The sequence below is a fragment of the Oncorhynchus tshawytscha genome, linkage group LG07 (genome assembly GCF_018296145.1).
Source record: "Oncorhynchus tshawytscha isolate Ot180627B linkage group LG07, Otsh_v2.0, whole genome shotgun sequence".
In the NCBI taxonomy this organism is placed as follows: Eukaryota; Metazoa; Chordata; class Actinopteri; order Salmoniformes; family Salmonidae; genus Oncorhynchus; species Oncorhynchus tshawytscha.
Window position 1 is genome coordinate 50,242,505 of NC_056435.1, and position 114,674 is coordinate 50,357,178.

General features: G+C 43.2%; 5 protein-coding genes, 1 long non-coding RNA gene and 1 pseudogene across 15 annotated transcripts; 5 read left to right on the forward strand and 2 right to left on the reverse strand.

Moving 5' to 3' along the window:
* The first annotated feature begins 27,983 nt into the window (after positions 1-27,983).
* LOC112254750 (LETM1 domain-containing protein 1) lies at positions 27,984-38,777 on the forward strand. Of its 3 annotated transcripts, XM_024427557.2 has the most exons (11): positions 28,046-28,176; positions 29,111-29,203; positions 29,460-29,593; positions 29,931-30,046; positions 30,330-30,412; positions 30,624-30,810; positions 31,271-31,372; positions 31,736-31,888; positions 32,319-32,415; positions 35,336-35,479; positions 38,013-38,777. In XM_024427557.2, the coding sequence occupies exons 2-11, from the start codon at positions 29,184-29,186 to the stop codon at positions 38,075-38,077; spliced, it is 1,101 nt and encodes a 366-aa protein (XP_024283325.1). In that variant the 5' UTR covers positions 28,046-28,176; positions 29,111-29,183; the 3' UTR covers positions 38,078-38,777. The 3 variants fall into 3 exon arrangements, with proteins under 3 accessions (XP_024283324.1, XP_024283326.1, XP_024283325.1); XM_024427556.2 differs by lacking the exon at positions 29,111-29,203 and having other exon boundaries at positions 27,984-28,176; XM_024427558.2 differs by lacking the exons at positions 29,111-29,203; positions 35,336-35,479 and having other exon boundaries at positions 27,987-28,176.
* An 11,441-nt stretch (positions 38,778-50,218) lies between these two features.
* On the forward strand, positions 50,219-58,374 carry zgc:113184 (uncharacterized protein LOC553745 homolog). 2 transcript variants are annotated; one of them, XM_024427562.2, is made up of 4 exons: positions 50,219-50,279; positions 56,393-56,521; positions 56,719-57,101; positions 57,181-58,374. In XM_024427562.2, exons 2-4 carry the CDS (start codon positions 56,410-56,412, stop codon positions 57,358-57,360), a joined length of 675 nt encoding a protein of 224 aa, XP_024283330.1. In that variant the 5' UTR covers positions 50,219-50,279; positions 56,393-56,409; the 3' UTR covers positions 57,361-58,374. The 2 variants fall into 2 exon arrangements, with proteins under 2 accessions (XP_024283330.1, XP_024283329.1); XM_024427561.2 differs by lacking the exon at positions 50,219-50,279 and adding an exon at positions 54,295-55,532.
* LOC112254751 (NGFI-A-binding protein 2) lies at positions 57,938-66,144 on the reverse strand. Of its 2 annotated transcripts, XM_024427559.2 has the most exons (8): positions 65,868-66,135; positions 65,567-65,700; positions 63,895-64,812; positions 63,613-63,746; positions 62,851-62,902; positions 62,082-62,196; positions 61,076-61,261; positions 57,938-59,479 (listed from the first exon to the last, which is right to left on the reverse strand). In XM_024427559.2, the coding sequence occupies exons 1-8, from the start codon at positions 65,935-65,937 to the stop codon at positions 59,382-59,384; spliced, it is 1,707 nt and encodes a 568-aa protein (XP_024283327.1). In that variant the 5' UTR covers positions 65,938-66,135; the 3' UTR covers positions 57,938-59,381. The 2 variants fall into 2 exon arrangements, with proteins under 2 accessions (XP_024283327.1, XP_024283328.1); XM_024427560.2 differs by lacking the exon at positions 61,076-61,261 and having other exon boundaries at positions 65,868-66,144.
* Positions 66,145-70,569: 4,425 nt separating this feature from the next.
* LOC112254753 (dnaJ homolog subfamily C member 14) lies at positions 70,570-83,497 on the forward strand. The gene is made up of 7 exons (XM_024427563.2): positions 70,570-70,860; positions 71,471-73,020; positions 75,075-75,181; positions 75,562-75,681; positions 75,920-76,080; positions 76,529-76,634; positions 79,881-83,497. Exons 2-7 carry the CDS (start codon positions 71,731-71,733, stop codon positions 80,200-80,202), a joined length of 2,106 nt encoding a protein of 701 aa, XP_024283331.1. The 5' UTR covers positions 70,570-70,860; positions 71,471-71,730; the 3' UTR covers positions 80,203-83,497.
* Positions 82,774-85,968, reverse strand: LOC112254754 (annotated as a pseudogene).
* A 311-nt stretch (positions 85,969-86,279) lies between these two features.
* On the forward strand, positions 86,280-92,457 carry LOC112254755. Its single transcript, XR_002954195.2, has 2 exons — positions 86,280-86,391; positions 91,780-92,457. It is a non-coding gene; the product is annotated as an uncharacterized LOC112254755 (long non-coding RNA).
* Positions 92,458-101,774: 9,317 nt separating this feature from the next.
* On the forward strand, positions 101,775-112,393 carry LOC112254756 (protein SYS1 homolog). 6 transcript variants are annotated; one of them, XM_024427568.1, is made up of 4 exons: positions 101,775-101,792; positions 111,023-111,223; positions 111,314-111,381; positions 111,658-112,393. In XM_024427568.1, exons 2-4 carry the CDS (start codon positions 111,062-111,064, stop codon positions 111,896-111,898), a joined length of 471 nt encoding a protein of 156 aa, XP_024283336.1. In that variant the 5' UTR covers positions 101,775-101,792; positions 111,023-111,061; the 3' UTR covers positions 111,899-112,393. The 6 variants fall into 6 exon arrangements, with proteins under 6 accessions (XP_024283336.1, XP_042180513.1, XP_024283335.1 ...); XM_042324579.1 differs by lacking the exon at positions 101,775-101,792 and adding an exon at positions 108,915-110,003 and having other exon boundaries at positions 110,991-111,223; XM_024427567.2 differs by lacking the exon at positions 101,775-101,792 and adding an exon at positions 108,915-110,003.
* The last annotated feature ends 2,281 nt before the right edge of the window (positions 112,394-114,674 follow it).

Consider the following 114,674-nt stretch of genomic DNA (forward strand, 5'->3'; position numbering starts at 1 on the left):
ATATAGACTGACATTCAATATTTTTCAACAGATTATATTAAGTACTAAATAAAAGACCAAGACAGCTACCAACTGTTAATATACACAAAAAGGTGCTATCTAGAACCTAAAAGTGTTCATTGCCTGTCCCATAGGAGAACCCTTTGAAGAACACTTTTTGGTTCCATGTAGAGCCCTTTTTGGTTCTAGGTAGAAATATTTTGGGTTCAATGTAGCACCCTTTCTACAGAGGGTTCTACATGGAACAATTATTTTTTATACCTGGACCCAAAAAGGTTTCTACATGTTCGACGAGCAGGTATTCACATACTTTTGGTCATGTGGAGTATATTTATATTCCGGACTCCGACATTGCTTGTTCTAATATTTCTACATTTCTTAATTCCATTATTTTTCTTTTTTGGATTTGTGTGTATTGCTTTCTATTGTTAGGTATTACTGCACTGTTGAAGCTAGGAACAGAAGTGTTTCGCTACACCCACTATAACATCTGCAAAATATGTGTACGCGTCATGGGACCACTAAAATGTTATTTGATGATGTGACATACATGTGACATACTGTACATGTGAGTGGGTGGCCTACAGTAGGTGCATGTGCAGTGTGTGTGTGTGTGGGGGGGGGGTGTGTCTGTGTCTATGTGTCTGTGTCTATGTGTCTGTGAGAGTTACGGAGGCCATAGAGCACTAGCTGGAGAGGAAAACCAATAGGCCTGTTTGTGAGGATGCTGCACCTGTCATTTGTTGATGGACTGAGCTGTAAATAACTTTGTGAAGTTGTTTAGTGCTCAGTGGGGGGCTCCTGTACCTCCCACTTCTCTCTCTCTCTCTCTCTCTCTCTCTCTCTCTCTCTCTCTCCCATACACACATACTGAAACACCACTATTATTTCTACACATTTACTATAAACAGCCAAAATGAGCTCTTACAAGAGGATGAGTGTGTGTGGGTTTTCCTCTCATTCCCAGTGCCTTCATTCACTGTCGTTCTGCCCCTGAACAAGGCAGTTAACCCACTGTTCCCCGGTAGGCTGTCATTGTAAATAAGAATTTGTTCTTAACTGACTTGCCTAGTTAAATAAAGGTTAAATCTCTCCACCCAGTCCCCAGGGCCAGGTGTGGACATCTGATGCACTTCCCCTGGCTTATCTGACAACATTTCTCATCTTTGGTTGCCGAAGAGTCCTGAGTCTGTCCTGTGATTGTCCTATGACCACATTCAATCCCTAATATGTGCGTCTCTGCCTGTATCTCTGTTCTGGGCGTGTGTGTGTGTGTGTGTGTGTGTGTGTGTGTGTGTGTGTGTGTGTGTGTGTGTGTGTGTGTGTGTGTGTGTGTGTGTGTGTGTGTGTGTGGGTGTGTGTGTGGGTGTCTGGGTGGGTGGAAAACCCTTTGGTGAGTGTATTTTTAGCCGGCCATTGTTGAGCCCATGGAAACCTCTGTAATCCGATCTCACCTCTCTGACTGAGGGAGTCTAGTGATAAATTAGTTGGCAGACACCATCGCTCATGCCATCCCTATGCATACCGTACGGCCCCTATCACTTTCTTAAGCTCCTAGTGCCCAGGGGATTAAATCCATAACTGAATGGTAAGCCTCTAGTATCATCGCTCTATCAAACACAGTACAACATGGTAGGAGGAGAAGGATAGTCCAGTGTGTTCAGCAAAATCCCCTATATTATTCTCTTATTAAGCTGTATTGATTTGTGAACCATGGGATCCTGATTCCCGATATTCATTGTTTCTGGAAAACAACATATTGATGCATCTCTCTCTCTAGATAACATTCGGACAAAATTAATCATGTTGGTGTGAATAGGGTGGCTGATACATTACAATCTATAATGTGTGTGTGTGTGTGTGTGTGTGTGTGTGTGTGTGTGTGTGTGTGTGTGTCAAACTCCAGAGGTCTAACTGAATCTGCCTAATTTCCTCCATTCTATCCCTGTAATACAGTGGTTTTCAGACCCTATTTACTTATTTCTCCAGAAATTCTGTCAACAGACCCCACCCAAAATGTAATGACAAAACCTTAAAATCTGTACATTTTGATAACCTACAGCTCCATTACTTGTTCTTGTCTCTAAGAGTACCAATACATACATTCACTCAATACAATTACATCAAGTGTAGAAGACATTACAGAAGACATTACTGAATCACCTCCCTTCCTAAAACTGACTAGCACCAGTTTCTGCGGGGGGTGCAGAGCTGTTGGCCGGGGTTGGGGTAGCCAGGTGGAAAGCATGGCCAGCCGTAGAGAAATGCTTATTGAAGTTCTTGATTATTGTGGATTTATTGGTGGTAACAGTGTTTTCTAGCCTCAGGGCAATTGGCAGCAGGGAGGAGGTGCTCTTATTCTCCATGGACTTTACAGTGTCTCAAAACTCTCTCGGATTAGTGCTGCAGGATGCAAATTTCTGTTTGAAAAAGCTAGCCTTATCTTTCCTAACTGACTGTGTATATCGGTTCCTGACTTCCCTGAAAAGTTGCATATCATGGGGGCTATTCGATGCTCATGCAGTACGCCATAGGATGTTTTTGTGCTGGTCAAGGGCAGTCAAGTCTGGGGTGAACCAAGGGCTATGTCTGTTCTTAGTTCACATTTTTTTGAAAGGGGCATGTTTATTTAAGATGGGAGGAAAGCACTTTTAAAGAACAACCAGGCATCCACTACTGACAGGATGAGATCAATATCCTTCCAGGATACCCGGGCCAGGTCGATTAGAAAGGCCTGCTTGCTGAAGTGTTTTAGGGAGCGTTTGACAGTGATGAGGGGTGGTCGTTTGACCGCAGACCCATAACGGACGTAGGCAATGAGGCAGTGATCACTGAGATCCTGATTGAAGACAGCAGAGGTGTATTTAGAGGGAAAGTTGGTCAGGATGATTGGGGTGGCAAGATCAAATCCCCAAGCTAACAAGGTATCCCCAAGCTGACAAGGTATCTAAATACAAGGTGTATTTAGAGGGAAGTTGGTCAGGATGATATATATGAGGGTGCCCATGTTTACGGATTTGGTTTTGTTCCTGTTAGGTTCCCTAATAATTTGTGTGAAATTGAGGGCATTAGGCTTAGATTGAAAGATGGCCGGGGTGTTAAGCATATCCCAGTTTAGGTCACCTAACAGTACGTACTCTGACGATAGATGGGGGGCAATCAATTCACATATGGTGTCCAGGGCACAGCTGGTAGCTGAGGGGGGTCTATAACAAGCGACGACAAGCGGCGACTTGTTTCTGGAGAGATGGATTTTTAAAAGTAGAAGTTTGATCTGTTTTGGCATAGACCTGGATAGTATGACAGAAGGAGGAGTAAGATGAGGGTACGGCTAAAGGCTATAAGAACTGGTCATCTAGTGCGTTAGGAACAGGGAATAAAAGGAGCAGATTTTTGGGTGTGGTAGGATAGATTCAGGGCATAATGTACAGACAAGGATATGGTAGGGTGCGGGTACATTGGAGGTAAACCTAGGCATTGAGTGACTATGAGAGACGTTGCATCTCTGGAGGCGCCAGTTAAGCTAGGTGCGGTCTCCGCATGTGTGGAGGTGGGACAGAGGAGCTATCTGAAGCATGTTGAGCGGTACTAGGGGCTCCGCAGTAAAAAACAACAATGAGAGCTACCCTAAACAACAGTATACAAGTCATATTAACATTACAGAGATGCATAAAGCAATCACAGGTGTTGATTGGGAGAGCTAAGACAACAACGGGTAAAGACAACAACGGGTAAACAGCTAAGACAACAACAACGGGAAAATGGCGATGAATGGGCAGAGAGAGTCAGTTAGCTACACACAGGACTTGAGTTTGGGCTGGGGCCGACAGATAAACAAAATGAAGTACCATGTTAATGAACAGTCCAGCAGGCATCAGCTGTGAAGCCAAGTGATCATAGGGTCCAATGAGCATCAATAGATGAAACAGGAAGCCGTTCGGTAGTCGTTACTGCGCTAGACGAGCGGGAGACACGGCATTCAGGAAGCTAGTGGGCCGGGGCTAGCAGAAGGGTCTTCACCGACATCCACGACGCAGAGGCCAGTTGAGAGCACATCGGCCGAATTACGTCAGCAGACCAGCAGACCAGTCGTGATGGATCGGCGGGGCTCCGTGTCGACAAAGAGCCCAGGCCAATTGGCAACAGAGGTATTGTAGTTGGTGTACTTCGTTTGCTAGCTGATGGGCCTAGCTCGAGGCTAGCTCGAGGCTAGCTGGTGCTTGCTTCTGGACAAGGGCGTTAGCCACAATAGCCACTTGGTAGCAGCTACTTAGCTGCGATGATTTGATGTAATGGTCCAGAGCTTGCGGCAGGAATCAGGTGATGTAGTGGGAAAAAAAACAGTCCGATATGCTCAGGGCTGATATCGCGCTGTGCAGACTGGCAGGCATTATGCAGGCTATCCGGGCTAATGTGGCTGGTGTCTGAGCTAAAGGTAGAGACTGCTAGCAGTGGCTAACAATGACTAAAAAGCTAGTAGCTAATTAGCTGGCTAGCTTCTGATGGCTAGCTTTTAATGGAGGTTCCAGTTATAAGGTCTAAAAAATAGCAGATCCGTCCCACATTGGGTGAGGCGGGTTGCAGGAAGGTATATTTAATTCGTAAATGGAAAAAAGAGATTGAAATATATTGAAATGTATACCAAAAAAATAAAAAACAAGAATATTTACACGGGACAAAGACAAACACGTCTTACTGTTATACCATCTTGGATAAGAATGAACAGGTGCATAATGAGTGTGTGAGAGAGACAGTATGGTTAGTAGCAAGGAATAGACCAGGTAGAGTTTTACTCCTGGTTTTAATATTTTAATTATGGTTTGACCATGTCTCTTTCCTTACAAGAGACAAATGCATTCGTTCATGGGTTTATGTATCTTAGATGGCTGTCTTACACCTTGGAAGAAGAACTCTTGCAGCTGAGAAAACGTAGTGTACTGACAGTTCCCAGTCTGACAGTAAGACACTGCAGATTTATAATCTTCAAAGAGATTAAATTACACCCCACCACTCTCATCCCTCAACCACAGAGAGCCTGCACACACACACATACACACACACACACACACACACACACACACACACACACACACACACACACACACACACACACACACACACACACACACACACACACACACACACACACACACACAACGGCTTGGGTTTCACCGGCAGATGACAGTCTGGCATTCGGCCTGAAAGTTGTTCACAGCAATACCACCCCACCACATGCCACCCCCCCTCCCCCACAACACACACACACAAACACATACACACGCTTCAGAAAGGCCCAATATAAAAGGTGGGGGGACAAGGTCAGAAGGAACACATGCTGTCAGACACACTAGTCCAGGTGAGAAACAATCAGGCAATGCTTTGATTCCCCTCCAACCTCTAACACAGAACCGCAAACCATTTAGGCATTATGCCTGAACCTGACTGGTAGATTACATATATAGGCTAGTATTGATTGGAGTTATAATTGGGACAGGAAAATCCAAGCCCTAGCTATAGTCTATAACGATGACCCTTTATTCCGATAATTCAAGTTGGTATTTTAACTTGCTAAGCATTCAACACTGTTTTAAATATTTAGCACACTACCATAAAAATTGAATTCACAATTTAGTTTCAGGGGTTGTTTTAGATTCCTTGTCTACATAAATCCACAATTGGCCCTTCCCTAAGCCACGCCCCCCACCCCCACCCCCTTCACAATGATCCCAAACTGTGTTTCTAAAACACAAAGAAATTAAACCCCTTGCTAATCAGGAAACTCTTGGGTATGTTGTGGTAGACTGTCATTACAATTGCTTTACAGGAACCTGGTAAAATTATGTTTGTAGTGTAGCTAACCACTGAATGGCTCTGTATTCACTGTCAGCATGCAGTCAAAGCTATGACCACTTTTGGTGCAAACTAGTTCTCTCAAATTGAATCCTGATGTCGACAGCAGATGGGAGTTGTATTCATAACATTGCTAACTTAGTTAGCTAACAGACATTTTAAGAAAACAAGTTGTATTAAGTGGCCAGCTACAGTAACTAAATCAAAATCAAATCAAATGTATTTATATAGCCCTTCGTACATCAGCTGATATCTCAAAGTGCTGTACAGTAACCCAGCCTAAAACCCCAAACAGCAAGCAATGCAGGTGTAGAAGCATGGTGGCTAGGAAAAACTCCCTAGAAAGGCCAAAACCTAGGAAGAAACCTAGAGAGGAAACAGGCTATGTGGGGTGGCCAGTCCTCTTCTGGCTGTGCCGGGTGGAGATTATAACAGAACATGGCCAAGATGTTCAAATGTTCATAAATGACCAGCATGGTCCAATAATAATAAGGCAGAACAGTTGAAACTGGAGCAGCAGCACGGTCAGGTGGACTGGGGACAGCAAGGAGTCATCATGTCAGGTAGTCCTGAGGCATGGTCCTAGGGCTCAGGTCCTCCAAGAGAGGGAAAGAAAGAAGGAAAGAGAGAATTAGAGAGAGCACACTTAAATTCACACAGGACACGGAATAGGACAGGAGAAGTACTCCAGATATAACAAACTGACCCTAGCCCCCCCGACACATAAACTACTGCAGCATAAATACTGGAGGCTGAGACAGGAGGGCTCAGGAGACACTGTGGCCCCATCCGAGGACACCCCCGGACAGGGCCAAACAGGAAGGATATAACCCCACCCACTTTTACAAAGCACAGCCCCCACAACACTAGAGGGATATCTTCAACCACCAACTTACCATCCTGAGACAAGGCCGAGTATAGCCCACAGAGATCTCCGCCACGGCACAACCCAAGGGGGGGCGCCAACCCAGACAGGATGACCACATCAGTGAATCAATCCACTCAGGTGACGCACCCCTTCCAGGGACGGCATGAGAGAGCCCCAGTAAGCCAGTGACTCAGCCCCTGTAATAGGGTTAGAGGCAGAGAATCCCAGTGGAAAGAGGGGAACCGGCCAGGCAGAGACAGCAAGGGCGGTTCGTTGCTCCAGAGCCTTTCCGTTCACCTTCCCACTCCTGGGCCAGACTACACTCAATCATATGACCCACTGAAGAGATGAGTCTTCAGTAAAGACTTAAAGGTTGAGACCGAGTTTGAGTCTCTGACATGGGTAGGCAGACCGTTCCATAAAAATGGAGCTCTATAGGAGAAAGCCCTGCCTCCAGCTGTTTGCTTAGAAATTCTAGGGACAATTAGGAGTCCTGCGTCTTGTGACCGTAGCGTACGTGTAGGTATGTACGGCAGGACCAAATCAGAGAGATGGGTAGGAGCAAGCCCATGTAATGCTTTGTATGTGAGCAGTAAAACCTTGAAATCAGCCCTTGCTTTGACAGGAAGCCAGTGTAGAGAGGCTAGCACTGGAGTAATATGATCAAATTTTTTGGTTCTAGTCAGGATTTTAGCAGCCATATTTAGCACCAACTGAAGTTTATTTAGTGATTTATCCGGGTAGCCGGAAAGTAGAGCATTGCAGTAGTCTAACCTAGAAGTGACAAAAGCATGGATTAATTTTTCTGCATCATTTTTGGACAGAAAGTTTCTGATTTTTGCAATGTTACGTAGATGGAAAAAAGCTGTCCTTGAAATGGTCTTGATATGTTCTTCAAAAGAGAGATCAGGGTCCAGAGTAACGCCGAGGTCCTTCACAGTTTTATTTGAAACGACTGTACAAGCATTAAGATTAATTGTCAGATTCAACAGAATATCTCTTTGTTTCTTGGGACCCAGAACAAGCATCTCTGTTTTGTCCGAGTTTAAAAGTAGAAAGTTTGCAGCCATCCACTTCCTTATGTCTGAAACACATGCTTCTAGCGAGGGCAATTTTGGGGCTTCACCATGTTTCATTGCTAGCTAGCGTTAGCAATGTTTGGTTGTTAAAGAGAGTGAGAGCTAGCTAGCTAACCAGCTGAGCTAGCAAACAATGTAACAAAAGTATAATTTTGTATAATTTCTTCAATAGGCTCTGCACTTCAGGAATCACAGTAGCAAGCATTCTTGGTGCACTGTACAATTATTAAGCTATTTAAACATACCGTTTCTAAAGAAAACTATCAGTTTTTGCCATAGACCTCACTGGCTTTCATGCGATTTAAACATGAGTTTGTCTGACAGTTGCTATCCAGCGATGGAGTGCTGCGATTAGTTGGCCAACATTTGGGGCGGGGCTTATCAAAGGGTCAATTGTTCCCAGACTTATGCCAAGGCATTAGGGTGAAAAAGCTCTCATTCATGTGTGGACACTTACATTACATGTACTAGAACAATAACTAAGCAAGCAAGTACCACACATCTTCCATATGAGCTTCTTGCAACCTGAGAACACTTGCATGGGCCCCAGGTCTTAAACAGGCATTAACATGTTAGCTCTAGCACAATGTGAAGAAAGGGGAGTAGCATAACAAAAACATAGGCCTCTCACCACTGTGAAGTGTCAGGGGGATGAAGGCTGTCCTTCACTGAGTCTGATACATTTCAAACAATGTGTTTAAAATTGCACTCTATTCTCAATGTAGTTCACTACTACCCATAGGGCTCTGGTCAAAAGTAGTGCACTACATAGAATAAAGTCCTTTTGGAACGCAGTGTTACGTAATACTGTTGGAGGACAAGGAGAGGGAGTCTGCTATGCGCCCTTTTAGATATGGTTGCTGCTCGCCGTAGAGGACAAAATCTATCGCACTCCATTGGGGGGATGCCACCTCCAATGTACCGTTCGCTGTCTTGGGACAGGAAGTACAGAGCTATTTCTGAACCAATGTCAGCCACAGCCCCATGACTCGTCTTCCCACATCCCAACTCGTCCCCTCCCCACCCACCCCACCGTCACCCCCCCTCCGACCCAGCCCCCACTACAAAACCCTAGCCTGGGTTCTGATTGGAGAGCACTGCTTTGTCTGCAAAATATAGCCTGGCAGACTGCAGACAATGGCTCCAGCTCAACGCTGCAGTCAACGGTCATGTTTGGGGAATAAAGCATTAGCAAGGGTCTCATAGCATCCTGTCACAGAAGATCCCTGTCAATCAAATCAAATCAAATCAAATCAAATCAAATCAAATTTTATTTGTCACATACACATGGTTAGCAGATGTTAATGCGAGTGTAGCGAAATGCTTGTGCTTCTAGTTCCGACAATGCAGTAATAAAAAGCAAGTAATCTAACTAACAATTCCAAAAAAAACTACTGTCTTATACACAGTGTAAGGGGATAAAGAATATGTACATAAGGATATATGAATGAGTGATGGTACAGAGCAGCATAGGCAAGATACAGTAGATGATATCGAGTACAGTATATACATATGAGATAAGTATGTAAACCAAGTGGCATAGTTAAAGTGGCTAGTGATACATGTATTACATAAGGATGCAGTCGATGATATAGAGTACAGTATCAACGTATGCATATGAGATGAACAATGTAGGGTAAGTAACATTATATAAGGTAGCATTGTTTAAAGTGGCTAGTGATATATTTACATCATTTCCCATCGATTCCCATGATTAAAGTGGCTGGAGTAGAGTCAGTGTCATTGACAGTGTGTTGGCAGTAGCCACTCAATGTTAGTGGTGGCTGTTTAACAGTCTGATGGCCTTGAGATAGAAGCTGTTTTTCAGTCTCTCGGTCCCAGCTTTGATGCACCTGTACTAACCTCGCCTTCTGGATGGCAGCGGGGTGAACAGGCAGTGGCTCGAGTGGTTGATGTCCTTGATGATCTTTATGGCCTTCCTGTAGCATCGGGTGGTGTAGGTGTCCTGGAGGGCAGGTAGTTTGCCCCCGGTGATGCGTTGTGCAGACCTCACTACCCTCTGGAGAGCCTTACGGTTGAGGGCGGTGCAGTTGCCATACCAGGCGGTGATACAGCCCGCCAGGATGCTCTCGATTGTGCATCTGTAGAAGTTTGTGAGTGCTTTTGGTGACAAGCCGAATTTCTTCAGCCTCCTGAGGTTGAAGAGGCGCTGCTGCGCCTTCCTCACGATGCTGTCTGTGTGAGTGGACCAATTCAGTTTGTCTGTGATGTGTATGCCGAGGAACTTAAAACTTGCTACCCTCTCCACTACTGTTCCATCGATGTGGATGGGGGTGTTCCCTCTGCTGTTTCCTGAAGTCCACAATCATCTCCTTAGTTTTGTTGACGTTGAGTGTGAGGTTATTTTCCTGACACCACACTCCGAGGGCCCTCACCTCCTCCCTGTAGGCCGTCTCGTCGTTGTTGGTAATCAAGCCTACCACTGTTGTGTCGTCCGCAAACTTGATGATTGAGTTGGAGGCGTGCATGGCCACGCAGTCGTGGGTGAACAGGGAGTACAGGAGAGGGCTCAGAACGCACCCTTGTGGGGCCCCAGTGTTGAGGATCAGCGGGGAGGAGATGTTGTTGCCTACCCTCACCACCTGGGGCGGCCCGTCAGGAAGTCCAGTACCCAGTTGCACAGGGCGGGGTCGAGACCCAGGGTCTCGAGCTTGATGACGAGCTTGGAGGGTACTATGGTGTTGAATGCCGAGCTGTAGTCGATGAACAGCATTCTCACATAGGTATTCCTCTTGTCCAGATGGGTTAGGGCAGTGTGCAGTGTGGTTGAGATTGCATCGTCTGTGGACCTATTTGGGCGGTAAGCAAATTGGAGTGGGTCAAGGGTGTCAGGTAGGGTGGAGGTGATATGGTCCTTGACTAGTCTCTCAAAGCACTTCATGATGACGGATGTGAGTGCTACGGGGCGGTAGTCGTTTAGCTCAGTTACCTTAGCTTTCTTGGGAACAGGAACAATGGTGGCCCTCTTGAAGCATGTGGGAACAGCAGACTGGTATAGGGATTGATTGAATATGTCCGTAAACACACCGGCCAGCTGGTCTGCGCATGCTCTGAGGGCGCGGCTGGGGATGCCGTCTGGGCCTGCAGCCTTGCGAGGGTTAACACGTTTAAATGTCTTACTCACTTCGGCTGCAGTGAAGGAGAGACCGCATGTTTCCGTTGCAGGCCGTGTCAGTGGCACTGTATTGTCCTCAAAGCGGGCAAAAAGTTATTTAGTCTGCCTGGGAGCAAGACATCCTGGTCCGTGACTGGGCTGGGTTTCTTCCTGTAGTCCGTGATTGACTGTAGACCCTGCCACATGCCTCTTGTGTCTGAGCCGTTGAATTGAGATTCTACTTTGTCTCTGTACTGGCGCTTAGCTTGTTTGATAGCCTTGCGGAGGGAATAGCTGCACTGTTTGTATTCAGTCATGTTACCAGACACCTTGCCCTGATTAAAAGCAGTGGTTCGTGCCTTCAGTTTCACACGAATGCTGCCATCAATCCACGGTTTCTGGTTAGGGAATGTTTTAATCGTTGCTATGGGAACGACATCTTCAACGCACGTTCTAATGAACTCGCACACCGTATCAGCGTATTCGTCAATGTTGTTGTCTGACGCAATACGAAACATCTCCCAGTCCACGTGATGGAAGCAGTCTTGGAGTGTGGAGTCAGCTTGGTCGGACCAGCGTTGGACAGACCTCAGCGTGGGAGCTTCTTGTTTTAGTTTCTGTCTGTAGGCAGGGATCAACAAAATGGAGTCGTGGTCAGCTTTTCCGAAAGGGGGCGGGGCAGGGCCTTATATGCGTCGCGGAAGTTAGAGTAACAATGATCCAGGGTCTTTCCACCCCTGGTTGCCAATCGATATGCTGATAAAATTTAGGGAGTCTTGTTTTCAGATTAGCCTTGTTAAAATCCCCAGCTACAATGAATGCAGCCTCCGGATAAATCGTTTCCAGTTTGCAGAGAGTTAGATAAAGTTCGTTCAGAGCCATCGATGTGTCTGCTTGGGGGGGATATATACGGCTGTGATTATAATCGAAGAGAATTCTCTTGGTAGATAATGCGGTCTACATTTGATTGTGAGGAATTCTAAATCAGGTGAACAGAAGGATTTGAGTTCCTGTATGTTTCTTTCATCACACCATGTCACGTTGGCCATAAGGCATACGCCCCCGCCCGTCTTCTTACCAGAAAGATGTTTGTTTCTGTCGGCGCGATGCGTGGAGAAACCCGCTGGCTGCACCGCTTCGGATTGCGTCTCTCCAGTTAGCCATGTTTCCGTGAAGCAGAGAACGTTACAGTCTCTGATGTCCCTCTGGAATGCTACCCTTGCTCGGATTTCATCAACCTTGTTGTCAAGAGACTGGACATTGGCAAGAAGAATGCTAGGGAGTGGTGCACGGTGTGCCCGTCTCCGGAGTCTGACCAGAAGACCGCTTCGTTTCCCTCTTTTTCTGAGTCGTTTTTTTTTTTTTGGTCGCTGCATGTGATCCACTCGGTTACACTGGTTGTAAGGCAGAACACAGGATCCGCATCGCGAAAAACATATTCTTGGTCGTACTGATGGTGAGTTGACGCTGATCTTATATTCAGTAGTTCTTCTCGGCTGTATGTAAAGAAACCTAAGATGACCTGGGGTACTAGTGTAAGAAATAACACGTAAAAAAACAAAAAACTGCATAGTTTCCTAGGAACGCGAAGCGAGGCGGCCATCTCTGTCGGCGCCGGAAGTTATGTTATGACGCGGTGGACAGCGGTGCCAATATATCAATATAGCGCCATGTCAAGTGTTTAGTGCCCAAGTACCTATTGACTGTTTTCTTCTCTGTGTTAGACTTATTAGCATGTCTATATTCAGCACCATCAGTGCGGTCTGATTTATTCATATTATATGACAGGTCTTTGTACTTCCCATCTACCAGGGCTGGTGTGGAGCTATTGGGAGAACAGGCCCCGAGTAATATATTTTTGTGTCATAAAGAGTAGTATATAGCTGCAGTATGTGGAGAGTAGTACAGTGGTAAATAGCATTAGAATAGTATAGTATAGTATGTACAAGCCCCTAACGATGTGACTATCTCCTTCTAGCTGTGCTTGATAAAGTGGAGGGTAACTACAGTGTAGCAGGATAACAAACAGTCTTATTGAGGGATTCAATAATGTACACTATACAGAGGAGCCAATAGTGTGAATCACCAAGCCAGCATGTTCATAACAACGCCAACCCCTGTACACAATCCTACCCTTGACAAAACCTGACGAAAACCCCCAACAAAAGAATTTTCCTTCTTTTCTTTTTTTTTTTGTCACTTTTTTGTTCACACCCCCCCTCCCCTGCAATGGAGACATATTTGAATGTGTGGGCATTGGAAATCCTGCATCACACATTACCAGAGATTTCATCTCCACTGAATGGATGTGTTTGACAATTTTTTTGTGGGAACTGTTTCCCACTGAACGAGTAGAGAACAAGGCCCGTTGTTCGACAGAGGAACCATTGCAGCAGATGACGATTGTGGAGGGAAGACATGAACAAAATGATTTAAAGAGGTCCCTCCCATTCACTTTGTCTTTGACTCTCACTCCCACTCATGTTTTTATGACGTGTTTCAATAATTACCTCAGGCTGAGTTCATCTGGAGGACTGGCTTTGTGAAAGAGAGAAATGGAAAAGACCCACACACATGAAGAAAAGAGATAAGACCTACTTTGTGATGGGAAGAGGACAGAAATTAGTTTGTTGACAACACATAAACATATTTTCCACCCTTTTCATTTGTAGTGGTGGCTCCTGGCTTCCTAAAATGTTTGGTCCATTTATGTTTTTTGTCACACTCTTAGTTTTAATCTCACATCTTTAAAATGACAGTCATTCAGGCTTGTCCACACTCAGTAACTGTAACAACTCATAAGCTGACCCACTGTCTCATAAATGTGCAGAGCATGTGGGTTTTCAATTATAACTTCAAGGCAGTAACCTGTATTGACACTTAAAACTGTGAAAGGGGAAACTTCTTACTGTCTAGTAGTAGAGAATGCCCAGTCAGCGGTTACAGTCTGAATAAGACAGGCACACTTGTACTGTATGATGTATCTACATAGATTTATTGAGTCACACATGCACAGACAGAACATGAAAGCCCAGCAGAATGTATACCGTACACATAGCACATATGACAATAAATCATATAGATAATGCCTTTTTACCCCTTAAAAAGGCTGAAAAGATGTTGTCATGGGCCTTCAGATCCTCAAAAAGTTATACAGCTGCACCATTGAGAGCGTCTTGACTGGCTGCATCACCGCTTGGTATGGCAACTGCTTAGCATCCGGCTGCAAGGCGCTACAGAAGGTTAGTACATACGGCCTAGTACATCATTGGGGCCGAGCTCCCTGCAATCCATGACCTCTATATCAGGCAGTGTCAGAGGAAGGCCCTAAAAAAAACAGCCACCAAGATCATCGACTTTCTCTCTGCTACCACACAGCAAGCGGTACTGATGCACCAAGACTGGATCCAACAGGACCCTGAACTGCTTCTACCCCAAGCCATAAGACTGCTAAATAGTTAGTAACTTAGCTACCCAAATAACTACCCGGACTATCTGCATTGACCTTTTTTGCACACATTTTTCTGACTCATCACACACAGTACGCTGCTGCTACTGTTTATTATCTGTCTTTATTCTTAGTTATACTGTACATATCTACCTCAATTACCTCATACCCTTGCACATCGACTTGGTACTGGTGCCCCGTGTATATAGCCATGTTATTGTTACTCATTGTGCATTATTATAACTATTTTTATTACCAGTTGTTTCTATTATTTCTCTATTTTCTTTCTCTCTGCATTGTTGGGAAGGACCCGTGAGTAAGCATTTCACTGTTAGTCTACACCTGTTGTTTAAGAAGCACGTGACAAATAAAATGTGATTTTATTTGGTTACTGAATATGCAGGTCAGTGAGGAAGGAGACAGCTTCAGAATGCGCCCCAAATGGCACCCTATTCGCCATGGTCAAAAGTAGTACACTAAAAAGGGAATAGGGTGCTATTTAGAATGCATCTCAGTTAAAGGAGAAAAATCATAAGACATTAAACTGTGATGAATCGGTCTGAACCGTCACCGAAGCACCCAGCTGCTGTGGACAATATGCTTAGTCACTGTCATCAAATATAAGTATGAAGTGAGACAGCATAAGTCTTTTTAAAATACATATTTTTTTACTAGGCAAATCAGTTAAGAACAAATTCTTATTTTCAATGATGGCCTAGGAACAGTGGGTTAACTGCCTCTTCAGGGGCAGAACGACAGATTTGTACCTTGTCAGCTCGGGGATTCAAACTTGCAACCTTTCGGTTACTAGTCCAACGCTCTAACCACTAGGCTACCCTGCCGCCCCAGTCTAACATGGGTTCTCTCACTTTTCCTCCAAAGCCAGGCGCAAACCCTTCAATAAGGAACTGAAGTTCCTTTTCTAACTGATTCACATTTTAGCTGAGGGACCACACATTTTTTTTTTTTTACCAGGTAGGCCAGTTGAGAACAAGTTCTCATTTACAACTGCGATCTGGCCAGGATAAAGCAAAGCAGTGCGCCAAGAACAACAACACAGAGGTACACATAAACAAACATACAGTCAACAACACAATAGAAATATCTATGTACAGTGTGTGCAAATGTAGAAGAGTTGGGAGGTAAGATAATAAATAGGCCATAGAGGCGAAATAATTACAATTTAGCATTTACACTGGAGTGATATATGTGCAGATGATGATGTGCAAGTAGAGATACTGGGATGCAAAAGAGCAAGAAGATAAATAACAATATGGGGATGAGGTAGTGTGCTATTTACAGATTGGCTGTGTACAGGTACAGTGATCGGTAAGCTGCTCTGACTGCTGATGCTTATAGTTAGAGAGGGAGATATAGGACTCCAGCTTCAGTGATTTTTGCAATTAGTTCCAGTCATTGGCAGCAGAGAACTGGAAGAAAAGGATGCCAAAGGAAGTGTTGGCTTTGGGGATGACTAGTGAAATATACCTGCAGGAGCATGTGCTACGGGTGGGTGTTGCTATGGTGACCAGTGAGCTGAGATAACGCGGGGCTTTACCTTGCATAGATTTATAGATGACCTGGAGCCAGTGGGTTTGGCGACGAATATGTAGCGAGGGACAGCCAACGAGAGCATACAGGTCGCGGTGGTGTGTAGTATATGGGGCTTTGGTGATAAAATGGATGGCACTGTTAAAGACTACATCCAGTGCTGAGTTGAGTGTTGGATGGTATTTTGTAGATGACATCGCTGAAGTCAAGGATCGGTAGGATAGTCAGTTTTCTAGATTTAATTTTGGATTGGAGATGCTTAATGTGAGTCTGAAAGGAGAGTTTACAATCTAAGTCAGAACAATCCAGACTAGTGATGCTAGTCGGACGGGTGAGTGCGGGCAGCAATCGGTTGAAGAGCATGCATTTAGTTTTACTAGCATTTAAAAGCAGTTGGAGGCCACGGAAGGAGTGCTGTATGATTTGTCGGGATCCAGATTTTGCAGAACATCAGCATCAGGGGGCTTGTGCAAGTTGATGCAGGGGGTGCAAAGCTGTTGGCCAGGGTAGGGGTATCCAGGTGGAAAGCATGGTTAGAGTGTTGGACTAGTAATTGAAAGGTTGCAAGATCAAATCCCCAAGCTGACAAGGTAAAAATCTGTTGTTCTGCTCCTGAACAAGGCAGTTAACCCACTGTTTGTAGGCTGTCATTGAAAAGAAGAATTTGTTCTTAACTGACTTGTCTAGTTAAATAAAGGTAAAAATACATGTTTTTTTAAATATCTAAGGGGGTGCCGATGGTTACGGATTTAGGCTTGTACCTGGTAGGTTCCTTGATCATTTGTGTGAGATTGAGGACATCTAGCTTAGATTGTAGGACTGCCGGGGTGTTAAGCATATCCCAGTTTAGGTCACCTAACAGTACGAACTCTGAAGATAGATGGGGGGCAATCAATTCACATATGGTGTCCAAGCGGCAACGGTGAGAGACTTGTTTCTGGAAAGGTGGATTTTTAAAAGTAGAAGCTTGAATGGTTTGGGTACAGACCTGGATAGTATGACAGAACTCTGCAGGCTATCTCTGCAGTAGATTGCAACTCCAGCCCCCTTTGGCAGTTCTATCTTGTCGAAAAATGTTATAGTTGGGGATGGAAATTTCTGGATTTTTGGTGGCCTTCCTAAGCCAGGATTCAGACACGGCTAGGACATCAGGGTTGGCGGAGTGTGCTAAAGCAGTGAATAAAACAAACTTAGGGAGGAGGCTTCTAATGTTAACATGCATGAAACCAAGGCTTTTACGGTTACAGAAGTCAACAAATGAGAGCGCCTGGGGAATTGGAGTGGTGCTGGGGGTTGCAGGGCCTGGGTTAACCTCTACATCACCAGAGGAACAGAGGAGGAGTAGGATAAGGGTACGGCTAAAGGCTATAAGAACTGGTCATCTAGTGCATTCGGGAACACATAAGGGAACACCAATGTTAACTTTTATTTATGTTACAGCGGACTTAACATTCCTATGCAAACTAGGACTAGGCAGCATATCCTTGTGTAACGTTGCCCCAGGAACTTGACCTTGACCATAAAATTAGGTCAAAATTAAGCAATCAATACAAAGTGGACCAAACTGATGATGTGAAGATTGCTTGAAAAATCTATATTTGGTGAATTTATTCATTCATGACAATGGAATATTCCTTTCAAAAAAATCCTACCTTGGCCTACCAACAGTTGCTGAATATTTTCTCAACTAACTTTGACAGTTCAGCTTGAAAATAACAATCAGCAGGTGGCACATGTACCTTGGATACAAACTAGAGCTCAGCTGCATTTCCTTGTGTCCAAAATTGTAGTCAGTAATGTAACGGTAATGTAACTCACATTTTATCTTCGCAGACGATGGGGAGGAAGGAGGAGTGGCAAAGGGGTAAAAGGATTGGGGATGGGTGGGTATCATAAGAATGTTTCCAATATTAGCCTTGTCCTGACTTTAAAAATAGAGCTTCATCACATGGAATCAATAATGCCACTTAGAAGTGACAGAGTGTGTGTTGGCGGCAAGGACCCTCCGTGGATTAGCGCTCTCTGTGCTTGGTAATCACTACCACATTTGGATGGCAACACCACTAGTGGTCAGTCATCAAACAGGCCTGTGGGGAACTCCAGTGCACAAAGCCTATACAAATCATGTTGTTGGGCCTTTGCAGATGTAAGATCTTAATTTTATCACCCTGTTGCAGGAGAAATTAAGATCTGTATCTTCATTCAATGATCATCTTCTATTTGACTGGCATAATTGATGCTTGATGCTAGAACTTTCAAGGTTAGGTCATTTTCAATTTTATTCATTTGCAAATATCTTTGCAAACATACATCCATTTCCAAAAATCACTTGATACTTTATTCATAGCATTTGCATTTACCATTTACACATCAATGACAGTCAAAAAACATAGACTGAAGAAAAAAACATCATGGTGATAGATGATGATCACAAACCAGGTAATATCCTCAAAATACACACTGCCTTGTTTTCTCTACAATATTAAAATATAGCAGATGTTGCCTGGGAGAGCTTAGTGTGTACATATTGTAACTTTTCCAACCACATCATGAGATACCCACTAGGTCCTAGGACTTTCTCGGAACTAGCCACTACAAATCTTCCCCTGCGATGCTCAGTCAGACCAATATAGATCCAAGATAGAGATATCGCATGGCCGATAAACTCGAGGGACAGGCTGTCCCCTGGACGCACTGCGGCTCATTCAAGTGACACAGTCTCTGAACCAGGTCCTCCACCAGTGTCTAGTTTAGATCAATTGCATGCTAAAGCCAGCATTGTACTGTTGCATCAGCTATAGGCAAGTATCTCACTTATAGCTAGTGTCTCACCTCACCCTCATCTTATGGTTTAAATTCTCCTGTATATAATTTTATTAAAGCAGTGTCAGGTACCAACTGAATATCCTACATTATAAGTTACATTAATACTTCACTCTGAACTTGTATTTACAATTACTTATTCTGACCCTAAGGTCTTCACCTATAGTAACTTGTCTAGCGCGTATCAGTGGGCAACATCTAGGTCAACTCATTTGACAGACTGCCCTACTCAGTGGTTGTCACTAGTTACCAAAGCCACAAAGTCAAATTGGCTGTGTCGTAAAGATGTACGACAACAAAAATGTAATTTAAGTTAGGCATAAGGTTAGCAGTGTGTTTACGGTTATGGATAAGGTTATTGTTCAAATCAGCTTTTAAAAAGATAAATTGTGGAAATGGTCGGGGTTTAGCCATAATTATTTGTGGCTGTGGTATCTAGTGGCAGCAACTCAGCCTGATGTGATGTACAAGATTGCCATCTGCTGGCTATATAGTGTCCCTACAATTCCATTCAGTTGAATATTTAGACAAATGTGGCCTACATGCTGAGATAACTTGATCAAATCAAATCAAATTTATTTATATAGCCCTTCGTACATCAGCTGATATCTCAAAGTGCTGTACAGAAACCCAGCCTAAAACCCCAAACAGCAAGCAAATCAAATCAAATCAAATCAAATGTTATTTGTCACATACACATGGTTAGCAGATGTTAATGCGAGTGTAGCGAAATGCTTGTGCTTCTAGTTCCGACAATGCAGTAATAACCAACGAGTAATCTAACTAACAATTTCAAAACTACTGTCTTATACACAGTGTAAGGGGATAAAGAATATGTACATAAAGATATATGAATGAGTGATGGTACAGAGCAGCATAGGCAAGATACAGTAGATGGTATCGAGTACAGTGTATACATATGAGATGAGTATGTAAACAAAGTGGCATAGTTAAAGTGGCTAGTGATACATGTATTACATAAGGATGCAGTAGATGATATAGAGTACAGTATATACGTATGCATATGAGATTAATAATGTAGGGTATGTAACATTATATTAGGTAGCATTGTTTAAAGTGGCTAGTGATATATTTTACATCATTTCCCATCAATTCCCATTATTAAAGTGGCTGGAGTTGAGTCAGTGTCAGTGTCAGTGTGTTGGCAGTGAACGGTGTAGAAGCACGGTGGCTAGCAAAAACTCCCTAGAAAGGCCAAAACCTAGGAAGAAACCTAGAGAGGAACCAGGCTATGTGGGGTGGCCAGTCCTCTTCTGGCTGTGCCGGGTGGAGATTATAACAGAACATGGCCAAGATGTTCAAATGTTCATATATGACCAGCATGGTCAAATAATAATAAGGCAGAACAGTTGAAACTGGAGCAGCAGCACGGCCAGGTGGACTGGGGACAGCAAGGAGTCATCATGTCAGGTAGTCCTGGGGCATGGTCCTAGGGCTCAGGTCCTCCGAGAGAGAAAAAGAAAGAGAGAAGGAGAGAATTAGAGAACGCACACTTAGATTCACACAGGACACGGAATAGGACAGGAGAAGTACTCCAGATATAACAAACTGACCCTAGCCCCCCGACACAAACTACTGCAGCATAAATACTGGAGGCTGAGACAGGAGGGGTCAGGAGACACTGTGGCCCCATCCGAGGACACCCCCGGACAGGGCCAAACAGGAAGGACATAACCCCACCCACTTTGCCAAAGCACAGCCCCCACACCACTAGAGGGATATCTTCAACCACCAACTTACCATCCTGAGACAAGGCTGAGTATAGCCCACAAAGATCTCCGCCACGGCACAACCCAAGGGGGGGCGCCAACCCAGACAGGATGACCACATCAGTGAATCAATCCACTCAGGTGACGCACCCCTTCCAGGGACGGCATGAGAGAGCCCCAGTAAGCCAGTGACTCAGCCCCTGTAATAGGGTTAGAGGCAGAGAATCCCAGTGGAAAGAGGGGAACCGGCCAGGCAGAGACAGCAAGGGCGGTTCGTTGCTCCAGAGCCTTTCCGTTCACCTTCCCACTCCTGGGCCAGACTACACTCAATCATATGACCCACTGAAGAGATGAGTCTTCAGTAAAGACTTAAAGGTTGAGACCGAGTTTGAGTCTCTGACATGGGTAGGCAGACCGTTCCATAAAAATGGAGCTCTATAGGAGAAAGCCCTGCCTCCAGCTGTTTGCTTAGAAATTCTAGGGACAATTAGGAGGCCTGCGTCTTGTGACCGTAGCGTACGTGTAGGTATGTACGGCAGGACCAAATCAGAGAGATAGGTAGGAGCAAGCCCATGTAATGCTTTGTAGGTGAGCAGTAAAACCTTGAAATCAGCCCTTGCTTTGACAGGAAGCCAGTGTAGAGAGGCTAGCACTGGAGTAATATGATCAAATTTTTTGGTTCTAGTCAGGATTTTAGCAGCCATATTTAGCACCAACTGAAGTTTATTTAGTGATTTATCCGGGTAGCCGGAAAGTAGAGCATTGCAGTAGTCTAACCTAGAAGTGACAAAAGCATGGATTAATTTTTCTGCATCATTTTTGGACAGAAAGTTTCTGATTTTTGCAATGTTACGTAGATGGAAAAAAGCTGTCCTTGAAATGGTCTTGATATGTTCTTCAAAAGAGAGATCAGGGTCCAGAGTAACGCCGAGATCCTTCACAGTTTTATTTGAGACGACTGTACATCCAGTAAGATTAATATTACATCATAATAGTAGTAGTAGGAGAAAATGGACTACTTAAAAATGTATATGGCCTCAATGGCGCTGCCCTTCCGGTCACAGAAGCCATTATGGGACAGATCACCGTTGCCATACATCTCTATGGGTCGCTTGTACTTTCACGCACGGTGACGGGCGAGTGGCGACGCGGTTTCAATGTGCTGATTCGATTATGCTGAGCCGCTGGGCACCGGGCATATGTCCATCTCGTCATCGGGCGAAAGCGGGTAACAGTAGTCGGTCATTTAGTCAACAAGGCTGCATGACGCATCATCCAGAAACAAACAACATAGTTTTCCATTCAATATATTTTAGAATTGTCTAACCTGTTTTTATTGGGAAGGCAGATAAAGCTTCCCTATCAAATCGAAAAATCGAAAAATGTCAAACAGAAAACCGGAGAAAATGAACAACAATGACAAATGGTTTGATGAAGAATGCAAAAACCTAAGAAAGAATTTGAGAAACCTGTCCAACCAAAAACATAGAGACCCAGTCTATGCCTTCACTATGGTGAATCACTAAAACGATACAGAAATACACTACGGAAAAAGAAGGAACAGCATGTCAGAAATCAGCTCAATGTAATTGACAAATCCATAGCTAACCACTTCTGGGAAAATTGGAATACACTAAACAAACAACACAAATAATTATCTATCCAAAACGGAGATGTATGGGTTAACCACATCTTTTTGGCTCTATAACAAATAACAAACAGCAAAAACATATACATGATCAAATACAAATCTTAGAATCAACTATTAAAGACTACCAAAACCCACTGGATTATCCAATTACCTTGAATGAACTACAGGACAAAATAAAAACCCTCCAACCCAAAAAGGCCTGTGGTGTTGATGGTATCCTCAATGAAATGATAAAATATGCAGACAACAAATTCCAATAGGCTATACTTAAACTTATTAACATCATCATTAGCTCAAATCAAATCAAATGTATCAAATCAAATCAAATTTTATTTGTCACATACACATGGTTAGCAGATGTTAATGCGAGTGTGGCGAAATGCTTGTGCTTCTAGTTCCGACAATGCAGTAATAACCAACAAGTAATCTAACTAACAATTCCAAAACTACTGTCTTATACACAGTGTAAGGGGATAAAGAATATGTACATAAGGATATATGAATGAGTGATGGTACAGAGCAGCATAGGCAAGATACAGTAGATGGTATCGAGTACAGTATATACATATGAGATGAGTATGTAAACAAAGTGGCATAGTTAAAGTGGCTAGTGATACATGTATTACATAAGGATGCAGTCGATGATATAGAGTACAGTATATACGTATGCATATGAGATGAATAATGTAGGGTAAGTAACATTATATAAGGTAGCATTGTTTAAAGTGGCTAGTGATATATTTACATCATTTCCCATCAATTCCCATTATTAAAGTGGCTGGAGTTGAGTCAGTGTCAGTGTCAGTGTGTTGGCAGCAGCCACTCAATGTTAGTGGTGGCTGTTTAACAGTCTGATGGCCTTGAGATAGAAGCTGTTTTTCAGTCTCTCGGTCCCAGCTTTGATGCACCTGTACTGACCTCGCCTTCTGGATGATAGCGGGGTGAACAGGCAGTGGCTCGGGTGGTTGATGTCCTTGATGATCTTTATGACCTTCCTGTAACATCGGGTGGTGTAGGTGTCCTGGAGGGCAGGTAGTTTGCCCCCGGTGATGCGTTGTGCAGACCTCACTACCCTCTGGAGAGCCTTATGGTTGTGGGCGGAGCAGTTGCCGTACCAGGCGGTGATACAGCCCGCCAGGATGCTCTCGATTGTGCATCTGTAGAAGTTTGTGAGTGCTTTTGGTGACAAGCCGAATTTCTTCAGCCTCCTGAGGTTGAAGAGGCGCTGCTGCGCCTTCTTCACGATGCTGTCTGTGTGAGTGGACCAATTCAGTTTGTCTGTGATGTGTATGCCGAGGAACTTAAAACTTGCTACCCTCTCCACTACTGTTCCATCAATGTGGATAGGGGGGTGTTCCCTCTGCTGTTTCCTGAAGTCCACAATCATCTTCTTAGTTTTGTTGACGTTGAGTGTGAGGTTATTTTCCTGACACCACACTCCGAGGGCCCTCACCTCCTCCCTGTAGGCCGTCTCGTCGTTGTTGGTAATCAAGCCTACCACTGTTGTGTCGTCCGCAAACTTGTATTTATATAGCCCTTCGTACATCAGCTGATATCTCAAAGTACTGTACAGAAACCCAGCCTAAAACCCCAAATAGCAAGCAATGCAGGTGTAGAAGCACCGGCATCTTCCCCAATATTTGGCATCTTCCCCAATATTTGGAACCAAGGACTGATCACCCCAATCCACAAAAGTAGAGCCAAATTTGACACCAATAACTACCGTGGGATATGCGTCAACAGCAACTTTGGGAAAATCCTCTGCATTATCATTATCAGCAGACTCGTACATTTCCTCAGTGAAAACAATGTACTGAGCAAATGTCAAATTGGCTTTTTACCATATTATCACCATACAAAAAGGCAATGTCTTCTCATGCTTTGTTGATTTAAAAAAAATCTTTGACTCAATTTGGCATGAGTGTCTGCTATACAAATTGATGGAAAGTGGTGTTGGGGGAAAAACATACGACATTATAAAATCCATGTACTGTACACAAACAACAAGTGTGCGGTTAAAATGGGGGAAAAAACACACTTCTTCCCACAGGGCGAGACAGGGATGCAGCTTCAGTCCCGCCCTCTTCAAAATATATATCAACAAATTGGAGAGGGCACTAGAACAGTCTGCAGCACCCAGCCTCACCCTACTAAAATCTGAAGTCAAATGTCTACTGTTTGGCTGATGATCTGGTGCTTCTGTCACCAACCAAGGAGGCCCTACAGCAGCACCTAGATTTTCTGCACAGATTCTGCCAGACCTGGGCCCTGACAGTAAATCTTAGTAAGACCAAGATAACGGTGTTCCAAAAAAAGGTCCAGTCGCCAGGACCACAAATACAAAATCCATCTAGACACCGTTGCCCTAGAGCACACAAAAACTATACATACCTTGGCCTAAATATCAGCGCCACAGGTAACTTCCACAAAGCTGTGAACGATCTGAGAGACAAGGCAAGAAGGGCCTTCTATGCCATCAAAAGGAACATAAAATTTTACATACCAATTAGGATCTGACTAAAAATACATGAATCAGTTACAGAAACCCATTGTCCTTTATGGTTGTGGTCTGGGGTCCGCTCACCAACCAAGAATTTACAAAATGGTACAAACACCAAATTGAGACTCTGCATGCAGAATTCAGCAAAAATATAATTCGTGTACAACCTAAAACATCAAATAATGCATGCAGAGCAGAATTAGGCCGATACCCGCTAATGATCAAAATCCAGAAAAGAGATGCTAAATTCTACAACCACCTAAAAGAAAGCGATTCCCAAACTTTCCATAACAAAGTCATCACCTACAGAGAGATGAATCTGGAGAAGAGCCCTAGTTGGTCCTGGAGCTCTGTTCACAAACACAAACAGACCCCGCAGAGCCCCAGAACAGCAACACAATTAAACCCCAAAAATTATGAGAAAACAAAAAGATAATTACTTGACACATTGGAAAGAATTAACAAAAAAGTGAGCAAACTAGAATGCTATTTGGCCCTAAACAGAGAGTACACAGTGGCAGAATACCTGACCACTGTGACTGAACCAAACATAAGGAAATGTAACAGGGTTATATTGGTGATTCCCCTTGCCACTTTATTGTTAAGCCAATGGGTTTTTGGTTTTAGTTTTGTCTTGCCTTCACCTACTCAACATGACATCTTATTGGCTGGTTTGCGTAGCTTGCTTACGAGGGAGGATGTTTCATTAGAATCGTCCCAGTGAACAAGCACCAAACCAGCGGTCAGTTGTTGGTTGCAAAGCACTGCATGTCAAAAGTGATTTTTATACTCCCAAGTGATGATTTAAATGTACAATTTATATAAATTTGTTTGTAAGTGTTATTCAAACATCACCCATAAGATGCAGCGTTTTTTGGTGCATATTTGTTCTGCATTTTGTTGTAGAGAATTCCAGCTAATACTAGCTAGCAACTTACTGTGTCTGGTGGGGGGGTTCATATATTTTGTACAGTGTGTCACGTGCAGAGTTGGATGGTGAGCTGTGCATTGCATGACGTGCAATTTTGTGCTGTTGCTATCATAATAAAGCTCCATGACTGGTGCTACAAGTTGGAGCTCCTGTCGATGATTGATTGTACACAACGCAAGAAGAGTACTGTTACAGAAAGCTTTGACTATGTACAGACTCAATGAGCATAGCCTTGCTATTGAGAAAGGCCGCCGTAGGCAGACCAGGCTCTCATTAGAAGACAGGCTATGTGCACACTGCCCACAACATGAGGTGGAAACTGAGCTGCATTTCCTAAACTCCTGCCAAATGTATGGCCATATTAGAGAAGCATACAGTGGGGCAAAAAAGTATTTAGTCAGCCACCAATTGTGCAAGTTCTCCCACTTAAAAAGATGAGAGAGGCCTGTAATTTTCATCATAGGTACAAAATGAGGAAAATCCAGAAAATCACATTGTAGGATTTTTTATGAATTTATTTGCAAATTATGGTGGAAAATAAGTATTTGGTCACCTACAAACAAGCAAGATTTCTGGCTCTCACAGACCTGTAACTTCTTTAAGAGGCTCCTCTGTCCTCCACTCGTTACCTGTATTAATGGCACCTGTTTGAACTTATCAGTATAAAAGACACCTGTCCACAACCTCAAACAGTCACACTCCAAACTCCACTATGGCCAAGACCAAAGAGCTGTCAAAGGACACCAGAAACAAAATTGTAGACCTGCACCAGGCTGGGAAGACTGAATCTGCAATAGGTAAGCAGCTTGGTTTGAAGAAATCAACTGTGGGAGCAATTATTAGGAAATGGAAGACAGACAAGACCACTGATAATCTCCCTCGATCTGGGGCTCCACGCAAGATCTCACCCTGTGGGGTCAAAATGATCACAAGAACGGTGAGCAAATATCCCAGAACCACACGGTGGGACCTAGTGTAACCAAAGTAACAAAGCCTACCATCAGTAACACACTACGCCGCCAGGGACTCAAATCCTGCAGTGCCAGACGTGTCCCCCTGCTTAAGCCAGTACATGTCCAGGCCCGTCTGAAGTTTGCTAGAGAGCATTTGGATGATCCAGAAGAAGATTGGGAGAATGTCATATGGTCAGGTGAAACCAAAATATAACTTTTTGGTAAAAACTCAATTTGTCGTGTTTGGAGGACAAAGAATGCTGAGTTGCATCCAAAGAACACCATACCTACGGTGAAGCATGGGGGTGGAAACATCATGCTTTGGGGCTGTTTTTCTGCAAAGGGACCAGGACGAATGATCCGTGTAAAGGAAAGAATGAATGGGGCCATGTATCGTGAGATTTTGAGTGAAAACCTCCTTCCATCAGCAAGGGCATTGAAGATGAAACGTGGCTGGGTCTTTCAGCATGACAATGATCCCAAACACACCGCCCGGGCAACGAAGGAGTCGCTTCGTAAGAAGCATTTCAAGGTCCTGGAGTGGCCTAGCCAGTCTCCAGATCTCAACCCCATAGAAAATCTTTGGAGGGAGTTGAAAGTCCGTGTTGCCCAGCAACAGCCCCAAAACATCACTGCTCTAGAGGAGATCTGCATGGAGGAATGGGCCAAAATACCAGCAACAGTGTGTGAAAACCTTGTGAAGACTTACAGAAACAGTTTGACCTCTGTCATTGCCAACAAAGGTTATATAAAAAAGTATTGAGATAAACTTTTGTTATTGACCAAATACCTATTTTCCACCATATTTTGCAAATAAATTCATTAAAAGTCCTACAATGTGATTTTCTGGATTTTTTTTCTCATTTTGTCGGTCATAGTTGAAGTGTACCTATGATGAAAATTACAGGCCTCTCTCATCTTTTTAAGTGGGAGAACTTGCACAATTGGTGGCTGACTAAATACTTTTTTGCCCCACTGTATTTCCCTCAGATTACACAGATCCACAAAGAGTTGGAAAACAAAAATGATTTTGGTAAACTCCCATATCTACTGGGTGAAATACCAGTGTGCCATCACAGCAGCAGGATGTGTGACCTGTTGCTACAAGAAAAGGGCAACCAGTGAAGAACAAACACCGTTGTAAATACAACCCATATTTATGTTTATTTATTTTCCCTTTTGTACTTTAACCATTTGCACATCATTACAACACTGTATTTAAACATAATATGACATTTGAAATGTCTTTATTCGTTTGGAACTTCTGAGTGTGTAATGTTTACTGTTCATTTTTATTGGTTGTTTCACTTTTGTATATTATCTACTTCACTTGCTTTGGCAATGTTAACATGTTTCCCATGCCAATAAAGCGCCTTGAAATGAATTAAAGCCTTCCCAATGAAGACAATCACTTTTGAATGGCGAAACACTGAATCCTACTAATTACAACACGCGCGTAAATACTGTACTTTTGAGTCGACCGGGAGGCCGATGCAAAACACGCCTATTGACGCACTCACGCCTTATTGACGCACTCTGCAGTGTAAAAACCACCATGGCGCTGTGCAAGAGAGGGGTCCAATGCTGTGTTACAACGATAATACGATGCAGTTATCCATTTCAAGGGATCTCAACCGTGTCGACATACACTCCAATATTAGCCTACTCAAGATTAAGGTACTGAATAACGCGAATGTCACTGGAAGATGGAGAGTAGCTAGCCTACTCGAAATGCTTTGTCGGTAATCGTCGTTGGTTATTCTCTCTGGTCCTTCCAGCTAGAGCTAATGGTGATCAATTCTAATGTTGTAAGCACGCGAAATAAATAATGTCGCTAACAGCGTTTGCATGCAGCCTTCTCGTCAGTTTCTGGTGGTCGGTACTAACGTTAGCTTCTATAGCCACAAAGGCATAAACTCTGGTATTTTATATCTAATTAAATGAATGTTAAACCTAACCTTAACCACACTAACTTTATGTCTAAGCCTAACCGTATTGAGACAAAAAAATACATGATTTTTGATGTGCTCATTTAGTTTTTGTGTATGAAAACTGTCTGCCTATAGGAGCTAACGTTAGTGGAAACCATTTTGGTAAGCGGGGGGCGCGGCGCCTCGCCATGGAGGTAGAGAGAACATTTTCTGCAATTCTATTCATTTTTCCATGGGGCAGAGTGAACATTTTGCGGTTTTAAAGTAAATTTCCTGTAATTTGACACATTTTGCCATGGGATGATGAGAAAAAATGTAAAGCTAATTTCCTGCTTTCTACACGGTTTTCCATGACTTATGCCATGTTATTATGATATGTGATTTTAAAGTGACTAACAAAATCGATTGCTAGGTAAGTTAGTCTAGCCAGCTATCTATAAAATGTCAGCTGACATGGGCTAATTGAGTGACTAACAAGCAGAACGGACAGTTGTGCCACTTATGCCTGAGAACAGCACTGTTTAAACGGTGACAATGTAACCACATTTGGATTTTTTAATGATTTTTTTTCCTGCGGCAGGTGCACGTGAAAGAGCAAAGAACACTGTCAGTCAGCAAAGTCATCATATTTCACAACATATAACCACACCCAAAGTGTTAATCCTTTCCCTGATTTTTAGGTGACATTTGTGGGTTAAATCAGTGTCCAGGGATTGAAAGTAAGCCTGCAATCCTCCTGCAGGCTAGCACATTATGCTGCATCCAGAGGTTAAGTAGGCTATTGTCAACAGAAATCTATTACATTCCCACTGAAACCTTTTATAGGCCTAGGTGTCCCAAACTAAACTCTTCCCTGTCCTCATACAAAACATCACATGGGATATATGCAAAAACATAATCTTGAAACACCGAACCAAATGATTTTATGAACACTGGGATGATGGGGGGAGAGACTAACAAAAACACAATGTCACAAGGTATTTTTAATGTAATTTGTCTCTAAATCTGATATCCCTCTCTCTTGTACAGTGTATTATCCTGCAGGTACTACTCGTTATCTCAGGGCAGACTAGGCATATTTCAGAGAGCCAGTGAGAGGTATGAGAAATTCCTTGAACATCGATTCCCCCGCCTCTACATCCTTTATACCACCTTTGTGAAAGGTAAGTACCCCCTAACCAAAATGACACCCTCTAATGCCTAACTGACAACTTCTCATGGGTAGCTCCAGGGAGGGGTTTGATGGTGCTGAAGCCCCTTCAAAAACAGGCTTAGCACCCCCAAGAAATAATGTATTATTACTTGCATGCATAGGTTGCAAGCAACCCTACGCAACAACCAAGCTACCTCAGTGCAACTTCTCCATAGACGGTCTACAGCTGTAACATTTTCCATTTGGAATTGGATAGCCCCTTTCCCGCTAGATTGTGCTGCCCAAAGTGTGTGTTTTTCTTTGAGGCAATACCATGAAGCATTTTTGCAATGTGTTTATGTGTTCAGGATTTCGGCTCATGGTACACGATGTGAGGGAAACGAAGAGGATAAGGATGAAAATGCTCACTCAAGATGTTTCACTCAAAGAGCTGCCCTACCGTGAGATGGAGACCATCATTCTGGTCAGTGAGTCACACTTTGCAGTTCCACCCTGGCAGCCATGCATTTTGTGCAGTAGACACATTGACTGTGTCCCAAATGGCACTGTATCCCCTTCATAGTGCACTACTTTTGACTAGGGCCTCCAGTCAAAAGTAGTTCACTATAGGAAATACAGTGCCATTTGGGATGCACATATCATAGAGGCAGTTTATGATTGTCATAAACTCTATAGCAGAGAACTTGATGAAATATTCAAATGTAATGCTCTCTTTCTGTCTGTACCTCTCTCTCTTTTTCTTGCAGTTTCGCAAAGACATGATAAAAGCCATTCCCCTGGTGATAATATCTATCCCGCCTTTTGCCATCATTTTGGTTTTCACTCTTATGTGAGTTGTTGTGAATCAACCAACCTGATATTGACTATCATTTGCTTACAGTTTTAAGAGTGATTGAAAAGAGTGCAAATTAAGTCCATTTTAGGGAGTCGTGCATGCTTCCAAAATGCCTTTTTTGGGGGGGGGGGTGGGGGTATTAAATGAATGGTGAATGATGGGTTACCTCCAACCTCTAATCTGATATGTGTCCCCTCCTTGGTAGGTGCCTGTTCCCTAGGCAGCTCCTGATTCGTCACCTGTGGACTCCGCAGCAGCAGCAGGACTTCCAGAGGTTGTACCACGAGCAGAGATGCCGACACCGTGAGAACATCCTGAAGGGTGTGGCCTGGTCAATACCTCACATCAAAGAGTGGACCCTCCGCAGCCATCTGCTTACTCTTATCAGCAAGGTTAATCATTTAGCTCTTTAAACTCTGATCATGTTTGTTAATTGAACACAGACATTTCAAACAGTTGCCATGCATTTATTTTATTCTAGGCCTATACTGTAGGTAATGATTCATCACAATTTTGAAATGCATAACCAGACTGTCAGTGTATGTAAATATTACAGATCTTCTAAGGGTTATCCCAGCTATACAATTCTGTGTTTACTAATTATCATTACATAGATGATAAGTGAGAAATTGTGTTAATGGCTAAAGGGAAAGGTCCACACCCATATCATGCTAATAATACAGTGTGATAACTTCCCACACCGGCAATTGGTTGAGGCCTTTTGTTTTATGAGAGTACAAGACTGTAAGTGGGTGTTTTTTGTGTGGAGAGTGCAGTTGAACCTGTCCTGCCTGGTCCAGTTGGTGTGTATCTGCAGAATGGGAGGGGTGATTTGAAATGTTTGTTATGCAGGTGCAGAGTGGGGCTCACCCCAGTGTGAAAGACATCAGTGCAGTGAGAGGCGTGTTTTCCGGACAACCACTGGGATTAACAGGCATGGACTCTGGTCACATGGTAAGGATTTTTGTGTTTATTTCAGAGTGGGCCTCTGCTTGTAAAGAGCATCGCGTTTCATATTGTTATGCAATTGTGTTTTATAAGAAACTTGGAGAGAGCAGATTAGGAGGGTGAGGGTCATCCCTGTATAAAATTAGTTTAGTTTCATCTGTGTTTGGTCTTAGGTTTCACAATATGCTTCAGGTTATTTTAACTCTTTGATTAGTTTGGGGATTCAATTCACATGGATGATTCATCTGACAGGTGTCTTTCTCACTCTCTTCCCATTTATTCCTCTACACTTCCCTTTCTTTCCTGGTCTTTATTTTTCCCCCTTCCTATATTCTTATCCTCTTCTAATTCCATTGTTCACTCTCTCAGAGGCTGCTGTGCTCCCACCTCTTGCTGAACCCCTGGCTCCCTGGGTTCCTGCTCCGGCCACGGCTGAGGGCCAAAGCCCTGGACCTGCTTTACTTGGATCAGGCTCTAGACACACTGGGACAGGGCCAACTCACTGACGCAGAGATTAGAGAGGTCAGGTTCCCCACAACCCCTCCATATAATCCCATCTCAAGACTGCCATTTATAGATCTAAATAAAGTCAATACGGTACTCCCTCTATACAAATGGGTTGAAATGGAATAGCAAGTGATAATCGTAGAAGTCAGGGGTGTCAACACTGTCATTTTTAGATAGAAATCAATTAGCAAATGCCTTTACACAAAGCAGAATTTGTATTCAGTAGATGTGTCCGATGCAGTAAGCAAACCTACAACTCGGGTGTTGCACTTTATTCTAAAAAAGAGAGCAGTTGGAACTGCTAGCTGATGCTCCAGTGTATGGTTTATGGCATAAAAATAAACATACATTATAATCTTTGGTAAGTCAGAATTACAAATTTACAAGGGAAATGTTTTATCTTAAGCGTGATGCAGTACTTCTCTTCCTCACTCCACTTCCCCAGGCCTGCTATCTGCGGGGTCTCAATCCCAGTAGCCTCACCACTAGCCAGTGTCGAGAGTGGCTCCTCCAGTGGCTTCAGCTGTCTACCCAGCTCACAGGTCTGACACATTTTACTTACAGGCAGACTTGGGTTCAAATACTATTTTAAATAATTTCATATATTTTGGGTTTTCAATTGAGCTTGCCTGCCGCGGTGGAACCAATAGAATTGTCGCTAAAGTGCAAACCCCTCCCGTGGCACTCAAGGCGGGCTAAAGCAATCACTCAAATATATTTGAAAGACTTCAAAAAGTATTTGAACCCAGATCTGTTTTACACACCGGGGATTGCTTGCTGTCATATTTATGACAGCTTGGTTCACAATGCCAGTTTGCTCTATACACTCTATTTTTATCATGGCACATCCTGGCTTTCACAGTGCATCTGCTATACAGCATTATGCTATTGACCTGGGCCCGGTTTCCCGATAGCGATGGAACCTAGGCCTACGAGGGTTTTAACGAAGCATCGTTCCTACAACAGCTGAAGACGTAACATGCGTTTCCCAAAACACTGTGCAGAAAGAACGTTGGTTGGAGCATGTGTCGATACTGATAGGATCGAAAGACAGTGCTTCTCTCAGACCAGCTTTCTCCATTAAACTCTAACCTTAACATGGCAATTATTCCACAATAAAGATGGGGGATCAGCTCCTAAAGAGAGACCACTTATATGGTTGCAAACATTGAGGCAGCTTATTTTTATGCTTGCCCTATAATAATGTACTATATCACAGATTTGGCACATCATTGCGCACATTTTGTTACACACTTTAAAAAAAAATGGTGTAGCCTACAATTTGCGTAATAGAACTCAAGTGATTGAACATTATATTGATTTCAATATGACTGAAATATATTGGCCTATGTAGCCTATACTGTATCTTTTAATGCAGTCGTTTTGATTTGAAGCATCTTTTTAATCAAGAATATATAAATATTTGGATGAGCAATGTCGGAGCAGCATAGACTAAGATACAGTATATACATATGAGATGATTAATGCAAAATATGTAAACATTATTAAAGTGGCCAGTGAATTCAAATCTGAATATAGGGCAGCAGCCTCTAAGGTGCTACTGATGACTGTTTAACAGTCTGATGGCCTTGAGATAGAAGCTGTTTTTCAGTCGCTCTGTCCCAGCTTTGATAACCTCACCTTCTTGATGATAGCAGGGTGAACAGGCAGTGGCTTGGGTGGTTGTTGTCCTTGATTTTTTTGGCCTTCCTGTGACATCGGGTGCTGTAGGTGTCCTGGAGGGCAGGTAGTTTGCCCCCCGGTGATGTGTTGGGCAGACCGCACCACCCTCTGGAGAGCCCTACGGTTGCAGGCGGTGCAGTACCAGGCGGCGATACAGCTCGACAGGATGCTCTCAATTGTGCATCTGTAAAAGTTTAAGGGTTTTAACCTCTCTAGGGTATGTGAGACGGTAGCGTCCCACCTGGCCAACATCCAGTGAAATTGCAGAGCGCAAAATTCATAAATACTAAATTCAAATATTTAACATTCTTAAATGTGTTATACATCAAAATAAAGCTTAACTTATTGTTAATCCAGCCGCTGTGTCAGATTTCAAAAGGGCTTTACGGTGAAAGCAAACCATGCGATTATCTGAGGACAGCACCCCGCATACAAACACATGAAAATCATATTTCAACTAGGCAGGTGCGACACACATGTCAAATGGCGATATAAAAAAAATGCCTTACCTTTGATATTCTTCTGTTGGCACTCAAAGGTCCCAGTTACATCACAAATGGTCCTTTTGTTTGATAATGTCCTTTATATCCATAAACTCAGTTTAGCTGGTGCACTTCAGTCAATAATCCACTGTTTCCCTCCATCAAAATGCATACAAAATGAATCCCAAACATTATTAAAACTTTTCCAAACAAGTCAAACAATGTTTATAATCAAATCTTAGGGATCCTAATATGCAAATAAACGATAAAATTTAAGACAGAGAATAGTATGTTCATTACCAGAGACTCACTTGGAAATACTACAGCCAAAATGGGAGCCACCTAGAAAAACTACAATTTCTGGGTCACTTTTCCAAAAACCAGCCTGAAACTCTTTCTAAAGACTGACATCTCGTGGAAGCCCTAGCAACTACAATTTCGGAGGACTTGGGCTTATAATTATAGTACTAACCATTGAAAATAGTGGTAAGCTGAATTTGTTCTTGTTTTTTGGGGGGATGGTTTGTCCTCAGGGTTTCACGTGCCATATCAGTTCTGTTATACTCACAGACATAATTTTAAGTTTTAGAAACTTTAGAAAACACTATCTAAATCTACCAATTATATGCACATCCTAGCTTCTGGGCCTGAGTAACAGGCAGTTTACTTTGGGCACGCTTTTCATCTGGATGTCAAAATACTGCCCCCTACCCCAGAGAGGTTAACTTCTTTGGGAACGGGGGGCAGTATTGAGTAGCTTGGATGAATAAGGTGCCCAGAGTAAACTACCTGTTACTCAGGCCCAGAAGCTAGAATATGCATATAATTAGTAGATTTGGATAGAAAACACTCAAGTTTCCAACTGTTAAAATGTCTGAGTATAACAGAACTCATATGGCAGGCAAAAACCTGAGAAAAATCCAACTAGGAAGTGGGAAATCTGAGGTTTGTAGTTTTTCAAGTGGTTGCCTATCCAGTGTAAATGGGGTCAGATTGCACTTCCTAAGGCTTCCAGTAGATGTCAACAGTCTTTAGAACATTGTTTCAGGCTTCTATTGTGAAAGGGGAGCGAATAAGAGCTGTTTCAACAAGTGGTCAGGCTGAAAGCCTTTAGTTTAGTCTCGCGCGTGGCCGTGAGCACGACGGTCGTTCCTTTTCCTTTCTAATGACGACTGAATTGTCCGGTTGGAATATTATGGAAGATTTATGATAACATCCTAAAGCTTGATTATATACATTGTTTGACATGTTTCTACGAACTTTAATGGAACTTTTTTCACTTTTCTTCTGGACTTAGTGCCCGTGCTTTGCATTTGGATTAGTGAACTAAATGCGCAAAGAAAAAGGAGGTATTTGGACATAAAGATGGACTTTATCGAACAAAACAAGCATTTATTGTGGAACTGGGATTCTAGGGAGTGCATTCCGATGATCATCAAAGGTAAGTGAATATTTATAACGCTATTTCTGACTTTTGACTCCACAACTTGGTCGGGTATCTGTATGTCTTGTTTAGGTGGCTGAGTGCTGTACTCAGATTATCGCATGGTAAAGCTTTTTTGAAATCTGACACAGCGGTTGTATTAAGGAGAGGTTTATCTTTAAGTGCCAGGCCAAATTTCTTCAGCCTCCTGAGGTTGAAGAGACGCTGTTGTGCCTTCACCACACTGTCTGTGTGGGTGGATCATTTCAGTTTGTCAGTGATGTATACGCCGAGGAACCTGAAGTTTCCACCTTCTCCACTGTGGTCCCGTCGATGTGGATGGGGGGTGCTCCCTTTGCTGTTTCCTGAAAACCAATGAGCCGATCATGGACTTGTTGACATTGAGTGAGAGGTTATTTTCCTGGCACTACACTCCCAGGGCCGTCACCACCTCCCCGTAGGCTGTGTCGTCATTGTTGGTAATCAGACCTACTGTTGTCATCTGCGAACTTGATGATTGTTGGAGGCGTGCGTGGCCACGCAGTCATGGGTGAACACTGAGTACAAGAGGGGGCTGAGCACACACCCTTGTGGAGCACCTGTGTTGAGGATCAGTGAAGTGGAAGTGTTGTTTCCTACCTTGACCACCTGGGGATGGCCTGTCAGGAAGTCCAGGACCCAGTTGCACAGGGCAGGGTTTGACCCAGGGCCCCAAGCTTAATGATGAGCTTGGAGGGTACAATAGTGTTGATTTATAGCTCAGCATTCTTACATGGGTATACCACATGTCCAGATGGGTTGGGCAGGGTACAGTGTGATGGCGATTGCATCGTCTGTGGCTCTATTGGGGCGGTAAGCAAATTGAAGTGGGTCTGGGGTGTCAGAGGTGATCCTTGACAGAGGTGATCCTAGTCTCAAAGCACTTCATGATGACAGAAGTGAGTGCTACGGGGTGATTTAGTTCAATTAGCTTTGTTCCTGTACCCAAGAAATCAATGTTGGACATCTTGAAGCATGTGGGGACAGCAGACTGGGATAGGATAGATTGAATAGGTCCATAAACACAATGGCCAGCAGCCTTGCGAGGGTTAACATGCTTAAATGTCTTACTCACGTCGGCCACGGAGGAGAGCCCACAGTCCTTGATAGAGGGCCGTGTCGGTGGCACTGTGTTATCCTCAAAGCGGGCAAAGAAGGTATTTAGCTTGTCCGGAAGCAAGACGTCGGTGTCGGCGACATGGTAATACCTTTTGGCATTTGAGGTGTTCTAGGTCGGGTGAACAAAAGGACTTGAGTTCCTGTATGTTATCACAATCTCACCATGAGTGGTTAATCATGAAACATACACCCCTGCCCTTCTTCCTGGAGAGATACATGATGAACTGAGAACCCAACTGATTGTACAGGCTCAGACAGTATATCCTGAGAGAGCCATGTTTCTGTGAAACAGTGTTACAATCTGTCTCTCTGGAAGGAAATGCTCACAACTTTATTATCCAGAGACTGAACATTAGCGAGTAATGTACTCGGGAAGCGGTGGGTTGTCTGCGCACCTCCTAGAAGTCCACTCCAAATACCTCTTCTCTGCCGGTGGTGTTTTTGATCAGCCTCTGGAATCAGTTCAATTGCCCTGGGGGGTCGAACAAAGTATCAGATTCGGGAAAGTCGTATACCTGGTTGTAATGCTGGTGAGTTATCACCTCTCTGATATCCAAAAGTTATTCCCGGCTGTATGTAATAACACACAAATTGGGGATAATAATGTAAGCAATAACACAGAAAAACAGTACTGCAAAGTTGCCTAGGAACTGGAAGCACGGCTGCACGATCTGTCGGCGCCATTTTCACAATTGTTACTTGTTTGTAATAATTTCAAAGACATTGCAACTATGTATTTGTAGGCGACTTTGCTCCAAAGTTATCGGCAGTCACAGAGAGACAAACAGCTTTATTCTATGTTTAGTGGAATCCTTCAGTTTATGAAGTGGTGGGGAATGGCATAAAAAGCATTTAACATCGCACTTAGCTGTTCTACAAGTGGTATAAGGCAGTCCTGTAAATAACAAGGGTTTAAGTGTAACTTGAGCAACGATGGTTTTGGGGAAACAGTCGGGATTTAACGATGCTCCTTCAAATTCTAATGATGAACTTAAGTCTAAGATACTTTTGGGAAACTGGGCCCTGGTATTTACAAAAGAAATGACATGGTAAATATGGTTATTATATAGTTATTACAGTCCACAGTTCTTGGGGATTCATGAAAAGACCGTCATTATACCTTTTTATATAATTCCATAGCTACAATGGTGTTGAATGCTTTGAAGTAGCCTATACCAGAAAGTAGCCATTTAATTTCTTTATCACACAAACACCTGAAAGTAATTTTTAAAATCAATGTTTTAATGTAGTAATAACTTCAGCTTCATTAATATTTAGAAGTGTATACTTCCACAGATGGGGCATGAATGTTAATTCTTTATTTTCCAATTGTCACTCATTAGTCTCAGTATTCACTATCCTTGTCTTATGGTTCTCCTTCTGTGCTTTCTAGAATCAGAGGCATCTCTTCTGCTGCACAACATGGTCCTGCTCTCAGTAAACTATCCCAGCTCGTGACCAGAGGAACAAAAGCATGCAGCGGCAACCAGACTTCATTATATTTATTAATTTGCTCTCAGGCGAGAAAGTCTAATGGAACAGCGACAATTGTTATCTTGTTTTCTTGGGATAGAAAGTGAAAGAATGATCCAAACTGGTCAATTGTTACCATGTGGAGAATCAATGATTCAGTGCATGGATGACATTGACTTTTACTGTGTTGTATGTCTTAATTCATTCCAGTCAATTGATGTCACACATTTGGTTGCAGTCACACGTGTACGTACACACACACACACAACAATAGACGTCACGCATATGTCTTGTGGAATGAATTGGAAAGAGATGCACTGGATAATGTGACTCAAAAGAAGGAGCTCGCACACACTCAAACTTTTATTTGGCATGCAAACATTTCAGTCTACCAACTGGTGTTCAGCATAGACGTGGGTTCCCAAATATGCCAATGCAGCCCAGCTGTACCTTGCGCTTCCAAAATGTATAAATGTCCTGTTGTGGGGCTGTATATTGATACTTTCAAGGAGATAGTATGGGACATCTTTATGTGTGGTGTTAATGTAAGTGTTCCTTTTAGGTAACTTCTTGACTTGGTAAGTATGGTGCATTGTAAAATGATAGTCTGTCATGTCAGAACACCAGTCTGTAAGGCGCATACTTATATAGGCCTACCGTAATAAATTTGAGACATTTGTTAAAATTTTTATCTGAATTTATTTATAACAAGCATACCACTGGAAACCATATTGCAACCAAAATATGCGGGTGCATATTTAGTTTCACCTAATATAAGGTACATCTAATTAAAAAATAAGCACAATGTTCATGTGTATGACACTGCAAGATCTATAAACCTTTTGTCTGTATCTATGCTCGTCAATCTGTCTACTGCAAAACCCTTGATTCAAGAACCAGAGAACAACAATGTATCAAGTTCTGCTCCAAAGCTCAGCAGTGTTTCTTGGGAAAAGGATGCTATAGAGTGCAACAGTAATGGGGGGACAGGTTTGAATATCTTCGACTACCCAAAAGATTGGCATGACTGACAAAATATGGGGGGGGACAGGTTTGAATATCTTCGAGTACCCAAAAGAAGGCATGACTGACAAAATATTTTTATAAATTGTATTTCTTAAGAACAGTTGGAGATTGCAGTGGGCCTCAAAAGAATCCAGACAATTGAAGTTTTGTGTTTTGAACTTTAGAGTAGGAGTCATCTCAGGGGTGACGACGGATGTTCAAGTTGAATACCTGAAGAGAATTCACGGTGTGGTTGGTTCCCAGCGTCTGACCCGCTCGGTGAATGGAGAAAAAGAAAAGTCAGTCCTGTTGTTTTTTGATAAAGAGCAAATACCTATGCATGTGAAGCTTGGTTATGTAAGAGCTTTCGTCCCCAAACCACTGCAGTGTAAGAATTGTAAAGGATTTGACCATGTTTCAAGTATGTGCATAGGTACAGAGTATACTGAAGAAAGGTGTGTAGAAAGATGACAGTGTTGCAATTGTGGTGGGTTTCATGATCCTGAGTTTCTGGAGTGCCCTGTAAGGGTGAAGGAAATTGAGGTGGCAAAAGTTAGAGCGGTCAATCAAATCTATTAGAGGGGTTTTAAAATAATTGCAAAAACAAGTGATGCAGCCGGTAGTAAATGTTTGCTGCCAGACAAAAGATACCATGTGTGTTTAAAAAGGTGGATTTTGTTGCGTTCATTGCCACAGTTATAAACTACAGTGCAAGTCTCAAAGAAGTTGAAGAAACTAGACATTATTGTGGCTGCAGCAGAAAGGTTTTTGGACTCTAGGAAGACTTGCAAGTGGTACTGGTACAGGAAGACTTGCCCTCCCAGGTTCTCATTGAGCCTGTGTAGGGATCAGATCTGTGTTTATTTATTTAGTAAATGCACATTAAATTGTGTGATCGCCAATATACCATAGAAAAATAAGTGCATATCATTGCAAAAACCAAGCCGTGAGGTCGAAGGAATGGTCCGTAGAGCTCCTAGACAGGATTGTGTCGAGGCACAGATCTAGGGAAGGGTACCAAAAAAGAATTCTGCAGCATTGAAGGTCCAAGAGCACAGTGGCCGCCTGGCCAAACTGAGCAATCGGGGGAGAAGGGCCTTGGTCAGGGAGGTAACCAAGAACCTTCCAGAAGGACAACCATCTCTGCAGCACCCCACCAATCAGACCTTTATGGAAGAGTGGCCAGACGGAAGCCACACCTCAGTAAAAGGCACATGACAGCCCACTTGGAGTTTGCCAATAGGCACCTAAAGGACTCTGACCATAAGAAACAAGATTCTCTGGTCTGATGAAACCAAGATTGAACTCTTTGGTCTGAATGCCAAGCGTCACGTCTGGAGGAAACCTGGCACCATCCCTACGGTGAAGCATGGTGGTAGCAGCATCATGCTGTGTTTTTTTTTTCAGTGGCAGGGACTGCTCCAGAGCGCTCAGGACCTCAGACTGGGGCAAAAGTTCACCTTCCAACAGGACAACGACCCAAAGCACATAGCCAAGACAACGCAGGAGTGGCTTCGAGACAAGTCTCTGAATGTTCTTGAGTGGTCCAGCCAGAGCCTGAACATCTCTGGATAGATCTGAAAATAGCTGTGCAGCGAAGCTCCCCATCCAACCTGAAAGAGATTGAGAGGATCTGCAGAGAAGAATGGGAGAAACCCCAAATACAGTTGTACCAAGCTTGTAGAGTACCCAAGAAGACTCCAGGCTGTAATCACTGCCAAAGGTGCTTAGACAAAGTACTGAGTAAAGGGTATGAATACTTACAGTATTTTTAATACATTTGCAAAAAATCCCAAAACTGTTTTTGCATTGTCATTATGGGGTATTGTGTGTAGATTGATTGAGGGGAAAAAATATTTGATCAATTTTAGAATAAGGCTGTAATATAACAATGTGGAAAAGGTCAAGGGGTCTGATTTTACTCTCGGAATGCACTGTAAATACAAAACATTTACATAGACAAAAATATTCTCAACCTCCAGAGGAGTATGAGGGGGGATTTTAATTATAATTCTTACAAGCTTGTTTTGCTGGTAGCTTATTCTTTAGATGTTTGGGGCTGCTGGTAAATCCTGATGTGCAGGCATAAAGAAGTGACATTGGACTAGTCTTTAGGGTGTCTATAGCTAGGTTTCCATCCAATTGGCGACAGATTTTCATACCAATATTCTAAAACCTTCATAAAAACAATATACCATTTGAGTTTCCTTTAGAAAAAATTGGCATCGAACAACATGACAGGGAAGATTTTAATTTACCAAACATACATATGCATTCAGATCTGACCTGGCGCAACCAGCGCCATCAATAACAGAGGGATGTTGGTCAAATAAGCCACATTAACGTGTCCTTAACAGCTATAACAAATTACAAAAACACTTGTGTTTCGATGTGTAGTGAGTGTATGCTAAACTTCATAGCCTATTTTTTAAATTTGTTTTTCGGCAACGTACCTAAAACAACAATTGTCCACCTCACGGGTCAGCTTTCAGAGATTTGAATATTCAATTGCATCAGAGCATTGCATGCATAGGCCTTTAGGCTTAGGTGTCCACTGTATAATATTAATATTTTAATTATATACATACCCCAAACTTTTGAACGGTAGTAACTTAGAAATGTCCTTGTTTTTGAAAGAAAAGCTTTTTTTTTTGTCCATTAAAATAACATCGAATTGATCAGAAATACAGTGTAGACATTGTTAATGTTGTAAATTACTATTGTAGCTGGAAACAGCAGATTTATTAATAGAATATCTATATAGGCGTACAGAGGCACATTATCAGCAACCATCACTCCTGTGTTCCAGTGGCACGTTGTGTTAGCTAATCCAAATGTATAATTTTAAAAGGCTAATTGAGCATTAGAAAACCATTTTGCAATTATGTTAGCACAGTTGACAACTGTTCTGATTAAAGAAGCAATAAAACTGTCCGCCTTTAGACTGGAGCATCAGTATTTGTGGGTTCGATTACAGGCTCAAAATGGCCAGAAACAAAGAACTTTCTTCTGAAACTCATGTCTATTATTGTTCTGAGAAATGAAGGCTATAAAATGAGAGAAATTGACAAGAAACTGAAGATCTCGTACAACGTTGTGTATTACTCGCTTCAAAGAACAGCGCAAACTGGCTCTAAACAGAATAGAAAAGAGTGGGAGGCTCCGGTGCACAAGTGAGCAAGAGGACAAGTACATTCGAGATCTAGTTTGAGAAACAGACGCCTCACAAGCCCTCAGCTGGCAGCTTCATTAAATAGTACCCGCAAAACACCAGTCTCAACGTGAACAGTGAAGAGGTGACTCCGGAATGCTGGCCTTAGTTACTGTTGGAGGAAATTATGGTTGAAATGACTAATTATGTATACATTCCAATTAGAACTGACTAGTATGATGTACTGTACATATATGAATTTTCTCTCTTGCTCCCATTCCCAATTGTATATAATATAGTCAGGAGTTTAGTAACAATGACGGTCTGTTCCTTGTATAAATAAATGAATGAACTGTCTCCAGACTGTCTAGAATGTTGATTTACAGTGACTGACCTTGGCTTTAGGAGAGGAGGCTCGAGAACTATAGGGCCTCTCTACCGGTGTTATGAAGAGAGAGAACATTTAGGAAACGCTGATGTCATTTTCAGTTTATAACCTGTGGTAAAATGTGTATGTACCCAGTACTCTCTTGAATTAAACGCTATTACCTGACTTAAGACTGGTCTCGATCTATTTCATGCATAATTAATGAATTTACAACTCATTAATGAAATAGAGAGAGTGCGAATTTGGTTTTGGCTACAAAACATATAGGAATTTAGAATTCCTCTAACAATTGGTCCTTCGATCCTGGATCTAAATACCCCTCCCTGTTATCTGGAGGTAGTACGCTGAAAATCGTGCACGGACGAGTTTTTGACTCGTTTTACTAAAAAGACCTGACCTCTGAATTGAGGTTAAAATTCAGGCCTGCGTACTACCACAGAAAATCAGGGAAGGTGACTAGATACAACGAACAGTGCTTTTCCAGCCGGCAGCAGGTATAGTAGCCTTTATTCTCAAATTTGGGAGGGATTATTTTGTATATTTATTGATTAAAATGTTATAAAGGAGTTGAATTTGATCAATAATAGGTGCTTGAATATTCTGAACAAATAAAATGGGTTTCTACCGGGGGTTTTAACCAAAATCGATAGAAAGGAAGCAGGTCTGAAATTGACCTGTGGTAAGGTGCGCTACCATTAAATAAACTAGAGCTTAATAAATCCTGGTCTTGCAAGCCAGAAGGTTATTAAGGAGAGATATAGTACGCATTGGAGAATTAGGACGCTTGTTCCGTACAAATAGGATAGCCATTAATTCAAAAGACATACCTAAATAAAGATAAATTAGGCTTGGTGAGAAGGCAGGGTAATTCTAGGTGAACAGAATAATTGAACCTGTACAATGCTGAAAGAAATTAATATATAAAGATAAGTGATTAGTCTAGAGAAGTGAGATATGAGACATTAACGTTGAAAGTCCCAGAAATAATATCCCATGGGTGAGATGTGATGTCCGATCAAAAGTCTTCTATAGACGTGGTTCACAGGAGAGGTTAACTTAGTCTAGAGTAGTGAGATATGAGACATTAACGTTGAAAGTCCCCAAAATAATATCCTATGGGTGAAATATGATGTCCGATCAAAAATCTATGGACGCGGTTCATAGGAAGGAAAATACATACTGATTATTTTTAAAGGAACACACACATGGTCAGACAAAAAATGACTAAAAGTAACTAAGTAACGGTAAATTACAAATTTATAGAACTGCACGCACATAGAATTTAAAATTATATATAGAAAGGCATAGATACAGTGCCTTGCGAAAGTATTCGGCCCCCTTGAACTTTGCGACCTTTTGCCACATTTCAGGCTTCAAACATAAAGATATAAAACTGTATTTTTTTGTGAAGAATCAACAACAAGTGGGACACAATCATGAAGTGGAACGACATTTATTGGATATTTCAAACTTTTTTAACAAATCAAAAACTGAAATTGGGCGTGCAAAATTATTCAGCCCCCTTATTAATACTTTGTAGCGCCACCTTTTGCTGCGATTACAGCTGTAAGTCGCTTGGGGTATGTCTCTATCAGTTTTGCACATCGAGAGACTGACATTTTTTCCCATTCCTCCTTGCAAAACAGCTCGAGCTCAGTGAGGTTGGATGGAGAGCATTTGTGAACAGCAGTTTTCAGTTCTTTCCACAGATTCTCGATTGGATTCAGGTCTGGACTTTGACTTGGCCATTCTAACACCTGGATGTGTTTATTTTTGAACCATTCCATTGTAGATTTTGCTTTATGTTTTGGATCATTGTCTTGTTGGGAGACAAATCTCCGTCCCAGTCTCAGGTCTTTTGCAGACTCCATCAGGTTTTCTTCCAGAATGGTCCTGTATTTGGCTCCATCCATCTTCCCATCAATTTTAACCATCTTCCCTGTCCCTGCTGAAGAAAAGCAGGCCCAAACCATGATGCTGCCACCACCATGTTTGACAGTGGGGAGGGTGTGTTCAGGGTGATGAGCTGTGTTGCTTTTACGCCAAACATAATGTTTTGCATTGTTGCCAAAAAGTTCAGTTTTGGTTTCATCTGACCAGAGCACCTTCTTCCACATGTTTGGTGTGTCTCCCAGGTGGCTTGTGGCAAACTTTAAACGACACTTTTTATGGATATCTTTAAGAAATGGCTTTCTTCTTGCCACTCTTCCATAAAGGCCAGATTTGTGCAATATACGACTGATTGTTGTCCTATGGACAGAGTCTCCCACCTCAGCTGTAGATCTCTGCAGTTCATCCAGAGTGATCATGGGCCTCTTGGCTGCATCTCTGATCAGTCTTCTCCTTGTATGAGCTGAAAGTTTAGAGGGACGGCCAGGTCTTGGAAGATTTGCAGTGGTCTGATACTCCTTCCATTTCAATATTATCGCTTGCACAGTGCTCCTTGAGATGTTTAAAGCTTGGGAAATCTTTTTGTATCCAAATCCGGCTTTAAACTTCTTCACAACAGTATCTCGGACCTGCCTGGTGTGTTCCTTGTTCTTCATGATGCTCTCTGCGCTTTTAACGGACCTCTGAGACTATCACAGTGCAGGTGCATTTATACAGAGACTTGATTACACACAGGTGGATTGTATACACAGGTGGATTGTATTTATCATCATTAGTCATTTAGGTCAACATTGGATCATTCAGAGATCCTCACTGAACTTCTGGAGAGAGTTTGCTGCACTGAAAGTAAAGGGGCTGAATAATTTTGCATGCCCAATTTTTCAGTTTTTGATTTGTTAAAAAAGTTTGAAATATCCAATAAATGTCGTTCCACTTCATGATTGTGTCCCACTTGTTGTTGACTCTTCACAAAAAAATACAGTTTTATATCTTTATGTTTGAAGCCTGAAATATGGCAAAAGGTCGCAAAGTTCAAGGGGGCCGAATACTTTCGCAAGGCACTGTAAGTGATTAGATACCATAGCTACTAGTAACCGTAAGGATTTAGAATGGGTGGAAATGTCTCTAAAGAAGCCCCGGAACTAACGGGAGACGAGCGTTATATGGAACAGAAAGACAAGAGAAACATTGATTTCGATCTAAGATGGAGAAAGAAATACGATTTTGATGGCCGTCTAAATGTAGAAAAGCTGGAATCCCTTATAAAACAGATACATAAGGAATGTGGAAATAATGTGAAAAAGCAGAATAAACAGGGGTTATACACCGCCGGAGTTTGGTTTTCGGAAGCAAAAAAGAGAATTTGACGCGCAGAGAGAAAGGTTAAATCTGACAAGACTCGAGAGGCGATGCCCTCCGCTCCCGCAGATGAAAAAGTAAACCAATTGGGTGGAGGTGAGGGTAACAAACTATATATTCCTCGATTATACCAACAATACAGAGATAATCCAGTCGACGAAATAGTAGTTATAAGAATACGGCTGCAGGAGCTACCTATGAAATTACCACCCAAGTATGTGGATCCCGCTGAAGCCGAGGGAGGTATAATGAAGTTAGAGAAGGGAATAAAGTCGAGAAAAATGGATAAGGTGAGACAAAAGAAAAATACAAGATGTTTTAATTGTAACAAAATTGGACATTTCGCCCGGGAATGTAACACTCCCTGCAAAAGTCGTCAACAAGGTTGTAATTTAACTGTGGGGAAAGTCAGAGGCGACAATCGGGTAAAGAAAGAGAAGGTTCAGATACAAAGGGAGCGAGATTAATGAGAATTCTAACTGAGGGAAAACTTTGGGCGTCTAAATTGGGGCTATTTTCTGTTGTCTAAATGTCGGAGTAACAAATACAGATAACTGTAAAAATGGGTATATTTGCGGAGAGTCTCAGTCATTTCCATAGCGCTGGTGGTATAGTGGTGAGCGCAGCAGTTTTACCAACGGCAGTCCACGGTTCGGTTCCCAGCCGAGGCGGTTAACCAAAACTGATATTAGAGTGAAATTCACGTAATTGCATGTTTTGCCGGAAAAATACGGTCGCCAGTGGTTGTCTAAATATAACTGAACGTTTATTATGTGTTTTAGATTGAATACATTTTGTTAAAAAAGAAGGCATTAAAAATAATGGCGAGACAATTGAAGTAATACGCTATTTTGCCCAAAATGATCTGGGGGAATAATGTATTGAGATGGGAGTCGTATGTAAATAAATGTATCATAGAAGACAAAGTCACCTAAAGTTAAATGTAGGGAATAACGGAGAGATACGATACAATTTCATGCTATCCGGACGTTATAGCTATTTATGAATCGACTGACATATGATAAATTTAGCACAAAACATGGTACGTTTAAATGTTAGGGTATGGTAAGTTGAGAAGTTGGGTTGGTTTTACTTTGATGATTAGAATTTAAAACTGAACGCAATCTGAATAGGGAAAATATATTTTACAGAGGCAGGCAGATGTGTGATGACGTTTCACGTTGAACAACATCGTTCCTCAAATTTAAACAGAGAAAAGGGGTTGTGGCATTTAGAGGGAAAATGCGTGCATAATAGCTTGGAGTTACTTTTCAAAAGCGGCCAAAAGTTCCAAATACATTTATTTTAAAAAGGAGAAGTATCGTAAAGATAGTCTGAAAAGATGCTACAGCTTGCAACGGAAGTGCTAGGCACTCAATGGGCTATATAGTGCAACGCTTTGGACTATAAAATAGGTAAGAATAGTTTCATCGTGAAAAGTTGTGATTGCTTTCCTAGGTATTGATTTTTGGTTAGGTAACGCCAGGGAATTCGAACAAAAAGTAACGTATTCTAAACATGATCTGTTTTCCGTTTTTTCGTTGCGGGAAAAAAATAAAATGTCTTGTCTTAAAGGGACAGAGCACGTCAATCACAGTGGTTTGAGTGTATGGCAGTGTATAAAATATTTTGGGACGACAATTTGAAGATCGACTGAATGAGTTACATGAAACATCAAGAGATTTAAAACAAACGATGTGAAGGGATTATCAGAATTATTGGGTGTCGTTGTAGTAATAAAAGTTTGGGTTAAGGGGATTTCCCTGTTCCCAGTCTCAAGGTATTTTAAAGGTGTACACTCACATATGCTAGTAGGAGTTTTAATTAGACAAGTGAATAACGTATTGGGAATAGAGTCGTAATTAAAATACTAAGTCAAAGACGAGACAGTTACTTAGAGCAAAATAAATTCTAAATAATAACAAAGAGACAATTACGATTTATGCCCATCGAAATGTTTTTATAAAATTAGCGAATTTAGAGATATTGGTTGAGATGGTAAATTATAATTCAGGATTTGAACAGATGTGATGAATTAGGTTTGGTTAATCGAACAACAATTATTTACAATTCATTGAAAGTCGTTACGGATTGGGCCATGGTTGAGCGCTTGATGATGACGTCACTAGCGAAGCACTATTGGTCGCCACGGAAATTACGTGGTGAATGGGGGTAACGGAGAAAATTCTTTGTCTGTTAAATGTGTGTATTAATGTTTCGAGTAACTTTTCAGAAGTTGATATAAATTACAAAATACATTTTTAACAGTAATTTGAGAGTTGCCAGGATAGTCAGGAAAGATGCTAAAAACTATCAGCTGGTACCTAGGTAGGCATCATAAGGTTTGTGGCGTTTGTTTGGATTGAACTAGGCTATGGGAGAGAGAGAGACTGGATGTATGAATCGTAAAACATCGTGGTAATGGAGTCCATGGTTGTGATTCCAGGTTTGATTGTTTATGTAATACCAGTGAATTTGAGCACTTTCAATTGTGTGGAACCATGTTAGGGTATTTAAAGTTTGAAAAGCAACCTCTATAGAAAAACATAACTGCATATGTTTCGGGAAGTAAGCTAGGTTGAATTTGGTTATTCGAGTTTTTTCCCTGATACGTAGACATGCGTGCTTAAGTAGGATTCTTCATTCCGGGACGGATGGAAGTTATCTAAAATAAGTCAATTAAAGGAGCCATGGGAGAATGCGAATGCATATTTATTAAATATCGGGGATTAAATTACGGATTTCTTACACTGAGAAATGTACGAGTAAACACATACATTGACGTTGTTTAAAACTTATGATTAATGATTTGAGGTAAAGGGAATCAGCATTAGGTTTAGTTTATAGTTCACTTTTGAGTTTCTGAATGGGAATTAGCATAGTGAATGCTAGTTAGGAGTGTTGTGTTCTTCTGGGAATATTGATGTTTAGGTGTCTCAGTTTTAGATGTTTCCTGGGATTATAATCTTGGGGAGAATGAGGCCATAAACGACCAAATTAAAACAGGTCTGCAAGTATATACAAATAAAACCATTGTTAGGACTATTTGTTTTAGTGCAAAGGTATTTTAAAGAGGCACGCTCACATATGGAACTTTATGAGTTTTTAGTTCATGAGTTTTAATTATACAAGTGAATTTTTTTAATTTTATGACCTATTGATCATATCGTGACTGTCTTCTGAGGTCTGATCAGCCTCAGGGGAGAGTCATTTTTATAATGAATGTGGTCATATTGAGTTACTAGTTTAAGGTAAATTCATTATAATGGAGTTTTGGTTGGGGGGGTTAGAATTATTGTTTGAACCGCAAATGAGAAAGTGGTTCAGGATTCTGTTTTACAACATTAGCTGTGAAGTTTTTGAATGGGCTATTAATGATTTGGTATTGTAACAGAGAAAAAGTCATATTTATCATTGAGAATAAATAGGGGAAGATAAGATACATTGAGGTTTGGATAGGAGATAGATTAAGCCAATAGGGCAGGGAATTACATAGAAAAATAAGTTACAGTTTTTAGGGGTGATAAATTACTGTAGATAAGGTATTCCACACTTTGCAACACATTAAATTCATGTTATTGTCAGATAGAATACTGAGGGTCCCTGAAGGAAAGGGCTTGTTAGTGTAGGAAGGATTTTGATATGGTTAGCATTTATTAGACTTTGTTTGATTTAGAAGTTTTGAAATATTACATTTAACAGGAATATAGGACATCTGTGATGATTTAGGATTATTGTTAGGATTAAGATAGATTGATTAAGGAAATGTAAAGACTTTAGAGAAAAGCCACTCATAGACATGTTTCTTCTAAAATCAATGATTTTAGATAAAGTCAAACAGTTAGAAGCTTAGTGGTATTTGAGAGAAATGGGTTACGTTTTTAAATTGGTAAATATATATTTAAGGAAAGATATAAGTAGCACAGATACTTCTTTAAAGTAGATAAGAAACTTGACAGAGTATTGTTACAGGATTGACATGAATGGACGCCCAAGGGAGAAGTGGACATGTGGAAAATTAAAAGGGGCTCCTACATGATGATGATAGACATTAGGATAATTTACTAATCTTACCTAAGTCATTGTTTAAGAGTAGGCAAGGTTGTTACCTAGGCAGAGCCAGGTAAAAGGGGGGATGGGTAAATTGTGTTCTAGGATAGGATGTGACCTACAGGATAATTAACTAATAAAAACATTTTTTTAGCTAATAAACAGAACAAATGAGAAACTGTTTGTTAACCAAACCTGTATGTCCAAGATTTTATGCACTACAGGTGAACTACAGGTGAAGTCACTCAATCCAGTCCCAGAGGCTTGTTGGGGGGACCATACCAAGGACTCCTGGTGACAGCTAGCTGAAAGAGCTACCCGGATTCATATCGCACTGCGGGAGGGTAAGACACACTGACACTGTCGAACAATAACAGAGTTCGAGAGGAGAACTGGAATTAACAGAATTCTGGGGGCCATCTCTCGAATGAAAAATACCTTACCTGTCCTTTCCTCACTGTTGTTGTTCATAGAAGTGAAGATGTGTCTGGCTCTTGCTAAGTGATGTGTTCTAGGGGAGAGGGTGGCGCTTCACATGGAAGCTGTTCGTCTGAGCTGTCTTATCGTGGGTGACATATTCCTGATACAGCACGTCCTACTCGAGTATGCGGAGAGTGGTAATTTGACCCATGGTTTAGACGATGAGGATTTTGTTCCAAAATAAGCATAAGAGATCCCTAGATCTGGGTAGACAGGAAGTTAGAGTAGAGGTTGGGAAGGATCTCTCAATGGAGTTTTATGTAGACCAAAATGGAGTCTCTAACTACATGACAGTCTAGGACTCTGAGCCATTATGGCATATATCGGTGCAGGTTCCCATATTGATCGTGGACACAGGTCATAGCTCATTTGGAGAGAGGGCTATATGAATCCACTCGCCCAGTATGGAAGAAGGTAGAGTAGAGTGAAGATGAGAGTTTTTGATGGTAATCAGGAGAGAGGGATGTATTGCATAAGATACGCTTAACCCTTTAAATAGAAATGAAGGAGGATCTAGGGTTGTGGTATGAATATGACCAGGTCTTGGTCGACACCCTAGTACGGTTCTGGGTAGAGGAGTTTAGGCCGGTATGGTAAAGCTGTTCACGAAAGCAGGAATGCCAGATAATGACAGTTGTATTGATTTGCACTATTTAAATCCCCAGGTTCCTCCCTTTACAGTATCCAGAGGAGATTATTACTGTTTGGCCCGGTACAGTACTCATGGAAAATATGTGGGAGAAGTTAGTACTTGTAATAGAACAGAGAATGTTACCACTAATAAGACCATGTCGGATTTGAGAGGTTGGTTAAACTCTGAAGATTTCAGTAAAGTAAGGTGGGCCAGGGCTGACATCTGGTGGTTGTGTGGGGGAACAATTCTATGGCCAGTATTACCCACAGATTGGGTGGGGTCATGTGCGTTAGTTCATTTTGGGATGCCTTTTACACTCATTCGACACCAGGACATGAAGTTATCTAAAAGGGAAAAGAGAAGCACTCCATCTGGGTCATTTGATGACAAGGTATACATTGATAACATTGGGGTTCCAAGGGAGGAGCCAGATGAGTCAAAGCAAGAAATCAGATCCTAGCAGGATTAGAGTTAATTTAGAATTCCTCTAACAGTTACCAGCCTCAGAAATTGCAGACCAAATAAATGCTTTACAGAGTTCAAGTAACAGACACATCTCAACTGGAGGTCGACCGATTAATTGGAGTGGCCGACAATTGGAAATCGGTATTTTTGGACACCGATTTGGCCAATTTAAAAAATATATATATATTTTTACACCTTTTATTTCATCTTTATTTAAATAAGTCAGTTATGAACACATTCTTATTTTCAATGACGGCCTAGGAACGGGGTGTTAACTGTCGTTCAGGCGCAGAACGACAGATTTTCACCTTGTAGGCTCGGGGGATTAAATCTTGCAACCTTACAGTTAACTAGTCCAACGCTCTAACCACCTGCCTCTCATTGCACTCCACGAGGAGACCGCGTCAATGCAGTAAGCCAAGGTAAGTTGCTAGCTAGCTAGTTAACTAGTGATTATGATTGATTGTTTTTTATAAGATAAGTTTTATGCTAGCTAGCAACTTACCTTGGCTTACTGCATTTTACTGCATTGACGAGGTTGATGATACTACTAGTTTATCTAGCGTGTCCTGCGTTGCATATAATCGATGCGTATTGTTGCTCCAATAAACATCAATGCGTTTCTTAAAATCAATACACAGAAGTATATATTTTTAAACCTGCATATTTAGCTAAAAGACATCCAGGTTTTTAAAATTTTTACCCCCTTTTTCGTGGTGTCCAATTGTTGTAGTAGCTACTATCTTGTCTCATCGCTACAACTCTCCCGTACGGGCTCGGGAGAGATGAAGGTTTAAAGTCATGCGTCCTCCGATACACAACCCAACCATACTGCTTCTTAACACAGCGAGCATCCATCCCGGAAACCAGCCGCACCAATGTGTCGGAGGGTACACCGTGCACCTGGCAACCTTGGTTAGCGCGCACTGCGCCCGGCCCGCCACAGGAGTCGCTGGTGCGCGATGAGACAAGGACATCCCAACCGACCAAGCCCTCCCTAACCCGGACGACGCTACCAGAGAGCCTGGGCGCGAACCCAGGGACTCTGATGGCACAGCTGGCACTGCAGTACAGCACCCTTTAACCACTGCGCCACCCGGGAGGCCAAGAAATCCAGGTTAGCAGGGAATATTAACCAGGTGAAATTGTGTCACTTTTGCATTCATTGCACACAGAGTCAGTGTATATGCAACAGTTTGGGCTGCCTAATTTGCCAGAATTTTACGTAATTATGACATAACATTGAAGGTTGTGCAATGTAACAGTTATATTTAGACTAATGGATGCCACCCCTTAGATAAAATACGGAACGGTTCCATATTTCACTGAAAGAATAAACGTTTTGTTTTCAAGATGATAGTTTCCGGATTCGACCATAGGTCATTAATGAGGCTTGTATTTCTGTGTGTTATTATGTTATAATTAAGTCTATGATTTGATAGAGCAGTCTGACTGAGCGGTGGTCGTAAGCATTCATTCAAACAGCACTTTCGTGAGTTTTGCCAGCAGCTCTTTGTTGTGCGTCAAGCATTGCACTGTTTATGACTTCAAGCCTATCAACTCCCGAGATAAGGCTCGTGTAACCGATGTGAAATGGCTAGGTAGTTAGCGGGGTGCGCGCTAATAGCGTTTGAAATGTCACTCGCTCTGAGACTTGGAGTGGTTGTTCCCCTTGCTCTGCATGGGTAACACTGCTTCGAGGGTGGCTGTTGTCATTGTGTTCCTTGTTCGAGCCCAGGTAGGAGCGAGGACAGGGACGGAAGCTATACTGTTACACTGGCAATACTAAAGTGCCTATAAAGACATCCAATAGTCAAAGGTTAATGAAATACAAATGGTATGGAGAGAAATAGTCCTATAATTCCTATAATAACTACAACCTAAAACTTCTTACCTGGGAATATTGAAAACTCATGTTAAAAGGAACCACCAGCTTTCATATGTTCTCATGTTCTGAGCAAGGAACTTAAACGTTAGCTTTCTTACATGGCACATATTGCACTTTTACTTTCTTCTCCAACACTTTGTTTTTGCAATTATTTAAACCAAATTGAACATGTTTCATTTATTTGAGGCTTAATTGATTGTATTGATGTGTTATATTAAGTTAAAATAAGTGTTAATTCAGTATTGTTGTAATTGTCATTATTACAAATTTTTTAAAAATAGTCAGATTAATCGGTATCGGCGTTGAAAAATCATAATCGGTCGACCTCTAATCTCAACATCAACTTTTTAGAGGACAATGCATGAATCAGGCCTTCATGGTCAAATTGCTGCAAAGAAACCATTACTAAAGGACATCAATAAGAACAAGAGACTTGCTTGGGCCAAGAACCACAAGCAATTGACATTAGACCAGTGGAACTCTGTCCTTTGGTCTGATGAGTCAAAGTTTGAGATTTTTGGTTCCAATTGCCATGTCTAGGTGAATGGATCATCTCTGCATGTGTAGTTCCCACTATGAAGCACGGAGGAGGTGGTGTGGGGGTGCTTTGCTGGTGACACCGTCAGTGATTTTATTTAGAATTCAAGGCACACTTAACCAGCATGGCTACCACAGCATTCTGCAGCTATAAGCCATCCCATCTGGTTTGCGCTTTGTGGGACTATCATTTGTTTTTCAACAGGACAATTACCCAACACACCTCCAGGCTGTATAAGGGCTATTTGACCAAGAAGGAGAGTGATGGAGTGCTGCATCAGATGACCCGGCCTCCACAATCACCCGACCTCAACCCAATTGAGATGGTTTGAGATGATTTGGACCACAGAGTGAAGGAAAAGCAGCCAACAACTCCTTCAAGACTGTTGGAAAAGCATTCCAGGTGAAGCTGGTTGAGAGAATGCAAAGGGTGGCTACTTTGAAGAGTCAAAAATAATGTTGTCTACTCCTGCCAGTTTACTAATCACTGGGTCTGACTACCTTCATTACGCACAACTGGCACCATCGGTACACACACCTGCGCCTCATCGTGACACACCTGGACTCCATCACTTCTCTGATTACCTCCCCAAATGTCACTCCCATAGTTCCATTCTCCAGGCAGTATTGGTTGTGTTTCATGTCCAGTCGCTACTCTTGTCTTAGTTTACTACATGATTCCATATGTGTCATTTCATTGATTTGATGTCTTCACTATTATTCTACAATGCAGAATATAGTAAAAAATAAAGGAAACCCTTTGAATGATTAGGTGTGTCTAACCTTTTGACTGGTACTGTATATCAATCTATATAAAGGAAGAGAAGCTTGTTCCTGACACCCGAGAGAGATGCATTTCTTTATTTCAGATGGCTTTTGCGGCTACTATACAGATATAGACGTACAGGAGGCTAATTCGTTTAGATCAGAATATTTTTTCTAAAGATAAGCATATTGTTAGATTATATGAGTAACTCTGGTAGGCCTCAAACTGACTTTCTCACCTTAAATTCAACTGACGGAGTCAGTTGGAGTGCCGCGACGCACTGCCTTAACGAAGTTTACCCAGGACACTCCTGACCTGCAAACCAACATTTTATTTCATAATTGGTTAAAATTAGGTTACGGTAAGAGTAAGTTTTAGATGTTGGTTAGTCGTTTTACATGCGTATCCTTATCGAGATTCCCTAAAAACACACCTCTTCGATACAACTACGACCGGAAGTGGCTTTTTTCGTAGCAGGTTTGGGGAATTTACGCAGCAGGATAGGATAAATCGATTCCTGACCTGCTATAAAAAGTAACTATATCGAAGTTGCGTGTCCTTATCTTATATACTCTGCCTTTTTCCTGCAACAACTCAACTTCTCTGTTGTGCGCCTCTCATTGAAAGTTCAACAATGATCCGGTTAATGGTATTCATAAGAACTGTTTACGAAGAACAACTTTTCCTGTTCCTGTTTCGGGGTTGATTTTGTTTCACTGGTAGGCTACATTCAACATTAGGACAAGTCCTCTGCCTCTTCTCAAGATATGAAAGCGTGTTCAACGTGATTTCCCGTTGTGTCATTGAGAAAAAACACTCGTATGAATGTAAGTTATATTAATCTTCACCTTTGTCAGTTTAAGTGCGTCCATGTCTTAAATGCCTGAACCAAAATGATCCGAGTTGACCTTCTCATAAGAATTTCAATCAATGAAAACAAAGTATGAAGCTAGGGGAACAACATGCTTTGTTTTCAACAATTGCAGTATGTTATTTAACATTTAATGGACAGTCAATAGTATATGCAGGTTTTCAAATACAGCTCTAATAAGTTTTCACAAAAATCATATGCACTTCAACATGTGAATGAAGTAGTGATTTGTAAACTGGCTGTATCAAACACGAATTAAACTTTTACATTCCCTTATTAGAAGGCCTGTACAAGACATGTAATGGAATTGCCCGTATTTTCCTGTTATGTTATGAATGCTTTCTGTTTTATGAAGTGTATGAATTCCTGTACAGTTTACAATTCTCTTCACAAATAGAATATGCCTCTTGAAAAAGACACGCGATTTTATTATGCCTGAAAATAAAGGCGTTGGATAGGTATCAGTTGCATTTAGTACATTTAGAGCCAGGTATTTTTAGTTATACTGTAAAATGTGTTCAGTGATTTCTGTGTTTGACTTTGGACATAGAGACCCCACAGATGTTTTGTATGATAGGGCCCCATTCTCTCCCCTCGACTTGGTTCCCTTTTTCCTTATCACTTCCTTCTTTAGACTCAAGTTGAGGGAGGGAAACTAGACCTTGCACACAACTGACGATAGCATAACATGCTATATAGTATGTTACACACACAGGAGCAAAAGTCTCACCTCAACATTTATTTTTTGGACTCGAAGGGGATTATTTTTCATGTACATTGTAATGTACGGGTCTCTTTTTCACTGGCTTTGTAAAGATCCCTATGCTGCTGAGATGGAGGAGGCGTACACAGAGCTGTACAGGGAGTTCCTCCGATTGCGCTCGCTATGTCTGAAGCAGGCTGCTCTACTCCAGCAACTCACAGAGACACTGAGGAGACAGCGAGGTCACTCCCATCTCCTTTTTATATGATAAGAAATGATATGCTTCTCATACATGCCTGTTCTGCAGGTTCTTTGTGTTACGATGAATGCCAAAATCTGGGAATTCAGTGCGTACTGTATATACAATATCAATTAATCTAATAGGGTACAATACAGTCAAGATGTTTGACAGACTTATAAGATCTGGTTCCTTCCTTAGGAGAAGCCCCTGTTCCTGATGGACAACCCAGCGTAATGGCACCAATCCCAGTCCAGTGCACCCAGGGTAGCCTGGGGTCTCTCCCTGCACGGCCAGAAACCCCAATGGTACCAACACACAACCCTGCTGCACACCGTGGCGGTATAGTCCTATCTGGGGCCTTTGGCTCACTCTCTGATCTCCTGGAGGGGGATTTGGGCAGACTACGGCTGGACTTTGCTCATCCAGGGACAGAAAGGAATGCGGTCCTCAAAGCCGCTCCCCTCAGGCCTCTGGATCTACCTGGGGGTAATAATGGAGAGGTGGCACCCTCCAGTGTCTCTGGGGACTCGAAGCAAGCAGGTCGATTTTGGGTTGATGATACGACCCGACAAATGTTCCGGGTAGGTTTCTCCCCTTGAATTCATATTTAAATGTTTTATTAGACTTAATCATTTGACAAGTCACCCCCCTCCCCCTTAGATGCCCTCTGCGTGTGGCTCCTTCTTGGACAGTGAGTTCCTGAGCCAGACCGGGGGAATGATGCTGATGTCAGAGGTGACAATGCAGTCTCAGGTGTGTGACTTCTGCAATGCTGTGTTCCCTGGCTACACCACCACCAGGGGGGACTTCCTGCGCCACCTCCACACACACATCAGCTAAAACTCTGGTTCCATGTTGATTCAACATCATCGCATAGATTTTTGGGGCTTGAAATGATTCAACAAGTTTTTTTTCCCCCAGAGGGTTATTTTGTTGCCACAGTGATCAGTAATTTGCGCCATGGGCCCTGGTCAAAAGTAGTACACTATATCATAGGGTGCTATTTGGGATGCAGCCTTGGTCTTTCACAATCAAAGCAGCGACGCAAAAGCACACAGCAGAACTCCTCAACGAGCCACCAGATTGGCAGCTATATCTCGCTATATTTAGTCTGCTCTCATCGTGGTGGGGGGTGCGCACTCACATGGCGTGAAAAGAGGGTGACATCACAGATACAGGTGAGTCATGCAAGCATCGTTTGTACAGGATTAGCACTCAGCACAGAACTGGAAGGAACAAACAACTTGACGGCGGTGGTGATATTGGGGGGAGAGTGGGAATGTCTGTTTGGACTTAGTGATTTTCTATTAGTTCCCTAATTGCTGGCAGCATTCGAATGACGAAGGCTTATTCAGCCTTATCGTACATTTGACTCTCATGCTCCGTCAAAAGGAGTGCAACAAATGGGGCCACAAGATTAAAACAATAAAATAACATTTATTGAGATTTAACAAAATAAATAATCTTCTGTTCAACATAACAAACTGAGGTTGTTTAATGCTTGTGAGGCAGGAGGTTACAGTTTAGGTACCTCATGGTAATAATGTGTGCATCCCAAATTGCATTATATTTCCTCTATAGAGCACCACCTTTAACCAGAGCCATATGGGCCCTGGTCAAAAGTAGTTCATTATATAGGATATTGAAGGCCTTTTGGGATGCAGAAAATGAAATGTCCTTGATTCAACCTGATTTCCTAATCATCCAAACACCTTTTCAACATTCATACCCAGTAACATCTGATGTTTTCTTAGTAAAAAAAAAAGTTAAATTATCCCAAACTCCATTGTCAAAGAATTTAGTGTTTAATATGACAAACATACTGTATAAAAAAAATAAAACATTGGGAGATGATCATTTGTCATTGTTATCTAAGTAATTGCCTCAAGTAAGAGTTATGCAAATGGTTGTTGCTTGTAAATTATTGTTGCTTGTTTAAGCCTCAAGTTAAATCAAAGAATGTTGAGTTCACCAATATATCTAATCTAAGGGCTCAATAATATTAACATATTAACATCCAAACCCACCTCTCCAAAAGAACAGTCTCAGTGGGTGTAAGTGACACTTGCTGCAGTATTGGGAGGAAAAGGCCTCTGAACCTGATTATCGTCTCTGTACACATATTTCTGTTTATCATCTAAGTATCAAACGGTCAACACTCGAACGAGTGGCACTTTGCAAACCAAGCTTTAACGGCAGTGTCATTACAGATACTTATCCTCATCACAAGTCCTTTCTCAGTTACAACCTTGTATCAACAGAACAAAAATAGCACCAGAAGTTAGTCATGATATCAACATTTTGCATCCATTGTCCCGGGGGAGGAGGGGATTATTGGGATTATGTTCATAGGGGACAAACTGAGACATTGTCACATTATGTGACAAACCTCCCACAGTTGTGTAAGTGTTACAGTAGTCCTGTGGAGATGTGGCTAATGCTGTTTGGAGGGGTTGGGCACACTATATACAGAGGTAAAGTTGTAGAGCACCGGTTTCTCAATTTCAGTACTGGAGGGCTGTAGTATTTGTAGGTTTAGGATGTGTTGCCTCTGCCTGAACCACCCGATTCAGCCAATTGTGGGTTGTGTCCCAAATGGCACCCTATTCCCTATATCATGCACAGCTTTTGACCAGGGGTCTGATCAAAAGTAGGGCATTATGTAGGGTGCCATTTAGGATGTAGATTTGATATAGATTGGAATGATTTATTCCATGTCCCCTCCCCCATCCCTGTACTACTACTACTGTTAGTGGTTTAAGTACAGATGGAAAGCCTGCTGAGTTTGGCCCATCCAGGATTTAAGGTGATGAGAAGCAGGGTTGTTGATGGGTTCTCAGGATGATGAGTGGTTGGTTTCACTACTTTCCCCCTTGGTCCGAGTCATCTTTGGTGCTGCCAGGGCTGCTGCTCCTGCACACTGCTACTGAGCTCCTCCTCTCCGCCTTAGCCTCAAAGTCTGGAAGAGAAAAGATGAGGGCTGTTAGCCTATATGCCCGACTGAGACAATATAATGACAATACATTATTACTCCCCCTGAACCTTTGAGTGCTTGCTATGGTCAACTGTACACCAATTAATGCATATTAGATTGGTTAGGGTCGTAACTTTTGAGTACTTCACTTACTCAAAGTAATACAACTGGAAATACAACAACACCATTCAACTATGGTAGCAAATTTTAATATTTGAAATGGAATATTAAATGTCAAGTGTTTTGTCTGACAGAATGAGAGCCCACCTACAGGCTAATAGGATAACACTGTAGAGGGCGTAGGTGCAGTTAAAGTTTGGTCAGAGGAGACAGGTCGTGTTGAGTGAGTGAAACAGAAAAGGAGAAGGAAACCAAGGTGAGTGATAAGAACAAAGGACGACGGTGGGGAAGTGAGAGGGAGACCGACGTCATAGAGAGATGAAATGGTTGTTTTTCCCCCTCTGCTTACTTCTTAAGTAGAGGGAGAGGGAGAAAAAAAGCCTGTGCCATTTCCCTGCCCACAGGTTTTATTTTTGTTCTGTCGCTCGGTGAGTCAATGCAACGCCCCTCCAATTACAGCCCACTCCTTCGCCCCCTCTCTCCATCCATCCCCCCTTCAGCCCACATGCCTAAAACACTGACGTCAGCTGTGTGTGGGGGGGGGGGTCTGTTTCTACCACCCCACAGCACTTCCTCTGCCCCTCCCGCTATCATTCTCTCTTCCTCCCACTCGATCTCCCTGTATCTTCTCCACACAGCCTAGTGCTACGGCACAGTAGTTTTATTAACATCTGAATGGCTGTACCTTTAACATTTTAATGATGCGTGATAAGATGTGACAGGAAAGGGTTAAGTACAATCATTTGAATTGTCATAATCAGTTATTTACATACGCTACTCGACCTCATGGCAATTTGACTGTATTGACATCAATGTCAATTTTCAGTATGGTTTGTAGCTGATAGGCTACCTCCTCACCTCTAAATCCCCCAACTAATTTTCCTTCTTTCTCTCTTCCTCAGTCCCAGCTAGTTAGAACTCAGACCTGGCTAGTGGGAGGAATCACAATAGAGATTCTAACTCACTTGGGTTCAAACTGAAGATCCTTGAAACAGTCTTTAAATGACGGTAGCAAAACTCTCCGGCCTTTTAGCCCTACCTCAGTTTCTACTTGTTATCAATGTAAACGATACTGGCTACAGGGACAGTATGTTAAAGTGATAGTTAACTTAAATTTTGAAGTGTTAAAAAGATTCAGGCCTCGAAAGTGGTTTAATATCAGGATGAGTCAATGTCCCACACCATCTGTTGCGTGGCTCTAGTGAGATTTGGCTGTATGACTCAATCTCAGATGAATGGTTAAGATAGGCACCGTTTAAAAACAATGAAATGAGACGGTGCATATATCCTATTCATTTGAGATTGAGATGTAGCCGAATCTACACCAAAAAAATGTTGTGAGTGGAGTCATCTCAACATCACAAAAACCGTTCAGTCTGAATTTCAGGCCTATCACTTTAAGAGTGTTATTATGATAACTCTTGGATGATAATGTTTGTAAGCCATTATTCAGAAAGTCACCTGTGGTATGTGTCCCCTCTGACCTAAGGCTGACCTTGCCAGCACGGTCATGTGACACCATCCTAGCCAATCGCAGCCCCTCATCCATGAGCGTTTGTTGCATGAGTTGGCGATTCCAGTTGGCAGGTATGGAGGTGTCGGTGGGGGGGCGGGGTGATGGAGATTGGTTGCACTGTGAGCCTACGTCTAAGACAGACAAGGTTAGGTGTGAATGCCATTTTGAACCAATCAAATATAGCTGCTTCTTGACAAGGCTGACTTTGCGTCCCAAATGGCACCCAATTCCCCATAGACCAAAACCGACACGTGCGCAACTATGGGGCAAAAAAGATGGTTGGCATAGATTGTTGACAAAATGTAAATACATTTTAGTCTCCAAATGTTTATTAAAAACAAATACATTTGCACAATGAGCACTTGTCTCTCAAATACATAGTTACAATTGTTGATTCGCTAGCTAGTGAATTTTAGCCATATTAGCATAGACATGAGTCAAAATGCCTCAAAAGAATACATGGTATCAATAACAAGATACAAAGAGCTGAAACGAGCCACTTACAATTCCCCATATGGCAGCTTCTTGTCATTGTTGCTAGTTATTTGACTGTTCAGAATCATAACACCACATGGCCTTCTGCCTCCATCGATGCTCACACATTTTTTGTGCCGATGTCAGCCAACCTATCTATTGGGCTACGGTCAAAAGTAGTGCACTATATAGGGAATAGGTTGCCATTTGGGAGACCGCCGGACACTACAGAAAACATGAACTATTTGGGCTTGATTATAAATGGTGCTTTAAAGTCAGTGGGGCTCTGTGACATTTACAGAAACACATAAAGAATGTCTGGGAATGGAATGTGATTAAGTGACACTGTACAAGATCAGTGCTAAATGTGTTCAACAATTACTGTGTATAGTGTACATGCTAGACTTACTTGACTTAAGCCGATATACAAGCTAGTGTTACTAAGAAATAATATTTGGATCTGGATACCGTACATACCTTGTGTTAGGCTGTCCAGACTCTCTCCCGATAGGCTGTCCTCGTCAGCCCTCTGGGACACGCCCTCTGACCCCTCAACACCATGGAGGGAGGACACACACTCTGACACTATCACCTGAAACACACACACTTAACCATTAAATACACAAAACATCTCAAATACACACTTCCACACTATCACCTGAAACACACACAAATGTAATATTGTGTGTCTTACAATGCAATTACTACTGAAAAGTACCTATGGTATAAATTGATTTATGAACTGGGTGGTTCGAGCCCTGAATGCTGATTGGCTGACAGCCGTGGTATATCGGACCATATACCATGGTTATGACAAAACATTTATTTTTACTGCTCAAATCACATTGGTAAACAGTTTATAATAGCAATAAAGCATATCGGGGATTTGTGATATATGGCCATTAAACCACGGCTAAGGGCTGTGTCCAGGCACTTCGCTTTGCGTCATGCCTAAGAACAGCCCTTAGCCATGGTATATTGGCCATATACCACACCTCCTCGGGCCTTATTGCTTAAATATTGTAAAGGACTAATTGAATTGTAGCCATGGTATAAATTACAGCATATAATTTATTGCCATTACAGCTCATTCATTGTCTACCAATGCCGTATCCAATACATTACCAATATTATGTTGACAAAACAGCTTGTGTACACCCACAATAACACATTTAAACAAGAGTGAGAGAGTTTGGTATAGTTTTACTCTTTTCTGTTAGGGGTTCAGAGACTTAAGCCCACTCACCTCATTTTTTATTCTCTTTTGGGATGGTAAGCTGCAGTCATCTGCACCTGATCTGTAATAAGAGAAGGTATAATAAAGTAAGAAGGCAGTAAAAGAAGAGCAAACCTCTTGTGCAAACTCCAGGATTCAGTTGGTCCTGCTTTGTTCATTAGTAAGTAGTAGCTCACTATATCCAATTACAATATAAAAACTGATGTCGAGTAACCAAACCTCGGCTATTTGTGACTAAAAGTAAACACATACATTATTCATTGAGTTTGAAAGATATGTTTTTGTTATTGATTATATGAGAAGCTTGAGTATTTGAATGTGCTTTCATTTTGTTGGTTACACAGTATGACTTTGTTTTTAAGCTGATGCACTGACTGCAGTGCTGTCTGACTAATAGCATGACCTTGGCTAGGCCTAGCTATGTGTGCTGTGGGAGTTCCCAGCTTTCCCTCTGTTCTATACGCCCACCTCTCTTCGCCCCTATGCTGCCTGCAACCACATAGTAGTTTCTCTACGATCATATCTTGTTGAGAAAAGGAATCATATATGCTCAAGGCAAAGCAGAGCATAACATTTGAATTTCTAATGTCGTAACTCTATTTGGGTTTCTTTGCCTGCATCACAAATGGCACCCTATTCCCTATGTAGTGCACTACTTTTGACCAGGGCCCATAGGGGATAAAACTTAGTTATAGAGGAAGAGACAGAGGGTGGGATGGTCATCAGATTGGGGTAGGGAAGACCTTAAACTGTGCAGGCTCGTGCCCTTACCTGGCATGCTTGAGTGTGGAGGTGTAGGCACATTCTCTCGCCACCTGTCTAGCCAATGAGAAGAGCTCTACCCGTCGAAGAAGCAGAGCGTTGTCACGCATACAGAACTGTGCAGCCGCTTCATTGATGATCAGCTGAACATGAGGAGGACATAAAATAAGGTGAAAGGGGAAAGAGAATGCTAGAATGATATGAACAGCATGATAAAAAGAAGACAAGGCTCAAGCCTCACACATACCGGTACACAGAGACCTCTAATAGTAGAAACACTGATGCCCTTACCTCGTGATGTGTGAGCTGCTTGCCCTCCCTCCTCTTGGAGTCGAAGCGGCCGTAGATGAGGCTGTACTTACGGATCTCCTCCTCCTTGGCCACATCCTGGGGTGCCATCTTGAAGATGTGGCCCACATTCTTGGCCATCTTCTTGTTCATCCTCAGCAGTGTCTTCACCTCTCTGGGGTCTGACCTGGGTAGGGTCCTCAGGAGCCTGTCCACGCTCTCCCCCACTGCCTGCGCCGTCTCCCCATCCAGCTGGCCCCCGGGCCAGGCCGAGAGGGCTGCCGGGGAGAGAGATGAGGAGGAGGCCGGGGGCGTGGAGGGACCTGGGGGACGAGGGGGGAGCAGAGGTGGGCTGGGCTGCTCCTCGTCCACCCCTGAGGCTGAAGCGCTGTTCCCGTCCTGTTCAGGGCTGAGCCAGTGGGGGTCCATTGGGGACAGCTTGTCCCTGTAGTGGGTGTCCTGGGGCTGCGGTGAGGCTTGGGAGCAGGGGCTTCTGGGGCTCCCACTGTGCATAGGGGTGAGGCATGCCCTGTCCTCTCTGTCACACGGTGACCCCGGCTGCCCGTTGCTCAGGGACTTCCTGAGTCCTCCGGCAGCGGTCCCGCTAGCACCCGTCCCATCAACCTTGAACAGAGGGATTCCCCCCAGGGGTACGTTGGCCAGGGGCTGGTTGAAGAGGGCCGGGTTGGCCGCCCAGTCGCGGAGGGCCTTCTGCAGACGGCGCACGTGCAGTGGCTTGGTCGCCATGCCGACCAGCGCCATGATTTCCAAGAACTCATCCTCTGCAGCCTCACAGAGCTGCTGCACGTCGTCGCCACCCTGCTGGATGAAGGTGTCGTAGTAGGCCAGCAGGTTGGCCCTCTGCAGCACCCGGTACAGTTGCAGCTCACCCAGCGTGCGTGGCAGAGACATGGCGCAGGACTGGAGGTGGGAAAGAAGGAACCGACCGGAGGAGAGTTACTCAAGAGTCTTAAGTTTTAATAAATGGCTTATCAATCAATGGAAGGAATATTGTGTTGTGTGTACAGAATGCTTTATTCATTTGTTTGCTATATGGTATAATCTATGTTTTCTTTGGAATGTTAGCAATTTTCTACCAATCTTTTTGTGGTGTGGTAACTACTGCTGTGATACTATATCTGGGAACAGATGTCTCATATAAGAACACCTAAAGTCCAAATCCATCAGATGTCTTCTATAAGAAGACAATGTCAATATCTTTACATTTTTTTAAACCAAAATTACTAAATTAGAGACTTATACTCCAATAGCCTACTTTTCCTGATAGTATATTATTATTGGTGGTAATCTTTGGCAACATTTCACATGTGGGTGCCCAACCCTTTATACCTCAAATATGCAGGATGTGTACGCATGGTATTATTGGGGAAATGTAGGCCTACAGTTTAGAAATGCACAATTTTTTATTTCTTATTCAAGTTGTGATAATTAAAAATAGTTTGTCTACTCTTATGAAACCCGAATTTGATAGTTCATATAACGCACAAAGCGATGGTTACGAAAACAATAATTGAAAAAACTATGACAATAGTATTACGCGCACATCCGTCCAAGCCCAATACCAGACAATGCATATATCTATGGAATTACACACGCATGTCAAATGTAATATTTCATCATAAAACATTTAAATGACTCTAATGTAATCTCTTACCTCGTCCACGTCGTCCGACGGCTGGATTGGCAGAGGGGACCCGCGCTCACTGAGTGACCGAGTGGTGCCTCCAGCAACAGAATCCAGTTTTCGCGCAATATGTGCCGCCTCGTAATAGGCTCGATTATTGAATGCTAAAGGTAAATGAGCAAAAGCCTTATGGTTATCTCACTTTTAACCTTGTCGAAAGTCCCATCCAATCCCGTTAAATTGTTGTCAATGAAAGGGCTGAGACAAAAAAAAAAATTAAGAAACGGTGATCAGCAAAGCTATTGTACACAGCCTATTGTAAATACCTTACATTGATTTGTATAATCGCTCTCTTTCCCTGTACAATCGTTTTCTTTCTCACTTCGGAGTGGTGTTGTCATCAGCTAAATCCCTGAGCATATCGTAACTCGTCTGGATTCGTTAGCAGATATCCTCCCCTGACGAACCGTATTGGTTGCTGGCTGCCTTTTTGCTGGTTGTGTGGGTGCGAGAAACCTGGGGGCGGACTGCAGCACGCCATCTGACCGAAAAAGAGCTTTCCTCTCCCGGTAGAGAGGCGGCTTTCAAATTGGAGATGTGGGAGGCGGGGGCTTGAAAGGCTGAGGTTTGCTTATTAACCCTTTCATTTTCTGATTTTGTCTGCCCACTTCGCAATAAGATGCACCTGTCTAAGCCTATTCAATACAAACTGAGGACCACATAGGCTACCATTCTGGTCAGTCACATAAATGTGTGAGGTGGGCTGTATGGTACCCTATCCTGATAATAGCATAACCTTCGATTTAATTAATCTAACCTTTATTGCACTAGATCAGTTATTTATATTGGGTGCTGTTTCACAGATACATCGTATTGATAGCGCAGTCGTGTAAACAAAATGGACATACAGTAATAGCCTTGTGCGGCAGAATCATCAAGTGGGTGGTGGTGAAGGACTGTTTCCGATCGGTTGGGTAGATTCTCTGCATGACGCATAAAATAGGGGATTCCCCAATGATGCAACAGGCATCACTGTGAATTTGATGTACAGTAGTCCTACAGCGTTGCAGGTTTGTTGTGATAAATAGGCTATCTTAAATTAATTGAACAAAATCCGAAGTTGATTTTGCGTAAATTAATGGCATTTAGGCTCCAACATATCTGGCCATGGTTGTTTTGATTGGTTTAACTTGGGGCGAATTGGTTAAATGGTTTATGTTGAGTAGGCCTATATGTTCACCACAGCTGTGTGATTTTGCACAAAGCACCATTGTCTATGTGTCCTTCGGGTCACCACGTAGGCGTTGAAGCATGCTGACACACGTTCTATCTGCGCCCTCTCAACCAAATAAGCAATCTTTTTTAAATGTATCAAAAGCTGTGTGTGTGAAAAGAAAGTCTAGATTATTAATGAAAACTAAACTATAGGCTTCACTATTTATACTAGGCTGAAGAATTTCTATTAGGCCTACAGTCCATTCGGAAAGTATTCAGACCCCTTCCCCTTTTCCACATTTTGTTACCTTACATCCTTATTCTAAAATGGATTACATTTTTCCACCTCTCATCAATCTACACAAAATACTCCATAATGACAAAGCGAAAACAGGTTTTTAGATATTTTTGCTAATTTATAAAAATGTTAAAACAAATACCTTATTTACATAAGTATTCAGACCCTTTGCTTATAGCAAAGGGTCTGAATACTTATGTAAATAAGGTATTTGTTATAAGACTTGAAATTGAGCTCAGGTGCATCCTGTTTCCATTGATCATCCTTGAGATGTTTCTACAACGATTAGAGTCCACCTGTGGTAAATTCAATTGATTGGACATGATTTGGAAAGGCACACACCTGTCTATATAAGGTCACACAGTTGACAGTGCATGCCATAGAAAAACCAAGCCATGATATTGAAGGAATTGTCTGTAGAGCTCTGAGACAGGATTGTATCGAGGCCCAGATCTCGGGAAGGGAACCAAAAAAAATCTGCAACATTGAATGTCCCCAAGAACACAGTGGCCATCTCTTCCTAGAGCTGTCCGCTTGGCCAAACTGAGCAATCGGGGGAGAAGGACCTTGGTCAGGGAGCTGACAAAGAACCCGAGGGTCACTCTGACAGAGCTCTAGAGTTCCTCTGTGGAGATGGGAAAACTTTCCAGAAGGACAATCTTCTCTGCAGCACTCCACCAATCAGGCCTTTATGGTAGAGTGGCCAGACAGAAGCCACTCCTCAGTAAAAGGGACATGAAAGCCAGCTTGGAGTTTGCCAAAAGGCACCTAAAGGAGTCAGACCATGAGAAACAAGATTCTCTGGTCTGATGAAACCAAGATTGAACTCTTTGAACTCTTTGCCAAGCGTCACGTCTGGAAGAAACCTGGCACCATCCCTACGGTGAAGCATGGAGGTGGCAGCATCATGCTGTGGGGATATTTCTCAGCGGCAGGGACTGGAAGACTAGTCAGGATCGAGGGAAAGATGAACTGAGCAAAGTACAAAGATATCCTTGATGAAAACTTGCTCCAGAGCGCTCAATACCTCAGACTGGGGCAAAGGTTCACCTTCAAAAAGGGCAACGACCGTAACCACACAGCTAAGACAGCACACGAGTGGCTTCACGACAAGTCTCCGAATGATTTTTTATTTATTTATTTACTTAACCGTTATTTAACTAGGCAAGTCAGTTAAGAACATATTCTTATTTACAATGACGGCATACCACGGCCAAAACCAGATGATGCTGGGCCAATTGTGCGCCACCCTATGGGGCTCTCAATCACGGCCACATGTGATATAGCCTGGATTCAACCCAGGGATTGTAGTGATGCCTCTTGCAATGTCCTTGAGTGGCCCAGCCAGAGCCCGAACTTGAACCAGATCAAACATCTCTGGAGAGACCTGAAAATAGCTGTGCAGCGATGCTCCCCATCCAACCTGACAGAGCTTGAGAGGATCTGCAGAGAATAATGGGAGAAACTCCCATTGCTTGTAGCATCATACCCAAGAGGACTCAAGGCTGTAATCGCTGCCAAAGGTGCTTCAACAAAGTACTGAGTAACGGGTCTGAATACATATATAAATGGTTTATTTTTGAATTTTTTTTGTAATAAATTTGTAAAAATGTCAAAAAACCTGTTTTTGCTTTTTCATTATGGGGTATTGTGTGTAGATTGAAGAGGGAAAAAATGATTTAATACATTTTAGAATAAGGCTGTAACGTAACAAAATATGGAAAAAGTCAAGGGGTCTGAATACTTTCCGGATGCACTGTTCACTTTCCTAAAATTCTTATAATAGTAGGCCTAATTGGAACAGAGAATTCTGATTTTCTTATGAATAAGAAATAATGATTGCCCTCTTAAAATATCAGATTGACTGTTGGTCAAACAAAGGTGATTCTGAGAGGTCTTCTACTTCTTGGTCTTCTGAGGCAGAGGACATCCATACTGTGTTCAGTCCATCCCACTTCCTTTATATCCATCCAAGGATGTCATGCACCCCAAAAATCTGAGGGGGCAAAAGTTACATGAGGATGGCGGGGGGTGGTCCAGAGGGTGCTAGATCCCCCATCCGTAAATTGGATAATTTAGCATTTTTCACCCGAATCAGCTTTTTTTCCTGCAATCTAGAGCCATAATCATTATGCTTAATTCTATGAAACAGAAAATGTTATATTTCTCTGTATATCTAACATACCTCTTGAGCTGTCTGTATCCTCCTGACTGGTGGTTCTTTTTTAAAAGAAACTAAATATGCTTCTATGTATCGCTGCTCAAATCTGGGTAAAATATGAAAGGAATGTGATTATTGTAAAGTACATCTAGTTATTTCTAAAGTCTACCAACCTTGCCAGCAGGAGTGCTAGCTAAGATAGTTAGACAAGCTAGATACTCTAACTGATTGATAGCCTAAAATGGCTTCTGGGTAGCTATTTTTTTTATTCTTTAATGTTTTAATTTTTATTTCACCTTTATTTAAACAGGTAGGCTAGTTGAGAACAAGTTCTCATTTGCAACTGCGACCTGGCCAAGATAAAGCAAAGCAGTGTGACACAGACAACAACACAGAGTTACACATGGAGTAAACAATAAACAATAAACAAGCCAATAACACAATAAACAAGTCAATGACACAGTAGAAAAAAAGAAAGTCTATATGCAGTGTGTGCAAAAGGCATGAGGAGGTAGGCAATAAATAGGCCATAGGAGTGAATAATTACAATTTAGCGGATTTACACTGGAGTGATAAATGAGCAGATGATGATGTGCAAGTAGAGATACTGGTGTGCAAAAGAGCAGAAAAGTAAATAAAATTAAAACAGTATGGGGATGAGGTAGGTAGATTGGGTGGACTATTTACAGATGGACTATGTACAGCTGCAGCGATCGGTTAGTTGCTCAGATAGTTGATGTTTAAAGTTGGTGAGGGAAATAAAAGTCCCCAACTTCAGCGATAGTTATGAGGTTGATAGATTGGAAACCCACAGGACAAATCCGAGGGGTCACGTGCCCTCTGTATCCATCTCCAGCCTAACTAACTAGACACTTGGCCAACACAGACTACTTGCACACACAAACACACACACTCCTTGAGGAACACACAGCATCTGGAATGGGCAGAAATAGGCTAGAGAATGCAATGCATCCGGGGAGTGTGTAGGTGGGTGGAGAAGGCAGACATGAGAGAGTGGATGGTGTTTGAGAGTATGAAAAAGTGACTGCATGATATCCATGTTTATATTGTTGAATAAACAATTACTTGTTTTGTTTAAATAGGGATTAAGCCAGACAATAGTTTGCCTTTTACCATTCTAGTTTTAAAATTATTATTTCGTTATTAGACCTAGGCTTCTTGAAGATAATACAATTGTAGACCCATGTAATTGCTTTGATATAAAGAGAAACCTGGTGATTAACGTTACATTCATCTTCTTCTCTTTACATTCAGTGGCCAATAAAAGTTAATTCGAACATTTGTGCGCAAATTTTTTTCTGGCAAGAATAGGGTTAAAACAGCGGAAATGAGGTTGTGGTTTGTTTCCCTCGGAAGTGAAAAATAGTAAGACAAACAACAAGGACAGCGTTAGCCAAGAACATAATAAGAAAAAATGTATATTTGAATTAGGAGAAAGAACACACTCTACTAATATAGGATAATAATAGTTTGTATTCACAATTCAATAACTAAATGTTCTTTCTACGAGAAGAATTGATCAGTTTGCCACATTTGATCATTTTATAGGAGCCACGCTAACGTTACAGGGCTCAAGCTAGCCTACATTGTATCATCTAATCTTGCCTTCCCTTTTTACGGAAGAGAAAGGTGAGTTGCGTTGGTGGTCATCTTTCCCAATGTTATTCCAGTCAGTGTTAGCAGTCAAATAGCTAAAATAACAACAATCTACCGTTAATATTATTAAAATTACATTTGCTAGATAACTATATACGAGCAAACTAATGTTGTAAGCTAGTTAGCGTTTTAGCTACGAGACAGCTAGCTATTCGTCTCGAGACAGTTGGTCATTTTGTTCGCGACGGTGACGACATGACTTATTAGCTCGAACCTAACATTGCCCCAACTATCCTCTGATATCCCGTCCCAGTAATTTCTTGTAGAATAAATTAATTGCATTTCTAGATAGCTAGCTAGTGCAACTGCTGATAACCAGATGGCTAGGTAAAGAGTTTGGTTTATATTTTCAAAATGTCGGCGCTGCGGATCAGCTCGTTGAGTGGATATTGTGCTCATCAAATATGACATTATTGCCAATAACATGTTAGAACTTTGACAACAACAACGATTAATGCAGAATCTCCACATCCCGTTTGATTTCACTTCTCGGTATACTTTAGATTAGACCCCTAGTTCTGGTGCTTGGGAAAGTGAACGTGTTACAGGTAGGCTAATGTTTAAACTTGCTCTCTCTCCACAGGCAAGAACCAGATACAAGATGAGGCCAGTCGGGTCCAAGGATTGTAACGATTGATCCTTGATTCAATGTCTGCATTGGGTAGGGTACCTAGGACAATGATGCCTGCCATTACAGTATTATTCAGCTGTCCTTGTCTGACTCTTTGGCCTTGCTGAGGTGTGGTGTCGGAGAAGGTGCGGTCAGTGAGAATGGATCAAGGCCCCCACCTGACATGACATTGGATACTTTTTTGGAACTTTAATCAAGAGACTGGGAGGAAGATGGAGAAAGAGGTGGCTGAGAGGGAGGTGGAGATGAAGGGAGAGACATGGACTGTAGAGGCAACTGAGGAGAGTCCTGAAGAGCTGCTCTCAGGTGTTCCTCACCTCCCATCTTCAACAGCCATGCCCGACCAGTGGGAAGTCAGAGGAGATGAGGAGGAAACTCAACAAGTTCCCAATAAGGAGATGACTGACTATATCAAAGTTACCCCTCAGGATATCCAATCCCCAGTCAACCAGGAGGACTCGGAAGATGTAGAAGAAGAGGATTGTGGGATTGCAGAGGACAATGAGGTCTCTCTAAGACAGAAGGGGGTGGTGCATTTGGAGAGAGAAGGAAATGAGGAGACAGAGGGTGGAGATGAAGAGGAGAGCGGAGGGAAGGAGCCAAGCATAAACGAGGAGTCAGGCTGGAGGAACTCAGGGGCCGGAGGGAGGAGAGGCCGGTCCCGGAACAGCGGAGGGGGAGGGGCAGCCTCGGAGCAAAACACTCAGGCTACATCGTCATCCTCGTCCTCCTACCTCCCTAAAGTTTCCCTGTCGTCGGGTGGCGGTAGGCACAAGCAGACCCGGAGGCGCAACCACCACCATCAACAGGGCCGCGGCCGGCGGCGGACGGGCACCCAGCTGGCCTTGGCCTTCAGGGAGCTGCTGTCGGAGTCGCTCAGCCCCTGGTGCATCTCCTGCATCCACATGGTGGTGGAGGTCATTGTCACCATGACCCACCGATGCGGAGTGGCCGTGGAGGTCGGAGGGGTGGCCCTCTACGACCTGGGCTCACAGATGCTCAACAGGGTCACTGACGTGCCGGGGATGAAGGCAGATGCCCAACGCGTGCTGGAGAGGGCGAGGTGTGCCGGGGCGGTCCTGGTGGTTAAGAGTGTTCGGTTGGTGAAATGGGTCCGGAAGGCCTCCCTAACTTGCTTCGGCCTCCTCTGTGCCGTGGTACTGCTGGGGTTCCAGTGGGCCCGGTTCACGCTGGTCCGGCTGGGCGGGGAGAGGGCCCAGCGGTGGTGGACGGCCATGCAGGACTCCAGGGTATGGAGGAGGGTGGCTTCGCTGGTGGAGAGGGTCAGCAGCTGGTTCAGGAGGAGAGCCACCCAGGTGCCCCCCTTGACCCCAGATTCTCCTGGTGGAGCAGGTAGATACCAACCTGGGAAGGAGCTGGAGAGACTGCTGGCGCTGGCTCAAGTCCCTGAGGAGGAGCTGGACCCTTTTACAGTGCTGGGGGTGGAGGCCCATGCCACTGAAGCTGAGCTAAAGAGGGCCTACAGACAGCTGGCTGTCCAGGTGAGTTTACGGGTGCAATGAGATGTGCATTACATCTTTTGAATACATGTGTATAAAAATGTGTGGAATTCATTAAAGGGAGAGTGTAGCGATTATAGTCAAACACAAGCCAAAGCAGATTTGCACTTGGCTGTGCATGGCTGCATGCATCTTTAAAAAAAAATCCACAGTAGAGGTTGACTGATTAATTGGAATGGCTGATTAATTAGGGTCCGTTACACGTTTTCATAACAATCGGTAATCGGCATTTCTGGACACCGATCATGGCCGATTACAATGCACTCCACGAGGAGACTGAGTGGCAGGCTGATTATACCTGTTATGCGAGTGCAGCAAGGAGCCAGGGTAGCTAGCTAGTGTTAAACTTATCTTATAAAAAACAATCAATCTTAACATAATCACTAGTTAACTACACATGGTTGATGATATTACCAGTTTATCTAGCTTGTCCTGCGTTGCATATAATCGATGTGGTGCCTGTTGATTTATTACTTCACTTCACTCATTTATTACTTTATTACTTATTACTTCACCAAACGGTTATTTAACAAGGACATTCGCGAAAAAAGCACTGTCGTTGCACCAATGTGTACCTAACCATAAACATCAACGCCTTTCTTAAAATCAATACACGAGTATAGATTTTTCAACCTGCATATTTAGTTAATATTCCCTGCTAACATGAATTTCTTTTAACTAGGGAAATTGTGTCACTTCTCTTACGTTCTGTGCAACAGAGTCAGGCTATATGCAGCAGTTTGGGCCGCCTGGCTCGTTGCGAACTAATTTGCCAGAATTTTACGTAATTATGACATAACATTGCACAACCTTAAATGTAACAGGAATATTTAGTCTTATGGATAAAAAAATACGGAACGGTTCCGTATTTCACTGAAAGAATAAACGTTTTGTTTTCGAAATGATAGTTTCCAGATTTGACCATGTTAATAACATAAGGCTCATATTTCTGTTTGTTGTTATGTTATAATTAAATCTATGATTTGATAGAGCAGTCTGACTGAGCGGTGGTAGGCAGCAGCAGGCTCGTAAGCATTCATTCAAACAGCACTTTCGTGCGTTTGCCAGCAGCTCTTCCCTGTGCTTCAAGCATTGAGCTGTTTATGACTTCAAGCCTATCAACTCCCGAGATTAGGCTGGTGTAACCGATGTGAAATGGCTAGCTAGTTAGCGGGGTGCGCACTAATAGCGTTTCAATCGGTGATGTAACTCGCTCTGAGACCTTGAAGTAGTTGTTCCCCTTGCTCTGCGAGGGCTGCGGCTTTTGTGGAGCGATGGGTAACGATGCTTCGAGGGTGGCTGTTGTCGATGTGTTCCTGGTTTGAGCCCAGGTAGGGGTGAGGATAGGGACGGAAGCTATACTGTTACGCTGGCAATACTAAAGTGCCTATAAGAACATCCAATAGTCAAAGGTTAATGAAATACATATGGTATAGAGAGAAATAGTCCTATAATTCCTATAATAACTACAACCTAAAACTTCTTACCTGGGAATATTGAAGACTCATGTTCAAAGGAACCACATGCTTTCATATCTTCTCGTGTTCTGAGCAAGGAACTTAAACGTTAGCTTTTTTACATGGCACATATTGCACTTTTACTTTCTTCTCCAACACTCAGTATCAAGAATGATCCACCACCCAAAGGACATCCAGCCAACTTGACACAACTGAAGGAAGCATTGGGGCGGCAGGGTAGCCTTTTGCATTATTTAAACTAAATTGAACATGTTTCATTATTTATTTGAGGCTAAATTGATTTTGATGTATTATATTAAGTTAAAATAAGTGTTCATTCAGTATTGTTGTAATTGTCATTATTACAAACATTTTAAAAATTGGTCGATTAATCGGTATCGGCTTTTTTGGTCCTCCAATAATCGGTATCGGCGTTTAAAAAATCATAATCGGTCGACCTCTAATCCACAATATAAAATGTAGAAAATGACTAGAAGTAGTCTCTTCCTTAGTTTTTCTCTCTCTTCCATTATGTTTTCTGTTGTACCCTTCTGTTTGTATTTCTTTTTTCCTTTTCAGGTCCATCCAGACAAGAACAAGCACCCACGTGCTGGGGAGGCCTTTAAGGTGCTGAGGGCTGCCTGGGACATCGTCAGTATCCCAGAAACACGGAGGGAATACGAGCTGTGAGTTGAAGACACACAAGCTACTGGACCAGTACTTATATGAAATGCAAGAAACTATGATCACATGACTTCACCTTTAACAAAAACATCTGAAGTTAGAACTCAGGCCTCTCACAATAGGATTACAGATGGAGAAGCATTCCTTAACTGTGGTCCTTAGCATGTTATAGTCAATTTAAAGGCCTGTGGGATGTTTAGTTTAGTTCCTCAGTAACCCAGACACATGGAGAGAATACGTGATATGAGTAGAAGGCACACAAACCGGACTATTACTTAATTAAAATGCAATAAACCGTGATCAAATGACTGCACTGAAGGCCGGTGGGATGTTTGGTGTCGTTGATATGGCTTTGACTTTTGTTTCCCTGCTCCTCCCTCAGGAAGCGCATGGCGAAGACGGAACTCTCCAAGTCGATGAATGAGTTCCTCACCAAACTGCAGGATGACCTGAAGGAAGCTATGAACACTATGATGTGCACCAAGTGTGAGGGCAAGCACAGGTACATCACTGACATAATTAATATCTGTAGTATTTGAATCTATTAATAATCTATTAATAATATCTGTATCATACTTTTATAACCAGACTATTGTGAAAGTGAGGGATTGGAATAGTAATATAATTTACCTATCCTGACTACTCCCAATCACTAAAATTGTATTTGTACATTTTGCTGCTTACAAAATAATTAGTTTCATACAAAAAGCTCAGGCCCTGACTCCTCCCTGTGTGTGCAGGAGGTTTGAGATGGACCGGGAGCCTGCGGAGGCTCGGTTCTGTGCAGAGTGTAACAGACGCCACAGCGCCGAGGAGGGAGACCTGTGGGCCGAGTCCAGCATGCTGGGCCTACGCATCACATACTTTGCCTGCATGGATGGCAAGGTCTACGACATCACAGGTACTGGCTTGACTATGACAGTTTTTGAGAGCATCAAAACTGTAATGCATTGTGGGTACATTTTGACTGACTGATCTAAAAATTATATTGAGAAGTTATTTATGCTGCACAGTGATTTGTAGATCAGTCAGTCTGCAATCGCCACTGTCGAACAAGCCCATTGCTTTGACAAGCTGTGTAATGACACCCACATGGATAGTTAGGCTCTCATCTGTGCTAATGCAATACTTCTTTATGTATTGACTTAAAGATGTTTCTGTTTCATCTGTAAACTAAAAGCACTCTTAACAAGCCAACTGGCAGGCTCAAGAGCTCTACAACTAAATTTAATTCTAAGCTGCTAAATAATGTTAAGACACCTAAAGTCAGACTGACTATTTCTCCTTGCCGCTTGCTTCAGTATTGTCACATTGATTAATTTGTCACCTTTTCCGCTCCCACCTTTCAGAGTGGGCCGGCTGCCAGAGGATAGGAATCTCCCCAGACACACACCGCGTTCCCTACCACATCTCCTTCGGATCCAAGAACAACAGCAACTCCACGCAGCGCCACAGGTAGGTCCCAGGGCACTGAGGGTTGCATTCCAATCTAATTTTCCTCCTGAAGTTTGCAATCGTAAACTACTCCACACTAATGTAAGACCACAGAGGCCTAAATTAGATTGTTCTCTGAAATACAATTACGCTCTGGTCAGTGCAGGTGCTCCTACATGTGAAAGAGTTACATATTTATGGACAGGGATTAGTTTTGGAGCTCCAGATTATTAAGCATCTCCGATGCTTGTGAATGATGCCTCCTCTTGGCCAAGGCAAAAGAGGCAACAATCTCAATGTGACTTGCATCAGGGTTAACTATAGGCTAGATGGGGGTGGGGCCACAAAAAATCTGAACTCATTATGAGACGCCGCAGTTGCTTGCGGGTCTGCGTACCCACATGAGACCCCGACTGAGTTACTTTTTTTGGGGGGTGGGATTGATCCAAGGCCATTTGGCCCACGTGCCCCTGGTTGCCCAACCCTGGTGGGCTAGATGGAAATAGAATGAATGTAACAAATCAAATTTATTGATATATATACCTAGAGAGGAACCAGGCTATGAGGGGTGGCCAGTCCTCTTCTGGCTGTGCAGGGTGGAGATTATAACACAACATAGCCAAGATGTTCAAATGTTCATAAATTACCAGCATGGTCAAATAATAATAATCGTAGTAGTTGTCGAGGGTGCAGCAAGTCAGCACCTCAGGAGTAAATGTCAGTTGGCTTTTCATAGCCGATCATTAGGAGTATCTCTACCGCTCCTGCTATCTCTAGAGAGTTGAAAACAGCAGGTCTGGGACAGGTAGCACGTCCGGTGAACAGGTCAAGGTTCCATAGCCGCAGGCAGAACAGTTGAAACTGGAGCAGCAGCACGGCCAGGTAGACTGGGGACAGCAAGGAGTCATCATGCCAGGTAGTCTTGAGGCATGGTCCTAGGGCTCAGGTCCTCCTCTGAGAGAGAGAGAATTAGAGAGAGCATACATAAATTCACACAGGACACCGGATAAGACAGGAGAAGTACTCCATATATAACAAACTGACCCTAGCCCCCCGACACAAACTACTGCAGCATAAATACTGGAGGCTGAGACAGGAGGGGTCAGGAGACACTGTGGCCCCATCCAATGATACCCCCGGACAGGGCCAAACAGGAAGGATATAACCCCACCCACTTTGCCAAAGCACAGCCCCCACACCACTAGAGGGATATCTTCAACCACCAACTTACCATCCTGAGACAAGGCCGAGTATAGCCCACAAAGATCTCCGCCACGGCACAACCCAAGGGGGGTGCCAACCCAGACAGGAAGATCACGTCAGTGACTCAACCCACTCAAGTGACGCACCCCTCCTAGGGACGGCATGGAAGAGCACCGGCATGGAAGAGATGAGTCTTCAGTAAAGACTTAAAGGTTGAGACCGAGTCTGCATCTCTCACATGGGTAGGCAGACCATTCCATAAAAATGGAGCTCTATAGGAGAAAGCCCTGCCTCCAGCTGTTTGCTTAGAAATTCTAGGGACAATTAGGAGGCCTGCTTCTTGTGACCGTATCGTACGTGTAGGTATGTACGGCAGGACCAAATCGGAAAGATAGGTAGGAGCAAGCCCATGTAATGCTTAGTATGTTAGCAGTAAAACCTTGACATCAACCCTTGCCTTAACAGGAAGCCAGTGTAGGGAGGCTAGCACTGGAGTAATATGATCAAATTTGTTGTTTCTAGTCAGGATTCTAGCAGCCGTATTTAGCACTAACTGAAGTTTATTTGGTGCTTTATCCGGGTATCTGGAAAGTAGAGCATTGCGGTAGTCTAACCTAGAAGTAACAAAAGCATGGATTAATTTATTTTTCTGCATCATTTTTGGACAGAAAGGTTCTGATTTTTGCAATGTTACGTAGATGGGGGGAAAAGCTGTCCTTGAAACAGTCTTGATATGTTCGTCAAAAGAGAGATCAGGGTCCAGAGTAACGCCGTGGTCCTTCAGTTTTATTTAAGATGACTGTACAACCATCAAGATGAATTGTCAGATTCAACAGAAGATCTCTGTTTCTTGGGACCTAGAACAAGCATGTCTGTTTTGTCCGAGTTTAAAAGTAGAACGTTTGCAGCCATCCACTTCCTTATGTCTGAAACACAGGCTTCTAGCGAGGGCAATTTTGGGGCTTCACCATGTTTCATTGAAATGTACAGCTGTGTGTCATCCGCATAGCAGTGAAAGTTAACATTATGTTTTCGAATGACATCCCCAAGAGGTAAAATATATAGTGAAAACAATATTGGTCCTAAAACGGAACCTTGAGGAACACTGAAATTTACAGTTGATTTGTCAGAGGACAAACCATTCACAGAGACAAACTGATATCTTTCCGACAGATAAGATCTAAACCAGGCCAGAACTTGTCCGTGTAGACCAATTTGGGTTTCCAATCTTTCCAAAAGAATGTTGTGATCAATGGTATCAAAAGCAGCACGAGGACGGATGCAGAGCCTCGGTCTGACGCCATTAAAAGGTCATTTACTACCTTCACGAGTGCAGTCTCAGTGCTATGATGGGGTCTAAAACCAGACTGAAGCATTTTGTATACATTGTTTGTCTTCAGGAAGGCAGTGAGTTGCTGCGCAACAGCTTTTTTTTTTAAATTGAGAGGAATGGAAGATTCGATATAGGCCGATTCATTTTTAAAATATTTTCCGGGTCAAAGTTTGGCTTTTTCAAGAGAGGCTTTATTACTGCCACTTTTAGTGAGTTTGGTACACATCCGGTGGATAGAGAGCTGTTTATTATGTTCAACATAGGAGGGCCAAGCACAGGAAGCAGCTCTTTCAGTAGTTGGAATAGGGTCCAGTATGCAGCTTGAAGGTTTAGAGGCCATGATATAGTACTAAAACACTTGAGTGTCTCTCTTGATCCTAGGTCTTGGCAGAGTTGTGCAGACTCAGGACAACTGAGCTTTGGAGGAATACGCAGATTTAAAGAGGAGTCCGTAATTTGCTTTCTAATGATCATGATCTTTTCCTCAAAGAAGTTCATGAATTTATTACTGCTGAAGTGAAAGCCATCCTCTCTTGGGGTATGCTGCTTTTTAGTTAGCTTTGCGACAGTATCAAAAAGAAATGAATGAAAGGCTATCCAAGGCTCTGATGGTTTTTTGTTTGTCCCGTGAATAAAACTCAGACACCGAGTGCTCCTTTTTCTTGATTTTCCTGGAGTCACCTGTTGAATGTTTTTTTAAATTAATGTAACTCTCCTTTCATGATCTCCAGGACACCTCCAGGCCCAGAGCACCCTCCTCCAGGCCCGACCAACCCTGCTGACCTGCAGGACTTTTTCAACCGCATCTTCCAGGGGGGACCTCCCCCTGATATGGCTGCCAACGGGGGTTTCTTTCCCTCAGGACCGCCCCCCCATCACCCCTCTGGTGCTGGACTGGGACCTAGTGGACCTTTTTCCCCTCCTCCACCTCAGACTGGCTTCTTCGTGCCTCCTGGGGGGCCCCGGCCAGAGCCCAGCGAGACGTGGGCTGAGAGCGGAGGCAAACCTCCACCCCGCAGGAAGAAGAAGGTCCGCAAGCCCTTCCAGAGGTGAGAGCGGCCATTGTTGTGATACGTCATCATAGCAACACAGGGACACTCTACACATGGCCATATCTGTCTTCTTGCTTGTCTGTCAGTGAGCCCGGACCTCCCCTTACTGTACATGAGTCGAAGGATCACTCGAGCTCAGGAAGATTCACACTGGTCGGGGCTACCACCCGAATCAATGACTGACAACACATAGGTCCCAAGCCAGAGATGAGACTGGACCATGTATAAGAAGAAGAAACTAACTCCGTTTAAGTATATTTGGGGTAAGGAGGTGGCAGTATTTCTGCTTCTCCCACTCTCATTTGTTTTCTTCTTTGATGAAACAGCTGTAGCCATGCCACTGAAATCACAAGCCTATTGCTTATAATGCAAACACATTTCCTTAGGTCTTACTTTCCTGCACAATTCTGCATACACGATTACATGCCATTGGACTCTTTTAGTCCTTGAGACTTTTGTGATACATTTTTGGGGATATGGTAATGTAATATTGCTTCAGGTCTCTGTGCATTTGTGTTTGAGAGGGACATGGCTAGAAGAAGCCAATCAGAATTTATTCATTTCTGAATTTAACTGCTCAAGCTGAATCCTGGGAGAAGACTGTCCAGAGAGAGGGCTCCTCTGCCTGTTACTGCTTGTACACATCCTTCCTTCCACCTGTTGCCTTCTTTGATAAATTGTTAGGTTATCATTTGAGCAACTGCTTTTCTGCCATTTTTATTGCTTTGAATGAAGTTAGAGCGAAAGTTTGTCACTAATTTATATTGGGAAGTAGGTTTGTGGGGAATGCTTTTGCACCTGAATTAGAGTGCAAGTATGCTCCCTGCCAAACATAGATACACTGCTCGTTGAACATCTTATTCAAAAATCATTGGCATTAATATGGAGTTGGTCCCCCTTTGCTGTTATAACAGCCTCCACTCTTTCACTAGATGTTGGAACATTGCTGCGGGGACTTGCTTCCATTCAGCCACGAGCATTAATTAGGTCGGGCACTGATGTTGGGCGATTAGGCTTGGCTCGCAGTCGGCGTTCCTATTCATCCCAAGATGTTGTATGGAGTTGAGGTCGGGGCTCTGTGCAGGCCAGTCAAGTTCTTCCACACCGATCTCGACAAACCATTTCTGTATGGGTCTTGCTTTGTGCATGGGGGTATTGTCATGCTGAAAAAGAAAAGGGCCTTCCATAAACTGTTGCCACAAAGTTGGAAGAACAGAATCGTCTAGAATGGCCTTGCTGAAGCGTTAGATTTCCCTTTACTGGAACTGAGGGGCCTAGCCTGAAACATGAAAAAGAGCCTCAAACCATTATTCCTTCTCCACCTTTACAGTTGGCACTATGCATTCGGGTAGGTAGCGTTCTCCTGGCAGATGATGAAGTGTGATTGACCTTGCTTCCGGAGGTAGTTTGGAACTTGGTAGTGAGTGTTGCAACCATGATGCTACGTGCTTCAACACTCAGCAGTCCCATTCTGTAAGCTTGTGTGGCCTACCGCTTTGCGGCTGAACTGTTGTTGCTACTAGATGTTTCCACTTCTCAATCACAGCATTTACAGTTGACCGGGGCAGCTCTAGCAGGGTAGAAATTTGACAAACTGACTTGTTGGAAAGGTGGCATCCTATGATGGTGCCTTGTTGAAAGTCACTTAGCTCTGTAGTATGGGCCATTCCACTGCCAATGGCTATGTGCTCGATTTTATACACCCCTCAGCAACGGGTGTGGCTGAAATTGCTGAATCCGTTCATTTGAAAAGGCATCCACATACTCTTGGCCATGTAGTGTATCAACTCCGTCTAGCTACACTGAATACTGTATGTTTAATCTGTCTCTCAACACATTGAAGCCCACTTAGAATCACTTTGAGGCATTAGAGGTTAGCAGGTTCATATTCAAATCCAGATGGTTATATTGTGAGTCAAGGACCTAGGCTATTTACTGCTTGCAGTCCCTAAGTATTGGTGTGAAACATCAGTAGATTTTGTAGTAAAGTTGATTTCAGATGGATGGATGGACAATGTTTATTTTGTGAGTTATGTGGATTAAATTCCATCTTCAAGTTCCGACTCTCACAAGACAGGTGAATGCTGAATAATTCCAATGGATCAGAAACCAGGGGACCTGTCTAGAAGGCATTGTGTTGTTCCTGTGGCTCAAGAGAATGTCAAGATGCAATCCGCCCCGAATTGCATCTTGACACCCTTTAAGATTGGAGGTGACTGAACTTCCATTGAGAACACAATGACTAGCAGTGTACAATATTGTTATCAGAGATTAGTCTTTGGCAGATACTTACCAACAGTTTAAAGGTTGATTGAATGACAGGGGAGCTGAATATCAAGACTAACAGTCCTACCACCACTTTTTATTTCAAAGAAAAGCTACCACTGCCCTCTTTTGCCCCTTTCTCATTAGTCAGTATGCTCCAGATTGAAGAGGGATAGTATTCAGATCTCTAACAATCTGCCTGTACTCATTATGGCAAATCGTTGTGTTTTTCCAGTGGAGATACAGTATTGGAAATAAATGTGGTGAAAGTTGATCATCTAATTCCTTTTATAAGCCACAGGTCTAGCTAGGTTCCAGTGAAGGAGATAAAACATTCAAACGTTAATAGGTCTGATTCCATATTTATCGATAACCCCAGAGTAGGAGCGCTGATCTAGGTTCAGGCCTTTCCATGTAATCTTATTCATTAGCACTCCTACTTCAAGACGCTTTATGAATATGTGCCCTGCCCAGGTATCGGTTCCATTTTACCTTTTTGATTTGTGTTATTCTGTGGATGTTGGGAGATGGGTTGTAGCTTTGATTTGAAGGGCCTAGGTCCCTTGTTGCGCATGTTTATTTGTTCTCCTTGAAGTGAAAAATGTTTTCAGTGCAATTGTCCACTTGCTTTTTATTTTTTTATGTAGGTATTAGAGGTTTAATTTAATCTGTTTTAGTCTGAATTGTCAATACTGTCAGATTGTTAGATACCCTAGTTGACTTGAGAATGTATGGCTTAAGTAGCAGTCTAAAGCGGCAAGTCAACTAAGGGCTCCCAATGTGGAAGAAGAGCCAATATCGCAGATTATAATTTGTTCTTGAGATATTTTTAAACAGTATATGCAAAAACAAATATTGCAAAAAAATCAGACAATCATCAGTGTTAAATGTGCGGGGCACTTGCATTTTTTTCAGTTTTTTGGGGTAGGAAAGTGAGTTTGCTGGCAAGAGTTTATTACAATTGTGAAACATCAGTGTTCAGTTGATTTTCCTTTTGTCTGGATTTCATAGTAAAGTTGATTTCAGATGGATGAATGGACTTTCATTGTTTTGTAGATTGAATTCCGTCTTCAAATTCTGACTCACAAGACAGGAGAATGCTGGATAATTCCAATGGAGCAGAAGCCAGGGGACCTGCTAATGGCACTTCTGGAGCACACTCATGAAATGACGTTTTACAAATTTTAAACATACAGTAGATCAAACCAGTCTTTATACACAAGTGGTCCACAACACTGACCCGAGTGGTTGTCATGCTTTTCTGATGGAAGACCATAGACAGCCATATTTAGTAATGACAACCACTTTGGACTGTATCCCAATAGATTCTTGGGTGTGCCAATGAAGTGGTGCAAGTGATAGTTGTGGAAAATAATAAAAATGAATCTCCACACCACCCACTTGGTACAGGACAGGTGGACTTATGTTGAACAAACCTAATCCTGTAACTATTTTTATTCTATAAATGGAGTACCTGACTGGGTTTAAATACCCCTGAATTCTGCTACATCTCTATAGATCCACTAACCTGGCTGTGTGACAGTTCCCCTCCTTTCCTTAAAGGGGTTTAATCCTTCATTTACAGTAAATGAACACTAGCCCCCGTTTCATTGTTGATTGCTGCACCTCGTGTTTTTCCATCCTCTGCTCTGATTTATCCTAAGTCATACAGCTAGAGCTATGGAAACAGTGTAAAATGCACCTCTTTTCCATAAAAGGCCTTTTCTGGGCTGTTGCAGATTCCCAGAAGCCAGTTTATTTGAGTCCTCTCCGCTCTCGCCTCTCACACACCATTAGTGCTTCTGTCAAGGGGGGACACTTGGGATATTTACTATGTCTCCCTGTCCCACTATACCACAACTTCAACTAGGCCATCAAGTAATATTCAGGTAAGTCCAACAGAGATCCTTAACCAATCAAAAGCAGAGTTATAGCCATGTGCCACATTTTGGTATGACTGAGACAAAAAACATGTTTCAGCTACGCCGTGTGTGCTACTGTTCCCTGAACCATGCTTGTTCCCATTCATACCAGTCTCTCGATTCTGATTATCTTGCTTTGGAATAAGTTTTACTTAGACAGCACCCAGGTCTTTCCTGAAGTTAGATTTGTTTGCCACCAACACACTTCCTGTCAATGAGAAAACCCGTAACTGTAGAAGTTAGAGGCAGCTTAATCCTTTACAAAACACCTTTAACATTCCAGCTACTGTAGATATTTTAACATTTTTACATTCCTTACTATATATTTACATTTGCATATACATCTAGCTTTTACAAAATAACTGACAGCATAGATTTTTTTTAAACACAGCTCCTCCAAAAATTGACATATTAAGCAGCATGTCCCTATAAGCAATGATACTGCTACTTGTGCCCTTCACCATAATCAATGCCTCTTCCTTTAAAACTTGCCTTTCAGTTCCCCAATAACCCTATGAAGCATTTGACAGTCTAGGTAGGCCACCAGGCCACCCTGGTTGGCCCAGCGGTCTGCCCCAGGGCTCTCTGAGTGGGATTGGTGGTAGGTCAGTTCCCCCTGGTCATGGTGCCCCCCCTCACAGTGGAAGAAGCAGAGGCACTCTCTAAGGTCTAGCATCCCCCCACCCAGTGCAAGGAGCAGGGCAGGGGGCCGCAGGAGTCCCACTTGAAGGTGCTGCCCTCGGAGAGGACGTAGATGTCAGCTAGGCCCAGGATCACACACAGGATCTTGTATCCGGCCCCCGAGGCATACATCAGCCTGTCAGACCTCCTTCACCACCTGCTTCTCACTGGAGCTCAGCACCACCGATAGTCCTGGACACTGCGCAGGTCTTTCTTTAGGTCGGAGCACCGAGGAGGCTTTGACGCTCCCACATGACACACCCCAGAAATGCTTCCCCTTCCAGCTGCAACAATTATGCACATCACATCAACCAAATGTCATTAAAGGAAGCTTAGATGGTGAGGTCTAAGCATTACTAAGTATGTTATTTCTGTGTTAACTCTATTTAAATTCAGTAAGTGGATTGAAAATAGTAATTGCAAATGAAAATACCTTTTCCAATACTTAACTTGAAAGAAATTGGTAATTTAATCAACAACTTAAATAGCATTGACCCTAACCCTGGTGTCAAAATGATTGCTGTTCTGGTTCTAGAGTCAAATCCAATTGTTTTTGTCACATGCTTTGTAAACAGGTGTAGACTAACAGTGACATGCATAAATACAAGCCCTTCCCAACAATTCAGAGAGAAAGAAAATAGATAAATAATAGAAAAGTAAGAGTCTCACCCTGTTGGGTCTTTGTGGTTGAAGGGCTGGTTTATGACCCCTATGACGGGTTCCCCAGTGGCGCGGAGGTATACCCCGATCAGGACCAGGGCACACTGCAGACCTGAAGGACAGAGACAGCCCTCCTCCACCACCTCCTCACGACCCTCAATGTACTGGCTAGTGGCATCTGAACGAAAACCAAACACATAGAAACAACATACACTATATATACAAAAGTATGTGGACATCCATTCAAATGAGATTCGGTGATAGGTGTATAAAGACGAGCACGGAAGAGCTCGCTGAATTTCACCGTCGCCTACGGGGATGCAAACTAAGAGGAGTGGGGGTTGGATCCCCGCTGGCTGTAAACGAACGAGTGATGCGCGTTTGGAGCAATTCTGGCTGTATCTAAGGCTCAGCCAATCGTCCACATAGCAAACAGAATGCAGCGCAGCACGCGACTGAAGGAAGAAGAGACAATGTGCTAGTTACAGCATCAGCGCGCGCTCTGGAAAGGCAGCTTGCCAGTCAGAGCAGCGCGTCCCCTGAACCGTAACGAAGAGGTAACGTTAGGTGAGAAGCCTGACCACGGAGACAGGGGTGAGAAGGTGGTGAAGCGTACTTCATGAGCTGTAACCGAAGAACTACTAACAGTTGGAAAGTTTGAGGTACGGGAGAAAGTGGTAGAACAAGCATTAGCATTGTTAAGTATCTTGCTAGCTGGATCGAATTCTCCGTTAGCTAGCCAGAGAAATGTTGAGCAACATTAGCCAACTTATCTGATAAAATAATTTGAGTTTATGGTGTGAAAATGAACTTGCTAATAAAGTCAGACAGCTAACGTTACAACATCAGATGAGCTAACATTAGTACCCTTGGGGCAGCGGGTAGCCTAGTGGTTAGAGCTTTGGGCCAGTAACCTAAAGGATGCTAGATTGAATCCCCGTGCTGACAAGGTAGAAATATGTCGTTCTACCCCTGAACAAGACAGTTAACCCACTGGTCCTAGGCTCATTGTAAATAAGAGTTGGTTCTTAACTGACTTGCCTAGTTAAATAAAAATAAAAATATATATAACCAATTCGCTATAGTATTAGTTGCTTAATTTGATTAATTTTCTGAATTAGGTGAAAATAAGGCTTGACAGTAATACCTGTGTGAGTGAGGGAGATGATACTTTTTTTCTCAGTGAATGTTATTTTTGCACACATGTAGCCTCTTGTGCACTTAATCAATGTCTATAGTGGTGATAATAGAGAAAAAAAATAGAATGCCCGTTTGTTTAATTTCATTTCTACTTATAGATGGGGTTTTTTCTCCCAAGTACAATATTAATGTGTGTGGTCACAAGCGTTCTATTATAAAGGCTATCATGGCTAACTGCAATATTAGTGTATTGTTCTTTTCTCAAGATGAGTGTCATTTGCAGTCAAGTCTAGGCAACAAATCACATTGGATTGCTTTCTTTACAGTTTTTAGCTATGAGTTAGGTTCACATTAACCACTTTATTTAACACACAGAGACTGAGCATGTAGATCATATTATTTGTTGTTTAATTAGTTAACCTGCAGTTCCCCCTAGCAGGGATTGTTTTGCATGTTTCAGTGCAAAAAAAATAATTGTCACCTTTTTGGGCCCTCAGCAGTTTGCATCCCATGCACCTAGGATGCCACCTTTCCAACAAGTTCATTAAATTTCTGCCCTGCTAGAGCTTCCCCGGTCAACTGTAAGTGCTGTTATTGTGAAGTGGACAAATCAAATCAAATTTTATTTGTCACATACACATGGTTAGCAGATGTTAATGCGAGTGTAGCGAAATGCTTGTGCTTCTAGTTCTGACAATGCAGTAATAACCAACAAGCAGTCTAACTAACAATTCCAAAACTACTGTCTTATACACAGTGTAAGGGGATAAAGAATATGTACATAAGGATATATGAATGAGTGATGGTACAGAGCAGCATAGGCAAGATACAGTAGATGGTATCGAGTACAGTATATACATATGAGATGAGTATGTAAACAAAGTGGCATAGTTAAAGTGGCTAGTGATACATGTATTACATAAGGATACAGTCGATGATATAGAGTACAGTATATACGTATGCATATGAGATGAATAATGTAGGGTAAGTAACATTATATAAGGTAGCATTGTTTAAAGTGGCTAGTGATATATTTACATCATTTCCCATCAATTCCCATTATTAAAGTGGCTGGAGTTGAGTCAGTGTCAGTGTGTTGGCAGCAGCCACTCAATGTTAGTGGTGGCTGTTTAACAGTCTGATGGCCTTGAGATAGAAGCTGTTTTTCAGTCTCTCGGTCCCAGCTTTGATGCACCTGTACTGACCTCGCCTTCTGGATGATAGCGGGGTGAACAGGCAGTGGCTCGGGTGGTTGATGTCCTTGATGATCTTTATGGCCTTCCTGTAACATCGGGTGGTGTAGGTGTCATGGAGGGCAGGTAGTTTGCCCCCGGTGATGCGTTGTGCAGACCTCACTACCCTCTGGAGAGCCTTACAGTTGAGGGCGGAGCAGTTGCCGTACCAGGCGGTGATACAGCCCGCCAGGATGCTCTCGATTGTGCATCTGTAGAAGTTTGTGAGTGCTTTTGGTGACAAGCCGAATTTCTTCAGCCTCCTGAGGTGGGGATTTCCAGAATGGGCGTGAAGCCGTGCAGGCTAGTCTACAATCGACTACAAAAACACATGCACTATGGGCAAAACTCCAATGTAGGGGATCTGAATTCCTTACTTCAGGGAAGGGGTTGCCTTTTCTTGTTTGATTACGTAGGTGCAGATGTTGCGTTTGGGAAGGGCGGACGAGGTGATTTTCCACAGCTCGTGAAGGCTTTTCCTGCGCAGACGAGGGCGGAGTTTAGAATGTAATACTTACTGTAGCCTACCAGTGGAGAGTTCTGTGCTGCTACAATGTAACATAATTTAGCATGCGTAAAAGTAAGCACTGCTACAATGTAACAATTTGAACATCAAAACTTCTGGACCCGTCTACGGCGTAGTAGACGTCTACGGCGTCCACTCCTGTTTATTTCTTACAACATATAATTAATTATTCTACATGCCCAATATTTTTTATCTACATAGAAAGGTAAAAGGACTGGACAAAAGCTATGCAACACAACATTTACAAGTCTGGGAGAAGAATAATCATTGCATCAATTCTAAATGCTCAATCCTAGGTTAATGCTTAATCCAAGGTAAAGGTGACCTATGCAGCAACTTGGTCAAACGTTTCGGGTAGCCTTCCACAAGCTTCCCACAATAAGTTGGGTGAATTTTCCTGACAGAGCAGGTGTAACGGAGTCAGGTTTGTAGGCCTCCTTGCTCACACACGCTTTTTCAGTTCTGCCCACAAATGTTCTATAGGATTGAGGTCAGGGCTTTGTGATGGCCACTCCAATACCTTGACTTTGTCATCCTTAAGCCATTTTGCCACAACTTTGGATGTATGCTTGGGGTCATTGTCCATTTAGAGGACCCATTTGCGACCAAGCTTTAACTTCCTGACTCTCTTGAGATGTTGCGTCAATATATCCACGCAATTTTCCATCCTAATGAAGCCATCTATTTTGTGAAGTGCAACAGTCCCTCCTGCAGCAAAGCACCCCCACAACATGATGCTGACACCCCCGTGCTTCACGGTTGGGATGGTGTTCTTCAGTTTGCAAGCCTCCCCTTTTTCATCCAAACATAACAATGGTCATTATGGTCAAACAGTTCTCTATTTTTGTTTCATTAGCCTGGAGGACATTTCTCCAAAGAGTACAATCTTTGTCCCCATGTGCAGTTGCAAACCGTAGTCTGGATTTCTTATGGTGGTTTTGTACCTGTTTACTCCAGCATCTTCACAAGGTCCTTTGCTGTTGTTCTGGGATTAATTTGCACTTTTCGCACCAAAATATGTTCATCTCTAGGAGACAGAACGCGTCTTCTTCCTGAGCGGTACGACGGCTGCGTGGTCCCATGGTGTTTATACTTGTGTACTATTGTTTGTACAGATGAAAGTGGTACCTTCAGGCGTTTGGAAATTGCTCCCAACGATGAACCAGACTTGTGGAGGTCTACAATCTTTTTTGAGGTCTTGGCTGATTTTCTTTTGATTTTCCCATGATCAAAAGAAGCACTGAGTTTGAAGGTAGGCCTTGAAATATATCCACAGGTACACCTTAAATGATGTCAATTAGCCTATCGGAAGCTTCTAAAGCCATGACATAATTTTCTGGTATTTTCCATGTTATTTAATGGCATAGTCAACTTAGTGTATGTAAACTTCTGACCCACTGGAATTGTGATAAACAATTGTTGCAAAAATTACTTGTCATGCACAAAGTAGATGTCCTAACCGACTTGCCAAAACTATAGTTTGTTAACAAGAAATGTGGAGTGGTTGAAAATTAGTTTTAATAAGTGTATGTAAACTTCTGACTTCAACTGTATATGCACTGTCATTTGATATGAACACAACAGTAAAATAATCCTAATAAATAAGAAAATTTAAGAGGAAATGGTTTTTAGTGCGCCCTAAATTGCCCCCCTATTACCACCAGAAGCATCCATTATCATGCTGCATACATCAAGCATTACTGTAGTAGGCCTGCAATGGAGATTTAAGCCCCAAATGGCACCCTATTCCCTTTATAGTGCACTACTTTTGACCAGGGCCCATACGACCAGAGCCCATAAAAAGTAGTGCACTATAAAGAGAATAGGGTGCTGTTTGTGACAGAGCCGCTGACTGCCAAGAGCTTTCATGTGGTTGATCATTACAGTTTAGCTATTCACAGCACTGAGGCAAGAGGCAGCAAAACACACAACCACTGGACAAGGGTATGTCCCAAATGACACCCTGTTCCCTATGAAGTACACTACCTTTGATCAGAGCCCTATACAGCGGGTCCTGGTCAAACGAAGTGCTCTATAAAGGGTATCTTTTGGGACACTGACAAGGAGTGTCTCAGTCTTAGAGCATCAGTTTGCCAAGTCTCACAATACAGCAAAAGAAGGGTGGGTTTCTGTCTTCAAATGCAGGTAATATAATAAAGCAAATAATTTAGCAGTAATGATTGAATTTGCATGGAATTGTTTTAGATAATTGAGGAAAATAATTCTGGTGTATTATCCCACGCCTAGTGTCATTCTATAGTTGTCCATGTCATTTTGGTGTTGTATTGTCCCACGCCTAGTGTCATTCTGTAGTCATTCATGTCCTTTCGTATTTCACTCTATGGTCAGATGATCTGAATGAGCTTTCATTTGTGTCCATTTATAAGACGATAAGGTGAACACAATGTACATTTATTTGAACATTGAGTTTAGCTAAGGAGCAATATGAGACCAACATACAATGAAATCATAGGCAAATGTTTTTTTATTTAACCAGGTAAGATGCTATACAATTCTAAATATGCCTAATAAAACTTTTGTATTTAATGACAATTTACTTGAAAAATATTTAAATATAGTTTTGATAGGTGATGTGTGCTTGCTGTATCTGTGTTTTGTGCATAGAGTGTGTTCTATATGTAATTATATGGTACTGTGTTCCTGAAAGAGAACTGAGCGGAGCATGTCAGAACTAGAGAGTTCCATGATCGCCATCATCCATGTGTTCCATAAATACTCTGGCCACAAGTGCAAGCTGAAGAAGGCAGAGCTCATAGATCTTATCAATAATGAGATGAGTCACTTCATCATCGTGAGTCACTCTCAAAATGTATCCCAAATGGCACCCTATTGCCTATATAGTGCACTACTTTTGACCAGAGCCCTACGGGCTCATCCAATTCGATAAAGAGGAATTGTTTTTTAGCCTTCTGTATGAATAAATTTAAAAAATACAATAAAGAATTACATTGAACAGCTGTAATGATTTAGATGACTATTCTATGATTATTAGATTATTACACTTTACTAAAAGCCTGCAGGTCTATGTGTTATTACTTGTTATAAAATTGTACGGGCCTATACAGGACATTTTTAACTAAAATAATCTGACAGGTTAATTTTTACTGTTGACTCTTCTTGTCTCATTTAAGAAAATACAGGAAAATCAGACTGAATGAGGTATTTGCAGACCTGGACCAGAACAGAGACCTGGAGTTTGACTTCCAAGAGTTGATCCCGTTGATCGCCATGGTGACATCAGCATGCCACGACCTCTTCAGCCCAGATCACAACCATTAGTGGCACAATGTAAAGGCGTGACTGTGTTTCAGCAAAACACACACAGTGTAACCCTCTCACAAAGATGAAATGATGAAGCTACTTTGTTTACATGCCATTGAATTTCTTATGGTATATAATAATAGTTGTATATATAAACATTTTACAAATCAATGACAATCCATAGATGCCTACATAACAATATGTGTTGTGAAATTACAGTACATTAACGAGAACACAGTCCATCAGATTTTGAGTTTTGGTCTTGCATTGTGGAGAGACATGAAATGTACCATTCTAACACAAAGTGGTCATGAAGTTATTACTATTCCTCTCCCTTCACCCTCTTAAATGGCGTTCCATAAATTCCATGGACCTCTTCCAGGCATCTTCTTGGGCGGCAGCGTGGGGTGCCAGGTGCCCTCCCCAGAGAGTGATCACTATAGGAGAAAAAAATACATAACAGGACAGCATGGGAAATAACCTGGAAAAATGAATTACATTGTCATCCTCTCATTGATATATGTTAATTAAAATGTCTATTACCCTTCTTTCTATGACCCTTTTTTGGAAACCCTTTACAATCTAACTGGAGATAGAGATCAAGAATAAAGGACTGAGAAATTTACTTCAAGACAAATTCAAAGTATGATTATCATTTAGGATACAATCAAGACTATTTACAAAAAGTACCACTGAAAACAAGTTCATAACATCATGACAAACTAAATATGAAAGAGAGGTGAAGGTGAGTATGGGAGGAAAGGAGGACCCACGTTTCTTTGGTCGGGTGGTCCACATGGAGGCTCGGGCATTGGGGGTGTAGAGAGGCTTAATCAGGTGGCAAGCACCCAGGTATGACAAGCGGGTGAACAGGTGGGATCTACCAGCATCTTTAAGCTTCTTCTCAATCTGAAAACCAAGGAGATATACATTATTCATTCAAATGTTCACGACATTTGACTCATCAGGATATTGGAAAAGTTATTACTATCCGCAGCTATAACTAGGACACTAGCTATATACTACCATAGTATGTCATATGGTTGGTTTAATGGACATACCTTGAAGTAGGCTTACCTCATCTGCGTTCTCAATAGCTGCACAGCTCAAGTCATCTTCACCCACAATGTAGAGTAGGGGGCAACACAGGTTTTCAACCTGCATGTACAGAGGATATCATTGTTGATGTAACCCTAGGAAACTAATTCTACATTCATTTCCACCAATACCCCACTAGCTGCACAGGTATTACTATACTAGAAATAAATGATAGGATATGATGAGTATTAACGTTTTCTGTGCAGCTGGCTGGAGGGTGTTCTTGACCCCATCAACACTTGAGGGTCGTACCTTTGCTTTGTTCTCAGGTGGAATGTTGTTGGGTGTGGACACTTCTCTGAAGCTGACGTAGCCCCTGTGCTTCTGATCCCTATAACATAACAATGAGTGGGATAAGAAAAGAGTTGCACCCCTCTTGACAATAACCCAATATAATGAGAATGATCTAATTTAGTCCCTGTGAAGTCATCTTTCAGGCATACCATATTTTTTTTAAACATCACAATACTTGAATAGGTTAACTATATTTCAAAATAGCTATATAATGTTAACAGTTCTTCAAAAGCTTATTTCTGTGTTTCCATGGTAACTAACCCTTCAAAGCTTTCGGTCTTGCCTTGGACCATTGACTCCGATCACACACCTGGGCTGAGAGAAAGAAACTGAGTGAATGGGAATCACAGGAATTTCTATTCAGATGCAGTCCTACATGCAGATACAGTGAGCTCCAAAAGTATTGGGACAGTGACACATTTTGTGTTGTTTTGGCTCGGTACTCCAACACTTTGAATTTAGTCATTTAGCAGACCCTCTTATCCAGAGCGATTTACAGGAGCAATTAGGGTAAAATGCCTTACTCAAGGGCACAGACAGATTTTTCACTTAGTCGGCTCGGGGATTCGAAACGGCCACCTTTCGCTTACTGGCTCAACACTCTTAACAATTATTTACATTAAAAGTGACACCAAAATGACACAATACATAATTTACTATTAATTTCTATTGGGCACAAAATAATCTCAAACACAACCAAAACAAACAGCAAATGCATCCAACAAGTGTGTAAAGTCACAAGCTTGATGTAATCATTGAGGGCTAGGAATATGGGACCAAGTACTAAACTATTGATACACATAAGTGAATTTGTTCCAATATTTTTGGTCCCCTAAAATGGAGGGACTATGTACAAAATGTGCTAGAATTTCTAAAAGGTTTACCCAGTATGGATGAAAATACCCTCAAATTAAAGCTGACAGTCTGCACTCTAACCTCAGTCATTTTATCTGTTTAAATCCAAAGTACTGGAATACAGAGCCAAAACAAACAAAAAAACTTGTCACTGTCCCAATACTTTTGGAGCTCACTGTAACGCATCATACTCATGACATATGCCTTTCATATTTGTATATAGCCTTTATTCTCCACTTTCTCTTTTACCCAAATTCTGGTCATTCCACCTTAGACTACATTGGACATACCAACTCCCAAACACATCACAAGAGGTATAAACATGATTTCATATTTGGAAGGCTAATAGTTGTTTGATGAATACTCCAGATGACCGCTTCAGGGGGTTGTATGGTCAGACTTACATTGACACCAATCTGAGTGGCGATTCACAGAGCCAGGTAGGCTCCGAACGAGAGGCCAATGACCCCCAGCCTGTCCCCACACACCTGGGGGTGGTCCTGGAGAAACTGGAATGCAGTCTTTCAACGCCCATTGAGAAAACAAGGAGGAATGAGAGTTTTGCAGAGGTGCCAGAATGTTATGTCATACAGGGGAGCATCACCTAGCTACTTTGAAACCTAGTGTAACAGTATAACTTTAGACCATCCCCTCGCCCATACCCGGGCGCTACTACTACTTCAAGGTCTCAGAGCAAGTGACGTCACCAATTGAAACCCTATTTAGCGCGCAACACCGCTAACTAAGCTAGCCGTTTCACATCCGTTACACTAGCACTACCTAGGACTGTTACGTGACCATATTACCGCCACACCGGTAGTCACGAGTCCTGACCGCAGTCAAATTCCATGTGACCATTGAGTCACGGTAACTAGGCTTCTCCAACACTACACTCTGATGCCACTGATGGTCATTAGTAGCCCAACAAACTTACTAACTGCCAGTCACTAATCGCCAGCACTTGTTCCCTCTAATCACACTAACATCAATGCAAATCCAATCAAAAATCTAATCAAACTCTTCATGAGAGCCCTGGCATTCAGAATTTGAGAGTAATAGGATAACCTGTTGCACAGCGAGAGCCATCTCTTCATAGCTGGTTGATGCATGGAATGAAATGTGTTCCTATAAGCCCATGTTGTCCTACATTTCTATAGGCTATGCACTACCACCTTATTACCTGAAAGTAGGCATCTCCCACATTGATAGTGTTGAGTGGACCAGGGATGTCTTTGTGGCCAATGTAGGCCAGGGAGAGACCGGCAAATCCCCGGGAAGCAAACAAGGCTGAGGGTACTCTATCAGCCCCCTGCCCATACCCCACAGGTCCACCATGGCTGGGAAAGGAGCTGGACCTATGGAGGCAACAAAAGAGGACACCACAACACAGTATTGGAATAAAGCCTCAGTCATAATAGTTTTTGTAAAGATCTTGTGGTAGAAATCAAAGATTTGATATGTACAATTTAACAAAGCAATCACCCTTTTCCCTCAGACCTAGTTCTTACCTGGGGGTAAGAACAAGGTCCCCACTACTCCGTTCTGCCAAATCTCTATTCTCCGGACACCTGGTGCCATGTACCAGCGTTCAATAGTCACTGCAGCCAGCTCCTATTCCCCCTCTCTGCTGCTACTCCTTGTTGGAACCCTCACCTGATCGAACCGGAATATGACCAGACCCTCTAATAAGGACAACTGTACTGAGTACGGAGTCTCAACGTTTCTCTTCCGCAGCCTGTGGGAAAATACATGGATGAAATTGTCACTATCATGGACTATGTATACAAACACCAAGATTGTACCGCAATAACTCCTGGCCCATAGACTACTTTCAAAATAAGGAAATTGGGTGATTCCTCACAAAACAAGACCATGGGTCCTTTGGGGTACGACAGCTGATCTAAGCTGATGCGGCATTTATAAGGTATATTCTTTAAGAATCAATGGGTTCATATCATTAATTTAAGTTTAAAAAATGCAAGTCAAAGCAGCTGCAGGTTGTCTCTTTAATAAAGCATAATTGAGAAATAATTAATTGAAATTGGAATATTTGTGACATTTTGGCCTTACCCAAGCCTCATTTAAGACTTAATCTGTAAGTGCTACAAAGCAAAAGTTGGTGTCATATGAAGCTTTAACACTTGCTCTAAATGAGAGGCATTTTTATTTCAATAACAAATGTCCTTAATACATTTATGAATGTCAAAAAATATACACATTAATATAGAAATATATATTTGTTGGCAATTTTTTTCAATATATTGTTGAACATAATATGCTCCGCGGGCATATCAAAGTTTCAGATTGGGATCTCTGCTACTATTAGAGTTACTGTATGATCCAATTTGTAAACATTACCAGAGTGAATGTGAAAATGGGCCATAACTTTAAAACTAGCAAGGAATAATTTTCCAAATCTAAAATGTTGTATTTTCAATATTCATGTTTATCTTTTTCTATGTTCATAAATGTCTTAATGATATTAAAATACTACTCATATTACAGAGCAAGCGGTAAAACTTCATGTGACACCAACTTTTGCTTTGTAGCGCCTACAGAAAGGCCAAAAAAACAAAACAAATATTCTGACTTCAACTAATTCTGTAACGTGCAATGAGTGAAGAGGTGTGGAGTTAGGCGCAGAGAGCAAAAGGATGTGGGAAAAAACACGCTTTAATGTCCAGGAAAAATAACATGAACAAAAGTAGGAAAACAAATGAACAGAAATATTAACAGACAGCACAAAATACACTCTAACACAAAACAGACGAACAAGCCCACACGAAACAGAAGCGGGCTGAACAAACTTAAATAACCCCACCCTAACAACCAAACAAGAAACAGGTGATACCAATTAGACAAAACCAAACGAACACAGAACAAAGGATCGGTGATAGCTAGTAGACCGGTGACGACAACCGCCGAGCGCCACCCGAACAAGAAGGGGAGTCACCTTCGGTAATATTCGTGACAGTACCCCCCCCCGACGCGCAGCTCCCGCAGCGCGCCGACGCCGGCCTCGGGGACGACCCGGGGGCCGAGGCGCCAGGCGATCCGGACGGAGGCGATGGAACTCTCTCAACATAGATGGATCTAGAATATCCCCCACCGGAACCCAGCACCTCTCCTCCGGACCGTACCCCTCCCAGTCAACGAGGTACTGCAAGCCCCTCACCCGGAGTCTCGAGTCCAGAATAGCTCGTATATTGTACGCCAGGGACCCCTCGATGTCCAGAGGGGGCGGAGGGACCTCCGGAACCTCACCTTCCTGCATGGGACCAGCTACCACCGGCCTGAGAAGAGACACATGAAACGAGGGGTTAATACGATAATACGAAGGAAGTAATAATCGATAACAAACCTTGTTTATTCTCCTCAGGACTTTAAATGGCCCTATACACTGCGGACCCAGCTTCCGGCAGGGCAAGCGAAGGGGCAGGTTTCGGGTCGAGAGCCAGACCCTGTCCCCAGGTGCAAACACGGGGGCCTCACTGCGGTGACGGTCAGCGCTCTTCTTCTGCCTTACACTCGCTTGGCGTAATGACTCTTGGACAGCCCTCCAGGTCTCCTTAGAGCACTGCACCCACTCCTCCACTGCAGGAGCCTCAGTCTGGCTCTGATGCCAAGGTGCCAGGACCGGCTGGTACCCCAACACGCACTCAAATGGTGACATGTTGGTAGAGGAGTGGCTTAGTGAGTTCTGGGCGATTTCTGCCCAGGGAATGTATCTCGCCCACTTCCCTGGCCGGTCCTGGCAAGACGACCGCAGAAACCTACCCACCTCCTGGTTCACTCTCTCCACCTGCCCATTACTTTCCGGGTGATACCCTGAGGTCAGGCTGACCGAGACCCCAGACGTTCCATAAATGCCCTCCATACACGGGAGGTAAACTGAGGGCCCCGATCAGAAACTATATCCTCGGGCACCCCGTAGTGCCGGAAGACATGGGTGAAAAGAGCTTCCGCAGTCTGTAGGGCCGTAGGGAGACCGGGCAATGGGATAAGACGGCAGGACTTAGAGAACCGATCCACAACGACCAGGATCGTTGTGTTACCCTGAGAGGGGGGAAGGTCAGTAAGAAAATCCACCGATAGATGGGTCCACGGCCGTTGTGGAACGGGGAGAGGTTGTAATTTACCTCGTGGCAGGTGCCTAGGAGCCTTACTCTGGACGCACACCGAACAGGAGGAGACATAGAATCGCACATCCCTCACCAAAGTGGGCCACCAGTACTTCCTCCGAAGACCTCGCACTGTCCTAGAAATACCTGGGTGACCCGACGAGGGTAGACTATGAGCCCATCGAATCAATTGATCACGAACAGCGAGCGGCACGTACCTACGACCCTCCGGACACTGTGGAGGCGCAGGTTCCTCCCTTAGCGCCCGCTCGATGTCCGCGTCCACCTCCCATACTACTGGTGCCACCAGCTTAGCTGCCGGAATGATGGGAGTAGGATCGATGGACCTGTCCTCAGTGTCATAGAGTCGTGACAGCGCATCGGCCTTAGTGTTGAGGGAACCTGGTCAATACGAGATAGTAAAACGAAATCTGGTGAAATACATGGCCCACCTTGCCTGACGAGGATTCAGTCTCCTAGCTGATCGGATATACTCCAGGTTATGGTGGTCAGTCCAGATAAGGAAAGGGTGCTTAGCCCCCTCAAGCCAGTGTCTCCACACCTTCAGGGCCTCCACACCTTCAGGGCCTCAACCATAGCCAACAACTCCCTGTCCCCCACATCATAATTCCGCTCCGCTGGCCCGAGCTTCTTCGAAAAAAAGGCACAGGGGCGGAGCTTCGGTGGCGCACCCGAACACTGTGAGAGCACCGCTCCAACCCCAGCCTCGGATGTGTCCACCTCTACTATAAACGCCAAAGAAGGGTCCGGATGCGCCAACACCGGCGCCTCAGTGAACATCGCCTTCAACCTACGAAAAGCTCCGTCCGCCTCTGCTGACCACTGCAAACGCACCGGCCCCCCCTTCAGCAGTGAGGTAATAGGAGCTGCTACCTGACCAAAACCCCAGATAAACCTCCGGTAGTAATTGGCAAACCCTAAGAACCGCTGCACCTCCTTTACCGTGGTCGGAGTCGGCCAATTACGCACGGCTTTTACGCGGTCACCCTCCATTACCAACCCAGAGCTGGAAATGCGATAACCCAGGAAGGAAACTGATCGTTTAGAAAACTCACATTTCTCCACCTTCACGTACAGGTCATGCTCCAGCAGTCATCTAAGAATTTTGCGCACCAGATACACATGCGCAGTGCGTGTAGTGGAGTAGATCAAAATATCATCAATATACACCACTACACCCTGTCCGTGCAGGTCTCTGAGAATCTCATCCACGAAGGATTGAAATATAGCTGGAGCATTCTTTAACCCGTATGGCATGACGAGGTACTCATAATGGCCAGATGTAGTGCTAAATGCAGTTTTCCATTCATCTCCCTCCCGAATACGCACCAGATTATACGCACTCCTGAGATCCAGTTTCATGAAGAACTGCGCTCTGTGAAATGATTCCACTGCTGTAGCAATGAGAGGTAGTGGGTAACTAAAACCCACTGTGATGGAATTTAGACCTCTATAATCAATACACGGACGCAAACCACCATCCTTTTTCTTCACAAAAAAGAAACTCGAGGAGACAGGTGACATGGAGGGCCGAATGTACCCCTGTCCCAGAGCCTCGGTGATATATGTTTCCATAGCCACCGTCTCCTCCTGGGATAAAGGATACACATGACTCCTGGGGAGTGCAGCGTTTACCTGGAGGTTTATCACGCAATCCCCCTGACGATGGGGTGGTAATTGGGTCGCCTTCTTTTTACTGAAAGCGATAGCCAAATCGTCATACTCAGCTGGAATGCGCACGGTGGAAACCTGGTCTGGACTCTCCACCGTTGTCGCACCGATGGAAACCTCTACACACCTGCCTGAACACGCATCAGACCACCCCTGGAGAGTTCCCTGTTTCCACGAAATCGTAGGATTGTGAATAGCTAGCCAGGGAATCCACAGCACCACCGGAAACGCAGGTGAATCGATAAGGAACAGACTAATTCGCTCCTTGTGATTCCCCTGCGTAATCATCTCCAACGGAATTGTGGCTTTCCTCACCAGCCCTGACCCTAATGGTCGACTATCTAAAGAGCGCACGGAAAAAGGGGGGTCTACTTTTACTAACGGAATCCTCAACCTCTGAGCGAGTCCGCGATCTATAAAGTTCCCAGCTACACCTGAATCTACCAGTGCCTTATGCTTGAGAGAGGGAGAATAATTAAGGAAACAAATTAATAAGAACATGTGACCAACAGGAAACTCTGGGAGAGTGTGGTGCTTACTCACCTGGGGTGACCGAGGAGTGTTCTGCCTGCCTTCTCGACTCCCAGATGAATTCCTCCAGCACCGACCAGACGTGTGCCCTCTCCGGCCACAACTGGTACAGGAGGAGCCTCCTCCTCCGATCTCCCTAGACGCGGTCCCTCCTAGCTCCATCGGGATAGGAGCGGGAGGGTCAGGAGGTAGAACTGACAGGACCCTTTCAGAACGTCCGCGAGCAGCTAGCAGATGGTCCAACCGGATCGACAGGTCTATCAGTCCATCCAGGCTAAGTGTAGTGTCCCGACAAGCCAGCTCCCTGCGAACGTCCTCTCTCAGGCTACACCGGTAATGGTCTATCAGGGCCCTGTCGTTACACCCTGCTCCAGCGGCCAAGGTCCGGAACTCCAGCGCGAAGTCCTGCGCGCTCCTCGTCCCCTGCCTGAGATGGAAAAACCTCTCACCCGCCGCTCGACCCTCTGGAGGGTGATCGAACACGGCCCGGAAACGGCGGGTGAACTCCGGGTAATTGCCCTTCGCTGAGTCGGGCCCGTTCCAGACCGCATTGGCCCACTCAAGGGCTCTACCCGTAAGGCATGTGATGAGGACACACACGCTCTCCTCGTCCGAGGGAGCCGGCCGAACGGTGGCCAGGTAGAGTTCTAGTTGAAGCAGGAATCGCTGGCACCCCGTCGCTGCTCCATCGTACTCCCTCGGAGGCGTAATGCGCAGAGCGCTGGAACCGGATCCCGATGGGGGAGATGGTAGAGTTGCTGGTGGGAGGGTCGGTGGGGTAGTAGGGAGACCATTCCTCTCCCAACGATCCATCCTCTCCATCATTTGATCCATTGCTGATCTGAGGCGATGGAGGATGGACGTGTGATGAAGGACTCTCCCCTCCATCGTGGGAAGAGGAGTGGTCGCTGCTCCTGCTGACTCCATATTAAGGTGCGGGCTTCTGTAACGTGCAATGAGTGAAGAGGTGTGGAGTCAGGCGCAGAGAGCAAAAGGATGTGGGAAAAAACACGCTTTAATGTCCAGGAAAAATAACATGAACAAAAGTAGGAAAACAAATGAACAGAAATATTAACAGACAGCACAAAATACACTCTAACACAAAACAGACGAACAAGCCCACACGAAACAGAAGCGGGCTGAACAAACTTAAATAACCCCACCCTAACAACCAAACAAGAAACAGGTGATACCAATTAGACAAAACCAAACGAACACAGATAAAGGATCGGTGATAGCTAGTAGACCGGTGACGACGACCGCCACCCGAACAAGAAGGGGAGTCACCTTTGGTAATATTCGTGACAAATTCTTTCTCAATTATCCTCTAAGATCCAAATGTTAATTACAGTTGAAGTCAGAAGTTTACATACACTTTGTGATGGCCACTCCAATACCTTGACTTTGTCATCCTTAAGCCATTTTGCCACAACTTTGGAAGTATGCTTGGGGTCATTGTCCATTGGAAGACCCATTTGTGACCAAGTTTTAACTTCCTGACTGTCTTGAGATGTTGCGTCAATATAGCCACGTAATTTTCCAGCCTCATGATGCCATCTATTTTGTGAAGTGCACCAGTCCCTCCTGCAGCAAAGCACCCCCACAACATGATGCTGCCACCCCCGTGCTTCACGGTTGGGATGGTGTTCTTCGGCTTGCAAGCATCAACCTTTTTCCTCCAAACATAACGATGGTCATTATGGCCAAACACTTCTATTCTGTTCTACGGCTAAATAGTTCTCTATTTTTGTTTCATTAGACCAGAGGCCATTTCTCCAAAAAGTATGATCTTTGTCCCCATGTGCAGTTGCAAATTGTAGTCTGTCTTTTTTATGGCGGTTTTGGAGCAGTGGCCTCCATTTTCTGAGCGGCCTTTCAGGTTATGTCTATATAGGACTCGTTTTACTGTGGATACAGATACTTTTATACCCGTTCACTCCAGCATCTTCACAAGGTCCTTTGCTGTTGTTCTGGGATTGAGTTGCACTTTTTGCACCAAAGTACGTTCATCTATAGGAGACAGAATGCATCTCCTTCCTGAGCAGTATGATGGCTGCTTGGTCCTATGGTGTTTATACTTACGTACAATTGTTTGTGGTACATTCAGGCGTTTGGAAATTTCCCCATGTCAAGCAAAGAGGCACTGGGTTTGAAGGTAGACCTTGAAATATATCCACAGGTACACCTCCAATTGACTCAAATGTCAATTAGCCTATCAGAAGTTTCTAAACCCATGACATAATATTCAGGAAATGTTTAAACTGTTGAAAGGCACAGTCAAATTAGTTTATGTAAACTTCTGACCCACTGGAATTGTGATACAGTGAATTGTAAGGGAAATAATCTGTAAACAATTGTTTGAAAAATTACTTTTGTCATGCACAAAGTAGATGCCCTAACCGACTTAGCAAAACTATAGTTTGTTAACAAGAAATTTGTGGAGTGGTTGAAAAACGAGTTTTAATGACTCCAACTTAAGTGTATGTAAACTTCCGACTTCAACTGTATATGTCAACATTCCATCTTCAAAATGACCATTCTATGGATTACATTTCAATGAAATCCCCCAAATCATGGTCTTTTTTTGTTCTAGCTTTGTGAGGAATCACCCAATATATACATAGTTTTATCATGTTGTTATACTATCCCTTTTAAAAATCTTTATATTGACTTCGTTGAACAATAGCATTTGTCTCTGAATCATTTTCAATGTGACCATAGCTTCGCATGCTTTGTTAGTTTTATTCCCTGTTCCAACCTCAGACCCTCTCTCTCTCCAGGTGCAGGCTCCAAAACAATCCCATGGGCTCACAGCCCACATAGGAACTCCATACAGACACATCTGTGGTCACTGTGAGAAGAGGGTTAGGGGAGGGAGAGAGAGGGAGAGCATAAATAGAGAGATGGGAGAGAGTGAGATAGTCTTAGACTAAATAATAATAGCTGTTCAGACAAAACAATCTGTCATCATATAAATATTATTGCTAATAATTCTACTACTAATATAAAATAGGACAGGAGCTGTCAATTCACTAACAAAACAAACCTAGTAATAATTTCCAACATGAACAGTTAAGTTATTTTATTTATTTATTTATTATTTATTTATTTCCAGGAAACTGTAACATATTTTGATACTCTCTTCACTTTTATCTCTGTCTGTCAACAATCCCTAATGGGAAACCTACAGATTAAGTATTTTTGGTGGCTGGGACAGACGCCCGCAGCGTGAAAAGACAGGGGGCTTGTCTGCGAGGACTGCAGGTTCCCGCACAGGCGTGTCACCTGACTGTCTAAGGGGAGTATTAATGGGTGAGGGAGCGGCCGACCTGTGATCCCCTGGCTCTTCGCCCAGTGCCTCAGGCCCCATGTGACTTGCTGGGGTTCCATCTTTTGTCATGCAACCCCATTGACCATCAGGGTTCTGCGTAGGTGCTGGCTCAGCAATCCGAAGGTTAACCCTGTTACAACGGTACAGTGATCCATTCACGTCGACCAAGTAGGAGCGTGGTTTCACTTTCTGTACACAGGATCAGTGTCTCCAGAGGCCCGTTCGGTCCACTGGAGGTGGCTTCATTCGCACCGTTTCACCCACCCTGAGCTCAGGTAAATCTTTTGCTGATTTGTCGTAGATGAACTTGGAGACCTGTCTTCTGTGACGTAGCTTCACCAGCACGTCTGTCACCACACATGGCTCCAGAAGAGTGCTGGTTACTGGCAGAGCTGCTTTTAAGCGCCGTGTCATGAGGCGCTGGGCCGGGCTGCTATCCGTGCCTTCTGTCGGGGTATTGTGCCACTGCAGGATTGCTTTCCAGACATCTTTGCCCTCTCTCAGAGCTTTTTTGCAGAGGCTCTTTGCGATTTTGACTGCGGACTCCGCCTTCCCATTAGCTTTTGGGTGTCGTGGTGATGAAGTGACGTGCTCAAATTCCATTCTGCAGCACATTTTCGGAACTCACCTCCGGAGAATTGGGGTCCATTGTCAGAAATTACCCTATCTGGCTGGCCATAGCGGGCAAACTGAGCCTTGCAGCGTTTGATCGTTGTCTCTGCTGAGAGGTCGGGGAGGAGGTCAATCTCCCAGAAGTCTGAGAAATTATCGACTACCAGCAGAAAGTCTTTGCCACTGTGCTGGAAGAGATCTAGACTTACTATCTGCCAGGGTCGCATCGGTAGCTCGTGGGACATCATCGTCTCTCTCTGTTGCTCAATGGCATATTCATTGCTGGTTGTGCATTTACTGACAGTCTTTGATTTCACTCTGCATTACTGGCCAATACAGTCCGTCACGTGCTTGTCTGTAACAGGCCTCACCTCCTATGTGACTTGAATGCACGCGCGCCAACACTCCTTCTCTATCTGGGTATAGTTCTGCTCTGTTGGGGTGAGAGCCCTAGAGGTGAATGCCACAGGTTGGCCCTCCTGCATGAGGCAACAGCCAAGTCCATATTGGCTTGAGTCACTCTGAATCGTGACAGGTTTTGACACATTGTAGTATCGCAGTATAGGTGTCTGGGTGACCAGTTGTTTTATTTCCCTCACCGCTGCGTCATGTTTTGGGAGCCAATGCCAGATGGTGTCCTTGTCCATGAGCCTCCTTAGTGGCTCACACACTTCAGAGAGCTGCGGTAGGAACTTGGCCAGGTAGGTGACGAATCCGACAAAGCGCTGCACTCCCTTCACGTCAGATGGGTGGGACATTTCCAAGACAGCCTTCACTTTTTCAGGATCCACCTTCAATCCGGTGGAGGACAAGATGTGCCCATGAAAGCGGACCTCTGGCACTTTAAAATGAATCTTTTTTATGCTTAGCCTTAGTTTGACCTGTCTGCATCTGACCATCAGGGCCAGCAGCTTGGCGTCATGGTCACATTCTGCCTCCTCATCACTGTCCCCACAGCCCACTACGAGGATGTCATCTGCTATGGGTTCCACTCCACTGAGTCCCATCAACAGCTCATGCTGTTTCCGCTGATACACCTCTGGAGCCACGGAGACACCAAACGGAAGCTTCAACCACCTCTTCCTGCCCCAGGGTGTCCAAAAGGTTGTCATGTAGCTGCTGGGCTCGTCGAGCTTGCACTGCAAGAAGGCATCTCTGGCATCCACGAGAGTGAAGACTCTGGCCTTTGGGAGCTTGTAAAGAACATCCTCCAACGTGGGCATAATGTAATGTGAACGTCGGAGAGCCCGGTTGAGGTGTTTAGGATCAATGCATATCCGTAGCTGGTCTTGTTTCTTGACGATAACCATATTACTTATCCAGTCTGTAGGCTCGGTGACGGATATGTGGCCATCTGCTTCGTGTTTGTCAAGCAGAGCCTTCGTAGCTGCTTTCATGGCCACTGGTACATTGCGGGGTGCACACTGGACAGGCTGGATTGCTGCGTCCAACTCAAAGTGGACTTCGTCGGGAACTGACTCGACCGGTGCGTTGAAGACATCATGGTAATTGCTTAGGAGTGTCTCCTTGCTCAGGGGCCCAGCCTGGACTTTGTCTACAATGTTAATATCAGCTGGAATGGTGAAGTTAATAAGCCCAAGGCGCTTGCATGTAGAACCTGACAGTAATGGCTGTTGACTAGCCTCAACTATTTCTAACTCAAGGGTGTGTTTCTGGCCACGTAAAACACATGGTCACAAACAGGCCTAAAGAAGTCATGAACTGACCTGAATATAGTTTCAGCTTGGTGCTACTCTGTGTGAGTTTGTCTCTGGGCGCGAGCCTCCTTATATCTTTGAGGCTCATAACGTTACATGTGGCCCCTGAATCAAATCAAATCAAATCAAATTTTATTTGTCACATACACATGGTTAGCAGATGTTAATGCGAGTGTAGCGAAATGCTTGTGCTTCTAGTTCCGACAATGCAGTAATAACGAACAAGTAATCTAACTAACAATTCCAAAAAACTACTGTCTTATAACACAGTGTAAGGGGATAAAGAATATGTACATAAGGATATATGAATGAGTGATGGTACAGAGCAGCATAGGCAAGATACAGTAGATGATATCGAGTACAGTATATATATATGAGATAAGTATGTAAACCAAGTGGCATAGTTAAAGTGGCTAGTGATACATGTATTACATAAGGATGCAGTCGATGATATAGAGTACAGTATCAACGTATGCATATGAGATGAATAATGTAGGGTAAGTAACATTATATAAGGTAGCATTGTTTAAAGTGGCTAGTGATATATTTACATCATTTCCCATCAATTCCCATGATTAAAGTGGCTGGAGTAGAGTCAGTGTCATTGACAGTGTGTTGGCAGTAGCCACTCAATGTTAGTGGTGGCTGTTTAACAGTCTGATGGCCTTGAGATAGAAGCTGTTTTTCAGTCTCTCGGTCCCAGCTTTGATGCACCTGTACTGACCTCGCCTTCTGGATGACAGCGGGGTGAACAGGCAGTGGCTCGGGTGGTTGATGTCCTTGATGATCTTTATGGCCTTCCTGTAGCATCGGGTGGTGTAGGTGTCCTGGAGGGCAGGTAGTTTGCCCCCGGTGATGCGTTGTGCAGACCTCACTACCCTCTGGAGAGCCTTACGGTTGAGGGCGGTGCAGTTGCCATACCAGGCGGTGATACAGCCCGCCAGGATGCTCTCGATTGTGCATCTGTAGAAGTTTGTGAGTGCTTTTGGTGACAAGCCGAATTTCTTCAGCCTCCTGAGGTTGAAGAGGCGCTGCTGCGCCTTCCTCACGATGCTGTCTGTGTGAGTGGACCAATTCAGTTTGTCTGTGATGTGTATGCCGAGGAACTTAAAACTTGCTACCCTCTCCACTACTGTTCCATCGATGTGGAGGGGTGTTCCCTCTGCTGTTTCCTGAAGTCCACAATCATCTCCTTAGTTTTGTTGACGTTGAGTGTGAGGTTATTTTCCTGACACCACACTCCGAGGGCCCTCACCTCCTCCCTGTAGGCCGTCTCGTCGTTGTTGGTAATCAAGCCTACCACTGTTGTGTCGTCCGCAAACTTGATGATTGAGTTGGAGGCGTGCGTGGCCACGCAGTCGTGGGTGAACAGGGAGTACAGGAGAGGGCTCAGAACGCACCCTTGTGGGGCCCCAGTGTTGAGGATCAGCGGGGAGGAGATGTTGTTGCCTACCCTCACCACCTGGGGGCGGCCCGTCAGGAAGTCCAGTACCCAGTTGCACAGGGCGGGGTCGAGACCCAGGGTCTCGAGCTTGATGACGAGCTTGGAGGGTACTATGGTGTTGAATGCCGAGCTGTAGTCGATGAACAGCATTCTCACATAGGTATTCCTCTTGTCCAGATGGGTTAGGGCAGTGTGCAGTGTGGTTGAGATTGCATCGTCTGTGGACCTATTTGGGCGGTAAGCAAATTGGAGTGGGTCAAGGGTGTCAGGTAGGGTGGAGGTGATGTGGTCCTTGACTAGTCTCTCAAAGCACTTCATGATGACGGATGTGAGTGCTACGGGCGGTAGTCGTTTAGCTCAGTTACCTTAGCTTTCTTGGGAACAGGAACAATGGTGGCCCTCTTGAAGCATGTGGGAACAGCAGACTGGTATAGGGATTGATTGAATATGTCCGTAAACACACCGGCCAGCTGGTCTGCGCATGCTCTGAGGGCGCGGCTGGGGATGCCGTCTGGGCCTGCAGCCTTGCGAGGGTTAACACGTTTAAATGTCTTACTCACTTCGGCTGCAGTGAAGGAGAGACCGCATGTTTCCGTTGCAGGCCGTACATCTAGCTGGCATTGCTGTGGTTTATTATTAAGTAGCAGAGTGACAAACCACTTTTGTCCTTTTGCTCCTATGCACTCGCTAGCATATACATCCTCTGTGCTGTCGTTCCCTTCATCTGTGTTTGTTTCCATAGAGTGCACTTTACCCTCCTTTCTCTTGCTTTTCATGCAGGCCCTTGCAAAGAATTTAGCTGTAACACAGAATTTGCATATTTTTCCATAGGCTGGGCAGTGTTATTTTCCTGTCCATGAGAAATGCCACAATATCGGCATGTATTAGGGTTGTCTACAGCAGAGTTGGCTGTAGTATTAGCATTAGCTGTGGCAAAGGGGAATTTCTTTACTGGCTGCCTGAATGTTGCATTGACATTGTCCATATGTTGCCTTTCTAGCTCCATGGACCTTATCAGTATATCAGTAAGCTCTGCTGCACGGCATGTCTCCACTGCCAAGGCCAGCGTCAGGTCACGTTCTCTCAGCAAACGTGTGCGGGTGCCCTCATCAGTTATGCCAAGCACAATCTTATCTCTGATAAGTTCATCTCTTTAAAGCACCATAGTCACATGTAGCTGCCTTTTCCCTTAGCCTAGTGACAAAGCTGTCAATGGACTCCCCGTCCTCCTGTTTGCAACAACCGAAAACATAACGCTCGTAGATGACTGTTACGGAGTCTAGTTGATAGGTAATCGACTAGCCGGACTGTTCCCCGGGACTCCAGTTGTAGGGATTTGTACAATGCACAAACAAGGCTATTGAACCTGACATTGGTGTCTGTCTTTATTCCTTTATCTAACATATCATACTGAAACATGGTATCAGAAGTGGCTCGGAAAACACACGTTTGTTATTTTTGTAGCTAAGTACAGTATAGGCGCAGTTACGTTCCATATGCGAACACACGCCGTTTCCTACTCACAACACTGATCAACTCGTTGTTAGCTGGCTAGCTAGCATCACTACCTACGTCGATGACTGAAGGCAAAGAAATCTCATATTCAATTGCTATGGCAGCGAACATTCCGCCACCAAATCCCATGGTTCTCACAGGGGACTGGAATACTAATTGGGACAACTTCAGGGATGAATTCGAGGACTATGCGCTGGCGACCGGTCTACATGAGAAAGCCAACGAGGTACAAGCTGCAACTCTGAGGAGTTTAATGGGCAGCGAATGCAGGCATATCTACCGGTACAATCTCACCCTCACAAGCACGACAACAGTGTGATGCAAAGGCTATATTGGATGCATTGGAGAATTACTTCAAACCCGCCAGAAACGTAATTTATGAGCGGTTCGTTTTCGGAAACTGTAAACAGGAAGAGGGTGAGTCAGTACACAACTTTGTAACCCGTTTGAGAGAGAAATCCGCCACTTGTGAATACGGGGGATTGAAAGATGAATTGATTCGTGACAAAATAGTGCTGGGAATTGCAAATGAGGATACACGCCGGCGTCTACTGAGAGAGAGAGAGACTTAACATTAGTAACTGCCATCGAAATGTGCCGCACTGCTGAAGTCACTGACATGAGAATGAGAGCAATGGAAATCGAAACCCCACGCTCCGACGTTGATACTGTTCACGCTGTTGCTAGGCAGACATTCAGACTAAACCAATCCAGGCAGAGCAATTCACCACGAACTGTGAACACAGAGAGCCCCGTAGCATGTAAATACTGTGGGAATACACACACACGTGGCAAAGAGCACTGCCCTGCCTACGGAAAACCATGCAGAGCTTGTGGAACTAATAATCATTTTGCAAAAGTGTGTCTCAAAAGCAAAAGAAGGGTGAGTGAGGGCAAGATTCACTGTGTTGATGATGTCACTCAATGTTCAGAGCTGAAAAGTGAAAGTGACATTTACATGCAATGAATCCATTGGGGCTGTACACTCAAGAGGGAAGAAATGGTTTGTGACACTACGATTACACAACAAGCGTCAACAATTCAGTGAAGAATGGGCCCTGCAAAAAAAAAAAAAAAAGTTTCAGAAGAATTAACTACAATACTGCAACTTGTAAAGGCCTTAAAACAAAATCGTAACACCAGACGTATTAATTTCGGCACCCAAAATCAGTGAAATAACATTTTTATTAAAGATGTTAAATTCATTTTTCAAAAAGCCGGATATTCCTTCCCATTCCAGATACATTATTTTATTTTGAAATGAATGAATTAGAGGTTAATCACTTCCGGGTCAAATTTTGTGGCGTTGTTGTTTTCATATTTCTGTTATTCGTCATCAGCTCCACGTTATCTGGTAGATTTATCGTGGCATTTCATGTGTTGTACTTTTGGATATCTCACTACTAAACACCCCGTTTCGATATTGATTATCAGCAAAAGTAGGCTACAGTTTGTAAACTCAATAACAATCACTGCTGCTAACAAGTTAATAGCTAGCTAAAGTTACCAGCTAGGTAGCTATGTCACCAAGCAGTTGTTGACATAGCTCGCTAGCTACCAAGCTAATCCAATTAGCCAATCAGCTAATGTCGGCCAGCTATCAAACATTTAAGGTAGCTAGATTTTCTTCAAAAGAGGACATGTAAAACACGAGTTTGGTTGTAACGTTAGCTAATTGGCTAAATTAAATTAGCTATGTCACATAGCTAGATAACTACTGTAACAAGTAGGCCTAGCAACGTTGTTAGATATCTAGCCAGCTAACTATCTTGAATAATACGTGTAACAGAACAGCTTATAGCTAACGTTAGGTTATAATGTACTAACTCAACTATAATGGACCTTTGAAATGTCTACAATTTCATTTCAGGTTTTGATTCACTGACACTCGCTACTTTTCAGCTGTTCGGCGGTCCCTGTGTTCCCTCCTAAAGCTTTGGAATGGGCAGTCATTTCCGCAGTTACATCTGGGACCCGGTCCTCATTTTGTCTCAGATTGTGTTGATGCAATGCATCTACTACAGCTTCCTGGGTTTGTGGCTGGCTGTTGTGGACAGTCTTGTACAAACCAACAGATCACTGGACCAGATCTTCAGTTATAAGGTGAGTCTTTGAAATGTTTCCTACATTTTCCTAATTTTTGTCTGTTGAGTTGACAGTAGACTGATTCACAACATGGCTCTATGCTTGCAGGTTCTTGGATTTGCAACAATGCAGGGCAGACTCTCAATGATGGCGTTCATCTTGAACTCACTTACCTGGTAAGTTAATGGGCCAACTTCGAGTGCTGCATGTTCCCTCAACACTTTGGTATGAAGTCTAGTCATATACCGTTGATGAAAGGCTGGTTTGTTATGAGGTAAATAATCTTTGATGCTTTATAGTAGATGACAATTTTAACGTTTGGTAAACTTAGCCTAACTACAAGCTATGAATCAAAAACTATCATAACATTTACACACACACGTCAGTTGAATGACCAACCTGTTTTGTGGCATGTTGTCTTTCATCGTACATCTGTCTCGCTGTTTCGTCAGTGCCCTGGGCCTGTTGTTCTTTATCCGCCGAGGGAAGCAGTGTCTGGACTTCACTATCACCGTGCACTTCTTCCACATGATAGGCTGTTGGCTCTACAATGCCCACCTCCCGGCGGCCCTGTCCTGGTGGCTGGTCAACGTGGCCTGCATGGCTCTGATGGCCGTGATTGGAGAGTACCTATGCATGCGGACTGAGCTCAGGGCCATCCCAGTCAACAGTGGACCTAAGTCTAACCTTTGACTGCTGACCCCACTCTGTGACTCTGGCTCATTCCCTGTGAACTGTTCACTGACAGTATTCTGCCCAGTATGATGTAGGGTATGACATTTGTGCCCAAAGACTTGGTGGGACTGGGATGTCAGCTGCTATAACGCAGTAGTTGGATCTAGAGACAGAGATGCTCCAAGTTAGAACATTGCACACCTCTCAATAGATTCAAGGACTTGGAAATTAACTGAAATGGTGCTGGTTGCTGTATTTATTTGTAAACATGTACTACCTGTCTAACAGTGAATGCTAACTTTTTCCTCGACCCACTAAGATATCACTTGCTTTGAGACAGTTCGAAGCAGAGTTTAGTTTGTCCTACAAAGAGCTTAATGGTTTCATGATTTGATTAAATAATGATATCACATGATTGTAGCAAAATGATTGTCATGCACATGCTTTCGGTTATGTCCTTTCCAGTTGAGAAAAATAAAAACGATAAACTAGTCATACATGTAAACAACAGATCACCACGTATGGAATTATATTTTATTCCTCATAGTTTGAGCTTGAGGGGTGAAAGGAATCAGCAATGCTCATCCATACGTCAACATTATGAAGTTAACATGACAACGCTATAGGAGCAGCAAGTATCTGATAATCATCGCTTAGCATGATCATAGTGTTGTGTGTGTGTACAAGATGTGATGCTGTGGAGAGCAGATGGCTCCTCTGGGGATGGTCTGTCAGCCACCAGCTTTGTTCTGACAAGATGCTGTCACTGTGTGCCTGACTGTGTGCTCGATGGTGCAGTGACTGCCATCTATGGTCAAATTATATGTAACCCTATTTTAGTAAGCATGCTTAGTACTCATGATTCTCTGCTGATTTTCAATGCACTTTCTTTCCTTCTCATATCCTATTATTTGTCAAAATGATTCAGACTGGCTGGACCTTACACATTTTTATATCATTCTGAACTTTGTGTGAGCTCAGAGGTTTTACTTGAATTGCGGTAGAAATCTGGACTATGCAGTGAGATTTTTCTACACCTCACCTGTTTTTTCCGCTGGCATTGCTGCTGTGGTTTTTATATAACTAAAGGTATTGAACTCTTGATAATAAGTGGGACCATTGTGTCTTAAGACCAAATCTTTTTATTTTGGTTTATAGTCACCACAGAGTGCTTCTCTTCACATTTGACTCATACAGTGGGGCAAAAAAAGTATTTCGTCAGCCACCAATTGTGCAAGTTCTCCCACTTAAAAAGATGAGGCCTGATATTTTCATCATAGGTACACTTCAACTATGACAGACAAAATGAGAGAAAAAAATCCAGAAAATCACATTGTAGGATTTTTAATTTATTTGCAAATTATGGTGGAAAATAAGTATTTGGTCACCTACAAACAAGCAAGATTTCTTTAAGAGGCTCCTCTGTCCTCCACTCGTTACCTGTATTAATGGCACCTGTTTGAACTTATCAGTATAAAAGACACCTGTCCACAACCTCAAACAGTCACACTCCAAACCCCACTATGGCCAAGACCAAAGAGCTGTCAAAGGACACCAGAAACAAAATTGTAGACCTGCACCAGGCTGGGAAGACTGAATCTGCAATAGGTAAGCAGCTTGGTTTGAAGAAATCAACTGTGGGAGTAAATATTAGGAAATGGAAGACATAAGACCACTGATAATCTCCCTCGACCTGGGGCTCCACGCAAGATCTCACCCCGTGGGGTCAAAATGATCACAAGCAAAAATCCCAGAACCACACGGGGGGACCTAGTGAATGACCTGCAGAGAGCTCGGACCAAAGTAACAAAGCCTACCATCAGCAAGGGCATTGAAGATGAAACGTGGCTGGGTCTTTCACCATGACAATTATCCCAAACACACCGCCCGGGCAACAAAGGAGTGGCTTCGTAAGAAGCATTACAAGGTCCTGGAGTGGCCTAGCCAGTCTCCAGATCTCAACCCCATAGAAAATCTTTGGAGGGAGTTGAAAGTCCGTGTTGCCCAGCAACAGCCCCAAAACATCACTGCTCTAGAGGAGATCTGCATGGAGGAATGGGCCGAAATACCAGCAACAGTGTGTGAAAACCTTGTGAAGACTTACAGAAAACGTTTGACCTCTGTCTGCCCAAAGGGTATATAACAAAGTATTGAGAAACTTTTATTGACCAAATACTTATTTTCCACCATAATTTGCAAATAAATTCATTAAAAAAACCTACAGTGATTTTCTAGATTATTTTTTTTCTCATTTTGTCTGTCATAGTTGAAGTGCACCTATGATGAAAATTAAAAGCCTCTCATCTTTTTAAGTGGGAGAACTTGCTCAATTGGTGGCTGACTAAATACTTTTTTGCCCCACTGTATGTGACCTTAACATATACTCTGAGATTATCTGGGATGGATTTTCTCTGATTTTAAACCACAAGTCCTGTTTTTTCAGGACTTGCAGTTGAATGAAATCATAATTGCCTGCAGTATAGTAGATGCATTTGTTGAAAATTAGCTCTCGGTGTGGGAATAATCTATTCGACTAGATGAGAAGCACTCAGGAAAGTCATGGATCAGCTAATTTTCTTGGACTTTGTAAGGAAGTGCAATGCTGTAGTTTTCACTTATTGCATCACTGGATCCATGTTAAGATTATTTGTCTTCCATCAATAAGATAGATCTGAATATTCAGTCATTCATTACTTGTCAGATTTCTATCCACCAGAGCATTACTAGACAGTGCAGGAGGAAGAAGTTACTTACTGCAACATGCAATACAGACCTACTTTCTTAAGTGCATTAT

Excerpts from the sequence above, each read along its gene's own strand:
- LOC112254750 (XM_024427556.2), top strand. The coding sequence starts at position 28,055 with ATGGCGCTGTGCAAGAGAGGGGTCCAATGCTGTGTTACAACGATAATA. Across the intron at positions 29,594-29,930 it reads TTATACCACCTTTGTGAAAG|GATTTCGGCTCATGGTACAC; the intron begins GTAAGTACCCCC and ends TTATGTGTTCAG. Across the intron at positions 32,416-35,335 it reads GCTGTCTACCCAGCTCACAG|TGCCCGTGCTTTGCATTTGG; the intron begins GTCTGACACATT and ends TTCTGGACTTAG.
- zgc:113184 (XM_024427562.2), top strand. The coding sequence starts at position 56,410 with ATGGAGGAGGCGTACACAGAGCTGTACAGGGAGTTCCTCCGATTGCGC. Across the intron at positions 56,522-56,718 it reads GACACTGAGGAGACAGCGAG|GAGAAGCCCCTGTTCCTGAT; the intron begins GTCACTCCCATC and ends TTCCTTCCTTAG. Across the intron at positions 57,102-57,180 it reads CGACCCGACAAATGTTCCGG|ATGCCCTCTGCGTGTGGCTC; the intron begins GTAGGTTTCTCC and ends CCTCCCCCTTAG.
- LOC112254756 (XM_024427568.1), top strand. The coding sequence starts at position 111,062 with ATGGGCAGTCATTTCCGCAGTTACATCTGGGACCCGGTCCTCATTTTG. Across the intron at positions 111,224-111,313 it reads ACCAGATCTTCAGTTATAAG|GTTCTTGGATTTGCAACAAT; the intron begins GTGAGTCTTTGA and ends CTATGCTTGCAG. Across the intron at positions 111,382-111,657 it reads ATCTTGAACTCACTTACCTG|TGCCCTGGGCCTGTTGTTCT; the intron begins GTAAGTTAATGG and ends CTGTTTCGTCAG.
- LOC112254751 (XM_024427559.2), bottom strand. The coding sequence starts at position 65,937 with ATGACAACACCACTCCGAAGTGAGAAAGAAAACGATTGTACAGGGAAA. Across the intron at positions 62,197-62,850 it reads AAAAGAGAATAAAAAATGAG|GTGATAGTGTCAGAGTGTGT; the intron begins GTGAGTGGGCTT and ends TGTGTGTTTCAG. Across the intron at positions 59,480-61,075 it reads AGAGGGGACACATACCACAG|ACTTTGAGGCTAAGGCGGAG; the intron begins GTGACTTTCTGA and ends TTTCTCTTCCAG.
- LOC112254753 (XM_024427563.2), top strand. The coding sequence starts at position 71,731 with ATGGAGAAAGAGGTGGCTGAGAGGGAGGTGGAGATGAAGGGAGAGACA. Across the intron at positions 75,182-75,561 it reads ACACGGAGGGAATACGAGCT|GAAGCGCATGGCGAAGACGG; the intron begins GTGAGTTGAAGA and ends CTCCTCCCTCAG. Across the intron at positions 75,682-75,919 it reads AAGTGTGAGGGCAAGCACAG|GAGGTTTGAGATGGACCGGG; the intron begins GTACATCACTGA and ends CTGTGTGTGCAG.